We start from the raw sequence: 144179 nt of genomic DNA, 5'->3' as shown, positions 1-144179 counted from the left end.
GGGAAAGTTTCCTCCAAATTGCCAGTAATTAAGGTTTGCTTATACCCCACAGTTTAAGGATTTATACCCCTTTGAAAGCTCTTAAAATGTTTACTGCTATAACTCTGGCTGTTCTTATTACTCATAAATATTTAATCCTTTTTGGAATCCTGCTTGGCCTCACTCTTATGGCAATGAGTTCCACATGCTAACCATGCATGGGTTGAAAAGATATTTCCTTTTATTAGTTTGAATTGACCACCTTTCAATTTCCTTGTAAGTCACCTTCTTCTTGAGACAGGGAGAACAAATGCTCCCACTGTGCCTTCTGTCTATACCATAGTCTATTTTCCATGCTTTTATCAAGACCCCTCTTATTTATCTCCTTTCTAAGGTAAACAGTCCCAATCTTTCAGTCTCTGTTCATATGAGTTTTACCATATCCCTCATCATTCTTGTCAGCCATCTCTGAACTCCTCTATTTCTACTATCTTATTTTTGGGGGGGGGGGGGGGTGGAGACAAGAACAAGCCTAGTAGTGTGGTTAAGGCCAGAGATAAGGAAGGGGGAGTGTGGAAAGTGCGTATTTCCCCTGGGGAGAGCGTCACATTGCTTAACACACTCCTGGAAGATGCTCACATACTATGGTGATGAGGGTGGTATAAGGATCTAAATAGAATAATGCTGAGTTTTGAAGAATACAGGCACCATGAGGGTATAACTAGGGGCAATGGGATGAAACTGAGCAAAGAGATTTTTGGCTCAATGTATAAAATCATGGAGGAGTTCTGGAGTATGGAGCCCTATCTCACAGAAAGAGGAGTGGTAATCAGTAAACCAAGCCACTTAAACTAGTCTGGACAGAGGGAGAATACAGCCTAGGGAACCAACCTGCACAGGCTCCTAGGGATGGACTGCTTGATTTAAGGGGACAGTGTCAGATTAACCATGTTTAGTACAATACAAAATAAGGAAACAATTTTCACTGGCTATATTATAAACACCGCCTTTTGTAGTCACAGCTAAAGATCTTTAAAATGTATTATTCCCAACTTACAATGTGCATAGGGGAAACTGGTTGTGTTTGCTGTTGAGGGAGAGAGATTTGCTCTGAATGACTGCCCTGTCCTCATAATCGTTATTTTCCACTGCACCAATCTTTGTGTCATCTGCAGATTTTTCAGCAGGGATTTTATATTTACTTCCAGATCCCTGATGAAAATGCTGACCAGTGTTGGGTCTAGTACTGATCCCTGCAGAACTCCACTGGCAACAGTCCAGTTAATGATCATTCCCCTTTTTGGTGTGGGGTGGGACTCTCAGTTAGCGAGCTCTTCATCCATTTAATGTGTGCCCTATTGAAAACGTAGACAGTTAATTTTTAATCATAGTTACAGGAATCAAATTGTTACATTCCATCTTCAGTGTCTATGATTTTTAAGGGTCTGATTAAAAGGAGATGTTCATTTTGGGCAAAATATAAGTTTTGTAAAAATAAACTTTTCCCGAACTTACTACAACAGAAAGGTTTCCAGGATGTCCTTTGAAAGTTTCAAGGCTTTTTTAGTAACTTAACAATCTCGTCAAGGGTTAGCATCCCCAACACAGGGACATTCTGCCAAGGTCTCATCCTGCTCCCATTTAAGTCCATGGGGAGAGTCCCATTCACTTCTGTGGGAGCAGGATCAAGTCTCCAGGGTATAAGAGCTGGAATGCGATTATGGAAAAACAGTGGTGGATTCTCCCTCTTTTAATGTCTTCAAATCAAGACCAGATGCTTTTATGAAAGTTACACTTGGTAAAATACAAATTATTGGGCTCAATACAAGAGTGACTGGGTGAAACGTAATGGGCTGAGATATACAGGGGAGACTGAATGACCTAATGGCCCCTTCTGGCCTTAAACTCTATGAAACCATGAATAATTCTAGTTACTGACAAAATTAAAGTGATTTATCTAATCTTATATTATGGATCAAAAAAACCCCACCTTTTTTTTTAAGGACAAACCATTTTTTCAGAACTAGAAACTACTGACTTGAAACTAAAGATCAGTCTTTAAAAGGAAAGAGATATTTATAATGTTTCAGAAACTAAGAAATGTCACTTCTATTCAATAAAATATGGGAGGAACCCTGTGTGTGATTTCTTTTCATTAATCTGAGCCAGAGTGTGTAAAAATGGCCCCCAAACAAAAGTCAGAATCTGAACATGGTACGGGTAGGGGTTGAAATCCAGCTTGGAAGTTTGCAGCATGGGTCCATCTCTGACCCTTTGACCCCCTAGAAATGTCCAGAGATATTCACAGTGCAGAGACATAATAATCAAACTGCAGGGAGCCTGCACAAAAGCTAGATAGTTACTCACTCAAAGACAATCATTGTATGCACCACAGGAAAACAAAACATGAAGGAGTATAGGCCCACATTAGACATGAGTGGACTATCAGCAATTAGCATGAGCAATAGGTCAAAGCAAGTGACCAAAAAGAATGAATTCCTGAGGAAAAAAAGATGGTTTATGTTAAATTTGTAGAGACCCTTTGGAATAGCAGTGTTATCTTATTTGGGAAATAAAGAAAACATGGTTAAGTGGGCCCCAGGTTCAGTAAACAATTGGTTAGAAATGCGTAGTCCAGTCTTTTGGAAAAAATACGGGTAAGAGAGCAGAGTGTAGCTCTAAACTGCTTCAGCTGACTTTAACTAAGGTCCAATAATCAGCAATGATATCACTTGTTTGTTATAGCATATAAAACGAGCAACGGTTTCTAGGGGTTCTTTATCAGAGATTTTCCTTACCTCTCTGGAGTCATGCCATGATGGGGAGGCATCTCCCAGGCCTGAACCTGTTGAAAGTATTCAGCCAATGCTTATAACTGCATTGTTGCTAGGCTACAGAATCAAAAGGCGTTTATGCTTATATTGATATTTTGGGTGTAACCAACACCACATGGCATTTTGCAGTAATAAAAGAATGCTTGTGTGGAAACAAACAGTCATCATGGTAAACCTTAATCAACTTATTAGGAAAATTACTTCTAACAAAAGGTCTGTTTAAAGAGGATTTTCTTTACAAAAGAGTGCAGTTGTCTAGTGTTTACAGCCAGGGATGGAGAGTCAAGGTTTGTAGGTTCAACCACTGGCTGGCTCTGCATCCTCGGACAGCTCATTTAATCTTTCTGTGCTTCAAATTTACCCATCTGTAGTACCATAACACTATTTGCCTACTTCACAGGATCTGAAAGGTTTAATTAAGGTTATTATTAAAGTTCTTTGAGATCCTCAGATTAATACAGTGATTAGTTAGATTTATGGGCTGTATCATCATCATCATAATTAGCTTCCATAAACTAGCTGATAACTCACTATTGTGATCATAGGTCTGCATGTACATGAGCTTTGATAGATGAAATCTCAGGCATCCTCTTGCCCTTTATTCACTTAGCAAGAGGAATCTAATGCTTAGAATAGCAGTGGCATCTTTCATTTTGCTTATCATTGAGTGAATTATTAACTTCTGGCACTGTAAATGTAGTATTAAGTATTCTGTAATGTTTCTCTGTGTTGTTAAACAGCTGCTGGGTTTGAACCCAGAGGTGGTTGCATTTCATCAGCAAACAAAGTGATCTCTCCCTACTGTTTGTATATTAGTCCAAAAGGTCTATATGGATTAAAATACTTATTTTTTTTTCATTAGAGTAAGTGCAAGAAGCAGGGTCGAAAATTTACACCACAACTCTTGCTGCTGTAGGGAAGAGCAAAGTACAGCTCCAAGTCAGAGCAGATGAACTTATTCTCCTTCTTTATTTAGTTTTAGGGCATTAAAATCCTTCCTTGCTTTTTATCAGCTTCTGATATAGTATTTATTGCAGCTTCCCTCAGAAGAAATACGCAAAGCTACTGCCTAGAGAGAGCTGAGCTTCCAAGGTAGTGCTAATTAGTCCCCATTTGAGAAATCTGGTTAAAGCAAGTGAGAAGGTGTTGCTGAAAACTGGAACTAATCTGTACAAACATGTTCTTTTCCTATGTGACGGCTACGCTAATTACACTTCACTGGGTCACCATTCCTTTTTACATAATCTCTCTCTGCTGAGCGTGCACACTGCCTCACATAAACATCACCAGTGGAAACACTTTTGCATTTGGAAGGAGCAATGGATTAATTCATTTGTTGCCATGGGCTGAGATCTAACCTACTCCACCTAAGGGCCGCAAGTAAACTTCGCCACCGCCCCTTTAGTCAGCATAGGATACTGGCAGCAAATGGATAAATGGAGTACATTCAATAAGGCCTGGGTATTGAAGTCAAAACTAGGGAGGAGCTCTGAAATACATGACCGAATCACATAGAAAAACCTTTTCTATTAAACTCTAGGTAGCCCTTTTCTCTCTTTTGACCAATGTTGGCCTGATCCTTGGCCAGGACAGAACATAGTTTAATACATCAGTGCTTGCAGGCCAGTCCCACAGTCCCTAAGCAATGCAAGAAAGGTTACAACAATGTGAAAAAATGCACTCAGGGGAGCTTCCTGGTCTGTATCACATTATAACCTCTCTACCTCGTTTTGGTTCAGCCCGGTGTCAATGTAGGAATGGCTTATTCATGTGATAGTCTATATTCCATGTACATCACCTCTAATCAAAGCATTGTAACCTCTCAGAAAACAAAGGATCCCCTAGAGTGAATTTGTAATTAACATATTAAAAGGAATTGATTCCACCAAAGGTTTTAAAGGTAATCATGGGGGCTTATTACCTTTTATGCAAGGTGTTTGTGTTCAGAGCTTGACAGGCACAATGGACTCATACCTTTGACTTGATCAAAGGATTACTTTTAAGGATGAATACAAAAGAATATAATTTGGGCAAGTGGAAAGACATAATTCATCATAAGCTGGTAACAGAAGAAGGAAATCAGGTGTGTGTTTATTTGGATGTGAGTAACAGACAGAAGTGAGGACCTGCTCAAAAGGGGGTTGATTTGCCTCACCCCATACACCAGTTTTATACAAGCATAACTCCTGATTTACATCCACAGAAGTGTCAGAAATAGCAGGCCCAACATTTCTAACAGGAAGATGTGATGGTAGATCTGGACAGAGAAATGAAGTAGTCACACAGGCTATATACTGCACTAGGATTACACCTGTAGATCCAAACCTTGGGATCATCTCAAAGGGAAGAGGGTTCTATACGTTGAAGAAGATTTATAGTCACACACACTGTGCCAGATTTAGAGGTGATGCAAGAGGACATAAATCTGGGGCTAGAGGAGTCTAAGATGTTGAAACATGGCCTCATAGTGGCTCAAAAAGAGCTCTACCAGATTAGACAACTCTAAATTTGGCCCATCTCTCAGGAGCTATTCACTTTGCCTTCACTCTGCCAGGGGTCAGAATCAGGAGGTTTGGATAAACATGAAAACCTTTGAGTGTGTGATGGGTTGGGTCACAGAAACCACCTTGGGACTGCCACCTGATGCGCTGAGACTACCTCTGAGCCCATTTTCGCTGGAAGCTTGGGGCTTCAGTACCCTGTCTTGTTGAGCCAGACACGCTAGCCTGCTACAAACACAGACCCAGGTCTGAACCACGTCCCCCACAAGCTGCAGACTTAACTGAAAACAGCTTAAGAAGTGCTCTTGTCTCTAGCATCCAGATGCCCAGTTCCCAATGGAATCCAAACCCCAAATAAATCTGTTTTACTCTGTGTAAAGCTTATACAGGGTAAACTCATAAATTGTTCACGCTTTATAACACTGATAGAGAGATATGCACAGCTGTTTTCTCCCACAGGTATTAATTACTTGTTCTGGTTTAATTAATAAGTAAGAAATGATTTTATTAAAAAAGTAGGATTTAAGTGGTTCCAAGCAGTAACAGACAGAACAAAGTAAATTACCAAGCAAAATAAAACAAAAACATGCAAGTCTAAGCCTAATACAGTAAGAAACTGATTACAGATGAAACCTCACCCTCAGAGATGTTCCAATAAGCTTCTCTCACAGACTAGACTCCTTTCTAGTCTGGATCCAATCCTTTCACCTGGTAAAGTCCTTGTTCCAGCTCAGGTGGTAGCTAGGGGATTTCTCATGATTGCAGCCCCTTTGTTCTGTTCTACCCCCTTATATACCTTTGGCACAAGGCGGGAATCTTTTGTCTATTTGGGTCCCCACCCCTCCTTCTAAATGGAAAAGCACCAGGTTTAAGATAGATTCCAGTTCAGGTGACATGGTCACATGTCCTGTGAGACTCCGAGCCGTCATTCTTCCTGGCCTGACTCAGAGGAAGGCTTGCAAGTAAACAGAGCCATCTACAGTCAATTGTTCTAGTTGATGGGAGCCATCAAGATTCTAAACCACCATTAATGGCCCACACTTTGCATAACTACAATAGGAACTCAGAGTTATATTTTGTATTCCTAGTTTCAGATACAAGAACGATACATTCATACAAATAGGATAAACACACTCGGTAGATTATAAGCTTTGTAATGATACCTTACAAGAGGCCTTTTGCATGAAACATATTCGAGTTACATTATATTCACACTCATTAGCATATTTTCATAAAATTATATGGAGTGCAATGTCACATCCAACATTTGTCTTTTCTTGGTCCAAACAGCAAAGGTTCAGTTTCCTGCCATCTATGATTCTCCTAATTCGATCCAGGCAGTGAACCATTCGGTGTACTCTTCTCAGTGGCTAAAGTATGCCGGCATGTTTTGAAAGAGTTTCAATGTTCTGCTTTTCTAATTGACACTTGCTTCTAACCTTTTTTTAATCAGGACAAAGAGGCACCTGTGGCCTAGAATGCATTCTTGCCATGGAGACAGTCTGGTAGTTCCATCTGGTTATATATAGGATAATAAATGGGGACAGATGCAATGTTGAAGTGATGATAAATCAATTGAGGGATCCAAATAATCTAGTGACAACCACAGCAGTAAAGTTGGACCTGGCATATTTCAGCCCAAAGGTGAAACACAGATTGAGGCAGCCTGGGGCTCTAGCAGGTTTGGGAAAGCCAGAAAAGTTCCTTAATGTATATGGACGATGGAATTTAAGAAGATTTGTCCCGATGGCAGAGTCAGTAACAATGGCACCTGGACAGGTTTTATGCAGCTATAAATAGGACATCATATGCCTCATTTGCTTTCTGGAGGTAAACAGAGGACAATGCAGCTCAAGGTGTCACCCTTAAGGATAGGGCTTTTGCTAGTGACACTACCCTCTACATTTACAGCAATGGCCAGAGTGCATATGAGCCTATGCACCAGCGAGGGACTTGAACCTACAGCCGTCTAGCCCTAAAATGGAAGATTTGTCCTGTGAGCTGTAGACCCTGTACACAAAGTAGTCACTGTATTTGAATATTACCAATGAAAGTGTACACTGGTGTCTTAATAGAGATTTAAGATCGTAAGGAGCCTCAGAAAGCCCTCACCCTTAATGATCAAAATGCCTGCTTTCTGTTGCTGTTTGCCTTCCCAAATGCCCAGTTTGAAAGCAGTAGACAAGTGTGCGTGCTCCGTGATGCAGCTGTGCCCTTGCAGTTGGTCAGAGCTTTCATTGTCCCAGCAGCTGCTGGGAGTCACGCTGGAGCGTGGGCTGCAAATATGGAGAAGAAAGAAAATCCTTCAGCAAACAGAACTCCTTTGTAAAGCTGAGTCCACACATACTGTCCTGCAAACGCATCTAGCGAAAAAGTCAGTTACAGCTCATATGGCTAGAGCTATTACGAGGTGAGAATCAAACTGTTGATTTAGTGGCAGACGCATAACTTGGGCTGGTATTTAAGCTGCTGCCATGAATTATATCCCTGTATGAAGCTTGTATCAAATCATATTTTCCTAGTCTGTGAGCTAGTCACCTGTTGACCAATTGCCCTGGCAGTTGTTCATTGTTGTCCCCAGAGGGAAATAACTGAAGCTGACACACCATTTCTCTCCCTAGCTAACACAGGAAAGAGCCCACACTGTGGCTGACTCCTCCTAACGTGATCACTAAGCCTGACCCTGAATCCATTGGAGTCTATCTAGATAGATCTTTTAGGTGCTTAGCTGTCGCCCATTACTATAGTATCTGACCTGAGCACCTCACAATCTTTAATGTAGGTGAGGCAGGGCAGTGCTATTAGCCCCATTTTAGAGGTGGGGAACTGAGGCACGGAGGGTCTGAATACTTAGGTGCCTCAATCCCAGCTGAAGTCCCAGTTTTAGGCTCCACTACAATCCACAGAACTCCTGCCTAACACTGTAGGTGCCCAAACTCCCTCAGCACCTACGTTTCTGCCTCCGAGTATGCATATTGCTGCCACCCTCTAAGCCTCCAGCTGCCTATCTCCCACCTAAGCCCCAGCACTGTCCACATCTGGGGGAAGACAGGCGTTCATCTGCCTAAATTGCATGCAGGGCCCCTGTGCACACCTACTAGATTCGGTCCCATCCCCAGTCCGGCTGGAGGGTGGCCACCTTGTAACACAACTCCAGGAGCTGAGGCTTTAAGAAACACACCAATTATGGCAGGACTCACAATAAAATCATGCGAGTTGGCAGCACTGTGAAGGCCAGTCCAAGGCCTAGGCACCACGTAAGTCCTGCTTAAGCCCTGAGGGTTTAGATAGAGCCTAGGCCTCATGCCACAGGGAAATTTCACCCCAGGGAATTCAAAAGAACCCACAGCCTCCACGGGCAGGGATTGTGATGCCATCACATAGCATGCGTCTCCAGTGGCATTTTCCCTTGTAAAATGGGATACTGCTATTAACTGTCAGGCTTAATTAGCTCATCTTCACTCCTGGGACTGTCTAAGTGATGTGTCCAGTTCAGAGTCAGCAAGTCTTAAGTGAACAGTTGGGTTCTGCTTGGGAAAAGCTCCAGAGTCTAACTCTGTTTTTGCTGCTGCTGCAGCAGGAGAGAGAGAGAAAGTGTAATTGTGCATGTACTTTCTGGTCTAACCTCCGCCTAGTTGTTTAATTCTGCTGCATAGTGATGGGATACACTGAAGCCTAAAGGAGACAACTCTGAAGAACGAGTAGAGACCCTATGTTGGATTTGTGCTAGGTCCACTTGGATTAAGCCCCAGCAGTTCAAGAAGCTCCTTTACCTCCTTTGATAGCAGGTCCAAATAAAATAAAAGCAAGCCACATCCCCCCACTCCTGTTCTGACAGCCACATTCCAGCTGTGAAGAAGTGTGTTTTTCTCTGATACCATTTCAGCTTGCAGAGAAGCGTTGCTAACATATTCACCCACTGACAGAACAGACTTGCTGGATAGTTTATGGCACCTTCTATACTCTCGTCTCAGAATTGTAAAACAATCTCTGCTGTAGCTACTGTGAAATGTTTGGCTAGTACAACCACATCCAAAAGTATCCAGCAGGGAAAAAAAATAAAAACCCACAAAGCTATTGAAAAACACACACAGATCAGGAAGCATATTATAGACCTTGGTTTGAGGAAGGGAAATTAAATACCAAGACCCCTACTCAGTATATGCCCCCATATATATTTGTCTGATCCATTTCTTATCTGAGTCCAATGTAGTGGGACATGCTCTGGTCTTCACCATGAAAAAGTCACACAAGACTCCCTTGCTAATTTACTGCTAGGTTTCTCTGATTTGGCAGTAGTACCGTTTTTTTTTAAATCAGACTGGAAGATGTGGGGCACAGTAAGCATAGCCTTGTGCTATATTTATAGCATCCTGCTGTCAGAAGGAGGCAATTCATTCACAGGCTCATTTTCAAGACGATGGTATAGAGCAGGGGTCGGCAACCTTTCAGAAGTGCTGTGCCGAGTCTTCATTTATTCACTCTAATTTAAGGTTTCGCGTGCCAGTAATACATTTTAATGTTTTTAGAAGGTCTCTTTCTATAAGTCTATAATATATAACTAAACTATTGTTATATGTAAAGTAAATAAGGTTTTTTAAATGTTTAAAAAGCTTCATTTAAAAATAAATTAAAATGCAGAGCCCCCTGGACTGGTGGCCAGGACCCGGGCAGTGTGAGTGCCACTGAAAATCAGCTCGCGTGCTGCCTTCGGCACACGTGCCATAGGTTGCCTACCCCTGGTATAGAGAATGCATTGTTTTGAATGGGTTGCCTTTACTAAAGGTATATTCATGTGTGCAGGTCCCAGGCACTTGGTTTTATTCCTCAAAGTATTTAAAAGCAGCTGTGGGAATAACACACCATACAAGGAAAGGCAGACATGAAAGGGAAAACATTACAACATTCCAGTACTGATCAGGGACATCTCTTCGGGATGCCCACATCCCAAGAGGGGCCAGATTCTCAGCCTATCGTACAGCTGCAGGGGCACTGGAACAGTTTTTATAGTGGGGGTGCTGAGAGACATTGAACCAAACTGTATATAAGGGAAACCACTTCAAGTCAGGGGGTGCTGTAGCACCCCCCACATCCCTAGTTCCAGCACCTATGTACAGCTGCTTTGTGCTGCTCAGCATAGGTGCTGGAACTAGGGATGCTGGGGGTGCTGCCGCACCCCTTTTCTTGATGTGGTTTCCATTATATCCAGGGTTTACAGTTTGGTTCAATGGCTGTCAGCACCACCACCATGCAAACTGTTCCAGCACCCCTGCTGCTCAGGCAGTGTAAAGCTGGAGCAGAAGAATCCACAGGCAATGTACAACATGATTTCTGTTACACACCCACCCACACATAGGGGGGGCCTGTCACGGTGTGAAGAAACATGCCTCTGCACTCTGACAATCCCTATGGAACCGTGCTAGCCAGTGAACCTTTGGCAACTCTCAGTTATGCTAGGTCCCAAGATGGACTTGAGTTGACCCCAGGATTAGGAAAGCAGAAAACCTCTTACGGCGCAGGGCTGCTCAGCGGCACATGGGGTTCCGACCCAATCACAGGTTCTCCTTTTTTAAGTGATGTTAAGGTCCTGTCCACGGTGGGACCAGAATGGTGCTAGTTTCAAACTGGGTTGAACACTCTTGATGCTAGTGTGGCTCTAGTGGCGCTTCCCTCCCCCAGGGCGGGATTGCGCTATTAAAACATGGCATGATACATTGCTCAGAGGGAGAACCTGTAGCACACTTTAGCTAGCACAGATCACAGACAAGACAGCCCGTCTTCACGCTGGTCAGGGAAATCATACTAATAGCCATCTAGCAAACACACAAGCACACCCTGGGGATGACTCTGCTCTCTCTCTCTCTCTCCTTTCCATCACACGTACAAAGTCCCATCTGCCAGATCTCTCAATACCTAGCTGAGACCATCACCTTGATGAACTGCAACTGGCTAAAGCTTAAAGCCGGCAAGACTGAGGGGTTGTAAGACAAGGCACAGACTTGGAAGGAACTTGTCTCCTCAGTAACCTCCTCTATTATCAAGGGCATTGGCATCAGACTGTCAAATCACTCTGCTGTCTTGAGGCTCTTTGGGACTCAGTGCTACTGGATGCCCACAAAGCCAACCTGGGGTCAGAAAGCTTAGCAATCATTGCCATCATTTTAATAGGAGCTTAACCCAAATGAAGGAGCTCCTTCTGCTTGTTCAATGCATCAAACTCAAACTGCAGGACTTTGCAGAACAAGCTTTTACTAATAGCCTGCATGTCCCAAGCTTCTATTTTCCCCGTTCTCACGAGTTATTTTTTTCTGCACAGCTTCCCAGAATCAGTCAGGTTTGGGAGCTGATTAGACCAACTGGTGGGATAAATCCCCACAGATGAAAATAAAAAAACAAAACAAAAATAAACAAACCCCAAGAGCGTTTCTATAAAAAGTTTAGAACGTGTGCAGTGCATTGTGGGAAGAAATGTGACTGAGCACGTAGCTCTTTCCCTTGCTGAGAAGCAACTCAGTTACACAGGGCTTTTAAAAACAAGTTTGCTGAGTGGTGCCTCAACAGTTGCCTACGGACCAGATCGAGATTGGTTGAGAGATAACTGCTAGGTCCCAGGCCAGGTTAAGCTCAGCCTGCCTAGAGGGCCAGCCAGCCTGAGACAATCACATGGAGCATCTTCCTTTCCTGTGGGGAAGTCCTCTGCCAGCATGTGTCATAGGGACAGGCTTAGTAATGGGTGCACTATAGAGCTGCAGTGGAGAGAGAGATTATTTTTGAGCACTAGCAATGCGATCAGTACTATGCACACAAGATCACAATCTAATTAAAAAAAGACAGACATGTATGTACTTGGTGATGGTGCAAGCTCAAAGCAGTAGAGACATCTGGGAGAAATCACCAATGAAAGACTTCACAGAAGATTTGCCTTCCGTTACTCTTTGTCTTGCTTCCTTGCAAGCAAGGCCTAAAAACACAACGCAGTGATGTATGGAATGGCATGAAATTTTCAGAATATGCCCTGAGCTTCCAGGAAGGTGCAGATCCTTGTAAATCCAGCAATTTATACACATGCACACATAGAGTGAAGATGCACTTTAAAAAAATGCATACATCTATATTGTTTATACATGCACACATGTACCTAAAATATATGCATCCAAATAGAGAAATGACATCCAGGAACATAATTGTACACACCCATATGTGGTGCATATAATCAAACCTCTGTGTGAGATATCATGTTATGATATTATACATATTATATTACACCCCAAAACAACATTAAAAACATTATTAAGGTTATGAAGTCAAGCACTCAAAAGCGTCACCCAGCCAGCCCTTCCACGTTGCCTGGTCCACACTGCCCGGGGCTCCAGCTGCTGGAGGGGGGCCAAAGGAGAGGGGCTGGGGGGGGGGCAAAAGGGGCAATGACCCACGGCAGCGCTTTAAGCAGGGTCCTTTGCCACGGCAGCGCTTTAACATTGCTGCCCCATCCCCGGCGGCGGCTCTGCCAGTACCGACCCTACCGGCAGGGCCACCGGTGGGGGAGGCAAAAGGGGCAGGGATGTTAAAGTGCTGCCATGGCAAAGGACTCTGCTTAAAGCCTGTGAGGTAAGGAAGTGCTATGCTCAGTTTAGAGATAGGGAACTGAGGCTTGGGGTAGATTATGTGACTTGCCCAAGATCACACGGGAAGTGTGTGTCTGAACTGGGCACTAACCCCAGGTTTCTTGAATCCCAGTCCAGTGTCCTAGTCACTAGCCCTTCCTTCCTCCCCAATATTACGTGGTGATACTCGATATATCATATGTTTGTGGATAGATTATTTTTATCTTAGCAATGCAGAGGGTAACATGCCTGGCCATGGCTGGGACACCCATATGGCTCTAGACATGAAAGATACATGTGTGTGCACACGAGAGAGATGTGACGTATTATCACGTACTAAGGTCATGTCTTGAAGTGATGGAGAACTTGAAAATTTTCCACTCGTCTTTCATGTCTTTAGCCGTACAAGTGTTCCAGCCATGGCCAGGCATGTTGTCCTCGGCATTGCTAAGATAAAAATAAATCTTTCCATAAACACACTGCTGTATTCTCCTGTGGCCAAAGATGACTCCTAATAGAATCACTCGTAGGCTTTCGGAATACAATTTCCCATTTATCTGACTCTGGAAAGTCAGTTCCAGGCAGTTGTCTTTTCTCTCTGAGGCTATGAAGTCTCCAGAGTTTAACTGTTTGAAAAGATTACTTCATGAATAAATGTTGGGGACATGGATCACCAATACAGAGGCATTGTGAAGCTGTTTGTTTTCGTGAGTTATTCAGAGACAAGCAAGTTAGCCTGGCTTTCTCGGAATTAATCATCATCTCAATAGAACATTTGTTCCCAGGTGCCTCCCCCCACACCTGCTGCCAATACCACCCCCCACCACTGCGCGTTTCATTGACTTGATGATTTCCATGTGTATTCCAGCCAAGCTGACATTGCCTCTGTCACCAGAGGACAAATAAAGAGGAGCTCTGAGCAAGAAGGCCTAATGGAACAAGGAAAGAATCGAGTGCATCCCATGATGGGTCTGAACTTTGAACTCCTTCAGTAATTACTGTGCGTGGTGACCAGCTCTGGGAAGAAGCTTGTATGCACAGCTTTGTTGGTGAGTATTTGTTATTTTTTAATGTGGTCCCATTCCACCTCACACTGTATTGAGAAAACAAAAGGTGTTCAGTGGATCAGCTCCAATCAGAGCATGCTACTGCAACACAGTGTTACCTTTGGCAAACAAATTGGTATCGCCTACCTGCCCAGGCTTGCCCGCAACCACACACAGCTCTGCTGCCAAGGGAGAGCTGGAGAGAGAGGGGGGATGGATGGCATGACAATAATCTCTAACCACCAGTGCTCAAAGTGCAAAGGGGGAAAACATGGAAGCCATTCAACCTAAAGTTCCCTATTTATCTACAGAACAAATCCAGAACAGGCTCTGGCCATGCAAGCTGTGATCAGGATAAGGACAAGTAGGCCTCAGTCCTACCTACCCAGCTGGGAAGGGAGTTGAACCTCCATGCCCATTCAGCTCCTGGGCTCATGGCAGAGACTGGTAATTACACTGGTGATGCAGACAGGCCTCGTTTCGGAACGAGATTGCATGAGATGGCCAGCAACGAAGGCTGCAGACGAACAGGGATTGGGTTTTGCACGTTTGGGCACCGATTCTGGGTAGGGAAGATCCAATCATGGGGGGAGGGATAGCTCAGTGGTTTGAGCATTGGCCTGCTAAACCCAGGGTTGTGAGCTCAATCCTTGAGGGGGCCATTTAGGGATTGGTCCTGCTTTGAGCAGGGGGTTGGACTAGATGACCTCCTGAGGCCCCTTCCAACCCTGATATTCTATGATTAAATAACAGTAATCTACTCCCCCTGCCCATAAGCAGTGGACAAATGGGAAGTATAACATTAGCTCTACACCACTTAGTTTGCTTGTGTGTGACCCAGATGCATTGCTTTGGCCTGTAGCAGGTCTATTCATGTTGTTTTGACTGTCAGCTCTTCAGAGCTAGGATGCTGGTGTGCAGTTAACACCATTTACCAAGTGCAGTGTAAACAAAGAGAAACTTGTCCTTAATGCGAGCAGTGTCTGATCTGATTGACAGTCCTCTGCTCCAGAGGAGCCTGGAGAGTTTAAAATGTGGGAGTTTTGTAAGCCAGGCTGTTAAGAAAGTGGATCGCTATTTCTGTCCGAGGTTTAGGGCTGTGTTACATAAGACTAAATATGCGAGAATAAAAAGTTTTAAAAAAATGTTATTTTTCTAAGACCCCATTAAACTGTCATGTCCTTTCCCCTCTGTTTCCTTTCCCATCATTGGTAACTGCCAAGGTTTTTATGTGCACTAAAGAGAACAAGGCTTCTCCTTTATAGCTAGCCGCCTCCTTCATCTCTCTCTTTAGCCATTGTGACACTGCAATCCAGCACTTGTGACACCACCACCACCACCTCCAATGAAATGTAATGTTGCCAACCCTGCAGGCAGAGGGGGTGATGACTGAATTAATCGTAAAGGAGGAGAATAAGGATTACTGCCACTCACCGTAAAACACAAACACACCCAGAGCCCACTAGATCCCACCTGGTGGGACAGGTGAAGAGCCCCAAATGTATTGTCATGAAGTCTTCTCGGTGTGACCTTGCAACAAGGTGATAGTGTGTCCTCATGTAACCCTCTTGACAATAGATGTACTGTTTCTTTAAAATTGTACCAGGAAGCCAGGAGAGGGTGGAGCTGAGGGAAGGATCTAAGCAAATGGGGAGGAAAGAAAGGTAGCTTAAGAGATAATACTGTTTTCTTTAGTCTCATAAAATTGCTTGTTTAGTGTTTGAAGAAAGTGACCTTTTCTGTGATCCTTTATCATTGTCTTGTAGCAGCAATTAGAGATGCTCTGACGTAATAAATAACAAAATAAGAACGAGAATATGCAAGAGAGCAATAATTCCCAACAACCAACATACTATCTGACAAATTTATCCACATCTTCTGCATGAGAATATCCATGAGCAGATCACCATTTCTTCAAAATAATTTGTTACTCAAATCAGTGGGGTGAATATCTGTTTGAACTGAAACACGGACAAAATACAGACTGACTATTCGAAATCTGAGCCATGGTCCTTAGTTCTGATTAGTCAGATAAACCACATGGTGTTGTTTCTGTTCCCTCAGGGTATAAATATACAAGTGTAATAGCTGCCTTCATGAGCCATCCACTGGAGGTGAAACACGGAAAAGCATGAGCTGCTACAGCTTGAGCTAAAGCAGCAACATGCCCTAGTTGAGGCTGTACCAGACTCATATCATCTGTGAATCGACACAGAGTGGGGTCGACAACTCAGACTTTCCACTTGGCTACACAAGCGCTTCTGGCGAGAATACTGAAATTAGTTTTTAATTTCACCTTCCACCAGCGTTTGTTCTAGTAAAGCTCAGTGGCAGGCTTGGCAGGCAGGGCCTCACTCAGTTCCACTGAGGATTTAACTGAATGCTTGCAAGTAAGCCTTGCTGTCCCTATGTAGGCGGCAGGGGTGAATTTTACCCTACAAACATTAATCAGTCCTTACCACATCCTTGTGAGGAGAGTAAATGTCATTCCCATTTTGAGGGAGTTGCAACAGGGGGATGAAGTGTCTTGCTCCAGGCCATAAAGCAAGAGTGGAAAATCCAGGATTGGAACTAGGAGGGTTCAGTTTTGCAAAGCCCTCTCTGTGCAGGGTGCCCTGTGACTCCAAAGTGACCTCCATACACAAGTGTCTCAGGACGGACGCTATGCTCAGCCCAGTAGACAACCCTGCCTTTCTCAGGGGACCATAAGAGCTTGCAGGGAATTTCTGTCCAAAATTCCAACTGAACCTCTAAAACATAATCCCCTCCATGCTTCCCACTTCCTGCCAGTCTCCACAGCTGGCTCCCGTTCCCCACCATTCCCTGGCCACCTTTCCTGGGAGGAGAGGAGAGGGGCATCATGCAGCACAAGTTGATGGGCACCTGGACAAGCTCCAGGAAGCCCATGGAGAAGTGTAAGTGCTTCCTGTCTCTTAGTTCTCTATGTGGGCATAGTCCAAGTTCAAGAGAGGAAAGATGGTCCCTGGTTCGAGTGCAACCCAGAGACATGTGTTCAGTTCCCTGCTCCACAGCAGACTCTGCCTGAGACCTTCAGCAAGGCACTTGGCCTCTCCAAGCCTAAGTTCTCTGTAACATAGGGATATCAGTACTGCCTTGTCTCAAAGTGGTGTTGTGCAAACAGATGCATTAAATATTGTGAGATGACCAGATACCATGGTAATATATACCACGTGTATAAGGTACAACTACGTCACAATCTAGCTTTGTGAGTCAACATGGGCCAAGGAGACTTAGGACTGAGTGATCACTGCATAAGGACTGTCGGCCCTGTATCTTTTTGGTGCTTGGAAATGAACCTCTGAACTTTTTGAGGTTTGCCCAGCACGAGTTAAAAACTTCACAAAGTTAAACGATACTTGCTAATTCTGGTGCGCTGTTTGATCCAGACATCTGTCCACAGTGGCAGGTCTAATGATGATTCCAGCCTGCACATGCAATGGTTATTCATCAGCTCTCCTTTTTTCCCTTATGTAAATGTTCAGCTCAGTTGCAGAAGAAATAAAAAAATAGCTATAAATAAAATGCAAGTGGCTATTTTGGGAAAAAAAACTTGTGTCAGTGCATGTGTGTAAACATGTGTTATCTTCTACATTTACTTTGGCTTCTCTAATCTCTGCAACAAATCCCAAAAGCTCTTTTACAGCCTAGTCATTTCACTCAGTCTCTCCAACAGGTTCCATAAGGGGGTCAGGTTCTGCCATCCTTACTCATGTGTTGCCAGATTTTCCAAACATCTTAGAAAGTCCTCATTGTAAGTGTCCATGGGAGCTGAGCGCTTCTGAAAGTCTGGCCCTTGGATTAGTCCCTTAGGCCCTTATCCTGTAAAAACTGACACATGGGTTTAACTCCATGCACATACAGGAAGTCAAGGGCTACATACAGTGTGTGAAGTTAAGCAAGTGCATCAAACCTGGGAGTTCTTGGAGCCTTACTGTGTGAATAGACCCACAGATTTCAGTGGGACTATTCTTGGAGCACGACACTGCTCCCTGTGAGTAACGGTGGCAGAATTTCCCTAAATTTAGAGAAATAAGCTACACCAGTATAAGCCCCTTTATACCGTATAACTGTCCACACTTAGGGGGTTGTGTCACTTTAACTATAACTATATACAAACAGATATAGTTAAAGTGGTGCAACAACTGGGACACCCCTCATCTCCTAGGATGGCAGAGCCCCCTCTGAAGCTCCTCATCCTTTGAAGGTCAGGATGAGCTTCCCTGGCGAGCGGGAAAGTAAAACGCTTTCATTGTGGCACTCTGTCACCCTCTAGTGGTGGCTGGGCTTTAGCTATAGGTCCATGAGCCTGGTGCAGCTTTGCCTAAGGGAACTGGGGCCTTTAGCTCAAGCAGTATAGACTTATGTATTTCAGTCCAGCAATTCCAAGTTCTGTACTCACCTTTGAGGAATGGTAGCCAGCCAGAGTTCTCCTGGGACAATGAGAAGTGGCGGCATAGTCCATTCCCTGCAGCTAGCACTGCCACTGAAACAACAAATCCCAGAACCCCTGCACCATTCAGATAGAGCACTCCATTGGAGGCCTGTCTCTGGAATTGATTAGACAGCAAGGAAAATTCACCCAAATACCCCCATAAAGAGGTGGAATAACTTAGGCAAGGGAAAAGATTTTAGACTCCAATAGCTGCTCCTAGGAGGAGTTTTTAAGAAAGGAGAGTGAAGCGTATGCAATTGCAGACAGGGGAAGGGAACAGCTGAGGTATAATCAAGGTAAGGTGGTCTCGGGAACAGAGACAGGCAGCTAATGGCAGCAGAACATCCTTGCAAGACAGACAATAGCCCGCATCTTATTGTCTATACTGATAACAGATAGGAACGTCGCATGCCAGTACTGTTGACAGCTCGAGACGGGTGCATAAGCAACACGCTCTGGAGGCTGATAATGGAGGAATGTCAATGCTGAGCTAAAACCCCTCTCGCATGCTGCTTTAAATACTCCCCAAGCACTCAGAGGTCAATTTATGTGGATCAGGCCCAAAACCCAGGGGGGCGTCTTTGTTCCAGTTTGTGATGTAACTGCCAAATCTGGCGCACTCTCTAGGAAGGCAGACAGAAGAGAGGAGCCTGGGATTTGTTTGGTGCGTGTCAAGCCATTTTCATTAGGAACAGACAGATACACCGAGAAAGGGGTGTAGGATGAGAGCTGGGTTTCATAAGGAGGCATCAGGCACATACATGGAAGGAGCTTCCAGTGGAAACCACTGAAAATGAGAAAACGAAGAAAAACAACATAACTTTGGACTTACTTGCTGAAATCCTCACCCTGTTGAAGTCAATACAAGTTTTGCCAGGGCCTGAATTTCTCCCAAGGTCACACAGGATGTCTGTGCTAGGGACTGGGAGTGGCTGTCTCATTACAAAAGCAGCTTTGCCTCTCCTGGAATTGACACCTCCTCATCTATTATTGGGAGTGGACTACATCCATCCTGATCGAATTGGCCCTGTCGACACTGGTTCTCCACTTGTGAGATAACTCCTTTCTCTTCATATGTCATCATATAATGCCTGCATCTGTGATTTTCACTCCATGCATCTGAAGAAGTGAGGTTTTTACCCAGGAAAGCTTATGCCCAAATAAATGTGTTCGTCTTTAAGGTGCCACCGGACTCCTAGTTGTTTTTGTGGATACAGACCAACATGGCTACCCCCTGATACTGTGCGAGAGTTGACTCCCCAAAACCCGCCCTGGGTGATGCCGGCTTGTTGGAATCCAAGCAGCCAGCACAAATGTGCACAGATGCATCTGCTCCAAAGGGGGCAAAGAGAAGACTAGGTGAATGGATAGTAAGTGAATGATGAATGAAGGGCTGAGGGAAAGTCTCAGGAACCCCACTTCTCACCCTTACCCGGGCTGAACCCTTAGGTCACTTAATCATTGGCTGGGATAAGCCAAGACGGATAGGTCTGAAGTGTAATGGTGCTTACAGGTTAAAGACTAAATTCTGCTCTGACACGGATGTCATTATGGTTGCAGGGATGTAAGTTAAAGTAGAACTTAGCCTTAAGGGTATAGGGGAAGGAGGGGCAAATTCATTATAAAAGGAAAACAAAACACAATGCAGTCATTCCTTTAAAAAGCCCTATGCAACCATATTCTACAGACATGATCTCAAGCCCTGCAGTAACCTGCCATTCACTACAGGTCTTGGACTGCTACTGTAGAGTCCGGGGGACAGATTCTAGGCTGGTCTCAGCTGAAGTCAGTTGAGCTATGACAATTTACACCGGCCTAGGATCTGCTCTTGGGCCCCCACCCTCCATATAAGTTTGACACTTAGGGCTTGTCTACACTTGTAATGCAACCCTGGCATAGCTGCAGCACGTCAGTGTAGACATTACCTATACTGATGAGAGGGGCTCTCCCATTGGCATAGGAAATCCTCCTCCCTTACAGGCAGCAGCTAGGTCAACAGAAGAGTTCTTCTGTCAACCTAGTGTTGTCTACACAGGGGGTTACATCGACATAGCTACATCTTGCAGGGGTGTGGATTTTTCCTATGCGGACGTACGTTCCTGGTGTACACCAGCCCATGGATCTCTGTAACTATCAATCACTGATTTAGGCAAATGTGATTCTAATTTCCCATCAGCCCAGTCTCTCCTCCTCTCTGCACCCCTTTTACAAGCATCACAATGCACTTCTATCATTGTCCGAAGAAACACCATACCAAAGCCAGAACTTTCTAAGGCAGCAAAAGCCAAACCAACCTAGATTTCTGTGCATTTCCACAAAGGCTTTTAACACCCTTTTTTTACCCTTTTATGACTAGAATGATCACATTATTTTGGGTTGGTTCCCCACTTTCCCACCCTATGCTCTTTTGGTCAGTAGTTCTGGGTGGCTTTTGAGTGTCTCTGAGCTGGGCATTCTCTTTTAGGACCTGGTCGATGGATTAGATCCCAAGGACAACACTATTTGGTAGTTTTACTGTACTATCAACAAAATAAAATGAAATTAAGTGTCTACCTGGAAAATGTTACTAGAACCTGGAGAGGAAAGGGAGAGTGTATTTGCAAGGTGGGCAAGATGGTGTTGAGGAGGGAGGAGAGTTTCCAGCAAAGGGTATAACTACTTAAGGGCAAATAATTCATTGCCTAGCTTGTAAAAGCAAACCCCATTCACTGTTTGTTAAACCACCATAAAATCCTTGGCCCACTGACTCACATTGGGACCAGGACTAGATGGCTTAGCTCTGCTTGCATTTGTCAGTACCCTGCCACCAATTCAGAATGCGACGAATGGATGAGCATCACCACCTCAAGTTCCCATATGCTACGCTCATTCTTTTCAATTGCTGCCTCCTGTCATAGTCTGTTCCCATCAGAAAATGTGAGCTTCTGAAGGGCTCTGGCAGGCTGCAAGGAATCTAAGTGCTGGCTGGCTGGTTTTATTGTTACTTTGGTGTCCCCGGAGCAGAATACATGAAGTCTAATTTTGTGGCAATATTTTCATAGCTGATGACATTACCTCACAATAATGGTCATCATACTGTTACCACCCCGTTGGCATTGCTGTGAAACCCATGCCACCTAAGACATCCAGCATGGTAGGTTAAAATGTGACACATGAGTACCCTCATTTTGTATTTCTGTGTTTTTGTAAGCGGTCTTCTAACAAAGGAAATTCTTATCACTGGGGGCCAGAAGTCACTGTTCAGTGACCTATGTGCAATGAGTTAGTTTTCTCAGTCCAGCTGGGAATGAACAGATGCTCCATTGACATCACCAGCAGCAGACTCAGTAGGTAAGCCAAGGACTGAATGCAACTATCATCTCATTATTGTTTGGGAAAAATGCCACCGCTGTGCCTGAAGATGAAGTTTTCTATCTATCTCTGGACAGTCCATCACCAGCATGACTCCACAAAGAACTAGAAAGATCACTTCTAGGAGTGACGGGATAGTTCAGCCACCATGCCCATTCAATCTTAGGCATCCTTTTTATGGCTGAATTAAAGTTATGCTAGTGGTTGCTGGGGTGGGAACAAGTCTCCAGTAGAAGCTGGATTGATGTCACCGGATGATTCCACATGGCCACCAAACAGCCTTCAAATGGTGTTGACTTTCTCTCTTTTTATACCTAGACTGGATTCAAACTGGCAATTTAGAGGTGAAAGTCTCTAGGTTTCAGCCCAAACTCCTGAGCCAGCTGGTCCCCTCTAGCTGATCATGAAGTACGTACATGACCTGCGTATCCTGTACCTCCGTAGTCATGTCTTTCCTGATTATGAGAATATTTCAGTGTTTCAGTAGCTATACTTCTACTCTATAAATATACCTCGGGCAATTCTCCTAAGACACCACTTCAGGGAACGGTTTTTAGCCTGCGTATTTTCTTTGAATGCAGCTTTAGTAAACGTTTGAAGCAGTGTCTAAGAAGTGTAAAAGATTTTTTAAAAAATTAAAAACCCACTTCTAACAATTGGCTTGAGCTCTACTAGGCCAGGATGATCAGTGGACTGAGTGGTCGACTGATGATGGGTTATTGTGGACATGTTTCCAATATCATCAAGACCTATATGTATTCGGAGGTAGCGAAGGACTTACAGCCTCCTATGCTGTGACTTTAATTATTTCAGGAATCAGATTATGTTTATACTTAGTCTTAGGCACACAAACAAGACTGCCACTGCCACGAGATCAATCTACCACTGAAGCTGAAGGCCTGATCTAATAACTCGTACTTTCTTGCTGCAGTTTAAGGGCCAGATATAACTAATTTTCCAAGCCTTTTTCTTTTTTCAGCTAGGTGGATGCAATACAGAAAAATCAGAGCACTCATGTCTCATCAGATAACTATATTCTCTTTATCCACAAACTCTAAACAAAGACATCACACAAAGGGTTCAGGACTTCCAAAGACCAACTGATCCCTTCTCCAAGTCTATATTTATTCCATGGATTTCAAATCCAGATTCACTTTTGTGTTAAATGGGCAAGCTAAAAATATTTGCTCCTTTGTACCTGCAGGCAGCAATTCACCTTACTAATTTCCTCTTGGCAAGGAAAGAATGTATTCTGCTTTATAGACCATGATTCAGAGATTTACTTATTAAGTTTTTATTAAAGCTAAACAAAATTGTTGACAGTACAAATTTCTTACCCAAATATTACAAGGGAAAGTGACAAATACAAGAGTTAAAGGAATACAGCAGAGTTGAGACAGTATAGGATTAGAAATGGATTTAGTTACATTGATGCCACTCCTTTGCAGGACGCTCTTATTTCAGCTGAAGAGTGTCAGATTAATTTAGTTTACATTGATTTCTTAACAACTAACCCAATAGAGTATCACTTTCTAAACAGATTTAGTTCATTTAGTTCAATGTTCTCACTCATGTACAAGGCCTCAGTCCTCTCCAAATGGACACTCTCCTCATTCTGTCTGTTCCAATAGGAATTCTTACCTGTAGCCACAACTTTACAATGAGAGCAACCATTGGATGCTTTGCACCATCTGTCATTCAGATGAGTCACTTGAGAATTTTGTAGCTCCTCTGTCTCACTGAGGCCTTGTCTACACACAAAAGTTGTACCACTTTAACTATGCTGGTATAGTACAGACCTAGATATTAGGGTTGCCAACCCTCCAGGGTTGTCCTGGAGCTTCCAGGAACAAAAGATTAATGTTTAATTCAAGATTAGGTCATGTGATAAAACCTCCAGGAATATAGCCAACCAAAATTGGCAACCCTAATAGTTATATAGGTATAAATGGGCTTAGACAGGTATAGCTATTCCCATGCAGGAAGGGGAATAAGCTATACCAGTATATTAGGCATCTTTATACCTGTATAACTGTGTGCATGCAAAGGTTGGACCTACAAAACTATTTTAGGAAAATATCACACCCCAAACCAAAACAGTTATACCAGTACAAAATCTGTGTGCAGATCAGGCCTAAAATCTTGCCTTGCGTCTACCTTCCCACAGTGAGCTGTGATTAGCTCAGTTCTTGGTCTGGGGACACATTGAGTCAAGTAGAACTGGGCTGAACAGTGACTTCCACACAGGCTTTCAACAGCTACTGAGCATGCTCAGCAGTTACCACAACCTCTCTTCTGAATTTTTCTGGGTCCTGGTAGTTGTGTCCCCAGCTCAGCTCTCTGCATGCAAATGGAAGTACAGATGTTTCCAGCAAAACCCTTTCTCCAGCCTGCTGCTGCTCTTCCTTCCTTCCTTAAAAATTAACATATTACAGTATAAAAGTATACGATTTAGGCTTGTTTAAATTATTCCAGAATGGCTATTCCTCATTGACTCGTCCTGATCAACTCCATGTGTGGATGCTTTTATTCTGGGATAAGAGGCAATTAATCAAAGAATACCCATTCCGCTTTACCTTCACGCCCTCCCTTAAGCCAAAATAATTTCTCAGTGTATTCAAGCCCTTACATTTGTATACAGGAGGACAAAACAGAGATTTTGCCTGCCCCCTGCATAGATCCCCATAGGATTAGAGCTAGAAAAGACCCACTACAATGATTTTGCAGCCCAGTTCCCTGACAATATTGAATGTAATTGTTCTCTACAGAACATTCTCAAGTGTTTTGTCCCAAGCCTGAGTAAACCAGTGCAGGGGATTCTGCCATTTCCCCATTTCACAGTCTAAGTGACCTTATTGTTGAGAATGTTTTCCTGGTATTCAGCCTACATTTCCCCTTGCTCAGTTTTATCCCATTGTTCCTAGTGATCCTTGAGGGTTCTGTTTTCCTTCTAAGTGCTCTCTGCAAATAGCTGATATAGACATTGCTAAATACTTCAAGATCAAAGGCGCTATTATTTATATAACACTATTAGTGCACATAATGGTTACTCAGGTACCAGTCAAGTGTCCCTCATTTCTTAGGGTTTGTCTACACCAGAAACGCTACCGTGGCACAACTGCAGTGCTGACTGTAGTTCTGTAGCACAGACACTTGGTACAGTGATGGAAGGGGTACTTCTGTTGTTGTGGTAAACCCATTTCCTCAAGAGGCACTAGGATAGGTTAATGGAATTCTTCAATGGACCTAAAGCAGTCTATACGGGGGCCTAGGTTAGCTTAACTACCTCTCTCAGGGATATGAAATTTTCACACCCCTCAGCAACATAACTAGGTCGACTTAAGTTTTAGGTGTAGAAGAGGCCTTAGTCCCAACGTTATCTATGTGCCATACACATCTGGTGTCCTATCACTTTACTGTTGAAAATTAGTTACCTCAGAAATGCAAAAATCATAGAACTGAGGATTCAAAAGAGCCATTTACACTAAAAGAGTGAATCACACAGCATTTTGAATTTCCTGCATGAACCATTTGGTTTGTGGCTCTCATTTGGATCTCTGTCATACACTCTGCCCCACATTTGAACCTTGGCTGGTTGAGAGATATGTGCTTGGGATGAATACTGGTTTCATGTAGCTGGGTGAAGTTACAATGGTAAAAAGGAGAAAAGGCTTTAGTCCAGGGTCCCGGACCCAAAAAGCTACAATTTCACAGTCTGATCTTGCAGACGCGTACTCCCAGACATATTGCTTACTAGGTTGAGTAATCCCAATGAGGGTATTGGAGGTACTCACGGGAGTAAAGATTTAGGGCCTGACCCTGCGAATGCCACCATGTTAAGACAACACTTGAGTGATGTATTCAGAGAAGGCTGGGTGAAGTTAGCACAAGGATTTCAAAATATTATATGTTAGACTAGAGCTGGCTGAAAAATGAAAGGCTATTTTCATGAAAGGTTTTGGAATTTCAAAGTAGTTTCCATTTCAGAGTATTTGAAATGGAGCCATTTTTCATTAATCCCCTCCCACCCCACCCAAATTTTTTTTTTTATAAAAAACATCAAAATGGTTATTGACATGTTCTGTTTACCAAAAAACACTGCATATGGGATATCATGTAACGTGAGAAAAAAAACAAAGTGACCCACATTTTTAAAGCACAGAACTAATCATTACAGAACTCCACATGTCTCATAATCCTTTAACACTTGTAAGGGAGCTCATTGCAGATCAAACTGCATGTTTGCATTCCTTTCACAGCTGTGTCAAATCCAGCCGCCTTGGATTGTAGAGGCTCATGCGAGCATCCCAACATATTATTCCCTTTCAGTCATCCTGCATTTCCCCTCAAACCTTCCCTCTCTCCAAAGTTTCTCATTGAGTTTCAGGTTTGAATAAATCAAAAACACCTCTAGGCAAAACTCAGCCCAAACCACCAAAATTTCAGCTGGTTTTGCACTAAAAGCATAAGTTTCAATGCAAACCAATAATCCAACCTCTGGAACTTTCAGAAAGTTCACAATCCTGAGACGAATTTCAAGTTGGGAACAAACTGGGTTTCTTTGAAAACATCATGCAACTGCTTTGAATCCTTCCATACCAGATGTGTGCCTGTTTTCTAATGAGGCTGTATGCCTGCTGCATGCTACACCATCCCGGAGAAGACAAGGAGGCATCAGAATAAAGATGGGTAACTGACCAGAAGTCTTGGGCATTCAGTTCCCAGCACTGCTATTGACCTTGAACAAATTACTTAACTTGTGATATTATTGTGAGGCTCAATTAATTAGGGTTTTTCCAGTGCTTTGAGATCTGTAGATGAAAGGTGCTGCTGAAGTGTTAATATTTTTTTTGGAGGGGGGGGAAAGAGTCTAGTTGTAGCTGCTGGGGTTTTTGTTTGGTTCTCTCTCTCCCCTTTCTGGTTCTTTTCTGCGCAGGTCTTTACTACGCAACGGAAAAATGCCTAGCTGATGGGACTGCACATCCCTCTGATTACTTGGGGCTATGGTGGAGCCAGTCAGAATGTGTCTTTTATCATAAGAAAATCTTTCTTCCAGGACAGAGGAAGACATTGCCAGGGGCCTTCTATATTCTCAACCCTTTCTATTTCTGGCTCTCCCTTTTCACAAGCCTTTGTTTGCTAAACCCTGCTCTTTCCCCTCCAGGGATATTAGTGAGGTTAATATGTATCTCAGAAGCAGAGTATAGTGGAAAAACAAGCACTCCTGGTATAGCTAACCCCTGGAGAAAAGGGGCACTGAGTCTCACTTTTCTTCTTTCTTACTTCAAGGGAGTCTGCTGGAAGGGCTGCAGCTAATGGGCATGGGGTTTGGTTCACACTCTCATTAGCTACCCACTTGCCTGTCAAGGTAGGAAGCAAGGCGGTTGAGGTAATAATCTTTTACTGGACCAACTTCTGTGTTCAGGACATTTGGAGTTGTATGTAGCGGTCAGAGGGTTACAGACGGTGAGACAGGGATGATGTTTTCTTTCTTGCATGTGCTCCACAGAAACTGGTCCAATAAAAGATGTTACCTCACCCACCCTGTCTCTCTAATATCCTGGGACCAGCATGGTTACAACTGCCCTGCATACCAGGTAGAAAGCCGTAAATGATCCACTTCTCAGACTGCCAGGTTTGGAATGATGACATTGCTGAGCCCTACAGCAATTCAAGAGAGGAGTCTGGTATTTGTGATGATGGTGAGGGACCAGAGTGAATAAACAGCCTCAGTAGGTCAAGAAGATTCCCATGGAACCTCTTGATGAGTTGTCAAGCTAAATTGAACTGGCCCCCTGCTGCAGAGTTCTGGCAGCTGATTTCTATTGATGGTATTAGCACAGCAACTCCAGATGACATTGACCCCGCTACTGAGGACAGATGTCAGAGGCCACAGTGTTACCTGCCCCCGTGCAACAGGTTTGAGATCCAGCATGCCACTACCTCTAGGTGACATGGGTTAAGAACTGGTCTGAACTCTAAAGTGACTGTCTTTGCTCAGGGTCCTGATCCTGCACACCTTTCAAAAGTAGCTCCTCATCATGAGAGTAGACCCATTGACCATCTGCGTGAACAGGGCTCTGCATCCTTGGGCCAAGCTGCTGAAACTGCCAACAAGAGCATCAATTGTAAGGCCGTTTTTTGTGAGATTGTCACACCTCATTGCTAGAGGCTGGTGTGAAAGCTCCTCCATTTCACAGAGACCACTGGCCAACTATCATATGGTATCAACATTCTGTCACTGCTGATCTGAGCTGGATATGTATTGGTGACCTAGAGGTGAAGGACTTTATAGCCCATTACCCAATCCCAGGCAGTTCCCAGGTGCCACTGCTCTTGATAAATGACCACCACATTACACAGAATCTGTATCTGGGATTATTACCTGATGCTCCATTTTCAGACTGGAAACAAAGTGTGGAAAACAGACTTCCCTTTTTCTAAACATTTCACTTTCCTTCTCATGCGCACACCAGATTTGCTGCCAGATGCTTACCTGGGGAAGGTGCACTGAGGGGTTTTGGAGGAACAGCTGTCACATTTTATCCTGGTGTGCAATGGAAGCTGTAACACTCTCTCTAACAATAGTGGGCAGGGAGTTGAGGATGGAAGAGAGATAGGTTTATTGGTTGTGCCAGGATAACTTTCGGGCATGCCCTTGGAGGGATTCAGAGATCATAGTGTTGCCATCCAATCTGATTCCGATGGGGACGATGTCCTACAACCCACTGTGAGGAGATGGAAAATGTCATCATGGCTGTCAAGCCACTGTCACAATGCAATGTTTATTCTAGTCTATTTAGGTTCTTATACTGCATTGATCACCATGGTGTCTGAGTGCACAGCAGTGTGGGGACACGTCATCGCATGGCAACATCATGACATTGTATTGTGCTGAAACAAGGTCATGGCACCCAGGAGTTCTCGCCCTGCATTGTTTCATGCTGAGACTGTCTGGTGTGTTCTTTACATTAAAGCAAGAAAGCTTGAATTGGACGACTACTTTAAGACAACAGCAACCAGACCTTAGTGTCTGCTGCAGCCTGCAGCTCTCTGATCTGCCTCCTACAATTCCAACATGGAGGAGAACCTTTGATCTCTGCAGTTGCACCCCACAGCCGTACACAAGAGATGTTCCACACAGCCAGAAGCTCAAAGTTTAAAAAGTGGCAAGTCCAAGTGCCACTCCTGTATCTCCACATAAAACAATAATTTCAGGAATGCAGCTTCCAGGAAGCTTTGCCTCTGCTCAAATGATGCTAACTGGTTTAATACCAAAGACAGGTTTGGCAGGTAGCATAGTGGGGAAAAGATCCTGGCATTACCAACAATACAATAAAAGTAATCACAATGCTTCTTTCTTATATGGTGGTTGCCATCAATTGACCCCAAAGTGCTTTACAAAGGAAGGACAGAGTCACAATCCCCACTTTACAGATGGGGAAACTGAGGCACAGAAAGGTAACATCATATACTCGAAGACCACAGAGCAACAGCAGAAATGGAACTAGAATCCAAACCTCCAACTCCCTGTGTAGTGCCCTGCCCTCTAGACCACACAGTCTTCCACTGTGACTTTTCTGAAAATGAGCCTAGCTCTGCATCCTCTGAATGTCAAGGGACAGCACAAGTCATGGTTTCTCTGTTGACAGTGGGTGCTTGGCTGATCACCCTAGCTTCAGAAAGAAGGTTGAGGTTAGTTAAACACGTGTTAGCTAACCCTGACCTTTTCCCTCACTGTAAGGTACCACATTTTACTTCTGCTTAGCTGGTCAAAGTCAGCTCTAGGAGAAGCCAGTTTATGTCAAGGTAAAAGATGTCAATCTACATGCCTGTGTTAGGGAAAAGGTCATGGTTAGCTGCTAACCCTGACCTCCTTGCCTAATCTAGGCAAACCCGGAGAGCTGCTGCCTCATGTCCACCCTGGAGAACAGTCACACCCGAGAGGTATGTGCATGTGACACTGCAGCCCATCAGTCTCAATGGAAACTATGCAGCTACTTGGTGCCTGAAAGACGAGCTGCCTGCACTGGGAAGTCATACAGAGAGGAACGCACTGTTCTGACGTCATTATCATTGCTCTCTTTGCTCTGTCCGGGGGGCTGCCAAGCTCTCTCCCTCAGCCTCTTTGCGTCAAAACACAGCAGGCAGGCAGGCAGCATCGCCTGAGCTGTCTAACCACCTCATTAGTGCCGTAGTCTTCACTCTTTAGGAACCTCTTTCCAATCCATATGCTTTCGACTTGGGAGTGAATGTCACAGACAGCTGGCTTCAGTTTTGGACACAGTCCCTGTCTATAGCTGGGGCCCTCTGTCAAGCATAAGTGATTTTCTTATGATTTATTATACGATAATCTGTGTTGTGCAATAATAAATTAAGAGACAGTACGCCCCAAATAGCTTACATTATAATTGACAAGACAGACATGCATGGGATAAATTAAGTGTTGTTATCCCCATGTTATAGATGGGGAACTCAGGCCCAGAGAAATTAAGTGATCTGCCCAGGGTCACACAGGAAGTTTGTGGCAGAGCGAGGAACTAAACTCAGATCTCCCAAATCCCAGTCCCATGCCTAAACCACAGGCTCACCCTTCCTCTCTGCAGTGCTGGTTTTCACTCAGCACCATCCCTTCACTGTATCACTGGCTGACACAGACTCAGCAACTCTCTGAACCACTTGATGGCCATGGCCAAAATTCAAACACTAAAACGTCACTGCTCGATTGAAATAAAAAGAACAGATGGTCCATGAGGAACAAAGCCTTTGTTTAAACACAAACAGGCACGAAAAACAAGTGAAGAGTGAATGGATTTCCCTGAATGTACAAGGTATTTGAAAGCTAAAATCCCAATGGAAAGTCCTGCTTTAAGTCAAGGCCTGTTCCAATGAGCTCAGCCCTGAGACACCCAACACATCCAGATGTGCTTCAGAATACTCCACTAGTAGCTAGGAACAGGTCTTCACTACCCGCCGGATCGGCGGGTAGCAATTGATTTCTCGGAGTTCGATATATCGCATCTCATCTAGACGCGATATATCGAACCCCGAACGCGCTCCCGTCGACTCCAGAACTCCACCGGAGCCAGTGGCGGTAGCGGAGTCGATGGGGGAGCCGCGGACGTCGATCCCGCACCGTGAGGACGGGTAAGTAATTCGAGCTAAGGTACTTCGACTTCAGCTACGCTATTCACGTAGCTGAAGTTACGTACCTTAGATCGACCCCCCACCCCCCCAGTGTAGACCAGGCCTAACATGCAAGGTGCTTCCTAATCTAATGCTCTATTGACTTCAGTAGTTGCTCCAGTACAGTCGTTCTGAGGCAATCAGAGTCCAGCAGGAAGGAAAAGTTCACGTGACAATAGCCCACTGTTCAGTGTGCAAAGGAAAAGGAGTTTTGGGAGGGGGGCTATGTAACACTCATGAAAGTCAAATATCAGAGGGGTAGCCGTGTTAGTCTGGATCTGTAAAAGCGGCAAAGAGTCCTGTGGCACCTTATAGACTAACAGATGTATTGGAGCATGAGCTTTCGTGGTGAATACCCACTTCATCAGATGCATCATGAAAGTGCAAATGAGGAGCTATGGCTAGAGCTAGGTACAGGCCCTGTACAACCTCCTGTCAGACAGCTCTGCCCCACGTCCTCCGATATTCCTGGCTGTTTTCCTTTCTGAGTTTCCACACAGCCCTGCTGAGGCACCTCAGCCTTTACCCTGCTTTTCCAATTCTCCTCTCTTCCCCAGCTCTGCCAACGCATCTCCCGCCTGTCTCACAAACCCGGCTGCTTTGTCAGCCCTTGGCCCCCAGGCAGCTCTGCCAATGCCCCTGGCTCACGCCGCCCCCTGCTGTTTCAGTCCTGTGCTCCCTTGCTGCTCTCTGGCAATGCTCTTTCCTTCCATGTATTTTTGCAACCAGTTGTTTTCTCCTGCATTTGAACGTGTATGACCCACTCATTAAAATATATATCAACCATCAGGGGAAGAGTTAAGCCAGGCCCCTTGGATTTCAAAGATTCAGTTCTTTGTTAGCAGCCTCCATTTAGGAGGGGAGTGAGAATTGCATTTCTATTCCCCGGGTGGTTTCCACCTCCCTTTTAGTGTGCATCAAAGGAGAATTATTATTTTTGTCATGGCAGCGCTTGTCACCTTATTGCACTGTTCTAATCCGTTCGGGGTGAGATGAAGAGAGCGCAAAGCATCCCACCAGACCACACTGCCTCAGGCACCTCATCTAGGATGGGGCTGTGCCAGGAGGCAAAGCCAAAGGGATGACAGTCACTGTCTCCACCCCTACCTTCCCAACTAGTCACTTAGAGAGATAGAGATCTTATCAAACACTTCAAAGGTCGTTTCTTACTCCCTGGGGTTTCCTTTCAGCATGGGGGAGGGGAGGAAGCAGAGACGGAGCTTTCCACTGGGGTCTCTTGGTAGCATAACCACATTCCACTACCTTTACAGAGTTGGTGCACAACGCTTTGAGTCTATGGAAAGAGAGGGTCAGTCTTTCTATTCATCCAAAGGGCAAACAGGGCACGGACAGCTCCCATAATCCCCCATCCATGGCAACCAGGCCTCCTAATGCAGCATTACTGATATCACACCAGAGGAGAGGGCAGTGCTTTTAAAGCTACAGCAAGGAAGAATGGAAAAGGGGGGTGTGGCAGGTACAAAAGGAAAGATCCATGATAATCAGGGTTTTGTGGCATACACATCTTTCAGGTTTTATATAACTTTTGATGGAGTCCCAAAGGGGGCAGGAATGGTGCAGCAGAGGTCAGGGCTGAGAGGCTAACTGAGAGGAGCAAATCTTGAGAAAGGATTTCACGGTAGACCTGGAGTCTGGGTGGACAGGCCAGGCATATTATGGGGAGGCTGAGGAAAGGTAAGGAGTCACTTGTGAGAGAAGGAGACCGCTCCTCTTCAAACCCATGAAGAGTCGTCGTAATCGTGAAAGGGTGTTTACCCCACACAGGTTGCAAAAGTGTTAACGTGGGCCCGAGAGGCCAGTTCACCAGCTTTGGTGCACTTGGAGGGTGGGCCAAGCCTGATTAGAAATAAAGCCCAGCTAGGGGACAGCAGAGTTGTCTCTATAAATAGCTGAGTGAACCCAGTTGGAGAAGAGAGACCCAGAGGAGAAGAGGAGGGAAGCTGCCTGACAAGAAGGCTGAAAAGGATAAGGGAAAAAAGATCAGGTAGGGTTCAATGGGGCAAACTGGATACCTGCCAGAAATCCTGAGTGCCAGTCCCTGGATTGGGGGTTGATTGAACCAGGGAGGAAGAGGAGGAGCAGCAGTACGTTTGTGCTGAGGTGACTGCCTGCTGAGCCCAGTGGGGCTGAAGGTTTGGTTTGTATACATTTTCCCTGCACTTTGATGAAGGACTTTATGGCCCCAGAAGGGGCAGGACACATGTAGAGTGGCCAGGCCAGAAGGTCAGGATGCCTCTGTGGCTGGAATAGGCCAAAAGAAGGGGGAAACTGAGGCAAAAGCTGCCACACTGCTACAGTTGGTTAGGAGGGGACATGTTGGGGTGGCAACTTTGCCACAGTAACATAAAGAACATGTCTGGAGTTACCCCGTGCTAGCCCGGGATACAGCTGTCTGCACGTCACAGAGCATCTCTAGTAAGCATTTAGGAGTGACCACGGTGTGATAGGTTAAGGGAGGAAAATATAAAATAGAGGCCTCTGTGAAGCAGCCTTGATCCAGTGCTAGTCTACACCTGAACAGAGAGGAAGGATAGCCCAGCAGGTAAAGCCTTGCCTTGAATTTGGGGACCTGCCACAAGTTTCCTGTGTGACCAAGGGCAAGTCACGTAGCCTCTCTGTGCCTCAGTTCTTCACCTGTAACATGGGAATAATAGCACTGCCCTACCTCACAGAGATGTAGGGAAGATATATGCCTTAAAGACTCTGAGGGTATCAGATACCGTGGTAATGGAGGTCACCGAAGTGCCTTCAAAGCAGATAAGATAGAACAATGTGGTCCTTCTGCAGTCTTGGGTCACGCTGGTTACTAGGGGGAGTGATTATCTTTCTGGCCAGTTTACTCCGACAATGGCTTTTGAAATCCCTTCCAATTTTTGCTCTAGCTGTTTTCTCCAGTTTGTGTGCTGTGGTGGCTGCCAGCACTGTTTTCCTTTGGATTAAGCCTAAGCCTCTGCCAGCGAAAGGGATGCAAGCAGTTAGGCTCAAAGTCTAGGAAACGAACCTAACAAAAATGGTGGCTGTATTAAGAGCTAGAGGGTGAAATCCTGGCCCCATCAAAGACAATGGGAGTTTTGCCACTGACTCAAATGTCTTCTGAGGACCAGGTAGCTTGGAACTGTGAAGTTTTTATTCTCTTTGTGCTGCCCTGTTAAATCCTAAGAACCTGCCTGTAAGCAGAGCCAGCAGTCACTTTGTTCAGATTGTTGTTTTAGTCTTTTACAAAGACGACAAACACACCATGCTTGGTCCTGGAAACTTGACTCTTGCTCTTTTTTTTGGTTTGTTTTCTTTGACTTAACATGAATGCCACCTTAGAGTATTTGTTTTGCTTTTCGTCTACTGAAACAGAAGCGTATTCAATGTGAACTGAAGATTTTGTCCCATTAGGAATACAAATATTTTCACTTCTTTAAAATGTCAATAAAAACATTTTTGATACTGTAAACACAAATACATAACAGCATTGCATAAGTGCAGGAGAGCCGGAAAGGGAAACTGACCATTTAGTTTCAATGAAAAGCAAATACAAACAGCATCAGCTGATTGTTCTTTATTTATATTAAGATAGCGTGTGGATGCCCTGATCAGGCCTCTTTTGTGCTTGGTGCTATGTATGCAAAACAAAGGCCCCTTTTGCCCCCCAAAGAGCTTACAAACTAAGGACCAGATTGTAATACCCTTATGTACACTGAATAGTATCTTGCATCATGATGATGATAATTATTGAGTATTTGTACTGAGGTACTGCTGCACTTAGCTTTCCAGGCATGAAAGCTGATGTGGCAAAACACTATTAGAACAGATATTTTTATGGCATCGTATTTGCTTTCCAACCCTGTTATATTTCCATACACGAAGAGCAAAACACATTCTTTCAGTCTAAAGTTACTTTGGATTAAGAACAAAATTAAAGAGTCTGCCGAAGAGAGCACAGTGTACACATCTCCACATGCTCCAGGCACTCTGAGAAACAAAATGGCTGTCAAGCTCTGTGTGCATGAGGTAGGTGCTTAGGTATTTAAAGATGCAGTATGCAGGAAAACAGAGGCATCACAATTTCATAGCCACAAACCTAAAGCAAGAAAGACAAGAAACTTTGTGACTAAGCTTATTCTTCCTCTGGAAATCAGCCTTTTGAAGATTTGGTTAAAGCTCAGTAAGCTTCAAATAAACACGATAAGTTTTAGATCCTTATCCAATTCTAAACCAACCCTAAACTTTCCAAAGCTTATACATCCTTAAACAAAATTATCTTCAGTCCTGAGCTGTCCATAGCCCTAGGAGAGGCATAGCTCTGAGAAATGAGAGGACTGATACAATTGCTTCATTCATGTGATTGAACAAAGGCTAACTGGAAGCCATAGGAAAGCCACAGGATACAGGATCCTTGATGAGTCAGCCCAGCCCTATCAGCTATTGTGAAGATTTATGGGCCTTATAAAAACCCTGTGACATTTTCTAAGGGGCAAAGGGGGTTTTATTCATAAAATAACTAACTACTAACTGAGTTATGGGACTGTACTCCCATCTAGGTGCCCTGGTGGAGTTTGAGTCACTAACACCCTGGAGATGAGCTTGTAGCTTCACCATTCAAAATGTCTGTTTTTTCTGCTTTAGATAATACAACTAGATCCACGTCGTGGTCGGGACAGGGTGCTTGGCCATAGTCACGCAGCAGGGCAGTGACAGAACTGGGAATAGAACCCAAGTCTCCCAAGCATCCGCCCAGTCACTTCACCGCTGCAGACCTCCTCTGTAAAGCACTTGGAGATCTATGGATAAAAGCATTACATAAGAGCTAGGCATTAATTACTATGAGGAGTATTCTCTCTCTGCCCCAGTCCCTGTTTCTCACTTACCTTTCTCCTCGCCACATAACCAGAACACAGGTTCCTGCCTGGCCCTGGAAAATCAGTTCTTTGCTGACTCCAGATCCTGCAACCCTTACTTACATGATTAATACTTATACAAAAACAGTGTCATTGAATTTTCAGTAGGATTCCTCATGTGACTAAAGTCTTAGCTATTCTACTAGCATACCCGTGTTTTCGTAACCACAATGTGGTGCTCTAGTCTGAGCCAGTGTGACCCAAGAGCCTCTTAGTGCCAACTGGCAAGGGGCACAGAGCAAGTGCCCAAGGGCTACAGGAATCGCCTGAGTCTGGTATGTGTATTGGAGTTTACCGAACAATATCATGTGAAGTCTCAAATGAAAGCCAGCGTGTCATTGGTCATCAACGTCCTTGTGAAAAATGCACGTGTGTATGTGTGCGTATGCACACATAGTACGTTCTTAAAGTCTGTGTCTAGGTACCAGTCTGCAGCAAAGGTGAAAATCAGGTTTTCTGTCAGAAGAGAGGTTTTGCCATTACTTTGTTTATGTGTAAACTGAGTATTGTCTCGTTCACAAGGGATCTCCTAGCACCAGTCTGACCTGAATACAAATGGAGGATTGTCAGAACTTCAGAAAAAAACTAACAGGAAGAGAAAGAAAGGGGGGAGCGAACTTAATCTTGAGGTGCACTTTCAAGGCTTGCTCCACTAGAGTTGGGGGAGGCAAATATGACACCCTGGCACCCTTCACTGAGGAAGTAAACAGCGCATTTGCTTTATGAAAAAGGGTCTTAATCAGGCTTGACTGAAAAACACTGGAGAAAGCTTTTGGTGGGAAATGTTTTTGTATGTAACCGTTGGTTTCCAATATTCTTGCTCACCATGACTTGAACTCTGCATTCTTTGAGGCCTGGTAATTCTGTGAGTTTTCAGTGGATAAGGGGCTGCAAGGGCCTGGAAAGTCATGCTTGTGCTGCCAGAGGCTGGTGGTTTGAGGGAACTGATCCACAGCAGGCTCAGACAAGACTGCTGCATGCTAAGGGCAGGTGGTGGTGAGGTGCCACACAATCCTGGATATCCCTGGGAAGAGTCAGACACAGTTATACCCAGCATGGTGGAGTTGTGTCCACAATGCAGTTTTTCACAACACACCCCAGCTCAGTGTTTGTGCATCCATGTCTGCAATGCTGTCTGAGTGTTTTTTTACCTGTGCTCTCCCATAATGTTTCAGCAGGGGTTCCCAGAGGGCATGTGCACAGATGGACAGATTGAAAGTGCTCAGCAGTCACAAGTGGGGGCAGATCTTGGAGCTGAGCTCCCATTCAGCCACCTAAACAAGGGCCAGACTTTCAAAAGAGCTGCGGTCTCAGCATAATTCCCCACTGTGACACCTACAGTCAGATTCTCCAAAGAGCCCCGAACCTAAAAATGTGGCCCAGAACAGAACCTTCAGCGCACGCACTCTGGGACATCCTACTTCACAGACAGATGGAAGGAAAATCAAGCAAACCACCAGGTTACTCAGGCTTGTGTAACGGTTTCTATACTGCACAATAATAGTGGGCTGGATGGAAAGACAACCAGGTCGGGGCTTAGGGCACTGACAGAGGCAAACCCAGCAACATGCACATTGTGTGTAGACTCAAATCATCCATAGAGTCGACCATGTCACTAAAATGAAGAATTAAATTACTGGTTCAAATGGATAGAGTAGACAGGGCAAAACAACAGGTTTGGAACCCAGGGATTGAAAGGCCTAATCTACCCCTGGAGCAATGGCTACACTTGAAGGCTGCCCCATTCTAGGAGATCATTAATGGGGCAGGTGACCAGTATTGTCAATCCCAAACATGCAAAAGTCATGAGCCTGGCCCCCAGAAACTGAGTTTTAAAAATAATGATTATTTTAAAAAGATCATTCAATATTGGGTTCTTTTTATTTGGCTTCTGGTTCCCGAGCCTTCAGCATGTACTCGGCTCACCTTTTCAAACTCTTCTAGGCTACCATGAGAGCTAGAACTTTTCCTTTTAAAATGGAAAGTAACTGAGATTCTTGTACAACAGACTGATTCCAGCAGCTCGATTTTTAGTGTTTCCCTTGAGTTGGCAACACCGAGGTGGTGAATGGTCATGAGTTTGTTATTTTCCCCACTATGGATTTCATTGTGTTTAACACAAACCATTTAATATGCTCCTTTGCATGGAAGTACATTTGCCTTTGTTTCTCTGTGGTTCTTCTTTTCCTTTCATCTAGCCTTGACACAGGGCCAACATTCCTGAAGACCAAGTGAAAACCCTCCCAGACTTGAAGACCTTGAAATAAATGAGCCTTGACAAATGATTGTAACATTACGGGGACCAGGCGATGCTGAATTACGTTACAGCTTTTAGCAGGAGCTGTTCAGTGGAGGGGTCTGGGAATGAGTGTTTGATTAGTGAATAAAAAAAAACATTTTAAATAATGGTAAGGTGATATCAGCTGACAGGAAGGAATGCAAAGTTTTAGGATATAGCCCTCTGTCTTCACTCACACTACTAGAGGAAAAATATAGCAATGTAACATGGAGATTCAGGAGTGGTCTGAGTTTTCTGTAGGTTTATCAGTCAACTGATTACATTATGTGCCAAATGCAGAAGTCCTTTGTCGTTAAATATTTGTATTTCAGTAGAGGTCACAGCTGAGACTGGGCCCCTTTGAATTGGGCACTGTTCATACACACAGTGAGAGACAACGCTTGCCTTAAATAGCTTGGAGCCAGATCCTCACAGCTACTGAGGTGCTTAACTCCTATTTATTTCAGTGAGGGCTAAGTGCCTAAATACCTATGAGGATCTGAGCCTTTCAGTCCAAGTAGACGAAGGGTGGGAGAAAGGAATAGATTTAAAGTTTATTAGAGAATATTTAAAAATAAACGATACAAAGTGTTTGAAGCGTCAGTTATTGTGTCATTGGGGGTAACATACAGGTTGTAGGGGGATGTTAGCGTTTTGGTATTGGATGGCATATACATATACACAGTCTGTCATGTCCCCAATGCGGGGTATACGGTGGGTGAGTTCAAGGTACAGCCAGCAAGCAGTGAGGGTACATCACTCATACAAACAGGTTATGGATAGTTGTGGGCATGAATAAATGAGCGGACTGGGTAATGATGATAGGATGACCCTCACAGGGCAGAGTTCAGTTTGGTTGGTTCAGGGCTCAGGGGATAAAGTCCAACAGGGGAAGTTTACAGGTCACTTCAGCCTTATGGGTGCGCGAAGAACACTATGATGTTGTCTAAACAGGTTACCAGCTTGGTGACGCAGACAGGCCAACTCAGATCAGAGCACCAGGGTGATTCACTTGTGTCTGAATAGCCAAGAAGGGTTGAGTGGGTCAACATGTATTCAGGGCAATTCACTTGTGCTGAGAGAAATCAAGAGAGGTTGATTGCATTGTTTTCATCTGTCCATGGCCTGTACTTAATTAGCCTTAGATTGAAATGTGTGTTAGTGTCTAAATGTGAATTAACTTGATGTGTAAAGCTGCGGAGAAGTGTGAGCAACAATCGGCGGGGGCGGGGGGAGGAAGAGGGGCAACGTGGGCAGGGTCACAGGGGAAAAGCAGGACGCAGGAGTGGGGCCTTAGGGTGGAGCGATGGTGGCACTCCAAAGGCAGCAGGCTGGCGGCGTTCCTCCAAAGGGAGGTGTGCTATATCCTATTTGGGGGAGGCTTAGCCTCCCCCGGACTATTATACCCATTGCCCATGCTTTTACTGGTCCGACTGCTGTTGGTGAGAGAGACAGGCTTTTGAGCTACAGAGTTCTCCTTCTGAAAGCCTGTCTCTCTCACCAACAGAAGTTGGTCCAATAAAAGATATTACCTAACCCACCTTGTCTCTCTAGCTCTTTCAGAGTGCTGTTCAGCCACAGATCTCGAAGCACTTCACAGAGGAGGCCAGTAGCATTTTACCCATTTTACCCACGGGGAATTGAGGCATAAAGAGGGGAAGTGACTTGCCCCCGGTCACACAGGTAGTCACTGGCAGAGCCAGAAAAGGAACCCAGATCTCCTGCATACCAGTCCAGTGCCTTAATCACCTGAGCAAGGACTTCAGAAGTGATGGCCTTGTGAACTCCCATTGATTTCAACAGGGATTTTCTTGCTTCAGAATTGAACAGGATGTAAATAAAGGCCTCTCTCCCATTGACCTTATTACTAAACACTTTTAAGGAAAAGCAACAGCAGTAGAAACAATGTGGTCAGCATAAACATTATTATAATCAATCAGATTGCATTTATCCAGAGCCTTTCATCTGGTGTTCTCCGTGTGCTTTACGAAGGTGATTCACTGTATCCATTCTACAGATGGGGAAACTGAGCCAGAGAGAAAGGAAGCAGCTTGCCCTAGGTCACTCAGTGAGTCAGTGGCAGAGCCAGGAATAGAACTGAGGTGTTCTGCCTATTGGTCTCCTGCTCTCATCACTGGCCACGCTACCTTCCTGCCCACTTCTGCTAAAGAGAGCTGTGCAGTAATCAGATATTTGCGGGGAGGTGGGAGAGAATAAATTTACTCTCACATCTGGATTTGTCCGCTTGCCTTTGATATCAGTATATGGATACCAGGTTGCAAGAAGGTAAGTGGGTGGGGGACCTGGCAATGAAGGAGAACTGGAAGGACTGGCAGAAGTGAAGGATGTGAAGTAATCCAAGCAGCCCTGGGCAGGGCTTTGTTGGGTTGAATGTGAGCTGAGTGGAAAAGTCCCATAAAGAAATTCTACGTAAGCATTAAAGATTAGAGGGCAAGGCATTTCCTGGGGATTAGGATCCAAAGGGAAGAGCTGGTGGCCAACATAGGCCAGCATGCCCAGACTTTCTTGGCATGAGTTTGGAGTGGACACATTACGAGGGAGAGGTAAAGTTTCAGCAACCACCGTGTTTATGAGAACAATAGAAAATAGCTCCATTGTTCTCAGGGAATCATTTTGCCTGGCATCATCACTACTGTATCAGAACACACAACCCAAGTGGAGCATTGGAACACAGAACCAAAGTGTTGTTCAGGAGGAATGAGCACAGGTGCTTAAGTCAGCAGGTTGTATCCTTTCCTTGCTGCACGAACTTTTGAGCAAGTCACTTCACCTTGCTGCCTGAATTTCCCCATCTATACAATGGGAATAACACTTGCCTGCCTGCCTAATGGGCCACTCTAACTTGAATGGTCCCTTCCAATATGTACTAACTACTTATGCTGAACAATGTGTTCCACCTTGGATGCTGCTGTGGTACTGGGAGTGCCTTTCCCAGACCCGAAGAAGAGCTCTGGATGGCTCGAAAGCTTGTCTCTGTCTCCAGCAGAAGCTGGTGCAATAAAAGATATTACCTCACCCACCTTGTCTCGCTAATATCCTGGGACCAACTTGGTTACAAGTACATTGCCTACCTACCTCAGTAACATTGCAAAGGTCGATTAATGTCTGTTCAGCGCCTTGAACACAAAGCACACAAATGTATTAATACACACCAATCACACAGAGTTACACAGATGCTTGTCTAGTCATTTACACACTAAAAGGCCAGACTGTGCTGAGCAGCTGGAAGATGGGGTGCAAAGAGCCAGGACTAGGCACAGTTCTTGAGCACAAGGACTAAGGGCCTGATCCTGCTCTACTGAATCTATGGGAACTTTGCCATTGACTTCAAAGGGCACAGGCTCAAGCCTAAGTGAAGCTGCTGCCTACAACGGAGCCCTGGAGATGGCCAGATTTGTCCACCGGATGAGACTCAATGGCTATGTCTACATTACAACTTACGTTGGCAAAACATTTGCCACTCAGGCATGTGAATAAATCACACACACGCCCCAAGTGACATAAGTTACACCAACAGAAGCGCCAGTGTGGACAGTGCTACATTGATGGGAGAGCTTCTCCCTGCCACGTGTGGGGGCTGGGGTAGTTAAGCCAGTGGGAGAGCTCTCACCCATCGGTATAGAGCGGTGCAGCTGCACCAATGTAAACTCTCTGGTGTAGCCAAGCCCAATGTCTCCTGGAGCTCCTGTGAGGCAATTTCTCTTGGCAAGGCATTCAACGCAGGGCTGTGCCTTAAAGACATAGGCACACATCATTCTGGAAATGACCTAGTTCACTGCACAGGATGGCCCTGCTCTGGGGATGACTCAGCGTTTTGCAGCAAGGGAGACTGCTGTCTGTAGGACCTCTGCTTTATTTGTTGCAGAAGTTGGAAGGTGTGTAGCAATTGAATTCCGCAAGAGAAAGGACAGTTTCATGCTTAAGGCAGCTGAATGCGGCCCTGAAGAGTTGGATTCTATCCCTGCCTCTGCCACTGAGTTCCTATGTAGTACTGAGCAGGTCACTTAAACCAATTTTTTTCCAGGTGGCCATTTATGTTCCTTATTTTCTGGGTTCCCAACTTGAGTCCCTGGGATATGATTTGTAAAAATACTGAGGAGTCACAGCTGCAACTGCAGTCAATAGAAGCTGTGCTTTGAACATATGAAGTGCTTTAAAATACTAAGTACCCTTGAAGATCAGGTCTTAGGCATCTCAAACTGAGCAACCAAAATTAGTTCCATAGCTGTAAAATGGGGATCACACACACCCTCACCTCACAAGGGTTTTGTGAAAATAAATTGTCTGAAGCTCTCAGATACCATAGTGATGAGCACCGCAGAAAAACCCATAAGGAAATTAACAATTCCATCTTCAAACCAGGATGACGCGTAGTGAATAAGGCAAGGGGCCACACACTGAACAGTCAGACGAAAACAAAATACTGAGTAGCTGCTTATTAAATGCACAGAGCACTTAATGAAGAAATAATAGTATGTGATCATGTAATTAAAGACTGTATTATAATGCATATGCACAATGGAGCTGAATTAAGGTGGCACGGACAACCTTAATTCTGACATTTCCTAACTTTTGAGTGCTCGAGATTGCAAACTTAGTGTTCTTTTAACATAGTTTATTTATTTATTTTTGTTGAACAGCTAGAGTGCATGCACCTCACTCACACGGTCATATGTGTATCTGCACACTCTATATATGCAGAGAGACAGCTGTAAGAAATGGGCCAGCGTACCCAAGTCACGAAATTCAGACCACACATCGGTTCAGAGGTGTCTTGATCTAATCTTCCAGCTCAGGGCCACCTCTTATGCATATACATGCACAAATTACAGGCAGCTTTCCTGCTCCTAGCTCTGAGCCAGAACTGAAACCTGGCCGATTATAAACTAGCTGAGGCCTTAAATTACCTTTGTCCTGATTCTCGCTGTTCAGAGTTTAAAGAGGCAGGTGTCTGTTGTTGTTGTTGACACTGACTGATAAGTGGAGACATATTTTCCAGTGGAAAGAATCTTAAGAATTTCCCAGTTCTTTTAATTCCTTTTTCCTTCCACCTCTTTTCAACAAGCCCTTTGTTGTAGGGCGTGGAACTGGCACGGCTGAAGCAGATGAACCCTCAAGCACTGTTTCAAAATGAGGTTTCCCTCTGCCTAGGTTTAAAGTACACACAATCCCATCTCCCACCCCACCCTTTTGTCATCCACTCAAGCCCTCTTCTCCTTCCCCACCAGGACACCAGTCCCTAGTGACTCCTATGCTGTTCCCCTTCTTGCACCCACAGTCCTTGGTGGCTCAAACTGCCTGAACTAGGCCAGAAACAACTCTGTTCTCATCTTGGATCTGCCACTGAAGCAGCACGTGGCCTCTGGCAAGTCACACAGCCTCTTTGTGTCTGTTTTTCCATCCATAAAACAGGGATAATACTAACTTACTTTCTGGAGATGTCGTGTGGATCACTTAGCTGGTGTGTGTACCATGCTCTGAACCCATAATATGCTAACTACTATTATTACTCTCTCCCCCAAGTAAATTCAACAGTGTTTGGTTACCATGCGGTTACTAACTGTCTGTCTCTTCAGCTGATCCTCTGCAGGGCCAGCCTGTGGTAAAAGCTATAGTAAGCTAAGCTGGCAGAGGGGTCCTGAGCTGTCAGAAACACAAAGCACCTCTGGGGGATGGGAAGGGGGAGAGGGACAATAGAGATTTCAAGCAACAATCTTAAGGAACTCTCATTCCTTGTGCTGGGTAAGGCTCTCTCATCCTCTCTGGATTGGGAACCTCTCAGAGCTGCTCAGCAGGGCTGGGAATCTCACCAGGACAGGTTTTCCCAGGAATTCTGATGGTTTCCACTCTGAACCCAGAAGTTGAGATGAACATAACCTTAACCCTTTTTGATCCATAAATGTGGTCCAAGTTGGAGTTATCCAAAGGGTGTGCGAGTCCCTAATAGAATCCAGGCCTCACTTACTCTAACATTCTCTGAGAGTGCCTGGGAAATTCTGAGATCCATTAGCAACTGCACAAACAGGCACACGCACGATGCACATAAGCATCGATGCACCCAAAGAAATGCACACACACCTGTATATGCACTTAAACACATGCATCAGCCTGGATACACTGTGGGTTCAAGCACATTTGCACAAAACCAAACATGTCCATGTGCACTCACCTGGCACCTAGGCCCTGATCCTCAAAGGTAATCAGGCACTTAACTCCTAGTGGGGTTTGGACACCTAAATACCCTTGTGGTCTGAGCCCTACATACCGTGGGGAAAGGCACTTTAGAAATACATAGCTTCATAGGCACACTGACGCACGTGCACTCACTCACTAACGTGCCTGTGAACACACATGCTCATATGTGCACATCAGGGCTTAATTTGTCCCGGGGCTTGCCAGGGGTTAGCCCCGGCACCTCTGGGCTTGCTGCTTTGGTTAGGGTGACCAGATGTCCCAATTTTATAGGGACAGTCCCAATATTTGGGGCTTTTTCTTATATAAGCTCCTATTCCCAATTTTTCACACTTGCTTTCTGGTCATCCTAGGTTTGGTTATGAATGTAAAAAAAAATTGCTTGAGCCCTGGCACCATGGATGGTGGGTATCATAAGCTAAGGAAGGCTAAGCCTTCCCTGGCGCAGCTGCCTCCAAGGGACACCTGGGCCACGGTAGCCCCACCCTTCCCTGAGGCCCCCCACCCACCACCTGCTGCTGTTGCCACCTGCACTCCACCTCTCCCCCAGATCCCCGCTGCTCACCGTGTCGCTTCCCCTCAGGAGCAGGGGAGTGAGAAAGGATACTGCGAGCAAGCGGTGGGTGCGGGAGTGAGGCGGCTCGGTTGGGCACTGGGGCCGCCAGCTCAGCCTGGCACTTGATCGGGGAAGCGGCTCGGCCTGGTGTGGTGCACTGGGGGTGGAGTGGGAGGAAGGGAAGGGGCGGCTCAACCCGGCATGGAGGGAGCAGCCTGACACAGCGCTTGGCCTGGTGTTGGGATTGTGGGGGCTGGCCCAGGGTGGCTAGGGTGGGTGAGCTGGGGATCCTCTGGTCGCGGGGCTCAGGGCTCCTCCTGTTATGGGGGGCAGGTTTCGGGGCTCTGGCATACAGGGGGTGGGGCTTCGGGCAGAAAAGGTGAGGCCAGCAGGCTAGCTTCCCCAAAGAGGGGGTTCACCCGCCGCCCATGCCTGGCACCTCTTTCATTACACATTAAGCACTGCTGCACATGCACACACCCAGAAATGCAAGTAGGCCCCTCTGCCCCCATTTGCACAGGCTTTTCTAGGACTTTGCTGGAAAGCAGAAACATTGATGACTCACCTATTGCCTTGCTTGTGGCCATGGCTGAGTGCACATCTCTCTCGGGGTGATAATGATGCTTCTCAGGGAGAGAAGCAAAGCGAATAAGCAGGCCCCTGCCCTGCCATATGATGGAAAATATGAATGATCTAAAAATAAAAAAAATCATTTGATAGAAAGTCAAACAGAAGGTGACTGCACTAAGGGGCCGGGGGGCAGGAGAAAGACACGCACAGCAAATTCAATAGTGTTTAGTTACCATATAGTTACTAACTGCCTGTGTCTTCAGCTCCCATCCGTAATTATCAGCCTGTATCGTCATCACCGCGTCACTCCCTCCCTCCCAGCCATTAGAACAACACACAGCAGCGCTGAGAGCGAGGGACCAGCTACAGCTGTGGAACCTGCACAACGTGCGTGTTACACAAGCCAGTACACCAGTGTCCTGCTTTCATGTGAACCTTGTCCTTTCCCTGCCCCGTTCCCCTTGCCCCCTCGGGCAGATTATTTTAATCACTCCATTTGATTTGTAGTGATACCACAAGGAAAGTACCTCTCCGAGTCACCGTTTGCATGAATTAAAACCCACAATTGTCCGAACAAGAGTAACAGCCTCCATCCAAAACACGAGAGTCAAGCCCAAGCTGCACCTCATCCCATTTTCTCTCTTCTTTTGCCATGTCGTACAGAAGGGCCAATCCTGCAAGGGCTCAGCACTCCCCACTCTGGCCAACTTTAATGGGCCACAGACTCAGAGGATTTGGTACATAGTCTGTCCTCCCTCCTCTTAATCATCAATAAGCCAAACATTCTCTTATTCATTCATAGTGTTCTCAGCCTCTAATCTTTCCAGGTCAGGAGCTCTGGATTTTCCTTCAGGGCAGCAGCTGAATGTGCTCAGTATGATACACACAGACATCTGCCCCACACACCCTGCCCTCCACACACCTCTCCTCTCCTTACGCACACATGGCGGGCTTCTCTGAGGTCACTACAGCATGCCGAAATGACAGGTCAGCTCCAGATCCTGGTACCTTCAGGGCATCCCTGCCATCTTCAATCAGAATGATTCACCAGTTGTACGCAGCCTTACAGGCACATACCAGAGGTCACTCAGGACAGCAATATATTAAGGCCAGCAGAGCATTCTTGGTACCGGCTTGTGCAAGTGAGTGTAAGCTAGTAGGGGAGGACACTGCTGGCCTGCCTAGGACTGGATGCTCAGAGTCAGCCCTCCAGAGCACTATAACTGTAAGCATTTTGGGCAGAGACCATCTTTTTGTCAGGTGAGTGTAGTATCAAGCACAATGACTGACTGGTACCTCCAGTCTCTGTCACCATGCAAATTGTAAACAACAACCGTTCTGTCCTTCAAGGAAACCCAGCTGACCCTCCCTCAGGCCGACGAAGATATACACGGTCAGTGTGCACTTCATTCACACCCAGCCCTGCCTGTTAGGGCATTGCCAACCCCAAGTATTCAAAAATCATGATTTTTTAAGCCAATCAATTGGGGGTTCTTTTTGTTCGCCTTCGGGGGTCATTTGTCAAGCTTTTCTTGGTAAATACACCAGCTAAAAATGCTTTTATTTTTCAATGAAAGCGGCGAGTCTCATGTAATCACGTCTCCTCGAGGCAAGGTTTAAAAAAATAATAATAATAATTACCACAATACTCATGATAAAATTGTGATCGTTGGCCACACTGCAAGTGCCACTCAAATCCAGCCAGAGGTGGCACTGAAATATCTGCAGCCCCGCTGTCCCTTACGCTCAGATACATTCACCCACTGCTCAGTCCTCCCTCCTTCTTCATCCCCCTCCAGTCAAACAGGCGTAGCAGAAATCCGCACAACACACAGAAATCCTGGATCACTGGGGAGATCAGTAGTATTCCTCATTCCTTTCTTCAGAAAAGAAGTGTTTTTCTACTGGATGACAGAGCTAGGCTGCTGGCCCCATCTAATTCTCTCTTCCTCCACTTCTGGCAGATGGATCTGTTAAGCCACACAGCCCCATGGAACAGATGGTATTAGTCATACAAATTATCCCCTCCCGCACGGCACCCCACCCCACCCGCATTAAGGATCTTTGATGTGAGTTCAACTCAGCGTACTTGACATCTGTATCTCAAGGGTCATGTTATTTTTCTCTCTGTCATCAAAAAGAGCCATTCTTCAAAAAGTGCTTCCCTAGGTTCCTGCCCACATCAGAATGGCCTCAGTGAGGTCTTGTCAGCACGTCCAGTCTATGACATTGTGTCTATGACACAAATGGTATCTGCAAACTCTCTCTCTCTCCCAGGGCCAGCTTCTGCTCTCTTGGTTACACCAGTGCAAACCTGGAGTAACCCCCTTGAACTCAAATCTGGCTCCTCTTCCCAGTAACAATAACAATACATGTGTTGCAATAAAGGTTTGAACTCAGTGATGTTACGCTGAGTTTACAATGGCATCAGTGAGGGCAGAATCCAGCCCACCAAATAGCTATCTTTTTACTAGGAGGCTAAACTGAAAAGAAATACCACATTGTGATGCATCATTCTCCTTCCCCTGCATGTTTTATGCAGCTTGGGGAATTTTTGCTGGTCTCCATGGCCCATCCATTGTCTTGTTCCAATAGAAAGATCTCAGCTGCTTATTTCTCCTGTGGAGCATTTAGCTTCCTATCCATCAGCGGTGGATGGGCAGTAATAGAGCTGTGTACAAATTCGAGGTCGGGTTTAGCCAATCTGCTTATTCTGGCTATCAGAAATTTTCATCCAGCTGTGTCAGGTTCTTCAGGGGTTCCCAGTCACCTGGGGGAACATCTTTACATCAAAGCACCGAGCCTTGAATAGTCAAGTACATAACTAGGAGCTCTACTGAGCCTGCCAGAACAGTGCATGGATATTACACACAGCACTGGTTAAACTTATAAAGTCCTGTCCCAGCATGCACTGGGCTCAGTATAGCACCTGGAATGGAGTCTATGGGGCAGTCTCTCCATTGGGTAGTCCAACATCCTGGCCAGGAATCTGGAGTGGGTGGCTGCAGGATGTTAGGCAGAGCACCTTCTATTGAACCACCAAGTATGTCAGCAGCACATTGACCCAGTTTGAACTTTACCCTGCTAATGATATTGTGAGCATGTGCAGGGAAAGGGGCTGAGAGGGTGGCCTAAGTGAGTGAGCAGGAGCGAGAGTGAATAGCAGCGATCTCAGTAGACTATGTACGTGGTAAGAATCACACTGCTGCGCTGGGTTCTGGTAGGGACAGGCAGGCCAGTTTACAGCCCACATAGTCATATTGAAAATAGTTTCCTATGGCTTGAGTTTCGCTTTGTAACAAAACATTTCACACCACTCTAATCAGGACACTGGGTTCTCTTCTGGGCTGTGCTACAGACTCACTGTGCGGCCTTGGGCAAATTACTTCACCGCACCATACCTCACTTTCCCCATCTGTCAAACTGGGAGAATAATGCCTACCTCTCAAAGGTGCTAGGAGGCTTAAATGATTAATTTATGAGCGTGAAGTGCCTTCTGTGTGAGGATCTCAGAGCACTGTTACTTATCTTCTAATCTGCTCAACCCCTTTAGCAGTGTTATGGGTTGCTCCCTCTGTAGTCTGTATCCTTCAGATTTTATTTCCATGTTTCAGAAATAGGACAATAAAATGACTGGGGATGAACAACTCTCAGATTTCTGGCAGCTTGGATTGGCTAAGGACCCAGACATTTATTTGTTTCCCTACACCCTCTCCAAATTATCTGAATCTTGGGCGTGCAGAACTGAACTGGAAATCACACAAGATATGGAGGTGTAGAAAGACTTATAGTGCCAAACACTGCCAGGTCACTCTTGCAGGGGCTTGATTACACAGGGAATTTATGGGGAAGTTAGTGCGAAATAGCTAGGGTGTAAATTTAAAGCGTAATAACTTTTCCACAGTAGTTACCATAGGCGTGGGAACTAGGAGCGCGAACTAGAAGTGCATGGGTGGGAGGGTCGCGTGCTGCAGCACCCCAGGTTTTATGCAGGGCTGCTGGACCCATGCCCAAGCCTCCAATCCCCAGCCCGGAGCTTGGGTCCTGGCCACTGGCCCTGCTTCCTGGCCGCTGGACCCGTACCTGGGGCTCCACACCGGGGCCCCATGCCCGGGACTCCGCTTCCCAGCCCTGCACCCAGGACTTGGGTCCCGGCCACTGGCCCCACACCCTGGCTGCTGGCCCTGCGCCCAGGTCCCAGCTGCCGGCCTCACTTCGCGGCTGCTGGCCCTGTGCCCAGGTCCCGCGTCTGGGTCTCTGCTCTTGGGGCACTGGCCCCACTGCCTGGCCACTGGCCCCGTGCCCAGGGCCCCACACCTGGCCTCTGCTCCCAGGGTCCCAGCTGCGGGCCCCGTGCCTGGAGCTCCATTTCTGGCCCTGTGCCCACCCCCATCCTTTGCCCCCTTGTCTCTGTCTGGGTCCCCCTGGAAACAGGGCATAGCGTCCGGCCCCAGCTGGGGGTGGGGAACAGACAGGAGTAAGGGGGCTGGCTTTCAGCACCCCCACTATTGAAAGGGTTCCAGCACCACTGGTAATTACCAATGTGGACACTCTTATTCTACAGTAAGGGTATGTCTGCACTGCAAGTGAAGCTGTGATTGTAGCACACCTTGTGCTAGCATTAGTCCAGCTAGCATCGGTAACAATAGTAGTGTAGCTGTGATGGCACAGGCTTCAGTGCAAGTTAGCTGTCAGAGTACATACCCAGGCTCCCTAGTGGGCTTGTACTTGGGCAGCTAGCCCGTGTCACCATGTCTGTGCTACTACGGTTACCTGCAAAGCTTAAAGCTAGTGGGGGTATGCCAACCTGTGCTCAGGGACACCTTCACTTGCAGTGTAGACATAACCTCAGATGGTCTGTATGCGGGTTCTGTTAATTCACATGAAAAGTGAATTAAGGTAAACTGCAGAAAGGCACTTTTCACATGGAATAAGATGTCCGCCTTGTGAGCTAGTGAGGAGTTGTTATTCAGCAATAGCTATTCCAGTCTCTCCCCCCGCACCCCGTTGACAAGCCCTTAGTTGCAGGGTTCAGGACTGTTACCCTAAATACTACAGGTATTTTTAAATAGGCAACGGTCCTGGAAAAGCTTGGATCCAGCTCCAACTCTGACCTTCAGAAACAGGCCCCCCGAATCCAGGCACTTCGCTCCAGCATCTTACACCCATCTCTCCTTATCAATGCAGCTGGAGCCCTGGGTGCATACAGGGAGCTCCTTCCTTTGCCTGCTTTGCAGAACAGTGTGGACGTGTTGGCTCTGGGTAGGAGGGGGCGAGTGTCTACAATCAGGACAGGGAGGGGTGGTTAGAACAAAGGAAGAGTAAAGAGGTCAAACCACAAAAGAAACAAACCACGCTGGGTAGTGAGGGGGAGCGGGGAATATGCAAAAAGCAGGTAATTAAGTTAGTCACCCAGCAGTGAATTACAGTCCCAGCAGTGAATTACAGTCCCAGTCCTGCTTCAGTCTGACTAAGGAATCTTTCTTCCTCCCCCTCGCCTCAGCGCCTGCCTGTTTATGATATGGCCTATGACAAAACAACCCATTAAAGGAATTATGCAATTGAGTTCCTAACCCTTTCTATGCTGGAGTTTTCCACAGTCTTGTGCCTCGCAGCTATCTGTAACTGCACTCAAGATACTAGCTACATTACTCTATGCATTCGGCTCTTTTCTTAACTGGGGCCTCAGCATCTTTATTGCTTTACTGTGAAAGCCCAGTCACATAGATGCAAAAGTAACCCAGGAAAAACAAGAATATAAATGACACCAGTTACACGGGGCTGTTACTGGGAGCTAGCGATGAACTGGCTAAATGCCAGGCTTTGGGCCATCATCTCTGGACTCTGAATAGGTTCTGTCGGTGAAAGGATTCAGCTCCCTGTATCCCTTGCTGATAAACATCAGGCACATGCAGTGAAGTGTGAGTCCTTTACAACAGAAGTGGGGAGCAAGAGGCATTGACCGGTATGTCATCAAGGGCACTAGAGAACATGCTTACGGGCTTTCCTGCATCAAGCTTTGTAAAGTGCCTTGAAAATGGGATGTGCTATATACGTCCCAAGTATCCCAGGCCACATCCTAGCTGTTGCAAAGTGGCTTGTAAGTTGTCTTCAATGGAAGTACATCAATTTACACCAGCTCAGGATCTGGCCCTATTATTTTAATATCGTAATCAACATGCCGGGGGCTTTAAAGACAACGAGTGCTTGCCTACACAGGGAAATTTCCTGGCAGAACTATACTGGTATGAGTTCTACTGCTGTAGTTATACCAGTACAGCTCCCCATCTAGGACTGGTCTACACTGAGAAGTTACATTGGCGTAGCTGTGTCTCTCAGGGGTGTGAAAAATCCATACCCGGGAGCGACGTTGCTATGCCAACCTAACCCTCGGTGTAGTCAGCAGTAGGTGGAGAGAAGAACCCTTCCTTAGACATAGCTACTGCTTCTCGGGGAGGTGATGAGAGAGCCCTCTCTCCTGTTGGAGTAGGCAGTATGAACACTGAAGTGCTGCAGCTGTGCCGTTGTAGCTGTTTAAGTGTAGACATACCTCTAGACACTCTTATTCCAGTATAAAAGGGCCTGTTTCTAATTTATTTCACTTTAAAAATGGTATATGCTACACTTAAATCAGAGTACCTGCATGGGAAGTTAGAGTGGTATAATTAGAGTGGTTTAACTATGTCAGTCTAGAGGCTTGGCTACACTCGAAACTTCAAAGCGCTGCCGCGGCAGCGCTTTGAAGTGCGAGTGTGGTAGCAGCGCCAGCGTACTCCACCTCCCCATGGGGATTAGCTTACAGCGCTGGGAGCCGCGCTCCCAGCGCTGCGGCACTGTTTACACTGGCACTTTATAGCGCTGTAACTTGCTGCGCTCAGGGGGGTGTTTTTTCACACCCCTGCGTGAGAAACTTGCAGCGCTGTAAAGCGCCAGTGTAGCCAAGGCCTAGTTCTGTCATGTAGACAAGCCCTAAGAAATCAAGGTACCTGCCCTGAATAATTTATCATCTAAGGGTATGGCTACACTGGCGAGTTGCAGCGCTGGAAAGCCTCCACCAGCGCTGCAATTAGTAAGTGGCCACACCTGCAGGGGACTTCCAGTGCTGCAACTCCCTGGCTGCAGCGCTGGCCGTACACCTCACTCAGCATGGGGAATAAGGATTCCAGCGCTGGTCATCAAGTGTGGCCACACACCAGCGCTGTGATTGGCCTCCAGGGTATAAGGATGTATCCCAGAATGCTTTTATAAATTACTCTCTTTGTTTTGTTATGCAGCCTCTCTTTGTTTTGTTGTGAACTCCAAGCTCCGTAGCTCCGATCGTTTATCTACAAACACAGCTCCTGTTTGCTGTGATCAATCTGTGAACAATCAAATGAGATAATGAGGCAGGCAGGGAGTGAGTGTTTGCTTGACAGAAACAGCGGGGGCAGAGGGGAGAAAGGGAGTCGTGTTGGCTGCAGGCTGTTTTCAGTTAAGAGTTAAGGGTAAGGGATCGGGAACATGTTCTGATTTTTCAAGTCAGGAAGGTAACACACAGTGTTGGCTCCAAAAATCCACTCTCTCTCTCTCCCCCCGCTCCCTGTCACACTACGCCCCACCCCACCCCCCTCTTTTGAAAAGCACCGTTGCTGCCACTTGAATGCTGGGATAGCTGCCCATAATGCATCACTCCCAACAGCGCTGCAAATGCGGCCACACACCAGCGCTGGTAGCCGTGAGTGTGGCCACACACCAGCGCTGGCCCTGCACAGCTGGATGACCAGTGCTGAAACTACCAGCGCTGCAGATTTGTAAGTGTAGCCATACCCTAAATCTCAGTCCTGCAAATGCTCCCACGCTGGCTTCAGTCAGACCACTCACCTGAACAAAAGTTACTCATGTGTGTTTGCAGGATCCTGCTCTTAATGGGAAAAAGGAAGCAATAGAAAGTAAAGTGGCTGAATGCTCCAGCTAAACATCTTGTTGGATTTTTGCTCTTTGATATTTTTCACTGCCTAGTTTGTTGACGCTTCTTTTCAAGGGGAAATTGGGGTTTACAGGTTTAGTTTCACTTTCCTTTGATCATGGTTTCTCTTTAACTACTATTGATTCGAATGTTTTACTAGTTGCTATTCATGGTTAAAGACAGTCAGCCTGGTGCTATACCAGCAGAAGCACTTTTATTCCAGTACAACTGTGTCTTAATCTATTTTGCTGATGTAAGAATGTTGCAGAAAAATTACACACCTAACCAACATTACTAGACTGGCAAAATTTTCTACTGTAGACCTGGCCTCAGTCCTACCTAAACCCATATTTGGTGCATAGGTCTTGTGCTGGTCCTCTGCACAGACAAGATTTTCACCCAATTAGAACATTTCTTTTATGCTCAGAATATATATAAAATTGTATTGTATTTTGGTAGCACTAAAAAGCCCCAATCATGGACCAGGTCCCCATTGTGACAGATGTGGTACAAATGCAGAACGAAGAGACACACTGTGCGAGGTGAATGAGTCAGACAGACTGACTGACCCCAGTCTGCTCACTGCGCTATGAACCAGCCCAGCCAGAAACTGAGACACATTCAAAGTTCCATTTGCTCATTTGAAACTTTGCTTCAATTTATGCATTACCCCCTCGAAACACAACCACCATCTCAGTTCAGCCGATTCACCAAACCCAGAGTCAGCTGGGTCTAATAACTGTTTCGCTTTCCAAAGCGTCTATGTACATTCATAATAAGTAATATAGTGTATAAAATATGTATTTCTATATAATTAAGAGTGGTTGGAATAATGACTCAGATATTCCAGTAAGCTTTTCTCTTGTTGTTGGTGTGCAAAAAGTAATTTTAGTCATTTTTTCCGATGACTTTGGACTTTAAAAACAGTAATTAGCAAAGTCAGCGTGTTATCAGCTCATGTCAGTAACCTCTCCTCATGCCAGGCCTTCGCGCTGTTTTGGTCATAGCCAAAAACTTGGCAGTCAGTTCCCGGGTTTGCTTTTCTCTGCATGAATGTGACAGCTGATTGAAACAAATAGGCCCCCAATCCTGCAGACACACACAGAGTAGCTTTAAGCATGTGAGTAGTTTCACTGAAATATCTGCAGGATCAGGCACTTGGGAAGCAAGCTAGACAGCAAGAAGTGAAATAAAATTCCAGAAGCATTGTTATTACCTCTCTTTCAAGTTACTGATATGCGAAGTACCCCTCCCATGAATGATGCTTCCACCCTGCTATAGTACCATACAATATAGTATATTGTATGACTGCAAACTGCTTTACACACCATACACGAGGACTTTGGTTTCCACTCCTGAATCTGCAGCCAGCTGAAGAGTGAATGAAAATAAGTTCTTTATTATTTATTTATATTACCGTTGCACCTAGGGGCCCAAGTTATAGATCAGGACCCCACTGTGCTAGGTGCTGTACAAACACAGATAATTGTTTTACCTGTTCTTTACCTACCTCCAGCTGGTATTGCAAAGCTTATGTTAATTAAGGGCTAAATCTTGTTCTCATTAAGACAGTGACAGTACTCCTGTTTTCTTCATTGGTGGAGGATCTGGCTTGAAGATCGTCTGGCAATAGGGTCTATGAGAATGATCCAACAAGACCAGCTGCAAAGGAAAGACTCTGACCTCAGTGGGTTTTGAATCAGGCCCCCATATAAGTGCCAGGTATAATTAATAATACCGAAGGAAATCTATTGATGGTGGAATAATACTAAAGAGAAATATTTACTTAAGGCTGCAGCATTTATGTATTAAAAATAAGAGCAGAGAGGATAATTCCTAGTGAATAATGTATTCCGTGAATTTCCTCTCAATAGATTTGTGCCATTCTGCCATTTGTTAGGAGTGAAACTCACCTGCGTGTGGAGGGTTGACAAAAGGTATTTGCACCACGCAAGCCCATAGGCCTCAATGGGACTATTCAAGTGAGTCAAGTCGTGTGTGTGCGCATGCAATGGTTTGCGGGATTGAGCCATTCAAACCTATTGTATCCGGAAGGAGGGGAGTATTTTTAATCTTCACGAACTTAACTGATCTTCACAGCTTGGGAAGGGAGAACCTCGCAAAGTTCAAGGGTTCACAAACCTCTCCAGCTCTTACAGGGATCAGAGGGTTCACTAAATGAACCTGAGTTCATGAACCTTTTCTTTCTTGTATTTTAAACTAATTTATCCCCAAGGGAATTTATATTTAAAACACATGTTTTCCTAGCTAGAGGGAGGCCTTTGCTACATGGCTCCAGTTCAGGACAGCATTCAAGCACATGGTGTAGTCAATGCAATCTAAGCACATGCTTTAAGTTATGTGTGTTATTAAGTGTTTTCCTGAATCAGGCCTGTATGAGGGATTCTCCCTCCCCACCAGACTGCAGATGGCACAAGAGGGTACATGCCATATGTATTTTGTCATTGGATTTTCTCTCATCCCCCTCTCTGGTCTTTATTTCACACACATTCTAGAGTTTTCTTGTTCTTCCCCTTCCCCGCTCCATTTTTTCCACCCGCACTCCCCAAGCTATTTAACCCTGCACCTTTTTCCACAGTAGAAAATGAATCTGACAGCTTTTGAGCGTGAGTCGAACTTTTGGATGCAAAACGTAGAAGTGTGTTCAGGCTTAGGCTAGATGGATTTGCCCAGCACAACACTGACAATGTTGATCCCCATCTGTAAGATGGGATGAAGCCAAGGCACCAATTCAACAAAGCACAAGTGGTTTGATGGATTGGGGTTTAAGCGACTAGCCTAAGACCATGAAGGGAATCTGTGTCAGAGTTTTGATTGGAACTTCTTGGCTCCAGGCCACCATTCAGGACACTAAACTGAAACTCTCTCCATTACATGGACCTCTGTGAATTTTTGACCAGCGTTAATCAAAATCACTGACTAATATTTCATTGTGGTGGGGCACACTTCCTCAGCACTTCGGAGTATCTATAGCTGGGTGGTGGGCAGGTGTATGGGTAATCACTTATGGCAGGTTTCTATGAAGTACTGGACACAATGATGTTGCACGAGTATCCCTCACGTGAGTGGTAGCCAAAAATGCTTTACAGTCAATTAATAGTTACCGAGAGATTCAGCTGAGCAGTCAGTGAGGCCAAGAGACACAGGGAGGCTGAGCCCAAGGGAATGAGCTCCAGAGAAGAAGGTTCTCTGTCAATAGCTGCAAGCTAGTGAGAAGATCCAAAGAGACCACTTGGGCTTGAGAAATTGAGGAGGGCTATGCTGAAATGGCTTTTGAACAGGTTGGGAATGTGATGGGTTGGGTCACAGAAATCCCCTTGGGACTGCCACCTGATGTGCCGAGACTACCTCTGAGCCTGTTTTCCCTGCCAACTTGGGACTTCAGTAACTTGTCTTGTTGAGCCAGACATGCTAGCCTGCTACAAACACAGACCTAGGTCTGAACCACATCCCCCACAACCTGCAGACTTAACTGAAAACAGTTTAAGAAGTGATCCCGTCTCTAGCACTCAGACACCCAATTCCCAATGGGATCCAAACCCCAAATAAATCTGTTTTACTCTGTATAAAGCTTATACAGGGTAAACTCATAAATTGTTCGCCCTCTATAACACTGATAGAGAGATATGCACAGCTGTTTGCTCCCCCATGAATTAATTACTTGCTCTGGGTCAATTAATAAGCAAAAAGTGATTTTATTAAGTATAAAAAGTAGGATTTAAGTGGTTCCAAGTAATAACAGACAGAACAAAGTAAATTACCAAGCAAAATAAAACAAAAACACGCAAGTCTAATATAGTAGGAAACTAAATGCAGGTAAATCTCACCCTCAGAGATATTCCATTAAGCTTCTTTTACAGACTAGACTCCTTTCTAGTCTGGGTCCAGCAATCACTCAGACCCCCATAGTTACTGTCCTTTGTTCCACTGTCTTTCAGGCATCTCTTTGGAATGGAGAGGCTATCTTCTGAGCCAGCTGAAGATAAAATGGAGAAGTTTGTAGGGCCTTTTATATTCTCTCTCTTCTACAATATCACAGTCACAAGATGGGTCTCTAGCCACCTGGGCAAGTCACCTGTCTATGAATGATTCAGCTTTTTGCAGGCTGATGCCACTGTTTACATGTTCGTTTGAACGTTCCCAGGAAAGCTCAGATGTGGACTGGCGTCTCCCAAAGTCCATTGTTAGTTAAGTACTCCCAATTACTTGAATAACCCCTTCACACTAAGTGTAAGACCAAATCTGCCTTATGTGCTTCCTCCAGCACACACTGTAAATACAAGCATAGAGCCAACACTCTCAACTTCAGATATAAAAATTAGATCCATCCTATTTGTATGCATGTATATTCAGTAGATCATAACCTTTGCAAAGATATGTTATATGGCATACCTAGCATAAAACATGTTCCAGTTATGTCATATTTCCACTGTAAGCATATTTCTATAAAGCATCATGGGTTGCAACATCACAGGGAAGTCATCGGGGTCCTGGGGGTGATGTGGTCAGACCCCTTGATTATTTAAGTAGTCTTGGGTTGCGTTGGAAGTATGTCCCGAGGAACCCATGGCCTTCTGCAGAGAATGTTACCCCCTGCATGTTTAGTTTTTTTTTTGGGGGGGGGGCGTGATTTGTATAACTCCCGCCCATATTACCCACTTTGCATACCAGGTACACAGACCCAAATTCACCCCTCCCCCCTACGCACCCCCAGATTGAACACCCAGCTATGATGAACCCCATGAATCTCTGTCAAGACTTCTGAATTATTTGGCAAACTCCATTTGAATTCAGATTAACAAGATGGGGGTGGGGAGGGGTCAGACTGGTCACAAGATTGGTAACTATTTAAATTCCTTCCTACTCAGACATAGGGATAATAAATCAAGGTTTGACTCGAGCAACAAGCCTCAGCGTGTCCTATGAGAAGAGCTGCACCCTGTGAACTACGTAGCTCACACTGTGTTCCACCTCCCACCCTGTCCTTTCCATCAGGCCACGTTTACAGTCTAAATCCTGCTCTAATTCTGCATTAATTCCCCTCCTCACAAGAGTGTCACAAACAGCATCGGCTGGAGCATTAATGGATTAAACTGACCAATTAAAAATAAGAGTGTGTCCAATTACTTAAGAGGCCAGGGAAGGGTAAAGAGCTGCTTCAGAGTTGGGGCATGAGAGAGGGAATGAGAGACAGGCCCTCTGCAGAGTGGGGCTTGTGACCATGTTTGAAGGGGTTTCCAAACAAACCCATTTGCAACACGGTTTGCATCCACAGGGCCCACTGTTACATGCCAAACAAGGCACTGTCTGTACTGCAGCTACAATGGTACCATGGGACCAGGTACCAGCTCATTCAATTTGACAGCGTATTCAGGGCCTTCCTCATGCTAAATGCACAATGGATATAACTGGGCCCCTTGAAGTATAGATGGGGTCTTGCCCCTCTGTAGCATGTCCAGAGTTGACATGGTAACTATAATGCACTTGCTGGCATCAGACATGATGGAAAACAGTGGCCAGAGTTCTTGAGGAACTACACTAGGCAAATGTTTTTGGACTCGATTGCAGCTAGACCAGTTCAAGCCTCAGTGTGGAGAGAGCCAAAGAAAACAAACTTTTGAAACATGAGTCTAGTCCAACCACTTTTTTTCCCCACTTCTTTGCATGGACAAAAAATAAAAAAGTTACATTCATGACAGAGCAGGTGATTGCAGTTTGGTTGTCCCCTAATCCAACTGCAACATAGTTCCAGTTTGAAGTGTAGACTAGGCCATAAGTGAATTTTGTAACCAGATTCCTTCCTTCCAATTTGTCTGCACTTTCCTGGTACAGAGGTGCCCAGAACCAAACATCTGGGGGGAGAAGGAGGCAGAACTTCAGCTGGTGTCAGCAGATGCTGCCCCACTGAAGTCAATGCAGCTGTGCTGCCTTCCCCCAGCTGAGGATCTGGCCTCTGGTGTTTCTCTTCCTTCGAGCAACGGAGCAAGCAGGCTGCAGCCCTTGTTCTGGGGGCATTCCCTGCTTATGAGATTCCCACCAACTCCAAGAGGGTATTTTGCATGAATGCCTGGAGTCAGGGAAGCACCTGGGTCATGCCAATGTTTGGGAGAGGGAGAATGATAGCATTACACATGTACAAACCGATTCCGCAGGAAATACCGGGCTTCATAAACAAGTCAAGTGCAGAAGAAAGAAGGAAGTGTTGAAAATAAAACCAAAGCTGCTGTGACATTTTCATGCTTGGCTTATGACATCCTCTCCTCTTGTGCTCTTTACTTCCTTGGTTATATTTATCAGATGAAGCTGGTGGTCGCTGCTACGGTAACACTGTGTGGTTACAGCTCTGGTAGAGAGCAAATGCTCAGCATACACTTCCTTTGTGGCTTTCCTCTCCCCACCACCATGTTCCTTATACTGCTCCCGCTCCACTGTCTCACAAAAGGGTTTATGTAGCTTGTATCTTTTTATGACTTGTTTCTGCCTTCTGACTCTTTTCAGGATGAGAAGGTCCCTTCTCCTTGCTGACGCTTTATGTTCAGAGGCCACCTGCTACAGAGGAGACATACACACTGTGCTCTCTCTCACACACACAGGGACCTTAGCTTTGCACTCTTTCATTGTTTTCTTTGTGCAAAATAGAGATAATTCTGACCCAAAGACTATGGCTGCTCTTTGTACATGGAAAAACCACACCACAGCCAAAGCTAGCAAGGCACTTATGACAATGGGGTGGGGGGCAGGAGAATATTTGCACTGGGGGGATAAAGCCTGATTCAGAACCTCAAAAACAATACTCATCCCGTCTCATCGTAGATTGGTTGTTCTGTTTATTGGGATTTCATGCCAGTGAGAGGTGCTGGCTTCGAGAATAAAGGCTGGGGTACGCTTCCATCCATTGGAAACAGTGGTGAAATCACCCGTTTATTTCACAAGGGTCATCCAACAACCATCAAGTGATAAAGTCACTCAGTTACTACTGCCCTGCCCTGCAATGAAACTGGTGACCTAAAGGGGAGAGGCTCTGGAGCCTATCACCCTCTTCCTTACATCTTTCTGGAAAGAACATCCTCATTGTGGTGAGTGCTTCTTCTCAAACACCTGTGGTATGGACCCCTCCCAATTGTTCAGTGAACAGCTATTCCACTTCACTCAAAAGGTCTCCACCACCCTTGCACATTGTAACAAATGTTAGGAAGTCAAGTGCTCAGCACCGAGCCTTAATGGAGGCCCCTATTCCACCCAATTCATTTATTTCAATGGAGTTTCACCCAGGATGAACTTGGCCCATTATAGTCTTTCATTTCCCCCTCAAACAAACCCCCATGTCCCACACTCAAGCTGGTCAGTCTTCTGGTTTTGAGCTTTCTAACCACAACAGAGGGTTAAAAAACAGCAGTTAGTATTTTCCGAATTGTTTCAAGTATCACCACAACTGACCATGCAGCATTATGAACTGCACTTGCAACTGAAACCAGGGCTAATTCACCCCTCCCTCCACACAAATTTTCAGCTTAACTAAAAAGAACATTGGAAAGACTAAATAAATTGCCCTGAACAATACACCTCTACCTCGATATAACATGACCCAATATAACACAAATTCAGCTATAACACGGTAAAGCAGTGCTCTGGGGGGGCAGGGCTGTGCACTCCGGCGGATCAAAGCAAGTTCAATATAATGCTGTTTCACCTATAACACGGTAAGAATTTTTGGCTCCCGAGGACAGCGTTATCTCAAGGTAGAGGTGTACTTCACAGCCTCTGTGTGTGCTGGATCACTGACATGACATGCCCCTGGATTAGGGTTGGATGAATCTGGTCAGATAAAATAAGAACCTATCTGGACCTTCACTCACATTTGCATTGAATCAAGGTTAGAACTTTCTGTGGAGGATTTAAAACATTAACGCTGTTAGGGCTTTGAACTGAAACAACATGAGAAAGACCAAGTGTTTGTGGCACTACTGATATATAGCCCTGCCTTCTATCCCCAATGTCCCCTTTCCCCCCAGAGAAAAGCCCAGCAAGTGCTGACAATCTCCTTGCCTTGCCAGCTTCATTTTCAAAGCAAAGGGATATAAGAAAGTTCAAATAAGCACCCAAACTAAACAGCCAAACCTTTTGACATTCATTCCTCATTTCTGATGCTATACGTATATAAACAACACTCACTTCCCCCTTTATTGTTCCAGGGCAGCTCTCAGCTTCCCTCCACAGTAAGTCTGGACACAACTGTCTTCATAAAGTACTCAAGATAAATGACATTAACATGAACTCTAGATTTGTAAACTAACAGACTCTAGCCACCATTTGCAAAACTGGCCTCTGAACTCATCTCACTCCCCAGCTGTTCTGCCTTACACCAGGCTGAGCACAAAGTCTTTACCCACTCAAAGGAGTACTCACAAACTTTCACTTCTGTTATAACAAACTTGCACTTACCTACTCCTGGTCCCTTTCATGTCAGGACTTCAAACTTCCTTACAAAGGTAGGTATTATCCATAGCTTCACAATGAAGCACGGAAAGTTTAGAGAGACTAGTGTAAGGATGCAGGCAAGGATAATGAGCACAGACAGGCCCAGGTGGTAGCAGCGCTAGGTAAATGCTTTATTAGCAGTGACCTGGAAATGCTATAGAAGGGTCAGCACCCTACACTTCTGAGAGTAGCGAGTGGAACCTTCAGTATTAACTCTTAGAGTGCCTTCCAGCAGAGTGACTAACCCAAGTTCCCACAGAAAGGCTTTGGCCCAGCTGGGAGCAGAACCCAGATCACCTATTTCTCTGTCTACAGCTGATGCTTCCAGGGTGCTACCTCCCAAAGCTCTCTTGGGGCAGCAATTCTATCAGGGGTTCAAGCATCTGGTATTCATGATGCACCACAGAACCTAGCCCATCGGTGGCACCTTCCCACCTGAGCATCTCAATACCTGTCACAGTTATTCGTTGGTTTACCCTAAAGACCCCTTTGAGCTTGCTTTTGAGCAAAGGAAGGTAAGGCTGAGATCCACAAAATAGTTAGGCTCATCACTTCCATTGTAATCACTGGAAGTTAGGAGCCTAAATACCTTTGTGGATCTTGGCCTAAGTGACTTGCTGAAGATCATACAGGATGGCAGTGTCAGAGCTGGGAACAGAGCTAGGTAGACCCTCCTAGTTCTGGCCCTCTCAGATACCAAGGTGATGTCCTTATAGAAACTTAGAGATCCATCTCATATATGATACATACACCTAACTTAGTGACAGCACCACAGAAAGACAGGTATGCTTGTTTTTTAAACTGTAAAACATGGGTACATCTCTCTTAACTGGGAGGGGTGATGAGTTTTACATGAGCATCAGCTAAGATTTGTCCTGGACAAGCAAAATTACTCCAAAATATCATACACAGCAGCGGTGGGATGGTTTGGATCAGATTTGTGCATAATTAAACTTCAGTTAAGGGAGCCAGTTTCTGCTTTTAAACTTTTTATTTTCTCAATGTTGTTCCTTTCCCATCCTGTCAAAGATAAACAGAAAGCAATCACCCAATGCAAATCTGGAACATTTCAGAGCTTTTATTTTCTACTCTGGCAAGGATTGAGGGTATAGTAATTGCTTTGATTTATGTATATAAGTTTGGTTTGTTTGATTGCTTTGGAGGGCTTGAGGCATGTCTGTTAAAATGCATTGCTCCTTGGCTTTCATTTAGTTGCAGATTATTAGACTAAAGTTTTGGGTTTTTTTAAGTGTGCTTCAAGATCTCCCAAAGTAATGCCGAGGCTCTATGGGGATGTTCTTCTCAATAGCTCAAATACAAACTTGGACCATTATGAACTTTTTGTCAAGGGCAGAAATTTGGGGTTATCCCCTACTCATTACCAAAGAGAGGGTATTAGTTCTTTAAGTGCTATTGAGTAGAAGCCTGATTCAATGCTTCTTCTATACCATAGCAGATATTGTTACCTGCACAAGCAGGCTATGAACCCCTGACCTACTGACCCAAGCACTTTTCAGGGGCCAAGTGCACACAAAAGGGGGCAAATCCAGTGGAGGTTCAGCTGCTCAGCACATTGGAAACACACATCACTAATTTCAAAGATGGGGCAAAAGGACCGTATGATAAAGGCCAAGACAAGGAATAGTGTTTGTTCACTAAGTTGGACAATGGTGTATCGCTATTTGCTCACAGTTAAATGCACTCCTCTAAGGAGAATTAATGCTTCAAGTAGAAATGGTAGCCACACAGGGCATGTCTACACAGAAATTAAACACCTGTGGCTGGCCTGAGTCAGCTGACCTGGGCCACGGGGCTGTAAGATTGCTGTGTAGACATTTGGCCCCCTGCTGGAGACTGAGCTCAGGGACCCAGCAAGAGGGGAGGATCCCAGAGCCCAGGCCCACACTGCAACGTTACAGCCCTCCAGCCCAAATCCCCTGAGCCTGAGTCAGCTGATGCAGATGTTTAATTGCTAGGTAGACCCACCCATTGTTTCCCCTTCCCTCCAGGAGGAATTAAATCCTTAAACAAAAGGGAAGAGGGAGAAGTAATTACTGGACTAGCTTTAGAACCTGCACTCTATTTGTAAGAAAGCACCAGCATGACAAGGACTCAGGGCCACCCATTTGACAGCAGGCCAATTCCGTTTTCATTTGGTGGTGCTCGCACAAGGTGGACAATGACCACACTGGCTAAAACCAAGCACCATGTAACAGACTTCCTCCCCCCCAACATAGTTCTACTAGGACCATTTTAGTTTTGACTTCAGCCAGGTCAGTTCTTCTACTCCAAATGATGTTCATCTGATCAGAGATTGACAGGCCACCTTTTCAGTGCTGGCAAAGAATTACATGTACAAAACACAATCAGGGGTGTTCTAATCTGAGCCAGAGAACAATTTCAGCTCATGTGCGCTGAGGTGGCAGACAAGCACATTCATTTGCTCCCAGCTCCTTCCCACCTCATTTCTAATCCTTACCAGCTCTGTGCTTTGCCCTCAGAAAACCAATATTCTGGTGCAGGAAACACAGCCTCCCAAGTGATCTCGCAGATTTCTACCCTAGCTTGACAGATTGTTGCAACATTGCTATAATGGAGAGAATTTGAAGGCTAAGGAGAGGTGAAAAACTAATTAAAGGGGCACTTTGGAAAGAGGCTTAAACCACAGTCCCATCAGGAAAGAGCAAACTTGACATTTTTCCACTAGAAGTACTAATGCAAATATCCACATCACAGGAGCAAGAAAGCATTAAGCATCTCTAAGCTGGGGTTTAGTGCTAGGTGTGTCCTTAATTCCCAAGCATTTAATTTTAGTGTCAGGTCCCAAGTTAGTATCTTTAAGCCCGTCTAGTGTAAAGTTAATGCTCCAGTCACAGGCCAATTAGTCTGAGTAGATATGGTTGTAGTCCATTATATACCCAGCCATAAAACTACAAATTCCCTCCTCTTGGAGGAAGAATACAGACTTCAGAAGGTGTTTGGCCCTTAACACCTGGATTTCCTAGTGCAAAGTTTATCCCCATTAAGCACAGAGGGCCTTCTCAGTTAATTGAGCCTGGCAATCTGGTTGCAACCTACCTGCAATTCAAATGTTCTGAAACAAGAAAAGCTGTCCAAAAGAGATTCCATTTAAGAGTCCCAGCTACACAAAAGTCAGGCAGCTAACATTTTTGGACACGACCAAGGCTTTAGTCTGGTCACAGAATGATTAAGATGCAGCCTGTGCTACACATTTTAACTGTGTTGTAGCTGGGTCATATAGTAGGCCTGTTGAATTTGAAGGGCCAGCACAGTTGACAGCCCTAGTCTTCAGCCAATGCCTTCCTTGATTATTGTCTCTTTAGTCAACGTGTTTGTGTTTGGTGACCTTAGTTCAGAGTGCAGCAACATACCTAAGCCAGTGTTTCCCAAACTTGGGACACCACTTGTGTAGGGAAAGCCCCTGGCGGGCTGGGCCAGTTTGTTTCCCTGCCGCGTCTGCAGGCCCGGTCGATCGCAGGTCCCACTGGCCGCGGTTTGCCACTCCAGGCTAATGGGAGCTGCTGGAAGTGGCACAGGCCGAGGGACTTTCTGGCCACTGCTTCCAGCGGCCAGGGCCGGCTTTAAGCCAATTCCCTGGAATCGGGACTCATGCCTTAGGCATTTTTTTCCCCAAAAAACACACTCACCTGGCAGCAGGGGGGTGTCCACTCCAGGTCTTCAGTGGCATTTCAGCAGGGGGGGGTGTCCACTTCAGGGCTTTGGTGGCATTTCAGCAGCAGGGGTCCTTTGGTGCCACGGAAGACCCAGAGCGGAACCCCCCCCACCAAAGTGCTGCCAAAGCCCAAGACTGCTGCCAGCTATTCAGATCAGGCCCTGCCCTTCATAAAGCCAGCCCTGCCAGCAGCCCCCATTGGCCCAGAGCAGCAAACCACAGTCAGTGGGAGCTGTGATCAGCCCGACTTGCAGATGTGGCAAGTAAACAAACCAGCCTGGCCCACCAGGGACTTTCCCTACACAAGCAGGGTCCCAAGTTTGGGAAACACTGGCCTAAGCAGCAGAGGTGAAAGTGTAACATACAGGTGTCAGGACAGACTTGGGTAAGATGATTTGGGTTTTATACTTAAAAGCAATTTGTTAGTCAGTAAGAGCACTTCAGATTGTGCCCACTTCTTGACTCACACTACTTCAGGGTTGATGTCCAAAGAGTTTGGGGTTCAACTCAAGACTTATGTGCAATTTGTGCCTCTGAAAAAAGTCTAGGGTAGAATCCACAAAACTACTTAGCAGGTTTGACATGAGTTTTGTGGATTGTAGTGGGGGGACTCAAGTTCCCTCAGGCCAGCACCTGTGTTTCTTCTGCCTCAGAGCACATGCACTGCTGCCTCACTCTAAACACCCAGACACCCATCTCTCCACCCTCCCAAGCCCAAGCATGATCCACAAACCCTGGGGGAGCGTGGGCAAGTTAAGGGGATGAACACCTAACAGCCCAATCCAGTAGGTACTCTGAGCATGCCTACCAAACTGGGTCCCATTCAAAAGCCAGGAGAAGGCTGGTGGTGCCCCCCCAGTAACTTTTAGCCCAGATGGGTGCCTTGACCACAGGACTGCAACGTGTCTCCCATGTGCACACATTTGTTTACCCACAGTGGAACAGTCATTGGGAGGTGGTGGGGGAGGGGACGAGATGGGACTGTAGTTGAGTGGTTAGGACACCACTATGCTAAAGTTAAGGTGGACCAGAACGACCACCACCACCTCCTCCTTGCTCCCACAAGAAACTACACACCCATTCATGGATAGCTAGGCATCTGCCTACACCTTGGCATCCATCTCTAAGGGGCAGGACTTGCACCTGGGCATCTCCCATTGGTTAACTTAGACAGGGAGATCCTAGCATGCTGGCTTCTAGACTGTGGATCATGTTCTGAGGCTGTCTCTCCTCATTTGTTGGATTGGGAGCCTAGGTGCCAAATTTAGTTTTGTAGATGGCAGTGTTGTTCCTGGGATTTCCTAGGTGCCTAACTTGCACTTCAAGTCCCTTTGCAGATTCCCCCACCCCTTAGTTCTTTGCAGAGGTGCAAGGCAATGAAGAGTCAGGCCCCTTGATTTCATCCTTTCAAGTGATTTACGTGCTAGCTCAGCAAGCCCCGTAAGAATTATAATTAAGTCTAAACATATGCTTAAATTACATCAGCTTTACAGCCCATGTCAAAGTGCTTTGCATAATATGGCCTTGCTTTTAAAGTGAAAGATTGCTTCCGGTACAGATTAAAGCTCTGGGAAATCTGAAATCCCAACCTGCTTTTCTGTAAGCAGAGTTTAAAAAAAGCCACCAAGTTGGAAAGCATTTTCAAACTTTATTTACAACTGTCACAGTGACAAAAAAGTAGTTTGAGAAAAAAAAGCTAGCTTCTCCCTGAGGCTCAAAAAGAATTACAGAAATAGAATGTACATCAGACAACAGGAGTTTTACTGGAGTGCTTTGTTCTTTATACATTTGACAAATAGAAATATACACAATACCTTAAAAAAGAGAGGATGCAGACAAGAATATACCAGTCTTTACGGCAGACATTTCTCCTCAGATCTGGAGGATAAAGATTTCTATCCTTTTGCTACCCACATAATAATCTGTTAACAAGCCTCAACATGGTGGCACAGATTGAAGACTAGTACCAGTTTAAAACATTGAGACTGGCTGGTATACAGGTGTACAAGCTCATTCCATTAGACAGCAAGACTAGAACAGATGCTCAGATACAAACAGCTGGATCCATCAGTTTAAAAACGATATCACTAGATCATGATGAGAGGTCAGTGATGACAAAGCATCCATCAAACCTGGGAGTGAGCGCGAGACTGGTTCTTTGCTGCTAAAAAGAAGGAAGAGACAAGCTGCATTCTACATTGCTACTAGTCAGAACAATGCAAAAAAGTCAGTCTCCAATCCCTCAGGTCTGTCTGAAATAGTAACAGAGCTGATAAGTTATTGCCATTATGTTTAAACCACAAGCAAGACAAAGACTAAAACAATTCTGCTGATATGTTAAAAGCAATCCCCCAACCCCCACCAGCGTTTAAACTACTCATGAGGTATTAGATACAAATATATATATACACACACACACACACATAAAGTCCAAACAGATTTTTTTTAATTGAACCAGTTATTAGCAGACAGGATGCACTGGGTTTTATCATAAGGTCTGGTTAAGGCCTTAACATTTGTCTTTCTTGCTTTAGTGTCTCCAGACTTGTTTTAAGGTGGAAACTACCAGCACTTTATTCTTAGACCTGTCAGCTCCTCAACAGATGCCTTGGCCCCCCCTGGAGCTTTTCCATAAAGTTGCTGGATTGCCACTTTCCATGAAAGTTGCAAGTCAACCTGCCTTACAACCAGTTCCCCTTGTAGACAAAGGTCAGGTAGGACAGAGACAACACTCAGCACTGAACAAGTTGCACGGGATACCTTAGACCTTACAAACCATGTTGCCCTTTATTAAACCCAACTACTACTTTGTTACAATCAGAAGCACATCCTCTTGCCCAGAACACTCAAAAGCCATGAAATACTGTCTGAAGAGAGGCATCATTCCCTGCCCCAATCTTATCCTTTCAAGTCAGCCATTTGATTTCAGACTGCCTCTTTGATTTCAGTTTTGGCAACATTCTTTGACTTTGTGGCATGTGGGAATTTTCAATTTCATCCATTCTTACGCAGATGATTTCTGCAAGCATCTTGGTCTGCCAGCATTGCTAGGTCTTGGAGCTCTGGTAAAGCAATGCTGCTAACAAAGAAAACCCAAATCTAACAGTTCCCTGCAGATTCTCCCCATGCCCCTCTACTAAGCCAGTTTTGATCAGACGGTTGACCCAGCATGTTTGAGATGGAAACCACGCAGCCCCAGAATCATCTAGAAGGCAGGTGGCCCCTTCACCTTGCAAGCTTTATGCACTGTAATGAGTTCTTACTACAGCAGTCTCAGCTAGCAGGAGAGAAACGTCCTAACCACTTCTAGAACAAGATCTCAGGTAGATTTAGACATTACATGAAATTTCTTTGTTACCTCAAGATAAACAAGGACCTTGCAGAATAGATGGAGGGTAGCAGCAGAACACACTGACCCTACCAACTGAGCTGTTCAGCATTACAAGGTTTAAATGCAAAGAGAAGGCAAGAAAACATCTTCTGGGCAAAGACTGGGAACAGGTTTGATAGTTAACGCAAGAAAACCATTACTCCTACACATGCTTGTGTAACTTCAGGAGATGTGCAACTGGGGAAAGACTACAAGCCCCTTTGCCTCTCTATGCCACCCAGCAATTATGTCAGCAGAGCATCTATTTGTGATGTCACCACACATTTCCCCTCCACTCCAGATACATAAACAGAAGCTTATAAGAAAGGAAACTTTGAGAGATGAAGACTCTAGTCTCATGCTTGTGTAGCCAGAAGCAGTTCCTTGCTCAACACTGCTTACATTTCTTTATTCCCACCCTCCCCACAACTCATTAAACAGCCTTGCTTGTTCACCATCCACCAAGGGCCTTAGAATTTCTCTGCTGCCTCTGAGTCTTAACAAAAAAATAAAAAAATAAAATAAAAAGTCAGATAGTGATCTTGAGAACAGCAAACATTTTTCTCTGCATGACTTCCTTCCTCAGAAGGTCTGGAGAGTCTGTCACATCGAGGGCTTCAGTTCTCAATACAGAGAATATGAAAAAACCTAAGATCTTGCAGGTGCAAAATTGAACTTGTCTGTCTTTTTTCTTAAGAAAAAAAGACCTTCAGAACAGGTGTGGCTCTTCCCTCAAGACAATACAATCCCTTGTATTTTCTTCAGCTGCCATTTATTGCTCTTTGTTCTCTTTCTTTGCCTCTTCATGGTTTTCTTCTTCCTCTTCCTGCTCCTGGACGAGGAATTCCTCAGGTGGCCATCTCAGCTCCCCGCTCTCCACGTCCCCCTCTGTTGGCTCCACCACAATGGAAGGCAGGCGGTCTTTCAGCTTACAGTAACGGTCAAAGTCTGAGGGGTCAGGAAAAATCTGAAACAAAAGAAGTACCTCCATTAGAAAGAATATTTTAGTGTTTTGATATTGGCTAGCAGCTTACAGAGCATCACAACTATCAAGAGCCAAATCTCAAGAGGTCTGGTTCCAAGGGACAGAGTCAACCATAAATGAAGTTCTGCAAGTTCAGGAATTTTCAGGTTAGCTTCTCAGGAAAACTCATGAACCAGGCTGTGACCTGAAGCACCAGAATGCTGTCAAAAAATAAAAAAATAAAAAATGGGTGGGGGCAGCTGTCTGAAGGATTCCAAAACTGACAGGCTGCTGGAATAAAGTTCAAGATGGACATCTCTATGCTTTCAGACACACATCAACTAAGCCTCCCAGAGATTCACTGCTTACCACCAATGCTCATGAATTTGCAGACAGAGCTAAAAATCTTGCTATGAGAATCTGATGTCTGCATTTCCTGCTTTTGGTCAGGCCAGAAATATTGTGAAAACAGGCTCGCTATTTTAGCTCTCCTGCTTCTTGGTCTTTTTGCCTCAGGAGGTTTGGACTGGCTATCTTAGACTGTTTTCTTGTTCTGAGTCAACATGGAGAAAGTGGCTCTTTACATGGTTACCTTTAAATTTCAGAGAGAACATTTCTAAAATTAGGGGACAGTATGCAGGAGTCACTGGATGAAATTTAAAGGCTAGAGTGCAGTGACATGCAAATGAGTAATAAACTATTCCTGAAAATGGTTATGGGTTTGTTTTTTCAGATTATCCTATAAGGCCAGTATTTTCTATTGCGCTGAAAGATTCTGAGATGCATTTCCCAGTCCTGAAGTGGATTTGGATCTCCTGCCATCTTCCATCTAAATGCCACCCTTTGATAGCCCCAGCAGACCACCCAAGCCCAAACCGGGGCCATTTTGGTAGGATAATGCTGGAGATGGGAGAGCACCCGGACGGTTTTCTAGAGCAGACTACACTGTTAGTGCTAGATGTCAAGGCAGAAACTCAAGCCAGGAAAAGCACCTTGCTTTTGTAGTAGTATGTTGCAGGAGTACTTGTAGGTATGTGCCCTGGAATACGAGCCCAAATGCCACGTTTACTGAACCTTCAGAGCAGGACAGGCAAGAAAGTACTATTGCTTGTGAGCAATGCAGTGCAATTATTGTGGGTTACCAATGGACAGTCTTTAATAAACCTGTTCACACAGACAAGGATTTGTAGTAGGGGAAAAAAGGGACAACTGCCAACTCAGATTATCCAGTGATAATTAAGCAATTAACCATTTATCAAAAATTCCTGTCCTGTTTACAAGACTAAGCATTTATCTGGGCATCATTAAATATAAAACGTAGTCTTCAAAATATGAGAAGGCAGTCACGACTGCTACTCCATTTTCCTGAGGCTTGCAGAGGAGACAAGTAGTGCCTCATTTAGACAGTAGTGCCTACATTTTCAGAATCATCCACCAGTTTGGAATGCCTCATTTTTTGAGAGGCAAGGCCTGTTTTTGTTTTTTTTTTAAAATAGGCGCTGAGCACTTGCAGTTCCAGTTGTAGTAGCAGATGCTCAGGTCAGAAGCCTGAGGTGTTTCATGTGAGTTTGGGAACAGCCTTCCAGGAGGAGCAAACAACCTACCTAATTTTAAGATGGAGCTTGATAAATTTATGAAAAGGACTACATGATGGTGTTGCCTGCAATGGAAGAAGACTGGACAAAATGATCCAACAAGTCCCCTTCTGGTCCTATGCTGGGCACCCACACCCAGTAGACACTCTTGGAAAATTTGGCCTAACTTCTTCAATGGAGCTACTAGAGATATGCTATAATATGGCAGACAATTAACCCCCTCTGCAGATCAGTTTCCATTGAGTGTTCTGTGATTCACTGCCAGGACTCAATAGCCAAAGGAAAGCATAGTTCAGATGTACCTTTGAATACTCAGGGTTTCACAGGCTTTAGCAGTGTTGTTCTTTAGATAGTGGAAGACTTTTTGGGACCTAATCCCAAGTTCCTGCCAGTTTAGTAGCAGTTAAATGGCTACTAAAGAAGGGAGGGAGAGGAGAGACTAACTTGGGAGAAGATACTGCAGTAACAGCTTCAGTATGGCCATTAGAGACTCTCAGCCAGGGATGGCTCAAAACAAAAAGCCACATTTCAGACAGGCAGCCTAGGCTGCTAGTAGGCAGCAAGGCAGAGGGGTGTCTAATTCCAGCTCTCCCACACCACTCCAGGGCACCTTAGCCAGGTCCTTCAGCTGGACTGCTAGGAAGCCAAGAAGTATGGTATGGACAAGGCCTATTAATGTCACAGAATTCACAGGGGTGTTACAGTTTGTGGTACTTGCTATTACTCATTCCCAGAGCAAGCCATACAGTAACCGAGTCTCATACGATTTAATGGCTTCAGCCAGGCCAATCCCAGATACCCAGTCCATTGCTTAAGAGCTGTAGACAGAACTGAACTTTCAATATTAACTCCCCAGACTTGGGATACAGAGAACCTTGACACTGTATTGTTTAGAGGGCTGCAATGGAAAGAAAGTGTATTATAGTAGGTTATATATGCTGATAATGCCACTAAAATAGCCTACACTGTAGGAAAAAAGTTTAATTATTATACTGCTAACCTTTGGCTGCTATCATTTTAGCTGCATTAGGTCAAGTGGAGTAGTTCTGAAAATAGACTGATAGATTGGTTCTCTCAGAAGCCAAGGACCTAGTCATTTCCTCACAAACAAATATCCCCAAACGTGGTGTTCAGCTTTATTTTTTTACTAGCACAATCTTATCTTGAACAGCTGCACGAGAGGCTGAACCCAAGGAGGTCAAGCTTTTTTTCCACTAAGTCATGCTTTTTAATCATAGAGGCAGCATTAAAAAAAGGAGATGTCGCAATTACCCTTTCCAAGGGTGTGGACAGTCAATGGAAAAAAAGTATATGAAGCCAGATTTCCTAGCATGTGACAGATAGCCTTGCTTGTTGCCCTTATTGTGGGAACCAAGGAAAAAGTTTGTCATAATAAGACTGCCATTTACATTCAGGGAACAGATCAGGCAAATTACCCCATGCAATCTGAGCCCTAGCCACTCCAAAACAAGAGGCAGATTCCCAGTCACTATACAGAAGAGACTAATCACTCCTTTACCCACCCTCCTCAGCCTGATTTCTCTGTATAATCTGAAATGCAGCATAGATGGAAATACCCCAAGGGACATCCCCCTCCAGAGCAGGAATTGGAAACAAAAAGGGAAATCTGCACCCACATAACCCACTGCAGGTTTTACATTGAGCTCATGGCACTCAAAATCATGTCCTGGAATGCAGTGTGAATACTCATACAGTGTAGATATTAAAGCTTGTAGTTACATGCTTCACTAGAGTCTTGGAGTTAAAGAGCTAAGATCAGCGTAGGACAGGAGCTTTTGGCACCTTCCAACAGCCAAGAACGCTACAGAAGAGCGTTTATGATGGGCTAACTTTCCCCTGCCATCTACATATGACTGCATACAACTTTGAATATGTAATCATAGCAACTGCGGTCACTGAATCACAGCTTTAGAAGCCAAGGCCCGTCACTAAGCTTTATGCGAAGAGCTCTGACACACATCTTTGCAGGCTGCAGAGGGCAAGGAATAGGTTTGCTGCCCTAACGATGACATGCAGCATACTTAGCCCGGATTTGAGAAGGCAGTGGTTGACAAGCTTTGTTCAGAGGTCTTCTGGCAATCCCATTCTTTTCCATCTCAGGTACATGCAGACCTGAGTTCTCACCTTTCGCCTAGAAGGTGAACTGAAAGGCGATACCAGAAATTGAAGCCCCAAACTTAAGGTCACCCACGTACATCTCCATGCCAGGTGAGCCAAAAGTGACTTCTAGATTGAGAGCTTGGCACCGAGAATGGAAAACATTTAACCCCCCTGGAAAGGCAGATGGTGCCAGAGCCCTTTCCCAGTACCCCAGAGCAGAGGAGCTTTGCCATAATTAAACTAACCTTTGGCTGCTAGCTTCATGCAGGAGGACTGCAAGAAGCTGAGAAATGCTAATAAGGAAACCAGATACTACTGGACAGTGAGATGCAGTGTAGTTAACTGTACATGATGGGCTAATTATTGTCAATACAAAATGAGACAGCAGTAGCACGAACATCCTGCTTTCTGGAAGGGGGGATGGGAGACTTGGAAGGATCACAACATTAGATACAGAGGACCATATTCCAGTCAAAGTTACACTGGTGTAAATCCAGAGCAACATCCATTGACTTAAAGGAAGTTAACTTCAGATTGACACTGGTGTAACAGATTGGACTCCAGCCCCAGACACCCAGCAAATTACTGTTAGTAAGAGTGCACTGGTGGGAGAATACAGCTCCCTCCAGATACGAAAGATATTCCCAAATGAAGCCAACTGCTTCCTTGGACAGGTCATTGTATCAGTATTGACAAGTTCTAGGAAACTTATGTTCTGACACTGGTACTTTAGACTGGGTTCTCTGCTATGACAGTAGTACAGGATAACCCCCTGGATGCAGACTGATGGAATTCAAGGGTGCTTTAGCCTCTTTAGTACCCAAAATGTACCTGCATAGAGACAGCATACAGACACTACCATCCTTAGAGGTAGAGCCATGGTACAAGAAGCTAGATGTTCTTGAAAAAGCCGGAGACCAACTACATCTTATTTCAGACCTGAATGGAGGGTTGTCAAGGGAAAAAGTTAACAACCCACTCCCACCCCGAGAAGCAGAACACCATACCCTTCCAAGAGGCAGGATGGAAGTTCACATTAAAGAGAAAGATAATCCAGAGGGGCATGTCAGTGGTAAGAAATGCTGGGGCACCAGTTACTACCATGACTACTCAAGGTAGCATAGACAAGTGCTCAGACTGATGAAAAGTGGTAAGGAAAGTTGTGTTTGTGTGCGACGTTTCCAATCAAGATAACGGATCCTCCCTTGCAAAAGCTGCATAGGGGAGGGCAAGAAATTCTACATGGAGGTCTTGTGATCAGATGGTCCCTTTATCATCCTGGGTTTCAGTTTAATGCTGTTCCTTGGTTTACAATAAAAGATAGTTATCTGTAGCCCTAATAATTCCATCTCTATCTTTTTTAGCTCTGATCACATTCATTAACATTTGAAGCACTATTGTGCTCCTAGGCCTAAGTGTTTAGCCTGATCTATGCACTAGACATGTGTCAGCACATGCTAGTGCAACTTCCTGAGCCACTGTCTGTACTGTGCACATCTGGATTTGAGTAACAGGTGAACTTCCAGGCTTTCATTTTGTACAGTGGAACCACTTCAGAGGACAGTTTTACACAGTGCATAGATGTCAGTTCCAATGCAGGACTGCCTCAGTACAGGTATGGCCTTCCTTACTTAAGTTAATATAAAGGCATCTTACAAGATACAAGAGGTGAATATGAAGGCATACTAAGTTCCCCATTAGCCATCAGGTTGGCAATACATGTGTCTGTCATGGGTTACCACCTCTCATGTCTGAATCCTTACACATTTGGTTTCAGCAACATCAGTTCAATTCCACTGAAGTCAGTGGAGTTACTCTGGATTTACACTAGTGTTACAGATCGGCATGTGACTCCCTATATGGAATTAGTTAGCAATACCCAATATTGTCTTTTCCTATTGAAAATCAACTTTGCTTCAGCAGAACAAAAGAGGAGCTGGCTTCATGGGCAGACGATGCTGCGAGAAGTCCTAGTCTCAATGAGGGGAGGAAACCTCCAAGTATCTGCCACGTGCGTGAGGGTTACACATGTCATACAGATCAGATCCCTAGCCAGTGCCAGAATCCCAGCATGAGAATACCACGACTTAGGGTTTGAGCTTCCCAGGCCCACCAGAGCAAGGTGGATGTGACTAAGCCAGCTCAGTCATTGCATGCCTACCCCATTCAGAAATCAGTCAGTCACCTGTCCAGGGCAGTTAGTCCACCGGAAAGAACTCTTGGCTCAGAGTTTGGCATACACTGCTTGCTCAGTACAGCTGCCTCAGGCATCAAGATGTTTTCACTGTGCTCAACCCCAGCTACCATTCCAAGAAATTAAGAGCGATTCAGGTCAAGGGACTGTTTTGACAACACTGCAGCAAAAATGATTAATTTAGTCTTGAGCCTTGCTCTCATCCACATCATTTGTGCTGCTGTGGAATGACATTAGAAGAAAGGGAGCCAGCAGAGAGATGGCTAGGCGTTTTCAGATAACGGGCCTCTCCTGGGGTGGAGGGAGAGAGAGAGAACTAAGGGGTCACCATATATTAGCTCCAACCGGCTATAAAGAGACAGGACTCGCACAAGGCTGACGGACTGGAAATGAATGAAACTTTTCATGTGCACATTTGTCTCTGTAGGAGGGGCATCTTGCTCCATCAGCTGCATTTGAATGAGTTACTGTGTTAATGTCCCCATAGGAATTATGGGACACCCATTAGAGATCCAAAAATAGCTCTTCACTGCAGTCACAAGACCCAGTCTGACTTCATTTTTTCAGATATATTTTGTCCAGGCTTCCCATAGAATACACTTGTATTGTGCCAGACTCCTGCTCTGCTTTCACCATCTGCTTCTATTTTGGCCCTTCAAACCTGGCGGCTGAGCCATCTTCCTGGGAGCTAACAGAGCAGCCTTGGTTGTAGATACTGTATTAATAAAAGCTTTGTCCAACAAGGGAAGAGTTTTAAGTGCATTAGCTTAAACTCTCCAAGACTGTCTGTTTATTGGTTGCATTTAAGTATAGTTGCATTTAAGTATCATTAAAGCCAAATGAACAGAAAGTTGAGGGTTGAGATGTGTTTGTGTACATAAAATTGCATACAAATTGAGAATTTAGGCCAATGTGAGTACAACAGCATATGCAAAGTAGGTACAGTATATAGACTTCTGCAAAAAGAATGTGCTTGCCTCGGCCTTCTGGAAGTTAAGCCTTCCTATTGCTACTTTAAGAGCAAACTAACCATGATATGTTCATTCTCCTGACATGCACTGGACTCATGAGCTACATGAGTTCAGTTGTATATCTAGACAGAACTGATAGTCTATTGCCAGGAGTAGGAAGACATCAGTGTTTTAAGTTTACAGAGCACAACAGCTGGTGGGGGACAGAGGCAGGAATCTTACAATAAGTTTAGAAATCACTGGTTAATCTTTCCTGCAAAGTTCTGCTGAACTTCATGTTTACATTCTCTTGGCACAGAGCCTTTTATAGCTGGATATCCAGTCTGTTTTCCAGTGATCATGAGAGCATTTCAAAACAGAGCTGAGTACCAAATCTATGCTCATTTACTTTAGGATGGAGGTTTTGATTTAAGGGCACTAAAATCTTGCAAGTTAGTTCATGAGCTTTCTACAATTAAGGGCCACCTTCTGAAGAACAGTCCCCTTCTAGGAGCAGAGTCCAACCAGGGACCAGTTCGAATGCTCAGGGATCTAGAGACCCATGGTTAGATTTAAAATTCCATGTCAAGCTCATCACCACCACAATCCAAAACTAAGTTGAACATTGGTACAGAAGAGTCATGCTGAAATTAAGGGACTGCCTGTCCACTGTCCAAGGAAATATTAACAAAGCAACCGAGTTCCAATTCTGGTTTTACAAGTCCTTGCCTCTTATGTCCAAGTGCTGTGGTTCTTATAATTGGAATTCAACTCTGCAGGACAGGTAGACGATTTTGTAGCTTAGAACCATGTGGCTTGTATTGCAGGAGCATTCATGCTTCATTAGCCCTGTCCACTTGTAAAATACTAAGCTCGGGCACTCAATAGACTAGTGTACAATTTCCCATATAGAAAATCTTTCATAATCAGCAGAAGGGGTGGGTCAGCAGTGCCAGTCACAGAAAGCAGTGAGCTAGTGGTTTTGTTTGCATCCCGTTAGGGGGGTTTCCTCTTTCATTCTCAGTGTTTGGTTTTACTTTAAACTGTACAAGCCAGTTTAATTTTCTATCGCTGTTCATATTTAGTAACCCATACCACAATACGACAAACAGTTTCCATCCCAGTGCATTAGTGGGAGGACTACAGTCTAGACCTTCATTCCCCCTTGTAGCCCAATTTACAGGCAATGTAAACAAGTGTCCTTCTTTGTACGTTATTCATATAACTATTTGCTTCTGAAGATTGCCAGCATGTGGCATGGGCCCTACTAAAAGGTGACCACCCACTTCTTTCACTCCACCCAGCCATCCAAAGACTGTATGCTAACAGAGGGAGAAAGTAGCTTCTTACAGTCAACTAGGCTGTCAGTTAGGCCAAGCAAGCATAGGCATCATAAGAAGCTTGCAGGTATTTGAATAGGACCAGACCACTACAGAGAAGCAAGAGCTCCAAGAGCCAATAACACTTGCAAGTTGCATTTAGGACTGAGTATTGCAAATTACTGTATCTGCAAAATGTTAATGGAACTCCCAGCAACTTGAATGCTGCAACCAAGCAGTTTGCTCCCCAATGTTAGGGTCTAAACAAACACATTTACTGCAGGTCTACACTACAAACTTGCATTGGCCGATGCAGCGCTGCTGATGAAGACACTCGAAGTTGACAGGAGATTGCTCTCCAGTCAGCTTAATGCCAACTCCGTGAGAGGCGGTAGCTATGTCGATGGGAGAAGCTCTCCTGCTGAGACAGTCCTGTCTACATGGAAGTTAGGTCAGTATAAACGACATCACTCAAGGGTGTGGGTTTTTTCACACCCTGGAGCCACAGCTGTATTGAAGTAAGTGTGGAGTGGGATCTGGCCCTAGTATCACGAACGCTGCAAAAACCCAGCTCACACAACATAGTTAGGACAAGCAGGGTGCCTAGATTCTGACTGGTTCTCCAAAATCTCCAGATCTGTCTGGACAGTTTAAGAGGAGCCTAGAGGAAGGGAGTTATTGGCCCGACTGGATGCGGTGACCTATTAACACCATGACTGCAGTGGCTGGTTGTGTGCTGTCAGGATGAAGCAGGGTTTGAGGACTCTTGTTGAAGTATGCCCACTCTCTGGAAGCTCCAACTCACTCATGAGCCATGAGCATCCTTACAACCTTTAGAGCCAAACAGTTATTTCACATACAAACATGTAACCAGAGCACAGAACATGGAACTGGAGTTTTTTGGATCAAATACACCACATTTTCCCTGTCCAGAGCGTTGGTTTAGGTTGGCTCTAACAGGTTGATGCACTCTTTACGCTAGTGCATTTAAGGCCCTTTTAAAGAGCTAGGTGTGCAACGGTGCACCAATTTGCATGCATACTTAAAACCTACACATACAGTTGCTGTAATAGCATCTGCAAGTGGGAAGTTAATTTTATATATATATATATATATATATATATATATATATATATATATATATATATATATATCATAAAAATAAAAACTGCCCTGTTATGCACAGATCCGGCATACACATAAATCAGCCACTTGCATGCACAAGCTCTCATATCAAACTTTAATAGTAACTCTCCCACGGGGTAGTTAAAGGGTGGAAATCACCATTTGAGAGGACTGGGAAGGTACAATTACTCAAATGCTCATTCTTCGCACATCTCAGGTGATGGAGAAAATAGACTGAGACAAGCACTGAAATGTTGGTCAATCAATAGGCTAATATCAAAAGACATACAACAGCTCTCCACACCCAGCAATATTGTATTAATGACCCATATATCAGAGCTAGCCCCTAGAGCTGGTTCAAAGTTTCGTCAAAAGTTTCGCATCTGAAGATGCTGCTTAAGCTGAAGCTAAACATTTTGCTAAATTGTATCAATCTTGATGAAACTTTGTTTTGAAAAAAACATTGAAAAGTTTTCAGAAATGGTAAAACAGGATGTTGATCTTTTTTGGAAAGAAAGTTTAGATTTTCCATAACAAAGTAGTTTCATTTTTTAAATTTGCTTTATTTAAAAAAAAACAAAAACTTAGAACCCTGGCATTTGGAGGGTGTTAACATAGTCAAGTGTTTGTGGGGGGGAGGGGGGGTGTGGTTTAAGTTTTGCAATTTTTGTGGGATGGAAAAAAAAATCCAGTTTCTAGCTAATTCCACTAATCAGTCATTTTATGCTATATCCTCCTACCAAAGGTTCTTGAACTGCCAGGAGCTTATACCACTGAGTATTAAGATTAAGGTTTTGAGGGGAGAATGGGGAAATAGACTGTCTCGTATGGCACATGGCAAACAGTTTAAAATAGCCTTATCTGCTCAGCATAAACAAAGAATTATCTTAAAAGACTGAAGTGCCACAAACAACTCCTCCCATCTGCTCTAGGCAGATGGCTTGTGGGCCAAGTTGCAGATCTGTCAAAAGAAACTCCAGGGTTAGATTGTCCACTAGGGCTAACTTCCCCCTGGCATAGCCCCTCCCCAAGAATACTACATGATCTGGATTATGTAAAAAGGTACTTGGTTAATACAATCACATATTAAGATAGAAATTAAATTTAGACAAATTGCTCCTGCCAAGCAAACATCCTAGACCATTGACTTGTTCTCACTACAGAAAGATTTATTAGCTCAGATTATGGAAAGGTACATTAGGCTAGAAGTTTGCAACCTAGCTTGGACAGTTCCATAGCTGACTATTATGTAACCAGCCAACAATGCTATCCAGTCAACAGAAAGCTTACCTGATATGATAGGCCATCCTTGCGGGGGCTTAGCCCGATTTCATCCATAGATGTAGTACTCATCATCACCTCAGTCATTTCAGCTGATCTCAGATAATCAGGGCTGGAAACAAAGATAAAGATACTTTTTCAGCTCTCATGGAGCCATTTGATCACTGTTGTCCTTGAACAAGATTATGTGGTATCTAAAAACTAAAGCTTTATATTGCTGCAGAGTTAGTCACAGATAAGAACTGAAATGCTAAACCACTAAATCCTATTTCTGTTCTCCCCCCACCATCCCCTTCTTTGTAAGGGAATCAAAAATTATCTACCTAAAGAATCAGTACACAATATCATGCACCCAAAAAGTAGTTTGCAGGATCTCTCACTTTGAGCAATACAAGATTTCACCAAGACACATTAAAGTTTAACTCCACTTCCTCCAACTTTACCCTCAAGTGTAGGTTAAAAAACCCCACACCGAGCACTAGCACTTACCGTTTTCCCCCCCCTCCCAGCTTTAAAAACTAATCAGTTTTAACTCCTACTGACTTATTTTACTACCCCAGGGATTTCCACAGCAGTTGAGTAGGAGATATGCCAATTGCAGTGCTGCTTTTGCAGTCATAATGAAGTTTCCACCTCGACAATTTGAGAAAGTGAAGTTGATTTTCACAGCTTGTAGTTCCTCTATTTTACATTATGCTATTACTTAAGCCTATTTATAACCGCAGTACTTTGTATTTGCACGCACAAGTCAACTCACATTTGTCACCAAAATATTGGCCATCTGTTGCACCTTGCTCCCATGAAGTGACTTCAGACAAGTTCACATTGCCCTCCCAATGCCACTCCAGCTTACTATGCATGAACCAGCACAATGAGGGCTTTCAAAAGCATCCCAAAGCACAAGATACACAGATAACAGATATATAATGATAAGCACAAAGGCTTTGTTTACAGTGGCAAAGTGAGACCATATGATGCACCAGCTCTTATAAGTAGCAGCAGTAGCGGAAGCTGTAGCATTAGAGTTGATGCATGTTTCATTAGGTCAGATACCCCACTCAGGCATGACAACTTGTGGAGCCGCATCATTGTCAGTGTCACCTATCAAGTAACTGGCAGAGAGCTGGAAAAGAGTGGTTTTTTTCCAAGCTCTCACTAAGTGGTACATCAAGAACCTTGCTGATGGGAAATCTCTGCAAACTCCCTAGCCTAAGCTAAATAGTAGCTTGCCTACTTCCTATCCTCTGCTGCAACATACCCGTCCTGGGAGTGAGAGAAGTTGCACAGAGCCATTAGTTTGTTGAGCTGGAGCTCTCTATTTTCCAACTCTAGATGGGTTAAAAGGATACTAATAGGTCAGCACAGGATTAGTAAAAACAAGGGTTTTTGCAAAAGCCAGTATCTACACGCATGTTTCTAGGACTGTCTTAAACTGCACTAAAAAAAAATTTGCTTGCAACCATCCCCCCCAAAGCATTTGCAATCCAAACTATCGCATGAGCTACAGAGTCTATTTTCATCAAGGGAATCGAAATAAAGGAAGTGAACAAGTTTGTTGTTGAAATGTAGTCAGATGTTTAGATCGCTCAGCTCTAACAATACAAGGGGAGGAAGGCTGCTTAATCCAGTGTCCTTTTACAACTCCCTGAAGCAACATTAAGGATATTAAACAGGGTGATTTTTAATTTGGAAAGAAAGGTTGGAGGTGCAGCGTTAAGTTCCAGTGTTATAACCTGAGCAACCCCTCTATAATTCAGCCCAAATGGAAGATTAGCAAGAAAGTCATAAGCAACTGAAAAGAGAGGTTTTAGGACCTCAGCTTTAGCTGCCCCGTGGCTACCTGGCAATAGTAAAATAAAGGTGACAAGCTCACCGAAGTTCCCAAGCAATCTGCTTTAGCAGGTAGCGCTAATCCACGGCTATTTGGATTTCAGTCCTCAGAGGGACTTTCACACTGATTGTTCAAAGGATGCACTTGAAAAGGCGTGTACAGGCAATAAGGGAGCTTGGCCCAGCCTGTGCCCACCCTTATTTAGGTGTAAATCCAGAGGAACAGGCAGCGATGCCAATGGGCTAAATTCATCCCAGGAGTAACTGCTGAATTCAGTTGCTTACTCGGATATAACAGAGCACAGTCTGGCTTTCTGAATTTATTGGGGGTAAGAGTGGGGGGAGGATGCAGGGCAACGGGAAGGCTGCTACACCGTCTCCCTGGGGAAGGAAATTGGGGTTAGGATGAGCAGTTGCAGCCGAGCTGTTTGCCGTGTCAGTTTCCCCAGCTGACCTGATCGCCTCTGCCTTGGCTGCTGGTCCCCGCCCCTGACGTTGTCCAGGCTCGGCGCAAGAAGGATGGTAACCGGGTGCGCGACTGCAAGCCGCCTAGCAAGTTCCAGCTGCTCGGCAAACACACAGCCGGAAAGTATTTCCGCCTGCCTTCCCCGGCATGATCCCTGCACAGTCCTGCCCGCTCTCTTCTCCCAAGCCAGGGAGAGGATAAAGAGGCGCTTGCGAGTCACCGCAAGGGGTGTGTGTGTGGAATAGGTGAAAGGATGGGACACTGCAGCCGCTACAGCATGCGATCAACTGCAGCCAGATCGCTTCTGCAACACCCCTGCCCCTCCAACTCCCCAGCGGGGCTCAGACCACTGCTAGCGCTTGTTGCGGCTTCCCCAGGGCAGCCTCACAGACGCCCAAGGTGAATAAAACCCATCTCTCCGGCACAAGGCTTTGCAGCCCTGGCAGCAGCTCACGCATCCACTCTCCAGTGGGCTTCCGAACCAGCCCGCCCCGCCCCCTCAAGCACAATCTCCAGGACCCCCTAGATAAGATTTTCGTAACTGGGGCGGATAGGTGAAGATCTGGGCACGTTTTCTAGCAAACCTCCCCCAGCCCTTCTGCACGCTTTACTGCAGCCTCCACGCTCACTTCCTTTGTTTCCATTCCCTCACACCTCCCCCCTCTCCCGTCACAACCTTGACTGTGACTTCTGCCTGCAAAGCCATTGCAGGACAAATATCCCACCCTCCCCCCCTTCAAAAGTTACCCCAGGCACAGCCAAAGCCTTAACCAGCTCCCAGCCCGCCAACCGCCCCCGGGGAACCCGCAAGAGGGTACTCACCAGTGAATAGGGAAAAATACAGACATGAAGTCCTACCACAAAGGCTGACAAGCGTCTTTGGGATGCAAAAACAGGGAGCGCGTAGCAAAGGGGCCCAGCGGCTTCCCTTGAGAGCGGTGCGAGATAGCCAGGGGCACAGCAGCCCAGCGGGGAGGCTACGCGCTGATCGGCTTTTAACCCACAAGACAAAAGACACGCTACCAGCTGCCACTACAGCCCTAAGCCGCACCAGCGGCCCGGGAAGGCGCTTATATAGAGGAAGGGGCGTGGCTTTGCTCAGAGCGCCCGCCCCCGCCCTGGGATGACGTCACCAAAATCATGAATGGTTTCGTGCTTCCAGCCTGCGGTGAGCAGCCGCTTTGGGAGCCGGGCTGGCGAGCGCTGATTGGCCACAGCTGGGCTTCGCTGCCATGGCGTCAGCGGGGCTCGGGCTGCTGCAGGTTGTTACCCAGCCCAGCTCTCGCTTCGGGCGCGACCGAGCCCCTCTCGCCTGGGCTGCGTTTCCAAGCGGGCGGTGGGTGTTTGGGTGTGCAACCGTGCCGCTCTCGCTTTGCACAGAAATGAGAGATCGGAGCGGCTCCGCATTTGGTAAGTGCTCTGGTAGTGAGTCCGCTTGAGACGTTTACATGCTCACTCCGTTTTTTTAAATCCCATTCATTGAAACTGCACTGGCAGTACAGGCCCACGAGTTAGTCAAGCACAGCTCCCTCATCTCTGTCACATCTATCCGCCCGGCTCTCCACCAGACTGAGCTGTTAGTACCAATCACAGCAGGCACTCCTCCTCCTTTCAGATTTCTGCCTTACTCCCCTGCTTTCTTTACCTTGCTGCCTCCAAGTGTACGCTGAAGAGAAGAGAGCACTATTGGTTTCTATTTTGGGCTGCCTAATCAGGATAGGAGCAAGGTTTAAAATAATCCATGGGAAGGTGGGAGGAGGAAGAACTGCAAATTGCTTTGCTGAGGTTTTGTTTTTTTCACCCTTGCTGTTTATGTTGATCTTATTTTTAATGCCTTATGCTTCTTTGTTGGAGGAAGGAATAGTTTCTGGTGCTGGGTTTTTTCCACTCTACATCAGTGGCGCTCCCTCACTCATACACATGCAAACACAAAGGTTGGGCCAGACTCAGCTCTCAGTTACCTGGGTATAAATCCACAGATGCTAGTAGAGTTACTCTGCATTTACACCAGTGGGCTGAGAGTAGCATCTGCCCACTAGTTTCCAGTAACAATGACTGTTTTTAGGTAACAGAAGTAACAGAAGTCTGAGGTAGGGCTGGCACTCTGTCCTTAACACCTCATCTCACTTTAGGTGAATTTCACCAACAGAGAGCCATCATATTGCCTGTGCATCACTTAATCTCCCTCGAACCATAAATGGGGGAATTAAATGGGATTGAAGTGGCTTTACACAGGGGTGAATTTTACCCCGAGTGCCTAGACACCACTATTTACCTTATGTAAAAACCACATGTTGCTGGAGACATCTGGGATGCTTAGGCAAATTGGGAATAGCGTGTGAGCCCTAACTTTGAATTTCCTTGCCGCTTTCAGGTTAAGTTAGAGAGATGCTGACATTGATCCATTGGGTTTCTCCCAGCTCCATTGACACTGCCTTCCCCACACCTCCCAAAAAGAGAGAGAGAGAAACGATCTCTAACTGATCTCTCAAATCCTGTTGGGGAGGATTCCCTTGTTGGTGGATTACCTACAAGCTAGACAGGGTATGCATGAGTGTCTGCTGCAGGCAAAGATTGATTTATGAAACTTTTAACAGGAGGGCATTGAGCAAGAAACCACACAATGGTCTCAAAACTCCCAAATGAGGCAAATAATGCCAAGCCATATTTAACAAACAAGAATACAAGTTTACAGGAGGAGGGGGAAAATACATTGCCTGCCTGGGAAAATTATAGAACCATTAGAACAAGGTAAGAGATAGTTTAGGTGAACAGGTAAATTTCCCCAACTTTCCTCTTAAAATAAATCACTGAGGATGAAAGTCATCCCTGGGCAGAGTGCCCCAAAAGGCCTGTGCACCTTAAAAATTTAATTTAAACCCTAAACTGTGTGCATAAACTAATCCCACATGCTAAAAATCCTTAGGAAATAGCTGAGCAAAAATAAATCACAAGGGATACAGAGTAGCAGCTACTATGTGGGTCAAATCAGATGCACGTAGATGCCTGCAAAGTACTACCATCAGTCATTGGTCAGGCTGGGCTGTTGAGACTACTGACTTATGCAACACATTTTTACTGTTACCCTCCCTTCCTATCTTCCATCTCCCTATCCATCTGCTTCAGGCTTTTTTATGTCTTCTTGTAATCCTGGAGCTCACAACCTAAGGCAGGGACTGTCTTTATTTTACCTACTTGTACAACACCTAGCACTCGACTCTGATCCTCGAGTTGGTGCGTTAGTTGCTACCATAATACAAATAAGAAAGAAAGACAAAACGAAAGTTGGTTCCTAAGCAGCACTCACATATATCACCTATGGAACTGTTTTGCCTGCAACAGGCACCCAGATACTGTGCTGACAACACCAGCGTGGTATAAATCCTCAAACAGGCAGCCAGCTTTGTGCCAGCAAAATGGGTAATTGTGCGTATAAATATGAATGGTGCTTGTAGTAGTTACCGATATTGCTCCTTCAGATACATGTTATGCAGGAAAAACAGCTGCTCATACAAAAGCTGAAGTGGGTATGTGTTAAACTCGTTTGCCCCACCCATTCAACCCCAAAACCATAGGGGGGGGGTGTTTTCCACTGAGCCTGTCGGACAGCTGAATCGCCTAGTTTAATATTATATAATGAGGAGATGGTCTTTTTGCATCAGGAGCCAGTAGTCTCTCCTTTGTGCCAGGCTAAAGTAAATCACAAGGAACTGATCAAACCATCCCAAACAGATTTAAGTTCCGGTGTATGAAAAAAAGGTAGCACTAGGCTTAACTTGATTAACTGGGATTTAAGCAGTGCATAGGCCTCATGCTGCCTGTCTCCACGCATGTTAATTTCACCCTGAAGTGAATATAATCAGTTTAACCCCCATCACCACCCCCAGAACACATGGGCACCAGTGAAGGCCAGCAATAGGAATCCGACTGATTTCATGAGCAATGAATAAGACTTTGGCCCTTGTTTGTTTCTTAAATGTTGGAGCCAGTGGGTTGAGCAGGTAAGTAAAAAGGCAACCAGTTCTCTCCAGCAGAGCTAAAACAATCAAAAAGTCTGATTATGCAATCCGTGCAGGTGAGCAATTCCCATTCAAATCAATGGTGCTCAGGATCAGGCCTATGCTTCAATTGCTTCTAACCAAATAGTCTGATAGACAGATGCAATTCTATAGTCACTGACTTTGTTCCCAGGACCCAGTCCTATGAGATTCTAAGGGCCGGATTTTTAAGGGCAGTAGGTACATAAAAATCCAGGGAGGTAACCTAGTGGGATTTTCAAAAGTACCGAGGTGACTACAATAAGAGTTAGGTGCCTAGGTGCTTTAGAAAATCCCATTGGGTGCCTGACTCTTTAGGCATCTAAATACCTCTAAAAATCAGGCCCTAACTGCCCTGATCTCCCGTTGCCTCCAGCAGGAGTTGAGGACTCTCCATATCTCTTCAGACGGGGCCCTTTCTCAATTGCCTCTAATGGATTGTCAGAAATTTCTCCCTACCCCTCTCATGCACACATGTAGAGTCTGGTTTTGTCCATTTGTATGGAGTTGTCCATACATAACAAAAGAAGAAAGGAAAAAAAGAAGAAAAAGAAAGTGTCCCATTTAAACCAGACACACAATTTTCTGTATCAAAAATGCTTCTTTAGTTAGCAGCACTTCAATTCTATGGCTTCCCCCTAATCCTTTTGGGCCTCGCTCCCATGACGGCATCTGATTGAGGTCTTTTGTTCTTGATTCCTCAAGTATCAAGCTGACTGAGGGCTGTTTTGTGATTAATCTGACTGATTGACTCTAGACAGAGGACAAGGCTGGAACAAACAATTCAATCCAGCCCTGACTTTTTAGAAAGCAGTTTCTCTTCTCACTGGCTAGGTTTTTTTTTTTTTTAAAAGCAGAGCAGAGAACCCCAGGGTTTAAATCAGTTTAGACTTGGCCTGTTCCACCCCATAGGTACAGGGATCTTTAGGTAGTATTTGGTTCTAAGGAGGTGGCCAGGGGCTGGGTCTAAGAGAGCATATACCACTAAAAATATATTTGTGTTGCTTGATGAAAACAGATACCTAAAAGTTCATGTCAACACGTGAAGTTATTCAGGAATAGCCATTGCACATTAAATTCACACCCTACCTTCATCTGCGTAAATTTCCAACTGTAGACGAGCCCTTGCACTGACACCAACAGGAGTTTTGTCTGAGTAAAGAGTGAATAAATGCTGAGTACTGACTTCGGGATTTGCCCCCATATACTCAGTAGGTAGAAAAATCCTGCATAAATTTTAAAAGCCATATATGTCCTTAGGGTTGCTCTACATGGAACCTCTCAGGAAAATGAATCCAAATTAACTAATGGTGTGAATTTAAAGCAAATTCATTAAACCTCTGTGTGAACACTCTCATGCTGCATTAAAGTGGCCTTCCTTCTGTTTAGTTTTAATTCACTTGAATTAAACTAAACCATATTAAGGCCACTGTAATTCTGAATGAAAGTTAAAGTGAATTAAACTAATTTCACAATAAGTCCCTGTGTAGACAAGCCCTAACACATCAATTCAAAAAAGAAAGGCCTTTAACCCTTCCATTGCTCAGTAATTTCCTCACTTTTTATTACATCCTTGAATGTGATTCTCCTCCCACTTATACTAGTGGGAAACAGGAGGCGCTGCAGTGAATCCCATGCAATTGCACAGGAGTAAAATAGTATTCAGGGAGAGAAGAACCAGGCTCAAAGAATTTTGATTTAAATGAAAATGAGAACTAAACACATTCTGCCTCCCATGTCCCAGTGATGAACACAAGATACACCTTAAAAGTTCCATGGTTTGACTTTGGTGGACAGGCAGTTCAAGAAAAGGGAGCCTGACACAGAAACATTTTCATTTCTTTATTCTTTGTCTAATGGGCTCCCCAGATTCCTTCATCTCATTGTTGCACTTCTTTAAACCCATGGGGCCAGATCCTTAGCCAGTGTAAATCAATGCGGCTCAAATCCTCAGTCATGTAAATTGATTTTTAATGTAACTCTGTTGATTTATACCAGTTGAAGCTCTAGTCCCTATTGTTGCTGCTTTGATCATTTAATTTAATTTTATCAATCTTTACAATAATTTGTTTTTCAGGAGAATATAATGCAACAAGACACAAGCAAATAAAAACAGGACTTCCCTGTGATGTTACAAATCAGTAACAATCAGCCAATAAAAGGATCACAAGAAACATGCCAGAAAACAAATGGCTAATGGTATTCCTGTGTAGAGCATTTGCAGGTAACTAGAGCGGAGAAATAAAAGGGGCACGGTCAGGTAGTTTATTCAGACTTCACATTTAGGATTTGTTAAAATAAGATCCAAAACTTTATCATACCTTATATTAATCCAAGTGTTTTCATGACATTTACTGTTAAAATGTTAATGGAAACAGACTTTTTGGATTTAACCTTTCTCCTATTGCAGCAATATGCAAGTCCCTGGTAGCCAGAAAGTGCATTGACCAGGAAATGACAAATGATTGTAATGAATATATTACTCAAACATTAATGCTTAGCCTGCAAACGCTTCATGAAGGTACACTTTACAAGCTCCAATTTAGAGATGGGGTGAACAAGGCCCAGAGGGCTCACCAGACTTGGGAATGGAACGTGGCGTTCCTGTCTCCCAGTCAGGGTTCCAAATACTGCAGGGAAAATTTCTTAGTGAAAAAATAAACCCTTCAGTGGAGTTTAGAAACAAAATCATGGAAATATTGCTCTGGGTCTTTTGTACAAAGTTATTTTAAAAAATTTAAATTTGAGGCCAGATTTGACTTGCCAATGTCCTTCTAAATAGTTGAATTGAGGCCACAGAAAGAGGCCACATCAGGGCTGGGATTAGAACTCAGGAGGAGTTCCTAACTCCCACTCTTGTGTTCAGACTGTTAGATCCTCTCTGATCAGACCATGGATCATCTGCTTCTCTTTTACTCATCTCCCTAGTATCATGGGAGAAAATAACCATAACCCTGTCATGCAAGTTGCAACACTTAATAATCATGCTATATTCTTTCTTCAGTCTCAGCACATCAGAATATTCATGGTTTGCCCTACCTGAGTTTGTCCCAAGGCAAACGTTCTTCTTCTTGTAAAGCTCCTGCAGAGTGCATCAAGCTATATATTTAACTGGAAAAGGGGTCTTGTGGCTTGATTTCACGGTGACTTCCAGATGTTGTTTGAGTTTCACTGCAGCCTGCGGAAACTTAAAACAAGATCAATGTTTAGACATCCTTGTTGCATTTCAGCCGGTGATCATGCAGGAACAGAATCAAAAGGTGGATAGAGAGTGTGTTATTTCATGGCCCGGGTGAGGAAGAACGCAAGGAATGTAATTCTGGCAAACCAGAGTGCCTTGGTGCTATTTGGTGGCAGCACCTATAGTACCTAGAGATGCTACCAAGGGGACAGAAATAAAAGCCACTTTTGTAACCAACCCTTTTGCTTTGTTTTACACCAGTAAGTGAAGAATACAAGGCTGGAGGCTGATTCTGTAGCCCTTGCGCATGTGATTAGTACCACTGGTTGTGCAGACCAATAAAGTCCCATACAACAAAACCCTGATTCAGCGAAGCACTTAATCAACATAATGTTGAAAGTTAGGCATATGTAGAAGTGCTTTGCTGAACTGAGGCCATACATACCACAGCGATAGTTGCTATATAAAACCCAAGAGAGATGATGGATAGATATATGTGCAGGATCAGGCCCCTCATCGTGAAACCTAAAATAACCCTGTGCTATTCAATTTTTTAAATTGATTTTTCTTTTGTTCCATCTTGATTGTCACACAAGTTTAAACATGTTCGTTTTGCTCCCTGTGGGAAGCTCTATCCCCTCCAGTGTTTCAAAGAGAGCTGAAACCAAACACGGCTCTTTTGATTTGTTCCCTTGCAAGTACCAGACCGTTACTGAGAAAGTCAGCAGTACAGGCTATGTGTTACTTACCTGCTGCTTTCAGACCCAGCGGAGGAGGCATAAGAGAAACACATGGATTTATTTTCTACACTATAAAATAACTGTTGCTTGGGGGTTTATTGATTTCTTGGAGGCCAAGAAGTGGTGGATTGAAACACAAAGAGCCTGATTCCTGGTTGCCCGGAAAATACTGTGGTCAACCAGCAGACTGGGAAGGCACAGGGCCACATCAGAATGACAGCATTTCACACCCACCTTCCACTAGTGCAAATGATGACACACGGTGTGAGAATCAGTCCTGGAGCACAAGGAATATTACACACTCTTTGACTGGGACTTTATATACTCATACTTACAGTTAACTCAATATATACTATCCGCCTACATTTGTGTGTGTGTATATGTCCTCCCTCAATGAGTATGTCACCAGGCTTGCTCAAGCATGCATCATCACATCACTTTTCAGTGTGTTTAAGTATGTCTACGCAGGCTACACTGCTGACATATCTAGACTGTGTGGGATTGCATCACTCTCTAGTGGCTGCAGCCTCCAGAAGAGTTAAGCCCCCAAAGTGCTGCAGCAACGTGTCTCTCTAGTCATCTTATTATTGTTTTACTTACTATAGCATTGTAAGTGTATAAACTGCTTTATAATGGAGCCAACCCACTTCTCTGCTCCCTGCGTGCCTCTCAGCTGGTAGAAAGGGAGAAGAAACCACCTTCTCCCCAGCTGGAAATTGCCTGGCACAGAGGAGTCCCCAGCAGGGTTCAGAGCCTGCATAGCTGTCTGCTATACCACCCCTTCTGTGTTAGTCAGCTGCTTCCGCGTTGCTAGTGAGTAGCAGAGATGATTCTAGGCTGGGAAATTTGGATCCAAATCTGGACTCAAATTCCTCCAGAGTTTTGGTGTCTTTAAATTTTGGAGGGTTTTGTTCAGCCCATTATAAAAATAGGGACCAGATGCAAAGATTGGATCCCAGAGTTTGGGATCCTGGGGTTCAGTGGGGTCCCATCTTGTGCATATGTGTTCATGCATGCATTGGCAATGAGGCCAGTAGTGACAGAGGCTAAAGTCCCCTCCACAGTCAGTGAAAGGTTCTTGCTGGGGTCCATTAATGTGAACTATGATGCCCAATAGTGACCTTCAGCCTAATGTAGAGGGATCTCCCTTTATCAGGGAGGCAAGAAGTAATCCAGTAAAATCCTCAGCTTCCTGCTTAAAAGAATTGGCCAGTTAGCTGCATACCCAGCTGGGAGAAGTGTGCTCTGATACCATAGTGGTGATGACTGTGGCATAAATACCTATTCTGCCTGTCCAGAATAGATGAGAAAGGCATGCTGCATATGTAACATCTTACCAGAGATGGAAGTGCACCAAAACCCTGGCTCTGGATCACCTTCCTCTTTGCAGGTTTGGATTTGTATGTTGTGACTTGGGCCATTCTCTAACCTTGATTCAATTGTACCAACCACAACTAACTCAGGGCTTGTCTGCACTTGGAAGGCTACCATGGCACAGCTGGAGCGCTTCAATATAGACCTTACCTACACAACAGAAGTGATTCTCCTGTTGGCTTAGGTAATCCACCTGCCCAGCAGGTGGTAGCAAGGTTGACAGAAGTTAGGTCAGTTTAACTACATTGCTTAGGGCTGGGGATTTTTCACACGCCTAAGTGACATAGCTGGATCTACTTAACCTTTTTGTGTAGACCAGGCCTCACCCTTACTTCCATGCTCCGCTCAGCTCTTTCACACCCACAATCTTCAAGTCCCAGAAACTAGGGAGCAGCTCATGAGTTCCATCAACATAATGGCTATCAGAAAGTCACCAGCCCCTCTGACTGTCTGGATAATGGGGCCCTGGAAATTTTACACTCCTCATTCGGGGGATTGCTGTTTTTCCTTCTCCCTCCCCCAGAAAATTGTCTCTCTTGCTGTGTAAAGTGCAATGATGAGTATCATAAAGTACTATAATATAAAGAGAACCAGTGCTGCTTCGGCTGACGTGAGGGTTTGAACCTGGAATCACCAGTATTAAATGTGTGCATGTCAACTACATGAGCTAACCAACTATCTTCTCTAAGGAGGGAGTGGGGGCAGGAGGCTATTCAGGACCTGTAAAACCTCTTGTGTACACCAGCCACAATGCAATGAAACACCCACAGCAGACCCGTGTCAGCTGACCTGGGCTCATGGGGCTCAGGCTTCAGGGCTATAAAATCACAGTGCGGATATTTGGGCTCAGGCTGGAGCTCTAGCATTGGGGCCCTCCCCCGTCATGGGATCTCAGAGCCAAGGCTCCAGTCCGAGCTCAAACATCTGCACTGAAATTCTATAGCCACACAACCCAAGGCCTGCGAGGCCCAGTCAGCTAGCCTGGGCCAGCTGTGGGTATTTTACTGCAGTGTAGACACAGGGCAGGCTCTACTGTTTCTGCTGCCCCAAACAGGGCGTCGAATTGCCGCCGCGGACGGCGGGGGCAGGCTGTGTGCTGTTAGGGTGGCTCGTGCGTTTCCACGGTGGCGGGAATTTGGTGGCAGCTTCTGTCTTCAGCTGGAAGACAGAAGCTGCGCCACCATGGACAGATGAACATAGAAACTGCAGCCGAATTGCTCTGCTGCGGAAACGTGCGAGCCATCCTAATGGCACACGGACTGCCCCCGCCGTCTGCGGCGGCAATTCGGCAACTTGCTTGGGGCCAAAAACGCACGACTGCCGCCCCTTGCAGATTGCCACCCCAAGCACCTGCTTGGGATGCTGGTGCCTGGAGGCAGCCCTGTGTAGACTTAACCTACGTGGATTATGTAAATAGAAAAACTCCCTCTAGTGGTGAGAACATTTTATTATCTGTGCTGTTACTCAAGCACTAGAATAAAGATGTTTTCAAATGGCTCCTTCTTGAAAACAATGCAAGGATGCAGATCATTAAGCTGAGCTAGGTGCACCAGGCGCAGCTCTTCCCTTGTTTGTGCAGAGGGGGGTGGTGTGCCTCCTCAACGGCACTTTCTTTGTGCTGTGCAGACATCCCTTTTCTTGGTTTCATGTGGATAGAGCTTTGCTGAGGTCAGAGGATAAGGTGAGGAGCAGCAGGGTACAGGGCAGAAAAGGTGCCTCTCTTGTCAACACCCTCCTCTGAAAAGTCTGGGGATTTCTATGTGGGACTCTAGGTGGGAAGTGAGAGAGCTGGGAGCTGCAGTGCTTCTCTCTAGTTCTCCTCTGGGGTTGCCGCAGGGCTAGGGCATGCAGCCCCTGCTGGACCTGCGCTGTTAGGGAAGAGATGGGGCCAGCATCATGACACCTATTGCTGCAGGATGGTTCCTGTGTCCAGGCAGAAAGGGCTTCCTTTCTCTACTGGTGCAGATCCCTAGCATCCCTGGACTTGGGAGTGAGGCTGTTCCAGAAACCTCCAGGTGGCTCACTCCTGTGCTCTGGGCCCCACCCATGCGTTGCTCTGCAGGAGGAAGGTCTGGCCCCTGGCTACCATTGCAAGTCTTATTGGTTGGTCAGGTGTGTGTGGAAGAACAGCAACTGGGAAGGGGTGAATTAAGAATGCAGACAATGAGGCTTGTGGTTAGACAATCACAAAGCAAGGTCTAGCTCACTAAGCAGAGTTATTATGGCTGTGATATGCAAGGAAAAAGAACTGCAACCAGACCAAATGCTAAACAATTCTTCCTGCTGGGTGAAATTCACTCTAGTGCTGAGGGCCACTGAAATTCCAACTAAGCTCTGTTTGAGTGGCGCATAGACCTTGTGCTGGACCCCTGCACAGGGGAAATTTTACCCCCATGTGATTAAAATGGGGATCTAGAGCAATCAGCGGATGAATCGTGTGTATAGAGGCCAGTGAAAATTAAACAAAGTCATAGCTTTATTATCCCTCCATATCACAGATGGACTGTACGGACCTCTACAAATGAACTGGTCCGTATCTCATGCTCTCTTCTGTATTCAGTTCATGATCGTTCTCTACTTTACCACTCAGCCCTGCTGCTCTGATGGGAACTGCACCTTTGCTTTGTTCATTTCTCACTCAAGGAGGTCACTAAAATCTGCCTGATATAAAGGTGCTTTCAGTGTATAGGGATTCAAACACATACCACCACAACACATGGTTCTTCCCTTGAAGTACAGCTTTGGGGGGCTGCCTCTCATCCCATTTACACTAGCTGGACAGCAAATTAACGGCACTGAAAGCAAACCGAGTTTTTCCTTGATTAGTTTGGTGTAAGTGAGATCAGAATCAAGCCCTTAGATCTATAACTGCTGTTGAGAAATTCTGCTTAAGATAGACCCATCAAGCTTTCCCCCTTGTACATATAATGGGTCAAATTCTCTACTAACATAATTCCGCTGACTCCAATGGAATTAAGCCAGCATAAAATTTGGCCCTTTTATCAATTTATCTCCTCTCTGCATACATTGGTGCATTCTAACATTTTGCTGCTGCAGCCTTCGATGGCAAGTGTGTGCCCCCTCCTGGGGAACATGTGGCTTTGCAACAACTAGGAAGATTGGTTTAGACATTAGAGTCTCACTATACAATCCATTCTCCAGGTCTCCTGCTTTGTTTTTTTTAATCTAGAGGACAGACCAATTACATTTTGGTGCTATAGTAGAAGTGCGCTAAGCACCTGACCAACAGAGCAGGTTGGCCATTTCGCAGCCATGGACAAGTTGAGAGTATCGTTTTGTCCAACGATACACATTTGGTAAAAAAATGTGTAACAGAAGGATTGTGGTTGCGGGAAGGTGTCTGCAGCTGTGGCTCAAGGTCCATTTTCAATGATGTCTAAGAACTAAAGTAGATAAATGTTAGGCTAAAAAGAAAACCATCTGCATTCTTCTCCCCCTGAAAAGAGCATTTGGGGGCTGGAAGTTGAAGAAGTGGGCTGTGGATGTAGTAATAACAATTGACATGGATATAAACACTATTCATCCCATCGGATGCATTGTAAAAGTGCTGTAGGGACTGTGTACATGCTCATTTCTCACCCACCAATGAAATGAAGCCACCTCTGAGAAGAAATTGGAGTAGGTCTTCCAATTGAAACTGTTAGAGGAATTTAGGGAAGCTGAATAAATAGTAATGACCTACATTGGCATTTGGAAAGACCACCAGGCCTGCCATCCCTACTCTTGTGAAAATTGTCAAGGGATTTTTACAAGACCTTAGTTTTACATCTCACCTGAAAATTGGTCTCTTTGTCAGCATACTGACCCCTGACACCATGCTGAGACACCGGGTTCTGTACTGACTCAGAGGGGAGAACGCCAGCATCACCACCATTTCTTGTAGAACCTGGTGTTCCCTGAGGGCATTTGATGCTGTGACCTGGCCTGACCGTGCTCAGCTTGTGAGATTTGAGTAGATCACAGCACTATGTGACATGAAGACAAAGAGTGTGTCTAATACGCGTAAGTGGAATTCCCATGTCAGTTGGGGGCAGGGGAGAAGGAAGGAGGCAGAGAGAAGAGGAAATGGGTGGCCATTCCTTATAAAGAAAACAGTATGGTATAGTAAGATGAAGCCCTGAAACATAAACTCTTGTATCAAAGGCCCAGTCTGAGGCCTGAAGCCTGAACCAAAGTACTTCCAGGCATTGCTAAGCAAAAGCTGGGCCGTGAGCCAGAGGCAGGTCCCACTCACAGAAGTTGGCAAGAAGAGGGCTGCTAAAAGCAGATGCATCCACATATAAGTGCTAGTAAGAGGAACTTGTGCCAAGATGGCACCTGGACATCCCGATACAAGGACACTCCACAGAGATAACAAGGAACAGGCAGGTGCATCTTAAAGACAGGGTCAAAAGGACAGCATGATGGCTAGATCTGTTTGTTTGAAATAACATGATCAAAGGGGGAAAGACAGCACTCTAATGAGTCAAGGGGCTGTACCTCAATATGTCAGTAGGGATGAGTAATCTGTCCTGTAACTGTATAAAAATATATCCTGGAGTGCACATCTTTGTCTGGACTAGGGGGCAGTGGAAAGTCCCACCACTTACTGAGCTGGTCCATTGCCAGGGGGCACAAATTCATAGTATGTCTTGTAGAGTCTACGGGAAACTATTACTGTGCTTTGTTTGACAATAAACCTGGCTCAGGTTCCTTTGTACCTTACTAGAGTCTGTGGTCTTTGGGGATTCTCTCAGGGTTTGCTGTGTCAGCGATCTGCGCAGAGCTGGAGCAGCACACAGAGGGAACACGCACGCAGCTGACTTATCATCATCGAACAAGAGCAGAGCACCACACTGGTAGCTACTGACAACATATGGCACAACCTCTCATCAAGGGCTGCAAAAATCTGGCTGCTGATCCTAGAGAGCCAACACAGGGAGACCCAAGATAAGCAACATCTGTGCAGCCACAAATAGGAAATTGAAAAGCTTTCATGTCCTGATTCTGTAGGTGGACCAGCTGTTTGGTGTGGTTCCTACTTTGGGCCCACTTAGACATAGGGAATGGCACAAAATGATCTATTCCAAAGGTCTTTAAATGGTGCCCAGGTTTTCAGTGTGTCCTGATATTGGCTACCAAGGACTGATGGGAAAAGGTAGCCACAGTATGCAGATGGCTATTGGATAGGGCAACCATATGGCCTGTTTTGGCCAGGACAGTCCCTTTTTTAAGCCCTGTCCCGGCCGTCCTGACCTTTTTCCCCAAAAGGAAGCATTTGTCCAGTTTGCTCTTGCTGACATGATCAGTTGGCAAGAGCAAACAGGACAAATGCCCACTTTTGTCAAAAACGTGGGGCTCAGTGTGAAGGAATGAGATGCCAGCCCCGGGCCCCCTGCAGCACGGGAGGCAAAGCTGAGGAGGGGAGGCAGTGTTCCAGTGACAGCCTCCAGAGGGCATCCCCCACAGGGTTCTTGCCACAGGCAATGCAGGGGATCAGGGTTTCAGCCATGGGCAACAGCCTCACATGGGGCGGGAGGCGGCCTCAGGCAAGCGGCTGGGGGGTGTCTCATTTTCTCTTTGGGAAATATGGTCAGCCTACTATTGGAAGGTCACCTGTGTTTAGTGTGCTCATACAAAACGGAACAGGAAGCTTGGTCAGTTGCCACAGGTTTAAAAGAGGAAACTGGATGTGATATTACCCCTTGCACCCCCTGCCCTCCTCTGAACCCAATGCCTTGTTGTGCTTTCCTGTGGTGTAGAAATAAAAAGGTGCCACAGCCCATGTAAAGATTTTAAGATGGACAGAGAGAGTTGCCCCCTTTCCCTCTTTAATGGGTTTCTTACGGTGAGATGAATGAACACTATGTTTTCATCACAGCTGGGTAAAAGACTGGGCAGCATGTGCCTTTCTGTCCCTCTTTCTCTCATGTAGACCTTTACACTGGAGATGGACCCAGTCACAGGGTGAACATCTGGAGCGGAACTTCCGTAAATTTCAAGGGTGTTTGACAGTAGGGATGGACCCAAACCAAAACACCCCTCAAACCAGGACTCAATCCATGTCAAAATATATTATCCGACTCCTATTATATAATGGGAAGAATCAAAACTGATCTGAAACTCAAACTGAGCTTAATTTGTGGAAATCATAGGCACAAGATGTGTATGAATCCAGTTCGGATTTGCACTTCCATGTAATGTAAGAGTCTTAAGCACTATGAAAGTTGAGTTCCAATCTGCATCTACACATATCTTGTGGCAGGAAGTTCCGTAGGTTAGCCTCAGTGCTATCCCACTTCAATGAGCACCATAGGTTAACTTCAGTAATATTCTTCATCGGTGAGTGCCACAAGTTAACCTCAGTAATATGTTGTTGCAATGAATTCCACAAGGTAACTTCAAAACATCCTGCAACAGTGAGTTCACCTGCACATCTACCAATGTGATATGTGCCATCATGTGCCAGAAATGCCCCTCTGCCATGTACATTGGCCAAACCGTACAGTCTCTACACAAAAGAATAAATGGACACAAATCTGACATCAGGAATTGTAACATTAAAAAGCCAGTAGGAGAACACTTCAGTCTCCCCGGTCACTCAGTAACAAAACTAAAAGTGGCAATTCTTCAACCAAACAAACCTTCAAAAACAGATTCCAACGTGAAACTGCAGAACTGGAATTAATTTGCAAACTGGACACCATCAAATTAGGCCTGAGTAAAGACTGGGAATGGTTGGGTCATTACAAAACCTAAACCTAATTTCCCCCATACTAATTTCCCTCTACTGTTACTCACACCTTCTTGTCAACTGCTTGAAATGGGCCACTCTCATTACCACTACAAAAGTGATTTTTCCTCCCTTGGTATCCTACTGTTAATTGAATTGTCTCATTAGACTGACCTCATACCTGGTATGGCAACTACTATCTTTTCATGTGCTGTGAATTTATACCTACTACTGTATTTTCCACTCCATGCATCTGATGAAGTGGGTTCTAGCCCACGAAAGCTTATGCCCAAAGAAATTTGTTAGTCTCTAAGGTGCCACAAGGACTCCTCACATTTTTTGCTGATAAAGACTAACACGGCTATGACTCTGAAACCTGAGTTCTATGGGTTAATCTCAGTAATATCCTTTACTATGAGCCCTCATGGTCTGTAACAGTGTGTTCCATGGGCAAACTTCATTAGTATCCTACAGCAGGGCATTCTATAAGTTGACTCTGATAATTTCCTGTGGCAGTGAGTTCCATGGGATAATTCAAGAACATTATATAAAATGTTTTTTTGATTGGAAAAAAGGCTTAAAGTGCTGCTATCTTCCCTCCAGTCACCACTCTGTGCTGATCAGAGTCATGTCACTGTGGGGCAAGTAGACGAGAAGTGGGGAATAGACAGCTGACCCTATGCAGGTAGCTGGGATTGAAGAGCCACTCTGATCACTTCTGCTAACCAATTGTCTAACAGCAAATGGGGAGCCAAAAACTCCCCTCCTCCCCAACAGTGAGCTCAAGTAACAAATGGTGGACACACCTGCTCAGTTAAAAAGGCAGATATAGTCTTCACCCCATCTTCCAGCTACAGGAGGGGCATCTTATCCAGAGTGAGCTTCAGCCATACTCCTCTCGCCTCACACTGTCCACTACCATTCCTCAACTGCTTGCTTGTTAGGTAAATAGCTGGGTTCGTGTACAAATTACAGAAGGCTGTCAGAGTGGGGGGCAGGGAAGGGGAAGGATGAGAGCAGATAGGAGCCTGATGTGTGGAGAAATGTGACAAGCACCTGCTTCTTGCTTCATACAAGGGCCTGCAAAAACCTAATGCCAGCCTTGCCACTGATGTCAAACAAAGACCTTGTATGCTGGGAGGCAGTGTTGTCTAGTGGTTAAAGCCCATCACTGGAAGACAGTGCTTTTGGTTGTATTCCTAGCATTGCTCATTGTGCCACCTGGGCCAAATCCCTTGGACTCCCGGGCTCTAAAATGGGGGTGATAATACTTACGCACTGGTGTAAAATTATGTTGAGATCTTCAGCTGGAAAGGGCAAAGCTTCCTTATTATTACACAGGGAGAACAGGCTCATCTCTAAACATTCACTGCCATGGCATAGACAGCAAACTGTGCTGTAGCAAGCAGGTTCCAACAGGTATTAGTTACACAACTCTCCCATCTCTATAGCTGAGAGTACAGTACATTGGAGACTTGTGTGTGCTCAAACCTACCCAGTGCAGGAACCAGTGAGGCACTAAGTGGCTGGTCCTGTGGGGAGCTGAGAGTTAATGAGCAGTTTCAGTAGCACGCTCAGCTTTGGTGCACAGCTTTTTACTGACTCTAGTGCTAATTACTAAATGGGGAGATGAAGCGTTTCCAAAGCAGCTGCTCATCTCTGCATGTATGCCAGGGAAACTTCAATAAAGTGACACTGGCCTGGTTTGCAGGCTGCCATTTGACTTACCCTCCTGTCCCTTGGAGGGGCATGTGGATGGCTTCTCCCCTCCTCCCTGGGGAAGCAGGAAGATCTCTGCTCTCATTCTTAGGGGCTAGGGAGTTTTTTCCTCTGGGAAGAAGCAGGATAATTCCTCTCCATATGAGGGGCAGCAGGGGAGGGCCAATCATATGAGCAGCTACCCGGCTCAATATGCAGTGAGCGCAGTGCATTCTGTCATTGGAGCTGGCAGTCCTAGTCTAGCAGAGACTTGATTCCAGAATCGGGAAGAAGGAATCTGTGCTGGCCAGTTGTCTTGGATTTGGCAGACAAGAAATCAAAGCCACAAAGGCTTAGAACAGTGCTGGATTTGTGCCTGTTGCCAGTTAGGAGTAGCTAGGAGTGCAGATCAGGACACCTGATCTGAAACCTCCCTGAAGCTTTGAGGAAGTTTGCTCAGGATCCTAACTACACAGCATGGGCCCATCTCTATAATGGGCTTAACTGGAACCCTGAATCCAAACCTCTCCCCAGGCTGGAGAAGCATGGGCTCGACTCTGGATCCTAGCTTCAATGCTTGGGTTCATCTCCAGGAGGCACTGAACTTGCAACCTTGAGTTTGATTTGGAGTTGCTGCTAGCTTGAGTGAGTGTACGTGGCCTAGTGACTAGCGCACTGGACTAGCCAGTAGGAGGCCTGGTGCTAGTCTTGGCTCTGTCAATGGGTGACCTTAGTTAAGTCACTTCACCTCCCTGTGCCTTGCTTTCCCACATCTGTAAACTGGAGATAATGATACTGATCCCCTTCGTAAAGGGGTTTGAGACCTACAGATATATAGGAGCTGAGAATAATAATAATTAATTGAAACTTCACAGCTCAACCTACTCTCCAGACCTACGGGAGTTACTATATTTCTGACAGGGCAGCTCCTCAGGGACTTTGTGTTCTTTGCTTCTTTACATTTCTTTTCTTGTTCACTTCAGCTATTTTATCCCAGTGAAGTTTGTCTTCAGGCAGAAGGCTCAGGTTCAGATCAGTTGACCAGAAGATGCTCCAAGCTCCTGCCCCCATGAGATCAGAACAGCTTTAGCCACAGCAGCATGTCAACATGGCTGTTGCTAGCTAGCAGGGTGCTGGCATGCTTTCCCCGGTCAGTTTGGAGACTGTTATTGTTTGGAGAACCGTGTTCTAAAACAGTCGTATGTGGCGGGATCTATGCAGGAAAGTCTACCTAGCATAGGTCTGACTGGTCAAGAGAAACAAGCTGGATAATACTACAGAGACCTTCATATTCTCAAACCACTAAGCAACCTAAACTAATGAATCCAGACAGGACTCAGCACAGAGAGATTAAGTGGCTTGACCAAGAACACATGGTGAGTCAGTGGCAGAGCTGATTAGAACTGAGTGGTTCCTGGCACCTGGGCCTTGGTCCAGTCCACATTGCCTCTTAGATACCAGTTAAATCCTGCAGATCATTTAAAAATGACTGTAGCTAGCAAGATTGTGTTCCCACTGTGGACATGGGCAGAATCTCTCATCTGTCCTGCAACACCAACCATCTTTAAACATGGCTGCAGGCTAAGTGATTTATTAAAACAAGGGAATATTTTGTTCTTGCCTGTGTGGACTGAAAAATCCATGTGACTGGAACAGTGATTGGTCCCGGTAGATATTTAGGCTAAAATATGGTCCTTCAACATGGTTATAACAGAGGTTTTTCTGGTTGCATAAGGAAAAAAGAGGCCATGTTATAACAGTCGTGCTGTAAACTTGTTTCACAACCATGTTCAAGCACAGTTAATTCTGTAATGTCGACAGGGTCCTTTGAGCCTAGTGAGAAATCAGAGGTACGTGACGGGGGAGTTGAGACCTCCTTCACCAAGCCTGGTGTTCCCGCATCTGACAGCTCCATGTAAGAAATCCTGGGATAGGAAATTCCAGTATATTGTACATATAGCCCAGAAGAGAGACTGTAAACACAGTACTTGGGGGTATATGGGTAATGCAGAGATACCTCTTAAGTTGTCTGCTGCCCCCTGAGGTGTAGATAAGACTAGCATATGTTCAGTTTGTACAACAAGGGCTGCTTCCTTGTAGGATGATGAACAGGACAATTCACTGATTCTTATTCAAAGGACCTCCCATACAACAGTATCTGGCCTCCTCCATGGAGATCTCTCTTCTAAATCCAGCCAGCAGCAGTAGGAGCTCACATTATCTTCTTTGTGGGTGTGGCTTATGTAGAGCACAGCTTTCTCCAGCCTATTTAAAGGTAAAGTCACTCCAGTTAGGGAAGGCTCGTGACAAGCTATTCAACAAATAGAGTTAGAAATCCAGACATCAAAAGCAGCAGAGTTATCAGGTTTTTGGACATTGCATGTCAATCTGGAACAGTGAGCCAAGTTCATCCCGGGCATAATGATCTTGGCTTCAGCAGTTAAACGCAGAGATGAATTTGACCCTGAGCATCTTAGTGACGCATCTTGGGAGACTTAGACTGATCCAAGCTTGCAGAGGCGTGACCCCCTTGTTGGATTTAACATAGTCCCCTGCCAGCCAGCATTATGTGTGTTGCCAGCCAGATCCCAGTCACACAACACATGAGCTCACTATCACAGGGGGTTGATTCTGCTGGAATCAACTCAGCAGAAGAGAGAGAGAAAGAGTGGAAGAGATGCTAGCCCTTCTCTTATCAGCCCTTCACCTTTGCAGAGGCCTTTGTCACTAGACTGATTTGTATTCAAAAGGCCAGGGGCCAGATCCTGCCTGCACTGAAGTCAATGGTTAATTTCCCATTGATTTCAGTAGGACCGGGGTTTGGCCCAGCAACACTTCATGGCACAGTCTCCTCCCAAGGGTTGGAACAGAAAGGTTCTTTTCAGTGTCTGTTGCTATACTAGTTTGGGAGTGGGTAGAACCAGCCAGTGATTTGTGAGTGCTGGCTCCTGACCAGCCCTCTAACAGCATGAATTACAGTGCAAGACATTTTCAGTGGCTTGGCAGAGTCACTAGAACATCATTAGGACCACGGGCTTTATCTAATTAGTGCTAATAATGATAATTCATCCCCCAAACCCTTGTGACCCACTATTAGATTTATTTTACACATGGAGAAAGTGATACCGAGGAATTAAGTAACTTGCTCAGGAATACATCAAAAGCCAGTGGCAGAGCTGGGACTAGATCCCAGAACAAACTCCCCACCTCCTGTGCTAGCCACGAGACAGCTCTTCTAAAGTGAGCTCTGAAACGGAGCTAAACAAGTAGCCCCACTGCTTCTTTCAGCAGAAAGATTTGTGTATCTGCCGAGTCTAAAGATTAAGGCACAGAGCTGACTTCAGAGATTTAGTTCAGCTGTGATCAAAGTTAAAATAAGGCCACTATAAATTGTACCATAACCTCACATCAACTAGTCATTACTAGTAATAACATTTACTCAAAACCACCACATTCCAGGGAGGTTTAAGGACTCTATAACATCTGTCAGTCTGTGATTTCCCCCCTGTGTTTAAGTAACCAGAAACAATCCTGTTAAGCTAAAACTGCTTGCCTTAGAACTGGTCTCCTTAGAGCCTCAAGGGGAAATCCAATGCCTGCAAAGTGCTAGTAGATGGAGGATTCAGGGGTAATGCGGTTTGGAATGTCCAGCATTTAAACATTACTGGTTCCAGAAGGGAGAGAATGGTGCAGTTGGTAGAGGATGTTAAAGTAGTATGGGCTGGATGAATGGACTATAAGGTGGATAGAAAGCTGGCTAGATCGTCGGGCTCAACGGGTAGTGATCAATGGCTCCATGTCTAGTTGGCAGCCGGTATCAAGCGGAGTGCCCCAAGGGACGGTCCTGAGGCTGTTTTTTGTTTAATATCGTCATTAATGATCTGGAGGAATCACCCTCAGCAAGTTTGCAGATGACATTAAACTGGGAGGAGTGGTAGATATGCTGGAGGGTAAGGATAGGATACAGAGGGTCCTAGACAAATTAGAAGATTGGGCCAAAAGAAATCTCATGAGGTTCAACAAGGACAAGTGCAGAGCCCTGCACTTAGGACAGAAGAATCCTATGCACTGCTACAGACTAGGGACAGAGTGGCTAGGCAGGAGTTTTGCAGAAAAGGACCTAGTGGTTACAGTGGTTGAGAAGCTGGATATGAGTTGACAGTGTGCCCTTGTTGCCAAGAAAGCTAACGGCATTTTGGGCTGTATAAGTAGGGGCATTTCCAGCAGATCGAGTGATGTGATCATTCCCCTCTATTTGGCCTTGGTGAGGCCTCATCTGGAGTACTGTCTAGTGCAGGGGAGAGCAAACTTTTTAGCCTGAGGGCTGCATCAGGTTTTGGAAATTGTATGGAGGGCCAGTTAGGGGAGTGGGGCGTGGCCCATCCCCCACCCCCTATCTGCCCCTCCCCTCCCCTTCCCGGGATCCTGCCCCATCCAACCTCCCTCTGTTCCCTGATGCCCCCTCCCACTCCCTGTCCCCTGTTTGCCCCCGGACTCCTGCCGCCCTATCCAACCCCTCCTCTCATTCCTGATGCCCCCCCACGACCCCTGCCCCATCCAGCCACCCCTTCTCCCTGTCCCGACTGCCCTGGGGTCCCCCACCCCTGACTGCCCCCGCCAGCCCATCCAACCCCCACTCTCCTTCCTGGCTGCCCCCCGGGACCCCTGCTCCCCATTCAACCCCCCCTGTTCCCCGCCCTCTGATTGCCCCAACCCCTATCCACACCCCTGCCCCCTGACCACCACCCCGAACTCCCCTGCCCTCTATCCAACCCCCCTGCTCCCTGCCCCCCTTACCACACTCTTTGGAGCACCGGTGGCTGGCGGCGCTACAGCCATGCCACCCAGCTGGAGCCAGCCACACCATTGCCACCGCACAGCACAGAGCACCAGGTCAGGCCAGGCTCTGCAGCTGCCCCAGAAGCTCGCAGCCCTGCCGCCCAGAGCATTGCGCCAGCGGTGGAGCAAGCTGAGGCTGTGGGGAAGAGGGAACAGCAGGGGAGGGGCAGGGGGCAAGCTTCCCAGGCCAGGAGCTCAAGGGCCAGGTAGGAGGGTCCCGGGGCCGGATGTGGCCTGCGGGCCATAGTTTGCCCACCTCTGGTCTAGTCTCTAGTTTTGGGCCCCACACTACAAGAAGGATGTGGAAAAATTGGAAAGAGTCCAGTGGAGAGCAACAAAAATGATTAGGGGGCTGGAACACATCACTTATGAGGAGAGGCTGAGGGAACTGGGATTGTTTAGTCTGCAGAAGAGAAGAATGAGGGGGGATTTGATAGCTGCTTTCAACTACCTGAAAGGGGGTTCCAAAGAGGATGGATCTAGACTGTTCTCAGTGGTACCTGATGACAGAACAAGGAGTAATGGTCTCAAGTTGCAGTGAGAGAGGTTTAGGTTGGATATTAGGAAAAACTTTTTCACTAGGAGGGTGGTGAAGCACTGGAATGGGTTACCTAGGGAGGTGGTGGAATTTCCTTCCTTAGAGGTTTTTAAGGCCCAGCTTGACAAAGCCCTGGCTGGGATGATTTAGTTGGGGATTGGTCCTGCTCTGAGCAGGGGGTTGGACTAGATGACCTCCTGAGGTCCCTTCCAACCCTGAGATTCTATGATGTGTTGAGACACTATGATGATGTAGAAAGTAAAATTCTTGCAGGGGGAGGAAAGAAAGATTCAGCCTACAAAGTTAAATTCTCTGCATGTTCTAGGGAAGGGGTGATGGGCAGCTAAGAGGAAAACACACAAATATCCAGTCATGTTTACTTCCTAATTCTTGTTCAGTTGTTTTACAGCTATTGCAAAACCGCTGAGCCATATTAGGCAGGCATCCAGTGTAAGTGCTGTTGTGTTAATTTAGATAAATAGAATAAATGGACCTAGCGGGTCAAAGATGTTTAACGTGACCCTGTCACTGTGCAACACTGAACAGTGAAACAGGGTTTCCAGTACAGAGCTCTTAGCCTGCTTATTCCCATGGCAACAACCACCATTACCTTTTTGATAGCCTTTTATTAAAGATACAGAAAAAGAAGGGAAAACAGCTGTAGCATTTGAAATGTAAAGCATTAATTAAGGCTTTTATTTAAACAGTATCCCCTTCCCTTCAACTGGCGAGTTTTTTAAAAGGAAAAAGCAGTCTTTAAATGGTAAAGATGGCAATACCACCCAGATCTTCAAAAGTATTTAGGCCTCTAACTTCTGTTTTTGGAAAAAAGGGGAAAAATGTAGTCGCAATGGGCTGGTGCTGTTGTTGTTGTTAAAGCCTGAGCCCATTTCCTTGATGACAAAATGAGACAACCCCACACAAAGGGGAAGAGAAAAGAACAGCAAAGGCATCCAGTGCAGCTTGTGTCTCTGGGGTTGACTCTCACTTGCAGCCTCACTGCTGGAGAAACACAGGCACGGCACATAGTCTTCTCAGCCACTCTGAGATCTGGCAAACCTACACCAGTCTCAGGCTGCCTAGTTCTGGTCCACAGCAGTGTTGTGAAAGAGACAGAGTCTCAGGCAAACCCTGAATCTTATTAAACAAGAGGCAAAAAGAGAGAGGGGAGCGGGGTTAGAGAAGAAATAAGGTTGGGAAAGAAATGACAGTGGGGAGCAGGGAAGGGGTGGGTGGCGACAGCAGGAACCCAAGTCTCACATTTCAGGCTTGTTCAGGACTTTGCCACCTCCATCAGCTTTGGCAATGCCAGTGATTCCCTTTCTCTGGCCTGAACTGCTCAGAGCATTTCTCAGGATTCGTCTGATGACATCCCAACCATGTTGTGATGGATCCCAGGAGATATGGGGATGGCAGCCATGAGGGTGAAACTTGCTCCTTTCAGTCCAGCTGTTCCCAGTGTTCTGACCTCCCGCCAAAGTCTTTTTTAAAGAACCTCAAAAGGGAATGGTGAGTAGAATAACCTCATTATTTTGTCCACCAATTAGGTCTAATTTCCAGCACATCCATTTGGGTTCATTATCCTCTCATTTACCTTACCACAGTCGTGGGGCGGCATCAGCAGCCTTTTTCATTTGGACCAATCCCATCTTCCTCTCTCCCTTTTGTACTGTTTTCTGAACAATTTTATGCAACAGTTTGAGCTGGCTTTTATTACCTCGGACAGAGTTCAGCCCTCTGCGCAACAGTGCTCTCCACTCTACTTGGGCTGGCTGGCAAAAGAGACGTTTACACCAATCCAAGGGGCTCTGAACCATTTGTAACAAAGCAGCCTCTTGCAGCACATGCAGCAACATGCTCTACATATAGCACAGCAGGGACTATGCTGTCCTGGGGCCTGATAACCTGTATCCTGTAGTTGGGAGAAATACCCAGAATCTCAGAGAAGGATGCTAGTCCCTGGCATTTGGTTAAAGGGTTTGAACCTGATCCCATTGAAATCAATAGGAATGTTGGTATCCTGTAGAGCAGTGGTTCTCACTTTTTTTCCTCCCCGCAGACCACTTGAAAATCGCTGAGGGTCTCGGCGGACCACTTAATGATCTTTCCAAATGTTGTTTGTACTGTTAGCTAACTATTGTAGAGCGCTTTGGATAAAGGTGCTATATTAAAAAAACAACAATAATAAACTTTCTTTGTTCTACAAATAAAAGGACACAACTCATATTTTAATGAGTAGTCTTACCTTTCTAATGCGATGGATGTGCCCTCTCTCCCCCACTACAGCAGCCCCCGAGCTGGGGCTGGGAAGGAGGGGAGTCTCTCCCCTGCCACAGCAGCCACAGAGCTGAGGCTGGGAAGGAGGGGAGTCTCTCCCCTGCCACAGCAGCCAATAACACAATGCAAAACCGGCTCGAGCTCCCACCCAGTGACCTGGGACAATTACATAGCACCCCCCCCCAGGCACCTCTAGGAGGCAATACTTCCCCTCTCACAAACACAGAGTCTGAGCATAGTAAAATCCTTTTAATAAAGGAGGGAAACAATGTGGCATCATATTGGGGAAACACCACAAACCGGATTCATAACATAAACCATGAGCAAAAGACCCACCAAGTAGGTTTTGGCAATGTCCTTTTCTCCTTAGGGTCTTAAGTCCAGTCACCCCAAAGTCCAACAACCCAAAAGACTCTGTCCCTGGTCAGTGCCGCCCCAGAGTTCAAAAGTTTATCTGCAGAGTTTTACTCCCCCAGCCTGGGTGGAAATAGGGGGGAGGGAGGCACACAGGGTGTTAAGGGGCACCTTACGTGGGCCAGGGCCGACTGCCCTGCCTCTCCGTGAAGTTCTGCTGCAGCCTTCACCACGACTGCACCACGACTGGAGCAGCCTTCGCTCGCTGTTCCGTGGGCTGCTCCAACCGTCCCACAAACCGCTTCGCTCTGCTCACTGTTCCGTGGGCCGTTCCAACCGCCCCACAAACTGCTCAGCTCCACTCCGCTCACTGTTCCGTGGGCCGTTCCAACCGTGCTGCAAACTGCTCTGCTCTGCCAGCCGCTTAGCGATAAATCTTCAGGCTCCCCCACTAGTTAACACAGCACTTAGTGATCTCAGCTCAGTAAGTTTAGTTCTTTTAGTGATTTCAGCTTGTAGTAGGGGAGCCCCAGTGCTGATGCACCATTAGCCCAAAGTGAATTCAGCTTAGCAGCCTCTAGATGGACTCCTGATGGAATCAAAATTAGTTCTGCTCTGCAACAATGAAGAGAGGAGACAGTGCAATTGGTGTTCCAGGCCCTCAAAAGGGGGACCATACCATCAGGTACACATACCAATCCCCAACCTCTCTCCCTTCACTGGGTTTTGGAACCCATGTCCCTTGTCTAGCAAGTGCTACATCGTTGATAGTGAGACCCTCTGTCATAAAAGAGTTTCATAGTCCTTCATTCACATAATCAGGGTAACAACACATTATTCCTCCTGCCCCAATAACAGAGAAATTGGGGATCCCACAGCTGTCAAAGTGACCATTTCAGGCTGCCGTGGACTCGTGCTAGGCGGGGTGGGTGTGCCTATGCAAACAAGATCAGCCCCTGAAATTCTTTTCCATACTTGCCATAATTCACCACCAGATGTCAGGGTAGAGCTCATCCTGACTCTGCATACACATAGATGAAATTGTTAATGGAGAGGAACCTCCATTTTGGGAAGAGGAGAGGGAGGGGGCAAAGTTTTCACTAATGAACGGTAGTTCTGCCTTTTAGAGGGTAAAGCCATCGCTGGCTCAGTGCTTGTGTGAAATGAGTTGAATGGGGTTTCAGTCCTGTTCCTAATTGATAAGTATCCATAGAAACAGAATATCACGCTCCCAGTGGACACTGATTGCCCTGCCTGCTGTTGGCAAGCTCAGCAGAAAGGCTCACCTTAGTAATTACTGACAAGGCCAGATTCTCACCCATGCTCCACCCCCTTTGCTCCACTCTTGACAGGGGCTGGAAATCTGCCTGGCAGTTGAAATTTTCTCCAACGTTTCCCTGGTGCAGAGCAGGTATAATTGACTTTAAACCACCCTCTCCCAGCCTCCCTGGAGTAGAAGTGTGGTGCTAGGGTTGGAAGAGGGCATGGCAGTAGCGTTTAGTAATTGCTTGCTGGTGTAACCACCCTTCGGGGGGGGGGGGGGCTTACTCGCTATTGAAGGTTAGAGCTGCCTTGCATGAGGGGGCTGAACTGGCCAATGGCAGCCACTCGGATTGGAGGAACATAAAGCTGTCACATGGCAACTCTTATCCCACCCAGAGTCCAGCGCTGAGCAGAGCTAAGCCAGACCCAAAGATCTGCCCAACCATCAGAAGGTTGTTCAGGGGCCTACACGTCAGAATTTGGTGGTGTCACTATGTTACATAGAGTCTATTCCAAGAGCCTACAGGTAACCTAAACAACCCCAGTTGGCACTGGTCGGCACCTTCCTCAGCAAAGAGCAAGGACTGAAGAATGGAGTTGGCAGAAAAAATGCAAAAAGAAGCACAAATGTTTTTCAACATTTTTTTTTCTTTTTCAGAAGGTGTTGCTATAATTCTTGCTAGAATGAAGTTGTCCAAAAGTGTCTACTTTTTTTTTCTAATTTAATCTTATTTCAGAATGTATTTCCAAGGTGTTACAAGTGATAGTGAGACAGCTGCATTTAAAAAGGCACATGGATGAAAAGTGCCCCTTTTAAAGCCAGATATGTTGCATGAAAAAAAACCCTGCCATGACTCCATGAGATATTGGGTATGAGCAGCAGAGGGAGCAGTTGGGCTTCTTTCACCCACCTTTGCTTTTGGTATGACATTGCCATGCAAAAGCAAAGCTATCATGGCTGTGAGCTGTTTATCTCAAGAGTTTACCTCACTCTGGCTCATGAAGGCCTTCAATCCCCCCTATTTTAAGAGCTCGCTGCCATTGCTCCCCTAGGGAATCTACAACTTACAGCACTGACGCTAGAAAAGTCTCAAACGTGGGAGCTGAGGTTGCTGCAGAAGCCACCAAGTAGCAGTGCACGTGGGCTCGTTCTCATTGCCTGCAGGTTTGTGTCATGGCTTGGTGTGTCTAATAGACATGGGGGCTCAATGTGGTCTGGTAGGTGGAGATGGGATTTGATGCCTTCCTGATTGAATCAATCACTCCTTGCTCCCTTCTTCCCTGTCACCCACCCAATTCAGCAGCCCTCTTACTGTCATTTCCTTAGTTCTAAAGGGATCCCCTCACCGCTTGGGTACAGCGGGTGTTTTTAACGCCCAGAGTCCTTTGTACTGGCTGCAGTGGTACTCAAAGGAGGTGCCATAGTAGTTCAAGCCAAAGGATTCTGCAGTGTATTTAATACTCAAACGGCACCGGTCACAGATGATTAGGTTGCCTACATTGGCACAGCCAGATCTGCTATTGGCAAATATCTCCAATGGCTGGAAAGGAGACACTACATGGAGAGGGCTCTGGGTTATTGGAATTCTTTACCAGGTGGCTGTCTTGTGGGTCTCCCCCACATGCTAACTGATCACCATATTTGGGGTTGACCAGGAATTTTACCCCAAGCCAGATTGCCAGAGACCCTGGAGGGTTTTCACCTTCCTCTGCAGCCTGGAACATAGGTCACTTGCTGGTTTGAACTAGAGTAAATGGTGGCATCTCTGTAACTTGAGGTCTCTAAACCATGATTTGAAGAGTTCAGTGACTCAGCCAGAGATTAGCTTGGGCTTTGGTTTGGCCCTCCTTCCCCCCTGCTCTGGCCCTCCATGACCCTCCTAGGGTCCTGTAGTAATTTTTGTTGTCAGAAGGGGGTCACGGTGCAATGAAGTTTGAAAAGTGCTGGTCTAGAGCAGCAAGTGACCGTGGAAAGAACACCCTCATTGCCCTGCTGGCTACTGGCAGGAGAGAACACACAGCATTGTTTAAAAACTTCCACTGCAGGAGGGCTTTAGCTGATAGAGGTTACTCACATCACAGCAAACAGCTCCCAAGGGAGACTCGTGTCCCTAGCTGATTTAATGCAGAGTGACACATGCATGATTAGCAAGTACAGCCTGTTAGCAGGGGTTAAGACAATTAGGCACCCCAGCCCTCCATACAGAGGGAATCGCTGTGCATGGATCATCACACCTGTCCCCACACTGCCCCGCCTTGCAGAGAACCCTTCTTAGGTCTGAGGATCTGTACACAGTGGGGTGGGAGGGGCTGAGGTAGAGGTGGGGAAACACACACACACACACACACACCATCCCTCCCTCCCGGGAACTCTGCTCAGACATACCTAGGACAACATTCCTTTCTGAATGGGATGCCTTCTGCTCAGGGTGCTAGGGGAAGCTGCTGACGGAGCCAGGGAAGAGCAGCAGGGGGCCAGGAGGAAGTGCAGAGGAACAGAGACTGCAGCAGTGGCCCTTTACTTCTGGTGCCTGTCAAGGGAGTTGCTGGTCCCAAGGGTGGAAGGAACCACCCGCATATGCTGTAGGAGGAGGGGGGATAGAAACCCACGATGGAGTAATCTGATAGGAAACACTGTGAGGGGACCCTTGCCGAGAATTCCTCCCACCTGGTTTTCCTGGAGGAGAGCTGACCCTGGCATTGTTACAGAGATGTATTCATTTGCTGCTCTCATTAGAAGTCAATGGCAAAATATCCATTGACCTCAGTGGGTGCAGGATTGGGCCTCTTGCCTGAACATTACTCCGGTGAGAGGAGGAAGATCTTTCTCCAGGATGGAGCTTGGTGGTCTCAGCATCAGAGCTGGACTCCTAGACTCCATGAAACCTCAGGCACCAACCACGGTAGGGGGACTCAGCCCATTTCCAGCCTGAAGTAGATACAGTAAGTTGAGTGCATGCCGTGTGGATTTTTCAGATGGGATATTTAAAAATATCAAGTCTTGTCTCCTCTACCTGGACGGCAAAGGCCTGATTTTCAAAGCTTAGGTGCCTTGGAATATGTGCAACTGCAGGCACACTTACTGCTACAGCACCTTCAAATCCCCAAATCTATGTAGGCAGTCACAGTAGTTACACACAGATTAGGTCTTTGCTTGCTGCTCTTAGTGCTGAAAAACAGACCCTCAAGATCTCATTACATATTTTGGAATGGGGCATCCCTGGTTCTCCGTGGTCACAACTGTCTCTCCCTGCCCTGTTGTGCAATGCTCTGTGTGCTGTTTGATACCCTGTCTTGCATTCCCCCCTACCCTGCGATGGCCCCATTTCAGTGGTACTGTGTGTAGCATCTGTTTCAGTGGATGGCACTTCCATCCTGGTCCTAACACAGCAATCATCCTGGGTATTGTCCAAACATACTCCTTTCCTCAGCTTTGTCTTTATTGTTCATTTAACTAACAATATACTCTCAAGATGAGCTTGGCTGTTCCTGTCTCTGCAGAACCACTTTGTTCCTATCCTTATTTCTCTTCTGCCTCAGCGATACTCTGGAACTACAGTGTTTATGCTCCTTAGTTGGTGCTAATGGGACCCCACCTGGTCTGATTGCCAGCATCAGCTAGCAAACAGCTCTGCATCTTTAAGTGGGGTTCTAGAACAGGACACCAGAGTAAGACAGCTGAACACTTTATATCTCTCTGCCTGTCCCAGCATCCTGTCCAGTTCTGCAGCCTCTATTCACGTGATTAGTTCCATTGAGGTTAGTGGAACTAATGGGAAGAAGGGGATGAGCAGGACTCATGGTGCATTGTGTGTAACTGCTTTGGCATCCTTGGGATGAAGGCTGCTCTATGAACATGAATTATTATTCTTAATGGCATGTACTTCAGATCATTCACTGAAATTAATAATCATAATTATTACACTGGCTAGAAGATCTGAATATTGCTATAGTGCTATTGGAGAAGATTATTGATTGGTCACTTCCCCCCCAACACCCAGTGTTTAATGCTGTTTAATGGTGCTGCTACTAACGATAATTCTGCCCTGTATAGTTTGCACTTTTGTACCTCTATTATAAAAGTTTATATCAGGATAGAATAAAGAGAAATTAAAAAAAAAGAACAATAATCAATTTAATTTGCTAAGAAAAACTTTGTGAACCTCTGGCTCAAAATGACGATCAGATTTTTTAAAAAACAAGAACCTGAAGCAAAATTAAATTGATCTTGACTTTAAACAAACAAAAACCTTCGCTTGTTTCAAAAATGCCTTTTAACATTTTTCAAGCTCTAAAAGCACAGGGTAGGTGCTGTATAACAGAATTATGTTTCTGAGATGAAGTGATTTAATAATTAAAACAGCATATATGAAATATAAATGAGATATTAATAAATTAAATTAAATGAAGGCTGCTGAAAGCCAATTGCCTTGTAAAAGATCTGTGATAGCTATACTAATGAGATATATAAAGATTAATTCAGATCCCTATTACAGAAGGTGATTATAAATTGCTAAAATGCCACATCAGGTTACTAGGTTGTTATTGAAACTTGTGAAATATATTTAGAAGAGCCTATAAATATTAATAGTGAATGAAAAATTAGCTGCCTTGGTACATTTTAGTCCTAATCCCATTACATGTTCCAGTTTACAAGGCATTAGAGGTCTCACACTGTATTGAGCTGCAGAGATTACAGACTATGATGTTTTATGAGCTGGGATAGTTACAGTCAAAAGCAAAACATTAAGGAATTTATTTTTATTGTCAATATTCTTGGGTTTGATTCTTTGTAGGACTGTCTTCGGGGCAGGAACTACTGGGTGAAATTCTATGGCCTATGTTATATGGGATGTCAGACTAGATGATCACAATGGTCTCTTCTGGCCTTGGAATCTATAATTCTCATTGTAGTAAGGCACATGGACCATGAAGGGAGGAGAATAGGTTGCAGGCAACAAGAGTTTGGAGGAGAAACTGGGAAGTCAATCTGTGCGCACATGGCTAGGAACATTAAGATATGGCTGGAGTAGTTCTACAAACAGTTGCTTTAATGAAGAGGCAGGTTCGTTTAATAAGAACAGAATCCTCCTGTTATTATCCAGCACATAGTACATGAAATGCTCACACAGTATAGATTCCCAGGGAATCTAAAAATGACCTTAGATATACCAATTTTCAAGGCATTTTTTTCTAACTTACATAACTGACAAAAAAATCCAGGCCTAGGCCAGGCCGTACTGAGGAAACAGAACTACCAGGCCACACATAGTGAGAAAGACCCGCAACCATGCTGGTCACAGAGTTTATTCTGCATCATGAGTTCAAGGTGAGGCACCTTCAGAGTGGCCGTCTTATCATATGGATGTACTATGATTTGCAGAGAAATCCCATTGGTTTCTGGGCAGCCTTGGAAAGTGAGACCCTGATCCCTATGGCAGCATGGATATGTAAAGGGCCTGACTGCATGTTCCTGGCTCAGTGCCCTCATGGAGACATGGGGGAACAGCCAAAAGTACAGACCAGGGGTTTGCATGAACTAACCCTGAGAGTGGCAGAATTAACTGACTGCGGGAAATCTCCATGGGCTTCTAAGGAACAAAGCTGCAAAGAGCCCTCAACTCACATCCCAGCTCACAGTCTGGAAACTGGACACGAAACAGGTGATGTCTTGCATTATCCTTTAATTTTGGAACTATTTGTCCTACACTGTATTGCTCAGTAATAGACAAGAACCAGTAAACATTTACTCACAAGCAAGAGTTATTTGCCCTAGTTTCTTTAGTGTACTGAACAACCACCAGCTTGCAGCTCTGAGTTGACTGTAGTTTGCAAAGTTGCCATCTATAAACGTCAGGTCACTTGATAAGGTCATTTCTGAAACTCAGATTTCAACTTCTGGGTCTGTATAGGTGGGTTTCCTCTTGCCCCCTTTGTTCTCTCTGCCATCACCTCTGCTTGGCACCCTTTATGCCAGTCACATCAGAAAAGCCAAGGGCTGGGTGAGCATGGAGACTGTAACCATCTCATCCTTAGAGATGCTCCATCCATGCCAGGGTTGAGGCTCATGGGAAGAGCAGTATAGGAAATGATTGCACTGCTGCATCCCGTGTTGCACTTTGTTCAGCGTGTAAAGAATTTACTATAAAAATCCCAGTGGTTTCATTCTGGTACCTTTCCTTAGCACGTTTGTGTAATATACTGAAGTTCCCGAGATCTGCATCTACCTTCACAGCCAAGAAGAGAGAATTGAGCGCAGTGCCTGCGATTCACAGTCAGTCTTCCTCCACCTCCTCCTCCTCATCATGATACTTGTCCCATACATCATAGATGCGGGTTCTGGAGGTGGATGTAAACTTATTATCATCCAAGCACAGGTATTTCAGAGACAGGGTGTTTTCAATGAGTTGGATGAGTTCCTGCTCACAGTTGTTAGTGATGCCACTGTCTTCAAGGCTACACAATAGGGAGAAAGAGGAAAGACTCAGAATCGGAGAGCTTGAAAACCTAATTGCTGCCTGAAATCACTGAAACCATGATGAAAATGAAGAATTGCGGCATGCATTACGGTTTTGTAAACAACCCACCCAGGACTCTTTATGGCATAAACAAAATGAAAAGAAAAAAGAATAGCGCTTGGACGTACATTAGCTTCTCAAGATGGCTCTCCTTATCTTTCAGGGCAGAGCACAAGGCTTTCACTCCACCATCTCCGAGGTTATTAAAGCTCAGGTCAAGCCAAATCAGGGTGTTCTTCTGGGAAAACAGAGACGTGATGGCAGGGACACAGTCTTCTGTGAGATCAGCACATGATACGCTGAAATAACCACAAAAGAAAAGTTGAATTGATGTGTGTCTTCTGCTCAGGTCTCAGAGGACTGGGTGCAGAAGGGCTCCACTCTGCCCTGCCTCCCCAACCCTGTCCCGCCCGTGCCCTATCCCGAGAACCCTTCTGCCAGTCTGAGGGAGGCAGCCTTAGCCAGCAAAAGAGCTCCTTGCACACAGCAAATTCTCTGCTGGCCATCTTCTGACGCCTTCGTTTCTTAGACTGTGGCCCCAATCCTGCCAACACTCAGAGAAGATAGTACCTAAGCCCACAGGAGGGATTCTCCTGTTGCTGTAGTTAATCCACCTCCCTGATAGGCGGTAGCGAGGTTGATGGAAAACTTCTTCCATTGATCTAGTGCTGTCTACATTGGGGGTTAGGTCGGCTTAACTATATTGCTTGGGGAGGTGGGGAATTTTTCACACCGCTGAGAGATGTAGTTAAGTCGACAATTTTCTAGTGTAGACCAAGCCACAGGCACATGCTTACCTTGCCTACCAAAAGCAGTCCCATTTAAATGGATTGTAAAGTTAAGCACATGAATAAATATTTGCTGGACCAGGGCCTATGTCAGTAACTATGCTTTGAAGCTAGTGGATACCACCCTAAGTGCTAGTTACAGTGCTCAGTTTTTCATATCAATGGTTCCACCACAGCATCTGTCTCCGACTGTACCTCAGTTTTTCTAGGCAGCAACTTTTACTCCTCAGGCACGCCGCAAGTATTTTAACTCCTTCATCCCCCACAGGGTTGCTCTGCAGGTCCAAGGAGACTGCCGTGTTGCAGAGGAATAGCGAGCAGATATTAGTCATGCTCTTGTGGGTTATGCTGCAAGAGCGAAGGCTTTAAAAAGAAAGATACAAGGAGAAAAGATTAAACAAGCCTTGGACTGAAAGACAGCAATAGACGGAGATAGTCCAGACTTCAAACTGGAGAGGGATGACTGCTGTAGCAAATATTTTGAACTTACATGGACACGTATTTTTTAGACCCCTACCAACCCCTGGCTCTCTCATTATGAACAACTCAGAGTACTTCCCACTGGTGGGTATTCACTGTGTAAGACCTTAATGAAAATCAAACTGGGGGCTAGATCCTCAGCTGGTGTAAATTTCATCCCTCAGAAGCATCTAGTATGGGTCACTGTCAGAGACAGGGCACTGAACCAAATGGTGACACGTTTCAGATCGGTAGCCGTGTTCGTTCTACCTTCGAGACTAACAAATTTATTTGGGCATAAGCTTTCGTGGGACTTGCCTTACCCTCCACCTTAACTCAATTGGCTAGTTAGCAGTGATCCTCCACTTGGTAAGGCAACTCCCATCTTTTCATGTGCTAGAATATATATTCTGCTTACTGTATTTTTCACTCCGTGCATCTAATGAAGTGGGTTTTAGTCCACGAACACTTATGGCCAAATAAATTTGTTAGTCTCTAAGATGCCACAAGGACTCCTCATTGTTTGAACCAAATGGAGAACTGGTCTGGTCCTGGCAATTCTGGCAGATTCCTATGTTCCTATCCTGGATATCAGGAAAACGCCTTAGAAAATTCTGTTCACCTCAGTGACTGAAGCTGATAATCAGTACTGTTCAGATTTTCGCATATTGTTTTCATCCGCTCATCATTGATGGAATTTTCATCCAGGCACAGGGTTAGTGGAGTGAACGTGGAGGTGACCCACTTGGTGAGCTCAAGAAAATACTCTTCAGGGAGACAGGAGAGGACAGCACTAATGGAAAAAGCAGATTTTAACAATAAAAGATATAACAATAAATAAAAACAACAACTCTTTTCCCGCCGGTAGCACTTACCACCTGAGTATCTCTAAGCACTCTGCCAAAGTAGCTGGGGAAACGGAGGCACAAAGCAGTTAAAGCCAAAATATTCAAAATTGGCCTTTTTTTTGGATGCCCAACTTGGAACAGTTAGAGCTGGATTTTCAGAGGAGCCAAGCACCCACAACTCTCATTCACATCAACTGGAGCTATAGGCACTCGGCTCCTCTGAAAATCAGGCCCAGAGGGGGTCTTAATCTGAGCACCCAAAAACTGAGCATCTAAAAATTATAGAACAATTCTGAAAATCTGGGCATAAGTGAAAGCCCATAGTCACGCCGATAGTATAGCAGAGTCAGGAAGAGAACCCATAGAGGAAGAGCCGACATGATACATGATCCTCCTTCAAGGTTCTGTATTAAGCGGCCCTCCCTTGTCAAGATATGCATCGTCTCCTTTCCCTCCACTTCAGCAATTAAACTGCCTTTGTCCACCAACCTCAAACAATCACCTCCATGCCATTCAGTTCTCCTGAACTCATACTAGGCCCCTGCCCGCTCCATTTTCAAGTCCCTCTTAAAACACACCAGCCATGCTGCTTTTAGCAAATCTTATTGATTTGTATAGAAAAATCCATTTTGTTGCCCCCTCCTCCCTGACCTTTGTCTACTTGTTTGTCTGCCCTTAGTTTGTGAGGGCCTTGGGACAGAGGCTGTCCCTTTGTATGTCTAGAAAGCACCTAGCACAAGAGGTGAGAGAATAATGGATTTTCTGGTTCACTGGCATTTCCAAAAAAATTAGTTTACATAGAGGCAAAAATAAAATTTTTAGCAAATTGAAAAGCTGGAAAAAATTATTTCAGGTTGAACAATTATTTTGTGTTTCGTTCAACCCAAAATGAAACATTTTGTTTCGTTTTTGAGCATTTCACATATTTTAAAAAAATATATTAAAAGGAAATTTGAGTTGAAAAGTTGTTTTAAACCAGAACATTTAAACATTTTGTTTAAAAAATGTTGAAACAAAATATGTCAAAATGAATTGATGAAATGTCTGTTTCCCCAAATCTGTATTTTCTGCCCAAAAAAAGTTTTGTGCAAACAATTTCTCCCAGCTCTACCTAGCACATTATGGGCACTGTTGCAAACAAATAATAATAATAATCTGACCAAGGAAAATAACTAAAGAAACATTTTTTCTTTCTTCTCTGCCATTATTTCAGAGATGGGACTGAACTGCAAAATTTGGATCTAGATGTTCCCAAAGTTTGTGGGATTGCAGATCCTGGATTTAGGTTTACTTAATATAGCGATGGGCACAAATCATGAAGTTTGGAACCAGGTCTGAAATTTCCTGAAGTTCATGCATGGGTTTTGATTCGAGTCCTTCTGCAGTTTATTTTTTCCTTACAAGAGTATATCATTTAATCTCATTTGGATCTGGTATCTGTCCCTTTGTGGGTAAATGTATTAGGGACTTCTATCTTACTACACTGACCTATTGAAAATATTTCAAGAAAGAGCCATGAAAAAGGGGAAGGGAATAGTTACATGCAGTCTTTTTTCTTTTCCTTTTTCTCACTCGTTTTTCTTATTAAACATGGCCAGGGAAAACACTTTTTCTGTGTCTCATTCTTTCCCTTTCTCTTTTGATTCTTCTTTTTCTTTTGGAGTCTGGATAAAAGAAAGTGAAAAAGATTACATCATAACTATAGAAAATAGGTGCTAAAAGAATTACTGCATGGCTCTTCCATTTCTTCTTCCACAGCTGTTTCCATATCTGGAGATAATCTGGTGAAAGGAGCAATAGAAATGCCATTATTTTAATCAACTATTATTCATAACAATAACCTTACAGTGACTCAAGTTACAAATTTAAAGAAGCTCAGTGTCTGAAAATCCTAGGGTATGATGCCTCTGTGTACGCAGCCCCCAAAATTGCACTGCCCTTTTCTAGCATATCATACTGCAAACTCATGTCTAAATTGCTCTCCTTTCTCTCTCAAGTCTCTTTTAGCATTACCATTTCCTGACCATTTAACATCTCTGTTTCAGATGATTTCCCCCAGATGTATTCAATTGCATGTTTTCAAATAGAATCTCACTTGGTTATGTTTTGCCCATGTTTCTAATATTTCTAGATCTAAATTTACGTATTCTTGACCAAAAACCAACCAACCAACCCACCCACCCAATATTGCTCAGATGAAGTTAAAGTTGAAAGTACATATAAGTTCCTGGGTAGGTGTGTCAATGCCTGAAGTGCTTTAGGAACCTAATCTGCACTGCTGGTATCTGGGAAGACACACCAGTGGTAATACTGTGCCCCTGGGTGGGTCATCATAAGCAAGGATCAAACCAACAACCTCTGGATCTTACAAATATGAGCTCTGTCACCTGAGCTAAAAGGTCTGGCTCTGTTAGGCCAAGATGTAGCAAGCTCATCAACCTGGATATGTGGGTCAGTCACCACTAAAAGGGGACAAAGCACTACACTGAGTGGGCGTGGGTTACATACTGCCTTAGGGGACATGCTAATGCTACAGAAGGTCCACTGGAAAGGAGTCGGTTCATGAAGAATTTATTTTGCATGGTTTGGTGGTTGTACTGGGGTACTGTATGGCGAAGCTCATCAGCACTCTGTTGAACTAAAGTTCATTATTTAGAGCCTCTGAGGAACCTAAAGAAGATCACTGCAGACCAATCATGCTGGTCAGGCATTTTTACTTTAATGTTAAACCACCTTTCAGATGTGACTATAAGTTCAGAAATCTGGTTCTATTCACCACATCTCAACTAGATGACTCCAAAAAATGTCTCCCACCTGATGTTCTCAAGCTAGAGGCATACATACTACAATGCTACTTTTGGCAGCAAAACTCCCATTTGGCGACAAAATAAAACCACCCTGATGGCATAGAGCGTTTGGCGGCAAAGTTAGGACGACAAAGCATCAGTGTAGACACTGAATTTGTTAAGTCACTGTAATTGACCTCCAGGAAGTATCCCACAATGCCCGCTGTGACCACTCTGCTCACTGTTTTGAATGCCACTGCCCTGTATTCAGCTACACAGGCATGTACCCCTCCCCTTTCAAAACCCTGGGGAAGTGCTGACATTCCTCAGCATGGAGAGCTCACATAGCTACTGTTCAGTTCAGTACGCTGGCTCCTGGCAGCAAACACACTCATCCCTGGGCTACAGGGCAGGGGTAGATCATCTTGCTCTGTGGGAAGAGGAAGCTGTGGGAGAACTTGGAGGGAATCACAGAGTCATTAATGTGGAATCCTGCTCTCCCCAGCACTAGGAACACTGCAACAAGGAAGGCAGGACAGGCTATTGCTGTGGGGGGAATACTGCTGCGCAGAGCTGGGGAGGGAGGCGAGACTGATGGAGATATGTGTGCAAACCCTTCCCAAAGCACCCTATGGCCAGACGCACAGTGGGATAGCTACCCACAGTGCGCTGCTTTCTGTGTCGATGCAAGAGCTACTAGTGTGGATGTGCTCCACCAACACAAGGAGCATAGTGTGGACATGCAACAGCGGTTTAATTAAAGCAGTGGTTTTATGTTGGCATAACTTGCATCAAAAAAACTGCATAGTGTAGACAAGCCTGAGTAAATGGATACAAATGGAGTTTGAGAGACTGTCTTCTCTCTCCCTCCCTCATCCCCTTCTTTATGTCTATTTATTCTGCAGCATTTTCCTGTGCTAGTTCCTTTTTCCCTTTCTTTGGGAATTAAATTGTGCTGAGACCTGGAAATAAGTGGGAGGTTGCCATGACAACAATTAGCCACAAAAAGCAGGAATTAATTGCCCTGATTTGATCCTGAAAAAAACATGCGAGGCTTGGTGAGGAAAGTGGAGTCTGGGCCAGGGCAGGGGTATGTTGTATTCTGAAACAGGGGTGCCTTATGTATGCTGGTCAGGCTGAAGTCTGTCAAAGGGGACTGCTACCTTATGAACTAAAACCAGGATAATCAAACCAGGAAATTGAGAGCAGGATATTGGAACTTTTAGGCAGTCCATTTACATGCTGAATGCTACAGGCACTGTGAATCTGGATGCTGGGACTGTTCACCCTCATATGCTGAGACCAAACCTGAGAAGATTGAAATTTCACAGCCAGAGGTTTCAGTGTGCAATCTCGCCATTTTTTGACTATGTCCTGTCTTAGTTCGGGGAAGGATGAAAATATATGTAAACCCCCTATAAAGAAAGCTCCTGTGACGTTATTTTATTAAAGCTAGATCCACTTCTTGAGGTCCCAGTGACACCCCCATCCTCCTATTATTTCAACAAGAGACAAAGGAAGAAGAATAAATTAAAATGTACCTTTTGCCACTCTTCTCCTCATCCTTTGCCTCATATCCAAAATGTATTTCATCCTCCTCATACCTTCGGAATAAGAGGAATTTTCTCGGGCTACGGCAAGTAGCAAGATGTTGGCAGATGTCCTGGAAAGCCTGGAGTCTGGGGTTCTCAATGTTGAAGCTTGGCAGAAAATAAAATTGAATCAAACCATCTGTAAACACCTTCCTGACCCTCACAAGATAATCCGCTTCTGTGCTAAAGTATGAAATTGAAATAAATGGATGCTTATCATCAGGAAGAACCTGGCTCGGTTTCTATGAGAGGAAGGATATGGCAGGTCCCCTGAGAACTGGTGAGTCTGTCTGATAACTTGAAATGACAAATGTCCATTTACCCCACTGATTCCAGTCTGCAGTCCGAGTCCAGAAGACTGTTCTTCAGGCTATTTACAAATTCCTTGCTTCCCCGAATCCTGTTCACATCAAGGGTGACAATGCCAGGGTGAGCTGGAATAACGTGGTCACAAATCGCAATGGCAGTGTCTTCAGGAAAGTTATCTAAAGTTATTCTGTAAGCAGAATGATATCACCTTACTTAGAGGTTTTGACAAAGTAGGAAAATAAAATGAGAAATGTCAGGGCAAAACCAGTGTGGTCTCCACTTGGCTAATATGAAATTGAATGGTTTTACTGCTCTGAGGTGACCAGCAAAGGAATAGGAAGTGGGGGAGGGGGACAACTGGGCTAGTGAACTTTTAAAAAAAATAATTTTATGTATGAAGGAGACCCACATGGTGTTTTGAAATGAACGATGTTTTTTTCTGTTATGACATCGAAATTTAGATCTTGTCTACCCAATTCTTCCTCTAAGATTCTATGGTCAACTGGAGAACTGTTAGCCTTACGCCATTAAAGACACCATGCAAGTGAAAACTCATTGTGAGAGGAAGTGACTTTTTTAAAAATTCAGGTTAATAAAAGTACAGGACTTTTAACTAACAGCTATTTAACTCAAATGCAGAGACATGTGCAAGCAAACTTCTCTTTGTTAATACCCCAGGCCCACCAAGCAAGGAATCACTATCCATATCTCTGAGACCTCCAATGGGTCATCCACCGAAACCTGAGAAGAACTAGATTTGATATTTGGATATTTCCAAAATAAATGCAAGCACATTTTTTTTGGAAAAACAGTGGGTAAAAAAAAAAGTCCAATTTTTTTTTTCCTTTTCAAGAAGGTCACCTCTAACATCATCATCTGCATTCACTACAAAGACAAATAAAACAAAATTCTGACTTAGAAAAATCACTTCTTTGAGACACAACAAATCCTGCATCTTGGCAGGCAGCTAGACTAGATGACCCTTGAGATCCCTTCTAATCCTACAGTTCTATGATTCTTTACATTGCTCCGCTATTCAAAACAGCTCTGTGATCTTGACGAGACCAACACTAGCTAGGCATGAAATTCACCCCTGTGCAGAGGAACAAGGAGGTGCACAGGATTCATGCTGGCTCCCTGCATGGGGTGGGAATTTCACTGACTGAGTGAACATGCAGCAAGCTATGACACAGCAGCTCTTCCCCACCAGGGCACCTTGCATTTGAGGAAGGCCATTAGAAACACTGAGCCGTACCAAGTTGTGATGCATTGGCAGAATTAAGATGGGGCTGTCAACTGGGACTAGAGCCTGATAAACTTTGTCATGAACTAGGTATCTCATTAAAATACAGAGATGATGATAACATGTAGCACTTACATATATGGAGCTTTCCATCATGAATGCACTTCACAGGCATTCATCTTCACGACAGATCCATCTCATGTTACAGATAAATCAAAATGGAGACAGCGAGGTTAAGCAACTTGCCCAGGGCCCCTCGCAGTGATTCAGCAGCAGCGCTGGGATTAGAACTCAGGAGTTCGCAGGGTGAAATTCTCCCCTGTGCAGAGGGCCAGCATAAGTTCTACATCTCAGATAAATCCACCAAAATAAGGCTTAAGTGGAATTACGTGGTGCACTAATCTAGGGCTGTCCTTTTGCATACAGATGTGATTTTATCATAGAAATATAGGCAGGAAGGGACCTCAACAGGTCATCTAGTCCAGTCTCCTGCACTGAGGTAGGACTAAGTCTTATCTAGACCATCCCTGACAAGTGTTTGTCAAACCTGTTCTTAAAAATCTCCAGTGATGGAAATTCCACATCCTCCCTAGGCAATTTATTCCAGAGCTTAACTACCCATATAGTTAGCAAGTTTCTCTTAATGTTTAACCTAAATCTCCCTTGCCGCAATTTAAGCCCATTACTTCTTGTCCTGTCCTGAGAGGTTAAGGAGAACAATTTATCACCCTCCTCTTTATACCACCTTTACATACTTGAAGGCTGTTATGTCCCCCCCTCAGTCCTCTCTTCTTCACACTAAACAAACCCATTTTTTCCTCAATCTTTCCTCATAGGCCATATTTTCTAGACCCTGAATCATTTTTGTTGCTCTCCTCTGGACTTTCTCCAATTTGTCCACATCTTTCCCAAAGTATGGTGCCCAGAACTGGACACAATACTACAATTGAGGCTTTATCAATGCAGAGTAGAGTGGAAGAATTATTTCTTGTGTCTTGCTTACAACAGTCCTCCAAATACATCCCAGAATTATGTTCACTTTTTTTTGCAGCAGTATTACATTTGTGATACAGCATGGCCAGAGGACAGCAGGAGAGTGTTAGTAGGGAGCCTTAGTCCCTGCAAGGGGTGGAAGGTTTGCTATAAATTAACTAGAGCACCTGAAGCCAATTAGAGGACCTGAAGCCAATTAGAGCACCATCAGTGAGTCACATGATATAAACCCCCTGCTTCAGGTCAGACAGGGTGGGTTGTTGGAGCAGGAAGGTTTGGTTGGAGCAGAGAGTGGTTTGAAGGAGTTGAAGCAGAGAACAGATTTGAAGAGAGACAAAAGGAAAGTTTGGAAGAGTGCTGCGGTGGGCTGAGAAGTCCAAAAACCCTAGGTAAGGGGCACCTGGCTTGTTAGAAGGAAGGCAAGAAGCCCCTCCACAAGCTGAAGGGCAGGAGAGGGAAGTAACCCAGGGGAAGGAACCACCAGTACAAGTTGTTCACCACTAACCTCAGGGCCCCTGGGTTGGAACCTGGAGAAGAGGGTGGGCCCAGGTCCCTCCCTCTCCACTCCTCAAGGACACTAGTGGGGTAATTAAAAATACCGGTTCAGAGGCAAGCAATGGCGCCCTGAACCTTCCCCAGTGAAGAGAAAGCACGAGACCCAGCATAACAGTACTGGCAATTTGCCACACATTGTTGACCCATATTTAGCTTGTGATCCACTATAATCCCCAGACCCTTTTTTGCAGTCTTCCTTCCTAGGCAATCATTTCCCCTATATTTGTGTAACTGCTTATTCCTGCCTAAGTGGAGTACTTTGCATTTTTCCTTATTGAATTTCATACTATTTATTTCAGACCCTTACTCCAGTTTGTCAAGATCAGTTTGAATTCTAAACCAGTCCTCCAAAGCACTTGCACCCCTCCCAGCTTGGAATCATACTTAAACTTTATAAGTGTGCTCCATTATCTAAATAAATTATGAAGCTATTGAATAGAACCAGACCTAGGACACTTCCCTGCAGGACCCCACTTGATATGCCCTTCCAGCTTGATTGTGAACCATTGATAATTACTCTCTGAACACGCTTTTCCAACCAGTTGTGTGTCCACCTTATAGCTCCATCTAGGCTGTATTTCCCTAGTTTGTTTATGAGAAAGTCATGTGAGACATCATCAAAAGCCTTATTAAAGTCAAGATATACCACATCTACTGCTTTCCCCTATCCATAAGGCTTGTTACCCTGTCAAAGAAGGATATTAGGTTAGTTTGACATGATTTGCTCTTCATAAATCCATGTTGACTGCTCCTTATCAACTTATTATTTTCTAGGTGTTTGCAAATTGATTGTTTGATTATTTGCTCATCTTTCTGGATACTGAAGTTAAGATGACTGGTCTGTCCTTAGTCCCCTTTTCGTGGATTAGCACTATATTTGCCCTTTTCCAGTCCTCTGGGATCTATCCTGTCTTCCACAAATTCTCAGAAATAATTGCTAATGGCTCAGAGATCTCTTTAGTGCTGTAGGCCATATTTCATCACACCCTTTCAATCTGAAGCCATTTAAGGGCCTGTCTTCACATACAGTGCTATGGCGGCACAGCTGCACCGATGTAGCATTTTAGTGAAGATGCCGCTATGCTAACAGGAGAGCTTCTCCCACTGGTGTCGTTAACCCACCTCCCTAAGAGGCGGTAACTATGTCAACAGGAGAAACTATCCCATTGACATAGTGCTGTCTACACGGGGGGTTCGGTTTGTATAACTGCGTTGCTCAGGAATGTAGATTTTTTACACTCTGAGCAATGTAATTATACTAATATAGGCCTGTAGTGTAGACCTGGCCTAACTTGTCTAAGTAATTCTTAAACTTGTTCATTCCTATTTTAGCCTCCGATTCTACCCCATTTACACTGATGTTCCTTAGGTTAATCATCCAATCACTGCTAACTTTTTTTGTTGAAAACTGAAACAAAACAAAACAAAAAAGGCATTTAACACTGAGGCCATTGCTGTATTTTCTATTATCTTTCTGTCCTCATTGAGTAATGAACCTACTCTGTCCTTGGTCTTCCTCTGGCTTCTCATGTAGTTACTCTAGTTTAATCTTGTTTTTTGCCTTGGTCTTTCTAATTTTGTCCCTACATATTTGTGTTTTAATTTTATATTCATCTTTCATAATTGACCAAGTTTCCACTTTTTGTATAACTCTTTTGAGTTCCAGGTTGTTGAAGATCTGGTTAAGCCAGAGCAGCCTCTTATCTTACTTCCTATATTCTGTATGCACTGGGATAGTTTGCTCTTGTGTCCTTAATAATGTCTCTTCAAAAAACTGCCAACTCTCCTGTACTTTTTTTTCCATGGGATCTCACCTACCAATTCTGAGTTTTCTAAAGTCCATTGTCTTTATTCTGCTGTTTGCTCTCCTGCCATTCCTTAAATTCATTAATTTAATTTCATGATCACTTTTATCCCATATGAGTGTGAAAGGGACTACAGATGGAAAGGCCAGGTTCTACTATCCACTGGAAAGTACACTATTGCTAGCTTCTCTTTCAACTCTCTTGCCATCAGATATCAAAGGAGCACAACTATTCTGCTCTGGCTGCCTTTTATAGAAATAGCATACGATTCTACAATCACTCTCCAAAGCCATAGGAGCCATACTGCAGTGTTCGCTGCTAACGTTCTCTCTCTAGATTGTCTCTAGGAGTGAGTGAGACAAATAGTTGTATTTACGTGCAAGGGCCCCTTTCACAGCTCGCTTCCACTGTAAAATACATTTCATCTTCTGCTTCGTGGTCCACATGCAGTCTGGTCATTCTAAGCTTTTGTAAAAGGTGAGCACACACCTTGAGTACCGTAGACAATGAGATTCCAGAGGCGTTAAAACTACAGGGAGAAAAACAAATTTAGCAGTGTTAATATCTGTATAGGAGGCTACAGGAATAGATGCTCTGCTAATCCGGAAGACCGTTCAGGACGGAGACGGATGTTATCACAGGAATGATTACAATGGACTCCCATGGAGTTTTGGTCTAGTGTACAATATGTAGTAGTCTTATATCAGATACAGAAAATATCAGAGTGAAGGAGCACTACACAGTATGTAGTTTATGAATTAACAATTGGATCTGGGCTGAGTAGAGAGACTGAGGAGCTGATGATATCCCATGATGGGACCAGAAGAGGCAGGTGTCCTTGTCGGGGTAAGGGAATGGGAGGGGAAGGATGTGGAACTTGGGGGTTACAGAAGAGGAGCAGGAGGCTAGGCATTGGAGATGCAGTGCTATTTGGGAAGAGAGAAGGGTAAGGCTGGGAAGGAAAGGATGAGGATTTGGTTGGGCTGGGATGAAGGATGAGCACTGGAGACAAGTGAAGAGAAGAAGAGGGCAGATACCTGAATATGTTTGGATAAGGGTCTTAATATGAAGCTCTCTGAAGAGTGACTAAAAATTACACTGAGGCTTTCCATACTTACTGTCTCTCAATGGATATGTCTACAATGCAGCTGGGAGTGTGTGTCTCAGCCCAGGTAGACAGACACATGTTAGCTTTTCTCGAGCTAGCATGTCAAAAATAGCAATGTGGACATTGGGACATAGGTGGTGGCATGGACTAGTACCCCAAGTATGGACCCAAAGGGGCGGCGGGCTTGGATACTTTGCTAATATTAGCGCAGGAGCACGAGCGGAGCTGGCATGTTGTCTGGATGTTTCCAGCTCCAAAGTGGACATATCCAAGGAGTCCATATGTGGGGAGGCGCTATTTAACTGCAAACCCTGAAAACTCAACTTATTCTGTGAGGTTCCTTGCTGGCTCATATATAACCACAAGTAACAAGGATTTTTCAGGCAAAGTTTTGCTCTGGGTTTCACCTTATTAACATATTGGGCCCGATTCTGACCTCACTAATAGCAGTGTAACTCCACTGGCTTCTGTGAAGTTACTCCTTGTTCACACTGAGACAAGTGAGATCAGAATATTGTGAACTCTGCTAAAGTTTGGTCACATTGATGGTACTTACTGGATCTGTTTGCATTTCCCTAGCAACGGAACCAGTTTGATCATGTCCCTCTCTTTCAGACTGCCCAATTTCAGCTGACTGAATTCCTTGGCATGCTGCAGACTGTACAGGATCACCTGTTGGTCATCCTGACCTAGATTGTTCTCCAGGAAGACTAATTCCTTCATCTCCTCCAAAGCACTTCTGACAAACTCCTCATCCTGAATCTCAAACAAACAATGCAACAGCTCCAGGAGGAGACGGCTCTCCTTGCCCTGTTCCTGGCAAATAAGCAATGCCTTCTTAGTCCATTTCAGCAGCTCATCCTTTGAGAGACCCATGCTGGTTTCATAGTACCTTTTCAAAGGCTTTAGTGACTTGTCATTGTTCAATCCAAACAGAAAGCGAACAGTTAAGATCAAATGGCTTTTATTCTCCACAAAGGCTTCTTTCAAGAGCTCAGAAGCTTTCTCCTTGTTCCAGAAGGTGAACAAGGCAGCAAACAGTTCCTGCACAGTCAAATGCACAAAGCTATAGATAGTTTCCACAAAAATATCTGCCTGCAGCAATTCCGTGAGGAAAGTTGATGGACCTTTTGACACCTCCAAGTTACACTTTCTCAGCATACTCTCATCAAACAGCACTTTCTGGTCCCTCACACCACCATAGGCCAATGATCCAAGGTTGTGAAAAAGGTCTTGTGTGGATGTCTGTGTACGACCATGGGACTGCAATAAAGTGGCCACAAAATAGGTAAACATTTCAGTGGTTGTGCTCACCTTCTGATCGAGCTCTTCGCTATACCTCAATTGAAGGCTCAGGGTTGTACAGACAATCCAGCAGATGAGGGGGACGAAACACATGGTGAACACTACATCATTTTCTTGAATATAACTGTAGGCAAAAGCTGCTCTCTCTTCATCTTTGAAGAACTTCTTGAAAAACTCCTTTCTGTCTTCCTCCAAGAAGCCCACAATCTCTGCCCAGAGGTCGGCTTTCATATGGGTCTCCAGCATTCCTACGGCTAAGGGTCTCGTTGTGACAAGGCGGCATGCTTCCGAAAGGCTCTGGCTGCTGAGGAGACTTTCAACCACAGCTGCTGCTGTTGAGTGAGGCGTGTCCAAATCACAGGATAAGCTTTTATTTTTATCATAATCCTCAGGAAACCTGAGTTCATCAAAGCCGTCGATGACGAACAAGACTTTTTCTGGGCAAGACAAAATTTCTCCTATCTCTGGCTTTGGATGTCCCCAGTTTTGTAAAATTAATTGAGCTAGGCTCAGTTTTTCTGTTCTTTGGTTTAGCTCCCTGCAGCTCCAATGAAAAACATAATCAAATCTGCCCCGGTAAAGCTTCCCAGATGACCAATCATACATAATTTTCCCAACTGTAGCGGTCTTTCCAATCCCTGCTATTCCTTGTAAGATCACTTTTCTGGTTATTGTGCCATCTGATAATGTGTCAAAAAGATGTTCCACATTAACATGGGAGTCCACAAAGCTGCTCGGCTTCCTCATGATATCCATGTGTCTTTTTCCTCTAGACAGTAGCTCATGTTCTTTATCTTCTGTTTGATGGTGTTTTTTTACTATAAAGAGCTTTGTGTAGCGGTCTTCCAAAGACACCCATTCTCCTGGCCTGGAATTATAATCCTTCATTCTTCTAAATTTTTCCTTCACGGAGGCCACATAGTTCGCTCTGTGGTCTGGAAAAGAGAAGAGAACAGATTAACAGAATTCTAGTCCATTTAAGAACATATCCTTAAATATATCACTATGACAGAAACAGTCATTTTTAGGGGACATTTTACAGTAAAGATGGCCTGAGCTGCAAAGCTCAGATGTGGATCCAATTTCCTTACAGTTCAGAGATCTTCCCAAAATCCATTTCAGATTTACACCTAGACAAACTGTACTGGGCAAATACCTGGCACATCCAGGTCCAGTGGAACTCTCTTAGAGCAAAGCCCTTTTGTTTCCACTGAACCACTTCAGTCTAAGAGGAAGTTTCAGTATAAGCAGACTTGGAAGCTGAACATTTTGATGCATTCTGACCTTCCATTTTACTTTACTGTAAATGGAGTTGCACTGAATTCAAGCACATCCATGCACGTGCCGCTGTATTTCATATCACTTTGCTAGTCCTCAGACTTAAAAGAAAAATAAGCTTTTAAAAAGATTGATACCCATGTAGTTTTTCAACAGTATGAACTAGTGCACAAACTTACCGATGTCAGGGGGCTTTACAGAAACAGGTCTGGTTTTCCATACTGAAAGAAAAGACACAATGCATCATGTCTTGATTCCCAGACGTGCTATCAACAGAGTATATATGTCATATCTATGACAACTCTATAATGATACAGACATATGGGCCCAGAGCCGGAGCTGTGTCTAAAAAATTCACAGTGCAATCCAGCAAGGAGTTTGAAGATGGCCTTAAGGGCTTGTATGACAATTAGGGATTGTTAGGGTACAAAGAAGCCCCAGCCACTCCTTTCATTAACAGCCAGGAGCAGAGGTAGCCTAGGAGCCTCTATTGCCTTCTGGCTACGTTCTGATACCTCCCTTGTCATCACAGCACCAGAACACCTCCCAGTAGTGCATTGAGATGACTAACATCTCCCCTGTGTGGTTCATTCTCTCTCTGTCTCTCTCCAGGGGGGAAGATGGATGTGCCGTGGAGTGTTTTGTTTTGGGGAGATTTGTTTTTTAAACATAGACATTGCTATGTGTTTATATTGGAGAAGGCAAGGCTCTGTGCCGCTGAAGGATCACCCTACACCAGGACAATCTCCTGTGGCTTTAGGGCCACCTTGCACCAGGACTGCAATGCCAAGGGGCTGCACTAAAACACAGAATCTGGCTCCTACCTTTCATCTCTATCTATACTTACAGACAGGGGTTAGATATCATCCTAATCACCACCCACCTTCAGCTGACTTTCTTCTCAACCTTTCAGCCAGATCCTTATCATTGATTTGATCCAGCACGTTTATCACCACCTCCACAGCATACTCCTGTTGGTAGTATCTAATCAGCAGATCAACCATGTCCGTTACATCAGCTTTCTCCAGATGTCCCTTGGGAATGTTTGCATAGCCCTTCCTCAGTTGAATGTCACTGAGTTTCAATTTAAACTTCTTTCTCTGTCCCTCTACCAGCTCCTCCAAGATCATCAGCAGGATGTCTTGGCACGTTTCCGTCATTGCACCCAATGAAGGTCAGTTGCCTTAAAGAAAATAAATAATTAAAAAAAACCCCACATGACAGTGTTGATCTAGCAAGCTGATGAAGGCTACAGCCATCCTGATGGGTCACATTAGAAATAAACAGGCACCAGCATAGATGAACTGAATATTTGAGGCCAGATCCTCAGCTCGGCCTAAATCTCTGTAGCTCTATGGATTTTAGTGTAGCTATGTCCATTTACACCAGTCAGGGACTGTCCCTTCCATGAGATGAGATGTATTCAAACATGTGTAATGAAGGGCTATAAAAAGTGCTTTTTTTTTTTTTTTAAAGTGTTTGATACCAGGGGTGAAGTGGCCCAGGATGTGTGGGCTGTTTGGGAAATGGCCGCTCTCTCTCTGTCTCGGTGGACATGACTGAAAAACTATTCCCCTCATTTAAAATGAAAAGTTGTGTCCAGCCAATGAGAAATGGAGGCCATTTGAATGAAAAGGCCAGTGGAAGAGTTCTGCTAGAGGGCAAGGTGATTGAGAGCCTGGATGCGAATGGGGGATGGGATCTGTACTAGAGAGGAGGGGTGCCCACTGTAGCCTTTGTTGACGGCACAGCATCCTGACCCATGACGGCTGCCCCCTCACTGGAACCCCCTATAGTCTTTCAGTTCATCTCAGGACTGAGCTGTAGCACCAACCAATGGCGGCCGCCTTGCATGTCACTCAACAAAAAGTGCAAAAATCTAGTTTGCTTCTGTCATTATTTAGAGCCCAACTCTGCAATGCCAGCAAAGTTAATGGGCGTTCCAGGCAAGGAAAGGCACCAGGACCAGACCCTTATTATCTGTATGTGTGAAATCTTACCCTATAGATGGTTAATTTTTAGATTCAAACATACAGTGAAAAGGGGATTACAGGTCACCTAAGGAACCAGCAGATCAGTCACCACGAAGATAGGTCTTTAAAGGTAGAACTAAATAAAACTGGAAATCTTGGGATTACTTTAAAGGGACTGCTCAATACACAGAGTTGCTTTTTGTAGAAGGGGCCCTTAGTGCCTGTTTCTCTGTATTAAAAATTGGGAACTACTGGGGCTGGTGGTCTCTCTGCTGTTCCTATTTAAGGCACATCTACACAGCGGAAAAAAAACCCAAAACAAAAAAGACCTGCAGCAGCAAATCTCAAAGCCTGGGTTAACTGACTCAAGCATGATGCAGAGCTGAAAATAGCAGTGTAGACATTTGGGCTCAGTATGGAGCCAGGGCTCAGAAACCTGGCAAGAGTCTCGGAGCCCAGGCTCCAATCCAAGCCCAAACATCTACATTGCTACTTTTATCCCCACAAGCCCCTGTTAGCTGTCCTGGGCTCTGACACTCACTGCTATGATTTTTATTTATTTATGTATTGTTGCATAGACATACCTTTAGTTGCAGCCTTAGGCCTGGCCTGATTTACCGTGGTAAACTGAACTAACTTATGCAACTTCAATTACGTGAATAATGTAACTGAAATCGATGTAATTAGATCCACTTACCGCGGTAGCTACACTGTGCTGTGTCGGCGGGGGAGCATCTCCCGTCAACTTCCCTTATGCTTCTCGGGGAGGTGGAGTACACAAATTGATGGGGGAGTGCTCCACAATCGATTTAGCGTGTCTTTTCCAAATACACTAAATCGACACTCGCTGCATCGATTGCAGCAGTGGCGATCTACCCGTAAGTGTAGACATGCCCTTAGAATCCACCACAAAGTCCAGTATACACAGTCATCCAGATGGTGCCATAACACACGGGAGATCTGAATGATTCTGGAGGCTCAGTGGTATGTCACATACCCTGGGGCACAACAAAATGGGGAAGCCCAGGAACATTAGAAAGGGAGCAAAAGCATGATGTGGAATCTCCACCCTTGGAAATTTTTGAGGCCCGGCTTGACAAAGCCCAGGCTGGGATGATTTAGTTGGGGATTGGTCTGCTTTGAGCACGGGAGGTGGACTAGATGACCTGAAGTCTCTTCCAATCCTAATCTTCTATGATTCTATGATCCAACCATACCTGCTAGGCCCCAGCCTGCAAAGGGAGTCAAGCCTGCAGGGGACTGTTTCATAGGGAGAACTGATTTACTGCACCAGGTTCAGCTGGTTCTCATACTATCCAAATCAATTGGCTGATTCCTCCTTTTGGGGATGGCAGTGTGATATAATGGTTAGAGGATGGGTCTGGGAGTCAGAAGACCTGACTTTTAGTTGAGATTCTGCTACTGGTTTACATGGGAGCCTGGGCCAGTCAGCTAAACTCTCTGTACCTCCATCTGTAAAATGGGGATAATAATCCTTACCTACTTTTGTAAAATGCTAAGGATATGATTCCGGGACCTCCAGGACTTTTTCCGGGGCAGGGCTGGAGCAGCTGTCGGCCCCAGGACTGGTGGAGCAGTGGCCCGAGGGCTGAAGCAGCGGCTGGAAGTGGGTCAGCCCCCGAAGCGCTGGACCAGCGGCTGTCAGCCTCTGCCACAAGAGCAGCTGGCCAGTAGTCAGCCCCAGGGCCAGCAGAGCAGCGACCCTTGGACTGCCGGAGCAGCTGGCTGGCCCCAGGCCCCTGGAGCAGTGGCCCCAGGGCTAATGCAGTGGCTGGAGTTAAGTCAGCCTCCCTTGGGCTGGAGTATCAGTGGGGTAAGAGAGATTTAGGTTAGCTATTAGGAAGAACTTTCTAACAATAATGGTAGTAAGTTCTGGAATACGCTTCCAAGGGAAGTTGTGGAATCGCCTTCCTTGGAGATTTTTAAGAACAAGTCGGACAAACACCCGTGAGGGATGGTCTAAGGTTTACTTGGTCCTGCCTCAGCACAGGGGGGCTGGACTTGAGGGCCTCTTGAGGTCCCTTCCAGCCCTTCATTTGTATGACTCTATAGTCAAGAGTGAGCAGAGAAGCCCGGTTTTCCTTTGGGTTGTCCGCCCAAAAAATAAATCTTGAGTGCTTTGGGTTCAGGATTTATTTTATCTGAACCACCAGTCCTGTGGCCTCAGATCAGGTTCTGATTTTGTCCCAATTCTATAAGAAAGAAAAGAAGCTGTGCTGAATTCTTATAATCCGTGGGGAATCTTGGTCACTCCTTTAAAAATCTGATTGGGGCTGGAGGGGGGAGGAATTACAGCTGAGATAATACAGCGAGATTCACACACAACTCACTGGAGAGAACCAGCGTGTGCATCCAAGAAACAGCCACTTACCATACAGGTCACGAGATGCGTGCTTTCAGCACTGGAAAAAGAACTCCAAATGAAAATGAAATTCGCCAGCTCAGCAACCGCAGAGTTTTATTTCCTCAAAATAACAAAGCTGAAGACACATTCTCCTCTCATGCTGCTGGTAATCAGGAATAATTCCACTGAAGTCAATGGGCTACATTAGTGTCAAACCAGTGGGGGAGGGGTGAGAAAAGAGTCAGGCCCACAGTGTTTCAGACACTAACTTCCCGGCAGCTGAGTCGGTGCTGGGAAAGGTCAAAAGTCAGTTTATCATATTTCCAAGGCAAAACAACAAATCCTTAATTCTACAGAGTTGTTAAAAGATGGATAAACATGACCCTTTCCTAGATTTCATATGGTTAGCAGAATTAATGCAAGTAGCAGTAAGAATAGTTATATTCATTTATACTGAAAAGGGAACTTAATACAGAGTAAATAAAAGAATAAAAATGTTAAAGAAATCACTGTTTTCCATCCATCCACCCCCTCTGATGGGTCCCTCAGCAGCCAAGCTGTATCTTTGTACTCGTATTCTAGAAAAGCATGCAGAGCACGCTCTATTACAGGGCCCAGCAGCTAGGGCACAGCTGTGCACAGGCCTCCAAAGCAGACCGGGGGGCGGGGGCGTGGAAGATATGAGGGTGGAGAAGCATATATTGGCCAAAACCCACTTGAGGTAGTTTAACAGACCAAGGACACTACAGCAAAGGCCCTGCCTCCGGGTTGAAGGTGATACCAGCATCACCCTACACCAGGGCCACCCGGGGGAGGGGGGGAAAGTGGGGCGATTTGCCCCAGGCCCTGGGCCCCACAGGGGCCCCCACGAGAGTTTTTAGGGGCCCCTGGAGCAGGGTCCTTCACTCGCTCTGGGAGCGCCGGAAAACTCTTGCAGAGCCCGGGCCCCCAGAGCTTCTTCCACTCTGGGTCTTCACCGGAGGGGGGTCCTTCTGCTCCAGGGCGGTAGGACCCCCCCGCTGCCGAATTACCACCGAAGACGCGGTTGCACTTCGGCGGCGGGTCCTGCTTCGGCGGTAATTCGGTGGCGGGGGGCCCCTGCCGCGGGTCTTCGAGGCACGACGGTGGCAGGTTCCGGAGCGGAAGGACCCCCTGCCGCCGAATTACTGCCGAAGCGGGGGCCCCCCCGCCACCGAAGACCCCAGGCCCCCGGAATCCTATGGGCAGCCCTGCCCTGCACAGCTCCTCTGCACAATCCCATTTGTTTGGGCTGTGCACAGGGACCAAGATATGGCCGTGAACCATAACATTCTCCTTCCTTGCCTTCCCTCTGCACTCTCCTTCTGGGTGGCCCTAAGCTTCTGCTTAGAATACAATCTTCAGACTCTTGAAAGAATTAGAATAGGTCATCCCCAAGCCGATTGCAGTGTAAATGCTAGTCAGTTAGTCACCAGGATAGATTAGTGCTTGCCGTTGTGCTGTATATTCTCTGAATAGGAAAGGAGCAGCCGTCTTCAGTTTTACATGCCTGCTGCAATATTTGTCATGAGATCAGAAGAACTGTGACATCCAATCTGTACAGCAAAAGCCAAGAAACTGAACAGACTTACTGCATTAGAGACTTAACAAATTTTACATTATTTACTGCAGAGGCTAGAGATGGTCCCAGAGTAAAACCCCAGATCCAAACAACCCCGTAGCTGAATGTCGTGATAGGCCTCTTGTCTCTACCCTGGACTGAACCCAAACCCTGTACTGAACTTTGTAGCACAAACCCACCTCCAGTTTTTACCTTCTCTTACGCAAGTTACTGATGCTGTTAAACACAGAAAGCACAGCACATTTTGAAGCACAAACGCACTACAGCTTGGGAAATGCACCAAAGCCAGAAAGAGTGGCCCATGCTAATTTTTTCCCCGGCTGTTACTCACACCTTCTTGTCAACTGTTGGATATAGGCCATCCTGATTATCACTACAAATGTTTTTTTAATCCTGCTGATAATAGCCCACCTTAACTGATTAGTCTTGTTATAGCTGGTATGGCAACACCCATTTTTTTCATGTTCTCTGTGTGTGTATATATAGCTTTCTACTGTATTTTCCACTGCATGCATCTGATGAAGTGGGTTTTAGCCCACGACAGCTTATGCACAAATAAATTTGTTAGCCACAAGTACTCCTCATTCTCAAAGCCAGAAACTTAGTTCTATTTCTACATTCCCTACCTTCTCAATGATGAGGAGTCTAACCAGAACTGGAAATGATCAAGTTCTGCTTCTCTAAAGCAGAATTGGGCAAACTACAGCCAGCAGGACCCTCCTGCCCGGCCCCTGAGCTCCTGGCTCAGGGGGCTACCCCCCAGCCCCTCCCCTGCTGTTTCCTCTCCCCCACAGCCTCAGCGTGCCGCACCGCCGGTGCAATGCTCTGGGCGGCCGAGCAAAGCAGCTGCAGAGCTCGGCCTGACCCACTGCTGCGCTGTGGCGTGGCTGGCTTGAGCCGGGTGGCGCGGCTGTAGCGCTGCCAGCCACCAGTGCTCCAGGCAGCACTGTAAGGGGGCAGGGGGGACTGGACAGAGGGCAGGGGAGTTTGGGGTGTGGATAGGGGTCGGGGTGGTCAGAGGGCAGGGAACTGGGGGGTTGAATCGGGGCAGGGATCCCGGGGGGGCAGTCAGGAAGGAGGGAGAGGTTGGATGGGGTGGCAGGGGGCAGTCAGGGGTGGGGGTTCCGGGGGCAGTCAGGGGACAGGGAGGGGGTGTGTGGATGGGGCAGGAGTCCTGCAGGGGGCCATCAGGGGGCGAGAAGCAGGGTGGGAGGAATAGGGGCAGGTGCCAGGCTATGCCTGGCTATTTGAGGAAGCACAGCCTCCCCTAACCGGCCCTCCATACAATTTCCAAAACCCGATGCGGCCCTCAGGCCAAAAAGTTTGCCTGCCGCTGCTCTAAAGGATCTTAAGCCTGTTAGGAGCATTTTAAGAAAAAGATGAGATCTCAGACCCCTTGCTTTGCTTGGATCTAATCTCACTTCTGCACAAGCCAGACAGAAAATTTACACATTTACCTTTAGAACTTTCTTCAGCATGGGAAATGCAAGTGACTTGTGTGTGAAATCCTCACCGCGCCAAACAAAGATTTCCCTGGCAGTCTGTCCACATAAGTAAGTTTTTCCCCCGCCCCCGCTCTAGGAACTTGTTTTCCTTTCTCTTCCAGGTCAGTTTCACTTTCAAGCCCTGCAGCATCTGCTGGCTGACTTCTGCCACATTGCAGAGCCACTTGTCAGCCGAACACCAGGAAGTCTGTTTATTTCAAATGTTTTTTGTGGCTGGCTACAAATTTTAGCTATTTTAGACCAAGTGGGAGTGTGAATGTAAAAGCCAAAGGGCCCACGTAGAAACTGCTGTGCCAGCAGACACCTCTCTTTCAAAACCAGGGTCTGCAGGTCTGGGAGCCCCTGCTGATCAGCACTACATGGGAAGTTTCAGAGTAGCAGCCGCGTTAGTCTGTATCCACAAAAAGAACAGGAGTACACTTGTGGCACCTTAGCTGTGCAGGTGAACGAGTCACATCTACCAGTATGATATATGCCATCATGTGCCAGCAATGCCCCTCTGCCCATTTCAACTGTTTTATCACTACAGAAGTTTTTTTCTCCTGCTGATAATAGCTCATCTTAATTAATTAGCCTTGTAGACTAACACAGCTGCTACTCTGAAACCTGTCATTTTACCATAGTATCTGAGTTCTTCTGCAACAACCCTGCAGCGTAACATTGGGGGTTGGGTCTAGTACACTTCCCTAAAGATCCTTCAGTTTAATAGACCGGGGGTGGGATACCAGGAAATACCCTCCTCTTGAAGATGCCTGGGAGGGAAGGTGTCAGGAGGCAGGTAAGGCTATGAGCATTCTTACCTGCAAATAGCAAAAGGTAGGTAGGCAGGCAAGGTTAGAGTATGTGTAGTCTCCCCCTGGGAAACCCTGTGTGACAGGATGGGGGAGAGGGGTGAGGTCATGAACAGCTTCACCTGAGGTTGTGGTGAAGGCTAGACCAATCAGCAACCTTGGTTATATTACATAGGTTCCCTAAATAACAACCGTACCTCAGAGCTGTACCAATTATAAATAATGAACCCGCAACTGAATATGGCACCTGGAACCCAAGAGGGACTCAGAGCATATTTATGGGTGGGCTACTGTCACAGGGCAGCAGTGAGTAAGAGTAGCTCACTGAACAAACAAAACAGAGTTATTTTCTCTTGCCAGGATTTAATTTTTTTGTAAATGAGCACAAGACACAATGGCCCCTCTCTGTTCTCATCTTTGCAGGGTGGCATTAGAAAAACACATTATGGTTTTCTGTCCAGGAGGGCTGACTATCCAGTCAGTGTTTCCTCAGGTCAAAGCCACTCTTTAGCCAGCCACACACAGACTCTCACTCTTCCTCCTCCTCCCATCTTGCAACTGTGCCCTGAAACTGAAATGAACAGCACCTGCATTGATTCCTCAGCTGTTTAATCCATGCTGATCTCACCTTGGTTTGTTCAGGAAGCACTGAACAGGTTCACCCGAGCTCAAAGAGCAAGGCCCTTTTTCAACAGCAGCTTCTAAGACCTCTCTTTGTTCCCCTTTTCTGCTGGGGAATTTCCCATGCTTCTCCAACCCCAACTCTCTGCCAGTGTCGCAGCACAAACTGCAACTGTCACATTAGGAAATTCTGCCAGGGAGCAGTTTATGCTACTACACGGGCAACCTGGGCAGAACCAGCTTCCGTTAGCTTGGCCAGTCTCTTTAGCATATACATTGTTCTGCCATGGCAGAGTCATTCAATGTTAACTATGCTTTTAATTGTTCTGGGGCCAGTCTGATTCAGTACACTGAGGAACACAGTTATACATAAAGTTCATTAATCAGAATTCATCAGTTGTACACAGATGCCCCAAACCACCACAATACCCATATAAGCTAGGGCACTACTGATACAAAATGGGCACAAACGGGAAAACTAGCTCCAGGCTGCTGGCTTGTTTCTAGGAGAAAAGTTAATGGTCTTAGCCCAATTCCCATTGAACAGGTATCAGGATTACAAAACTCCTTACTAGGGCAGTGTCACCAAGAAAGCTGAGACAAAGAAGCACAGAAATGGTTACTCACGCTGTGCAGTAACTACGGTTCTTTGAGATGTACCCCCCCACCCCCACCGGTGCATCATTCTAGGTGCGTTTGTGCGACTTGTGCCTTTGATCAGAGATTTCTCATAGCAGTGTCTGTTCTGCCCATGCACGCTACTCAGTCTTGTGCCCCATAACCTTGCTATATAGCACTGCACGGGTGAACCGCCCTCATTTCCTTCTCTACAGCAAAGCCCTATAGCGGAGACATCCGAAGGAGAGGGGAAGGAGAGTGGTTAGTGGAGCATTGATGGGGATTCATCAAAGAACCATAGTTACCACACAGGGTGAGTAACCCCTTCTTCGAGTAGTGTCCCCATGAGTGCTCCACTCTAGGTGACTATTGATCAGTTCCCTCTAAGGTGGAGGGGGCTTTGGAGTTAAGTCCACTGTGGAAGACAGTACAGCCAAGTTGAACACAGTATTGGAAGCAGAGTCTGAGTTACTGCGTAGTGTTCAAAATGTGTGTACAGAAGCCCAGGTTGCAGCTGTACATATTTCAATGCTGGGAACACTTCTGAGAAACCGTAGAGATGGAAATGGACCTCGCAGAATGAGTTCATAAGTCCAAAGGTGCTTGAATGTTACAAGCAGAGGCAACCTGGACAGTGGACGGGGTGGGGGGGGGGGAGGGAGGGTGGAGTGAGGGCAGAGGCTTCAGCAGTGTTACTGAGCATGCTCAGTACAAGCCAAGCAGCAAATCTGGGAGGAAGGCCAACCTTGCCCGCTCCACCAATGTGTCCCCTCTGATTACAAGATTCGTAGCAAAAACTAAGGCAGTCGGACAGCAACTTGGAAAGTCTTTGTTTAGAGATTGCAGAACTTTTTGTTCTATTTGCGAGCAAGAGAAACAGTTTGGGAGTCTTTCTGAAGGGTTTAGTCCTATCAAGATAGAAAACCAGGGATCTCCTGATGTCAAGGGTGTGTAACAGTGCCTCTTGTCTACAGAGGTGAGATTTAGGACGGAAAATCGGTAGGTGAATGGGTTGGTTAATATAGAAATTTTTGTTAGAAATTTGGGGCGTGATCATAACGTGACTTTATCCTTAAAAAATACTGCAAAAGGGGGATATGCCATAAGGGCCCCTATTTCCCCAACCCATCACACCGATGTGATAGCTATCAGGAATGCTGTTTTCATTGATAAAGGGAGCAAATTGTGGTCTTGTAAGGCATTTAACAACCAGATTGAGGTCCACAATTGGCATATGACACTTGATTGGCAGAAAGATTTCCAAGCCCCCTTGAAGAACCTCGTTGTTGTTGGGTGAGCAAAAATGGAATAACTATTGGAGCATGGAAAGCCATGATGGCTGCTACATGGACTCTAATGGAGTTCAACAACAGCCCTGAGCTTTAGAGTGATAGACTACAGTCCTGTATATCTGACAGCGAAGAGGTTGTCAGTAGAGTATGTTTGAGATCACACCAACAGACAAAACTTGTCCATTTTTGAGAGTACGTATAGTGAAAAAATGATTACTAACCTTCTTGCAACTGTTGTTCTTCAAGATGTGTTGCTTATGTCCATTCCAATCAGGTGTGTGCACATGCTGCGTGCACGGCAACCAGAAAAGTTTTCCCCTAGCAGCTACCCATCTGGTCGGTCTGGGCACCCCCTGGGGTCGTGCCTTCATGGTGCTCAATATAGGGTCCTGCTGACCCGACACCCCCTCAGTTCCTTCTTGCCGGCTACTCCGACAGAGGGGTAAGGAGGGTGGGTATTGGAATGCATGAGCAACACATCTTGAAGAACAGTTACAAGGTTAGTAACCATTTTTTCTTCAAGTGATTGCTCATTTCAATTCCAATCAGGTGATTCCCAAACCTAAGCTTTGGAGGCGGGGTCAGAACTTAAATGTTCGCTGTCTGGAGCACCGCTCTACCAAAGGCTGCATCATCTCTGGCCTGCTGGGTAATTGCATAATGTGATGTGAAAGTATGAATGGAGGACTACGTTGCTGCTCTGCATATTTCCTGGGTTGGAAGATGTGCCAGGAATGCTGTTGACAAAGCCTCGGTTTTTCGGGGAGGGCCCCTGGTAGCCCTGGCGCTTGTTGGCTGCATCCACGGCTAGGGAGTCTGGCGGGGGGTAGGTATACAAATGTTCGTACCCCTTGGAAGGTACGAAGTACCACCTCTCGTTCCTCTTTGCCGTGAGGGGAAAGGAGGCCGGGATCTGCCATGATGTCTTGGTGGTATCACTGATGGTCTTGATCGGTGGCAAGGCATTGCAGGCAGGCCCCTGGAACGGGTGAGGAAGTCCACCATGGGGTCGGCATCCTCCACCACTTCCTTCGCCTGGATGCCCAGGTTCTGTGCCACCTGTTGCAGCAATTGCTGCAAGACCCTGCTATCTTCCAAGACTGGGGCCATTGATGTGCCCGCCACCGCCTTGTCTGGGGAGGACAAAGATGAGAACCCCGCAGGTAGTAGGCTCTGCTCACTGCCCTTGGTCTCGCGGTGCCCGATGCCCTCGTGTTGTGAGCACCGGGAGGAATGTTGCAGACACTGCGGGTGGAGCCAGAGCCGCCGGTACTGTGGATATCACGGACATCGGTGCCGAAAGCATCGGCGCTGAGGGTGCCGATGCCACAGGTGTTGGAGCCCCAACTGCAGACTGGGTCGTTGCTAACGCCGATACTCTTGGGGCTGCCGCTGTCTGTGGTTGCACAAAGGACGCCGAGGCCACCGACGCTGATCTGGAGTGCAACCCCTGGCTCTGTCCCTGGGTCTGGTGAAATGACCAGGGCATCCAGAAGGGCCACTGGGTCTGGGCCTGCCACTGACCCAGCCACGGCGTGAGGTAGGGCTGGCAGTCACAGGGACCTGGACTTCCTGCTGCTGCTGGAGAATGCAAGTCTTCCTCTGATGACTCTGAATAGGATGACCATGGAGGAGGGGTGCTCATGGGTGCTGGTGATCAGTGCTGTGGGCAGGGGACCAGTGCAGCTCCCCCGTGTGGGCAGCCCGTGCTGGGGAATGATGTGCAGGTGACGAGGAGTGCCGCGCCATCATTGCTGGCTTGCCCCTTGATGGTACCAGTGGACGAATCAGCACCGGAGACTTGTCATGCCTCGGGGAGGAAGATGCTGGAGCTCACACTGCCAAGTCCTGAGCAGCATCAAATGCCTCTGGCATGGAGGGCAGCTGCAGCTCTCGGCTCTGTCGGGCCGGAGAGCGGTGGGGGTCCGGACTCCACTGAGCCTTCAAGGGGGCAGGAGT

General features: G+C 45.5%; 2 protein-coding genes and 1 long non-coding RNA gene across 8 annotated transcripts; all 3 read right to left on the bottom strand.

Moving 5' to 3' along the window:
- Positions 1-42831: 42831 nt before the first annotated feature.
- LOC123366714 lies at positions 42832-62066 on the bottom strand. Its single transcript, XR_006578166.1, has 3 exons — positions 61890-62066; positions 45477-45604; positions 42832-44040 (listed from the first exon to the last, which is right to left on the bottom strand). It is a non-coding gene; the product is annotated as an uncharacterized LOC123366714 (long non-coding RNA).
- A 5181-nt stretch (positions 62067-67247) lies between these two features.
- LBH (LBH regulator of WNT signaling pathway) lies at positions 67248-90058 on the bottom strand. 2 transcript variants are annotated; one of them, XM_045011095.1, is made up of 3 exons: positions 89911-90058; positions 80548-80650; positions 67248-69956 (listed from the first exon to the last, which is right to left on the bottom strand). In XM_045011095.1, the coding sequence occupies exons 1-3, from the start codon at positions 89964-89966 to the stop codon at positions 69762-69764; spliced, it is 354 nt and encodes a 117-aa protein (XP_044867030.1). In that variant the 5' UTR covers positions 89967-90058; the 3' UTR covers positions 67248-69761. The 2 variants fall into 2 exon arrangements, with proteins under 2 accessions (XP_044867030.1, XP_044867031.1); XM_045011096.1 differs by lacking the exon at positions 89911-90058 and adding an exon at positions 83657-83881.
- A 25477-nt stretch (positions 90059-115535) lies between these two features.
- On the bottom strand, positions 115536-138957 carry LOC123366792 (NACHT, LRR and PYD domains-containing protein 3-like). 5 transcript variants are annotated; one of them, XM_045010533.1, is made up of 13 exons: positions 138851-138948; positions 135821-136083; positions 132339-132638; positions 131635-131676; positions 129429-131112; positions 128141-128293; positions 123182-123355; positions 122809-122967; positions 120023-120145; positions 118256-118426; positions 117370-117537; positions 116515-116685; positions 115536-116324 (listed from the first exon to the last, which is right to left on the bottom strand). In XM_045010533.1, the coding sequence occupies exons 3-13, from the start codon at positions 132613-132615 to the stop codon at positions 116144-116146; spliced, it is 3303 nt and encodes a 1100-aa protein (XP_044866468.1). In that variant the 5' UTR covers positions 132616-132638; positions 135821-136083; positions 138851-138948; the 3' UTR covers positions 115536-116143. The 5 variants fall into 5 exon arrangements, with proteins under 5 accessions (XP_044866468.1, XP_044866472.1, XP_044866471.1 ...); XM_045010537.1 differs by lacking the exon at positions 120023-120145 and having other exon boundaries at positions 138851-138957; XM_045010536.1 differs by lacking the exon at positions 135821-136083 and having other exon boundaries at positions 138851-138913.
- Positions 138958-144179: the final 5222 nt, after the last annotated feature.

Source organism: Mauremys mutica, chromosome 3, assembly GCF_020497125.1.
Source record: "Mauremys mutica isolate MM-2020 ecotype Southern chromosome 3, ASM2049712v1, whole genome shotgun sequence".
Taxonomy (NCBI): Eukaryota; Metazoa; Chordata; order Testudines; family Geoemydidae; genus Mauremys; species Mauremys mutica.
This window is presented reverse-complemented; position numbering and strand designations above follow the sequence as displayed.

Coding starts and splice junctions, on each gene's coding strand:
- LBH (XM_045011095.1), bottom strand. CDS start 89,966: ATGCACTCTGCAGGAGCTTTACAAGAAGAAGAACGTTTGCCTTGGGAC. Junction 80,651..89,910: donor TTGCCTTGGGACAAACTCAG/GTAGGGCAAACC, acceptor CTTTGTTTCCAG/CCCTGATTATCTGAGATCAG. Junction 69,957..80,547: donor AGGATGGCCTATCATATCAG/GTAAGCTTTCTG, acceptor CTTTTGTTTCAG/ATTTTTCCTGACCCCTCAGA.
- LOC123366792 (XM_045010533.1), bottom strand. CDS start 132,615: ATGACGGAAACGTGCCAAGACATCCTGCTGATGATCTTGGAGGAGCTG. Junction 131,113..131,634: donor TGTAAAGCCCCCTGACATCG/GTAAGTTTGTGC, acceptor TCTCTTTTCCAG/ACCACAGAGCGAACTATGTG. Junction 117,538..118,255: donor TATCAGCTTCAGTCACTGAG/GTGAACAGAATT, acceptor TTCTTTTTAAAG/CCTTCGCTCTTGCAGCATAA.